The 125,737-nt window shown below is 42.0% G+C and overlaps 1 protein-coding gene across 6 annotated transcripts; it reads left to right on the top strand.

The window, feature by feature from the left end:
- The first annotated feature begins 8,820 nt into the window (after positions 1-8,820).
- LOC121276952 (choline transporter-like protein 1) lies at positions 8,821-109,516 on the top strand. 6 transcript variants are annotated; one of them, XM_041185674.1, is made up of 17 exons: positions 8,826-8,982; positions 34,775-34,855; positions 37,564-37,653; positions 40,808-40,950; positions 45,053-45,189; positions 47,397-47,484; positions 50,691-50,860; positions 56,561-56,650; positions 57,964-58,121; positions 60,865-61,051; positions 62,662-62,827; positions 84,856-85,012; positions 85,138-85,221; positions 89,617-89,754; positions 92,917-93,153; positions 93,784-93,852; positions 96,845-99,346. In XM_041185674.1, the coding sequence occupies exons 3-17, from the start codon at positions 37,651-37,653 to the stop codon at positions 96,866-96,868; spliced, it is 1,851 nt and encodes a 616-aa protein (XP_041041608.1). In that variant the 5' UTR covers positions 8,826-8,982; positions 34,775-34,855; positions 37,564-37,650; the 3' UTR covers positions 96,869-99,346. The 6 variants fall into 6 exon arrangements, with proteins under 6 accessions (XP_041041607.1, XP_041041611.1, XP_041041610.1 ...); XM_041185675.1 differs by lacking the exon at positions 34,775-34,855 and adding an exon at positions 11,288-11,422 and having other exon boundaries at positions 8,831-8,982; XM_041185673.1 differs by lacking the exons at positions 34,775-34,855; positions 96,845-99,346 and adding an exon at positions 108,427-109,510 and having other exon boundaries at positions 8,821-8,982.
- Positions 109,517-125,737: the final 16,221 nt, after the last annotated feature.

The raw sequence follows: 125,737 nt of genomic DNA, 5'->3' as shown, positions 1-125,737 counted from the left end.
GTCAACTCTTTTCTTCTCCGCCGATGCTGCCAGACCTGCTGAGTTTTTCCACGTAATTCTGTTTTTGTTTTGGATTTCCAGCATCCGCAGTTTTTTTGTTTTTAAGCTATGAGCTAAGCTCATCTCCAGACCCAGGCCCACAATCAACAATGCTAATGACCAGCCTCATGGGTGATTGCAAGCTTCAGTCAAATCATAAAGATGTTTGTACTGTGGTTTTGAAGTTTCAGTCAAATCGTAAAGGGATTTTTGTGCTGTGGTTTTGTGGGTTCAATAAACAAATGAATCTATGGTTGAGCCGAACCCTGTTTGCTGTGTGCATTTTGTTTTCATAATTCCGGGATGCAAGAGCCGCTGTAAGGAAGGGAATGGAACCCCCTTACAATACGTCAACTATCAAGTTACCTCATCAACATTCCAACAGGGAAGATTGATGTCAGAGTTCAGCAGCATACTTACACATGCTATGATATCGATGGGGTATACCTGCATGATGAAAAATTCTTCAAGAATCACTACTAAGCCTTTTATCAATGAATAGCACAATACCATGGAATTTTTGTACAGCTGATTCAGAAGAATTCCTGGTCGCTGGAGACGCCCAGGATGTTGATGGTGGGAAATTTGGTGATGGTATTACCAATAAATGTCAAGGGCAGGTGTTTAGGTTTTCTGTCAGAGATAGTCATTGCCTGGCACTTGTGCAGCACACACGTTACTTGCCACTTATTAGTACAATCATGGATCTTTTTAGGTCATTATTGCATACTGGTATGGAATGCTTCATTGTTTGAGAAATTGCAAATGGATCTAGTGGTGATGGTGAGCTACATTTCACTCAGGGAGTCAAAGTTGCTGTGGCAACAGGTACATTTATATGCATGTTGTAGCCTGGAGCAATGGATAGTGATGTTAGAGGCTCCAAAGTTCTTTCCATCACATGGCTGAACAGAAATCTCCCCCACTCTCGTTGCCTGCCATTGCCATGTGTTGAAAGGATTTGCAGGTGGATACTCAACTTGTTTGGCCACGTTATGAATGCACCTTCTTGAGCCATCAAGTCCTGGGTGGGGCTCAAAACAGAAGCTTCTGGCTTAGAGGCAGGGATGCTACCCACTGCAAGAGCCGCTGTAAGGAAGGGAATGGAACCCCCTTAAAATACGTCAACTATCAAATTACCTCATCAACATTCCAACAGGGAAGATTGATGTCAGAGTTCTAAATGGGGCTGAAAGCTGTACAATTATCAACTTCGGATGCAGGGAACGTCATTGATAAACAGCTAGGACACTGCCATAAAGAACTCCTACAGCAATGTCCTGGCACTGTGATAATGAGCCTCCAAGAATCATTAGCCATCTTCCTTTGTACGAGTTGTGACTCCAGCCACTGTAACATTTTGCTCCTGATCACCATTTAAGTGTTTTTTAGAATTCTTTGTTTCCATACTTGGTCCAAGGCTGCCTTGATGTCAAGGCAGTCACTCTCATCTCACCGCTGGATTGCAGTTCTTTTGTACATGTTTTGATCAAGTCTGCAATGAGGCCTGGAGCTGAGTGGGCCTGGCGGACAAAAGTTGAGTGTCAGTGAACAGGTGATTGGTGCGTAGGAGCTGCTTAATAGCCAAATGGGGGGAGGAATAAACCTGGCAACTACAGGCCAGTCAGCTTGATGTTGGAAATGAGGAAACTTTTAAAGACAATAGTTTGGGATAAAACTAACTGACATTTGGAAAGGTATGGGCTAATAAATTAATGTTAGTGCAGATTTGTTAAAGGCAAATTGTGATTGACTAACTTGATTTAATTACTTGGTGAAGTGATGGAGAGGGTTAATAAGTGCCATTGATGTTGTGTATATGGACTTCAAAATATTCAGATCAGAACTCTACACGGTACCAATCAGAACTGTATACAGTATGCAGACCAGAGCTGTGTACAGCAGTTAGGCCATAACCATGCACAGTACAAAGAACAAAACCATACAGAGTAGACAAACCAGAACATGGTACAATCGACTGACCATAACTATGCACAGAAAAACACCAAAGACCACAGGGAATATGCTTCATTCCAATTTTTATTGTGGGAATACTCCTTTGTGCAAACATAAAAGTCTTCGATTCCTAATGTAGAAGCTTCTGAGAATCTGGTTTCTTCCTTGATCTTTTCATTCATTGTCCACGTTATACTCTTTTTTGCATGACATCAGAGATCTTTGCTTAGTGCTTATTGTGGGCTCCTTTACTTGTGTACTTTTTATTGATTTCCAATCAGATCAAATCTTAAATCAACTTCACTGTGATGATTGGAGGCAGTCATAATCAAAGAGCAAATGTTGATAATTCTGACAAAATGTTTTTTTTGTTTTTTTGATACCATATTTTAAAAGAAATTGTGATTCCTTGTGCGACAGTCCTCTGCCCTTTTAATTACTGTAAAGAAATGCTATGCCTTTCTATCTCAAATTAGCATTGGCAAGCAAAATTAGGTGACCATTTACTGAGACTAATACGTTCACCAACTTCCATATTGCAAAAGCTGTGCTTCCGTTTTTGAGCAGCACATTAGTGTCAGCTCCTGCTCCTACCACCTTACAATCTGCCATTGGCATGGGTTGGAAGGGTTTACAAGTTGTTATTCAACCTGTTTGACCACATTATGAATGCAGCTTCCATGGCCTTCAAGTCCTGGAGTGGAACTTGAACAAGGAGCTTCTGGCTCAGAGTCAGGGACACCACCCACTGCACCAAGACCTCCTTGCTGTTGTGTTCCTGGAACATACTAGCCATTTGGATGCTCAGTTATTAATTTTGTCACTTAATCCTCTATACCAAAGTAACTAATAATACCAAATCCAACATGCTTGTGGAATGTTTTGTATTCCTGATATTGTGATGTAAGGTTACTGAACGGGAAATTATACAGCCCATGAGCTTCTATGTTTAAATTGCTGATACACATCACTGTTCTGGAAAGTTCTACACCAGAAGGGCTAAAATAACCGCTAAATCTCATGATAATCGACTGCAAGGTGGTTATGTACAAATGCTACAGCCAGAGGTGAGTGGCAAAGGAATAAATAGTCATTGGAAGTGGTACCTTCAATGCAAGATCCTTAGTTGTACATCACAGATAATTCATTGAATAAAAGGCTTTGTGTTTGCAGTGATACTGAATAGATCATAGATGCACTTCCTCCATGTGAGCTCCATCCAATTTGAGTTTCTTTGCTGTCCACAGTCATAGATAGAACAGTACAAGTTACAATGAGGACTTAAGTCAAAGCCTAGCATTTCCTTTTAAACATTGAGCCCATTTTCTTTTTTGCTCTTCCTGCCTCTAAGTAAGGCATTTATTCCATGTTGAGTGAATATGTCAAATAATCATCAGATTCGGATTCTGCTGTCAGTGCCATCTTCCTTTACTTTAGATATTCATTACAATAAATAAGCAGACAATTCAAGTGTTTCTATAGGCGAACAGCTGATTGTGATAACCTATATAGTTCTTACCTCGACAACAATAACTGGCATTCATATAGCACCATAATGTAGTAAAATGACTCAAGATGCTTCTCAGCAGCATTAGCAAACAAAACTTGATACCAAGCTTCATAAGGAGACGTTAGGCCGGAAGATAAAAAGCTTGGTCAAAGTGGTAGGTGTAGTATCTCAAAGGAGAAAAGTGAGGTGAAGAGGTTTAGGGAGGGAATCCCAGAGCTTAGGTCTTACGCAGCTGAAGGCCTGAACACCAATGATGGGGCAATTAAAAGTGGAAATGCTCAAGAAACTAGAGTTGGAGGAATGGAGAGACCCTGGCGGGTTGTAAAGTTGGAGGGAGTTGTAGAGATTGGGAGGGATGAGGCCATGGAAGGATTTGAAAAAAAAATGAGAATTCTAAAATAGAGGGAAAGGGTGGGGGAGTGGGTCTAGGGAGATTGGCATTGTGGAGAGATGGCACACACTCGGTGGGCCGAGTGTCCTCCTTCTAACTACACTATGATTTGATGAGACGTTGCTAAATGGGGAGCCAGTACAGGGGTGATGGGGGAACAGGACTTGGTGTGACTCAGGGCACAGGCAGAGAACTTTGGATGACCTCAAGTTTACAGAAGTTAGGTTAGCCAAGAATGCATTAGAATAGCCAAGTCTATAGTTAACAAAAGCATTGATATGGGTTTCAGCAGCAGATGAGGTGAAGCAGGGTGGAGTCAGGCAACGTTATGGAGGTGAGAATAAGTAGTGTAAGTGATGGCATGGATATCATCACCTCAGGGTCAGATACGACCCAAGGTTGAGACCAGCCTGGCTCAGCATTGGACAGTTGCCAGGGAGAGGGATGGAGCGGGAGGCAAGTGAACAGATTTTATGGCGAGGACCAAAGACAACAGCTTCAGTCTTCCTAATATTTAGTTTGGTGAAATTTCTGCTCATTTAATACTGGATATCAGATAAGCAGTCTGACAATTTAGAGACAGTGGTGGGGCGGGGGGAAGGGGATTGAAAGAAGAGACAGTGAGAGAGCTGGGTGCTGTCAGTGTGCATGTGCAAACTTGATACATTTTCGGATGATGTTGCTGAATGGCATCATGTAAATGAGAAATGACATCAATATAATTCTTTTTTGCTGGCCTATGTCTTGGTGAGCAAAATCCAAGTAGTTCATAGATGACAATTGCTTGAATTCAGCCTTGCTCCCAGCATTTGTTACATGTTTCAACAAAGGCAGCTCCCATAAGCAAGTCCATGTATTGTACAAACTAAGGCTTAACCTATCTGTGTAGAATAGGATGCAATGCACCCCAGCATAATATGCACTGTCCAGTATATAATTCTGAGTTTTCCAATGGATAGAAATATTTATAGTCCAAGCTAACTTCATAACATTTTAGGATGAAAAAGTAACACACACAGAACAAGTCAATCAGTAGAGTAAATCACTGGCACCTTCAAGCTGTTTTCTGAATCCAACACAACAAATCATTTCGTGATTTTCATGTTGACTTTTCCAAGCCCTTTATTTGAGTTATTTATATAGTCATAGGTCTTTATACTGATGGAGTTCAGTGGCCAGGCAATACAGTGGATTGGAGTTTCACTGAAGAGTGCACAATTCTTGAATATTTTTCATGCTCATGAGACTATCAGATACAGAATGTTGCCCAAGACGGACCTAAGACATAACAGAGTACCCGGTGCATGAGTGTGCTTAACCTTGTCCAGTTCTGGGATAGCCAATTAATGCTTTGAGGTAAAAATCCCTTGGGAAGATTGATGGAAAGTTTCCAACACACCAGAAACCAGAATTCACTTGGAATGTCCAAAATTAAAGATTGTTCTTCTGGACATTACTGCTGGAAAATGTATTTTACTTTTTGGCGGCATTAAAATAGACTTTGCATTTTTGTTTAATGGTTATAAAAATATTAAAGACGAGGGAAAAGCTGTTTGATTAGCTGAAGTGGCTGGAGGAGGGGGACAGGGTGGTGTTGGGGGTGAGGAACGCTCCAAGAATGTGACTGACTAATGTTGTCAACCCAGATGGTAGACAAAAGCATCAGGCCTGTGCTGCATAAACCACTGCTGGGAGAACAAGACAACTGCTCCTTAGGTTGTTTTAAAAATGATTGACATTTCATTGTATATGATTAAAACCCAGCCAGAAAAAACATAATTTCATGAAGTGACTTGCGTCAATATTTGGAATAATGATACTGTTTAAACTGATGACATAATAGGAAACCTAAGAAGCAAGAAAAGGCAATTTGCCCCACACGTCAATCTTCTTGGAATTAATCTTAATCCCACCTTTTCTTTTATGTTCATTCATGGGACGTGGGTGTCGCTGGTTAGGCCAGTATTTATTGCCCATCCCTAATTGTCTTTGGGAAGGCATTGGTGTGCTGCCTTCTTGAAGCGCTGCAGTCCATGTAGTGTTGTCAGGGAGGGAGTCCCTGCAGCGCTGTCAGGGAAAGAGTTCCAGGATTTTGACCCAGCCTCAGTGAAGGGACAGCGAAATATTTCCAAGGCAGGATGGTGAGTGGCTTGGAGGGGAGCCTTCCTACCAGGAACCTCAAAGCTCTCCTTTTCCAGAAATACATGTAGTTGTCTCTGTTCCAGCTGAAATACACATAAGACATGGTGTTGCATCACTACACAAAAATAACCCAACAAAAGTGCCTACTTTTTTTAGGCAGCCATGGAAAACTAAATTAAAAATTCCCAATGGAAGTATCAAATTGAATAAGAACTTTATTCTGTATTGATGATACACTCCAATGCCTGTGATCATGATAAAATGCTCTAGATTTTCACCACTCAATTCCATGGGCCCTTGTTATGACTGATACAGTTGGTAAAGTGGAGTTACTTAAAAATCCCAGAGGGAAACTTTAAACAACTGTCATAACCTATAATTTTAAGTGTTATGTTTGAGATGCGACTCTAAATTCAGGAATCAGATCATCAGTTCTTGAGATTTTATATTAAACTAATTTACACGGGTTAAAAATATATACACATGGCTACAAATCACTACTATCGTAACTTTGAACAAATTCCCAAACTAATCTCCATTAAGGCAACAGCAACCCAGAGACTTAACCAAACACCAAGCAAAGCATTTTTACCTTACAAATTCAAAGTTAGGTTCTTTTCACTGTGGAACCAGTTAGAGGCTTGCAGCTGCCTTTTGATCTCACATTACCTCTGCTCTGCACACCCGAAAACTGCTGAAGTTATACCTACCACAAATAATTGAGTTCAAATTCCCATTGTCTCACCAGCCTCTTTGAACTTTACCTTTTAACAATGAAACCCCATTCATAGTACCAATTTTATTAGTAATATAAACATATTGCTGCTTTCCACGAGGGATCACAGCCTGAAGGGAGCAGCGCAGCAAATTGTCAAGATGGATGACGGAAAGGAAATGAATGCTTCTGAAGCAATAGTGAAGCCCAACGCAAACTGGAGGAACAACACCTCATCTTCCGACTAGGGACTTTACAGCCTTCCGGACTGAATATTGAATTCAACAACTTTAGGTCGTGAGCTCCCTCCCCCATCCCCACCCCCATTCTGTTTCCCCCTTCCTTTTTTTTTCCAATAAATTATAAAGATTTTCCTTTTCCCACCTATTTCCATGATAAAAAAAATAAAAAAAAATATAAAAAAAATTAAAAAAAACCCCGCTAGAGCTATACCTTGAGTGCCCTACCATCCGTTCTTAATTAGCACATTCGTTTAGATAATATCACCAACTTTAACTTTAACACCTATGTGTTCTATTGTACTATTGTCGTTGACATCTTTTGATGATCTGCTTCTATCACTGCTTGTTTGTCCCTACAACCACAACCCCCCCCCACCTCTCTCTCTCTCTATCTCTCCACCCCCCACACACACACCTTAAACCAGCTTATATTTCAACTCTTTCTTGGACTCGAACTCAAGTTCTGTCGAAGGGTCATGAGGACTCGAAACGTCAACTCTTTTCTTCTCCGCCGATGCTGCCAGACCTGCTGAGTTTTTCCAGGTAATTCTGTTTTTGTTAAACATATTGCTTGGTAGCTGCTAGAAAGGTGTCAAGTTTTCACCCCACTTCTTTAGTGCTCTATTCAAAAGATGCAAATGCACTCTGCCTCTCTGTTTACATCTCAAACTAGTACATATCAAAGCAACCAGACTAGCTGGCTTTAATCCAATTAAGCCACACCTGCAGATTAAACCTCTATTTTAAAAGGAAAATATTTTCCAAAATATTATGTTATAAATTTTGAGAGGACTAGAATATAAAAGCAGGGATGTGCTGCTGAGGCTTTATAAGGCTCTGGTCAGACCACATTTAGAATATTGTGAGCAATTTTGGGCCCCGTATCTCAAGAAGGATGTGCTGGCCCTGGAGAGGGTCCAGAGGAGGTTCACGAGAACAATCCCAGGAATGAAAGGCTTAACATATGAGGAACATTTGAGGACTCTGGGTCTATACTTGATGGAGTATAGAAGGATGAAGGGGGATCTGATTGAAACTTACAGAATACTGAAAGGCCTGGATAGAGTGGACGTTGGGAAGATGTTTCCATTAGTAGGAGAGACAAGGACCCGAGGGCATAGCCTCAGAGTAAAGGGAAGACCTTTTAGAGCAGAGATGAGGAGAAACTTCTTTAGCTTGAGAGTGGTGAATCTATGGAATTCATTGCCACAGAAGGCTGTGGAGGCCAGCTCATTGAGTGTATTTAAGACCGAGAAAGATAGGTTCTTGATTGGTAAGGGGATCAAAGGTTACGGGGAGAAGGCGGGAGAATGGGGTTGAGAAACTTATCAGCCATGATTGAAAGGCGGAGCAGATTCGATGGGCTGAGTGGCCTAATTTCTGCTCCTATGTCTTATGGTCTTGTGGTCTAATAGCTTCATGACAATCCTGTCCAGTCAATTTTTGTGTGAAATAGTTCAGGCAGTAGATTTTCTCCCCCCCACCCCCAAAAAGTATATTCTAAACGTTAAGACTTGTGAAGGTACATTATAACTGAATGCAGCTGTCGCAATTGCATATAGTGCATCAGAGGACAATTTGGTTCATTGGAGTACATGGCACTCACTTAACAATGCAAATTGTAAATAATTACATGACACCGGAAACATATCGAAAAGGGGAATACTGCAGATGTTGGAAATCTGAAATACAAAAAAAAAAACAAAGTGCTGGGGAAAAATAAAAATGCTGGATAATACTCAGTAGGTCAGGCACCATCTGTATAGAGGATATCGAAGCAGTCAGTGCTGGTTAGAGTGTGACACTAGGGGAGTCAGTGTTGCTTTGGTTGTGACACTCGAGCTCTCTTCTGGGTTGTGTTAAGGGTGCGGCTGCAGCTTCCCGTCCTTACTAATAATATCTGGCAGTTATTATTTGTCAGTTTTGTAAGGGGGAGAGGTCTCTGGGTTGATGTTTGCTGGCGATGGGTTGCTGTGGAGGTGAAGAGGTGAGTGAAACAATGTGGCTGAAATCTTGCCCAAGGTCTAATACTTTGTTTCTGTGACTGAATAACTTAGTTTCTTTTTCTCTCCGTTTGTGTGAGATTGGCTGTTCTAACTCCACTTGAAATGTTTATTTCTGTAAACCGCCAGCGCAATGAACTGCATTTATCTCTCTTCTTTCTCCTCCCACCCCCACCCCAACAAAAAAATACTCATAATCTACACACAATCTCTTTTTTAAAAATGTTTTCCTTCACACTTGTCAGCCACCTGGAGCCGTTGAGGATTTTGTTTTTGCACTTGGATTTAATTGCAGAGGAAAATTTAATGGTTTCGCTTTACGCTATAATTAACCAAACCAGTCAGATCATTTCACTAGCAATTTGGTGGTTCTAGTTGTGTTTTGTGGTGAAAGTGCCGCCCTTGGTCAAATTCTGATCTAAATGTAGCAAAATTGTAACCTGTACAAACCTGTCCAAACTGAGGGAAATCCGTCAATTATCTTTCAGGCAATGCATAAAATAATCCCCTATATATTTCCTGATTTGGTCAAACAATTGATTTTAGATCTTCAGGAATGCAAAATGTTTCAGAACAATAGCAACAAAAGTAGCAGCAAGCAAGGGGATGAGTTGGTTTAGAAGCGTTTTGAATAGGGCTTTTCATGGAAACAAAGGAATGTTTAACTTTTTTTTCGCGAGCTATGGATGAATGATGGTCATTGTATTGGAGAGATGTTATTGGGAAGAACGAGGGGTGTTATTTTTATGTAAACCGAGTTGCTGTGTTTGGAGTTTGAAGAAACTTCGCACTAACATTTCAGACAGCAGTCGATGGTTATGCAGGCCCCTGTAACTATTGACCTGTGACTGAGGAGAGAGACAGTAACGTTCATTAATGTGAAACGGCCACAGTATTTTGTTACGTTTTACTTGAGTCTAACATTTTTTTACTCTGAGATAAAAGCAAAAAACTGCGGATGCTGGAAATACAAAACAAAAATAAAAATACCTGGAAAAATTCAGCAGGGCTGGCAGCATCTGCAGAGAGGAACACAGTTAACATTTCGAGTACGTATGACTCTTCAGCTGAGCTAAGTAAAAATAGGATAGGCTAGTTTCTCAACCCCCATTCTCCCGCCTTTTCCCGATAGCCTTTGATCCCCTTACCAATCAAGAACCTATCTATCTCCGTCTTAAATACATTCAATGACCTGGCCTCCACAGCCTTCTGTAGCAATGAATTCATAGATTCACCACTCTCTGGCTAAAGAAGTTTCTCCTCATCTCAGTTCTAAAAGGTCTTCCCTTTACTCTGAGGCTGTGCCCTTGGGTCCTAGTCTCTCCTACTAATGGAAACATCTTCCCCTCGTCCACTCTATCCAGGCCTTTCAGTATTCTGTAAGTTTCAATCAGATCCCCCCTCATCCTTCTAATCTCCATTGAGTGTAGACCCAGAGTCCTCAAATGTTCCTCATATGTTAAGCCTTTCATTCCTGGGAAAAACAGAATAGTGGTATGGCTTTCGATCTCTGAAACATCAGTTTAAAATCTTAGAACCTCGTTAATTTATTAAGACCCCCGTGACCTTTCACAGGGGTGTTGTCAAAGAAAATTTGATACTGAATCCTGTAAGATATTCGGGGATGAACAAAAGCTTGGTCAGAGAGAAGTTTTTTTAAGGCATGTTTTAAAGGAGGAAAGAGAGGTGGAGAGGTTTAGGGAGGGAATTCCAAAACTTGAGGCCCTGACAGCTGAAGGCATGGCCGCCAGTGCGGAGTAATTAAAATTGGGGATTCACAAGAGGCCAAAAATTGGTGGAGCGCAGAGATCTCGGAGGATTGTGAGGCTGGAGGGGATTACAAAGATAGGTAGGGGTGTGGCCATAGAGGGCTTTGATAACAGGGATGCGAATTTTAAAGTTGAGGCGTTGCCCAACCAGGGCTGAGTTGGGGCTGATGGGTGAAGGGAATTAGTGTGAGCTAGGGCATAGTAGAGTTTTGGATGAGTTCAACTTTTGAGCCCAAAAGAGCTATGTGCCCACTTGCTCATTGTAAGCAGTGCCATAGGAGATGCATTTGATGAATTTAACATTTTGCAAACTTTTGCCTTTCCCCACTTGAAACACAGCCTTTCAATTAAGACTATAAAACTGAGGCTTCTTGAATCTTCATAGCATTTTCACTTTACAATTTGTCTGTCTTCTCTTCCTTTTTGTGTCTCTGTTTTTGTTTCCACTGCTGAGGATTTCTTACCTGCTCTCTCTCCTTTTCAAGTCTTTTCATTGTCCACAACTTTATGCTTTTTTTAGGCCTTCATTTATATCGCACATTTCACAACCTCAAGACATTCCAAAGCACGTTTTGGCCCTTGAAGGACTTTGAAGCAGAGTTACTCTTATAGGAAAAAAACATACGTTGTGCAATTTTCAGGACATCTCAAGGAGGTGAAGTTTGAGCGGAGCTGTCTGCATAACACGGGATAAATGTAGTTTTCTGCTTGGAGGGTTCTGATGCTTTAAAATGTGTATCTATTTAAATGTTCCTTTACTGTGTTTTGTGGCTGGTGGAGTGTATCAACAAATATCACACTAGCATTTCTTACTCTGAGTAAGAACCATACCCAATTCATTACAGATGTCATTGCAAAGATTTGCAGTGCAAACTGAGTCCACTAAGGAGTAGGAATAGCATTTCAATTCTGCTGGTCACTGTAATCAGTCTTCAATGAAGTGTAGTATGAAGTGAATGAACTGGTGAGCTACAGCTGCCGCAATGTCATCAGTTGATTCCAGTAATGTATAAATTGTAAACAAAAATACCTGGAAAAACTCAGCAGGTCTGACAGCATCTATGAATAGGAACACAGTTAACATTTTGAGTCCGTATGACTCTTCAACAGAACTAAGGAAAAATAGAAGAGGTGAAATATAAGCTGGTTTAAGGGTTATGGGGGGTTGGATGTGGGACAAGTACAGCTGTCCCACTCCCCCTTGAACTTGCTTATATTTCACCTCTTCTATTTTTCCTTACTTCTGTTGAAGAGTCATACGGATTCGAAATGTTAACTGTGTTTCTCTCCGCAGATGCTGCTGGACCTGCTGAGTTTTTCCAGGTGTTTTTGTTTTGCATTTCCAGCATCCGCGTTTTTTTGCTTTTATCTTAATGTATTCTTCTCGCCTCTACATGGAGTCTATACTTGAGCTCAGTCTCATCAATTTAGATAAGTAACCAAGTTCCTTGGTGTTTAGGAACTATAGAATGGATTTCATGACTCATTTTATGGCTCATGTACTGAATTAAAAGTGCTTTGGTGGCTTGAGTAACAGAAATTTATTTGGGTATTGCTGAAAAGAAGGTGGTGCAGTGGTTTGCGCTGCTGCCTCACACCTCCAGGGACCCAGGTTCTATCCTGACATTGGGTGTCAGTGTGGGGTTTGCCCGTTCTCCCCATGTCTGTGTGGGTTTCCTCCCACTGTCCATAGATATGCTGGTTAGGTGGATTGGCTATGGTAAATTGCCCCTCAGTGTGAGTGTGTGCCCTGTGATGGTTTCCCGCCTTGGGTACATCCTGCGTAGCACCCATTGCCTGTTGGGATAGGGTCCAACTCCCTGTGATCCTGAATTGGATAAAGCAGTTTTGGGAAACAGAGTGGGGGGAAAAAGAGAATTTTGTTATTGAAGCTTTTCATCTTGCATTCATCAAGACAATTTGACTTGCCAACCAATCGACACTCTTCTCATACAGTAGAAGTATGTTGTTTCCTCTGACATTGGCATTTACTTGCGAGCTGTCCTAATAAGTGCAAGACAGAAAGCTTCAACAAAAAAGTCTCTCTTTTCAGCAATACTCAAGTTCTGTACTAGCAAACAACTATTTGTATACCTGAGAAATTGATTTTTATTTTCAATAGTTAAATGTATTTAAAACTGAAAGTAACAGTAGAATACTGTTGGAGCCCACAGCTACAGTCCAAACTTGATATGTTTGGAGATCAAGTCTGCCTTTGGGCTCCACTCCAGGTTTTCTATCAGGGATTACTCCCTTAGCCTTTAGCTCAGCCAAGGTTTCCACAAGGCAGTGGAGTTCTTTGCCTAAAGCTGGAAATTTGGTTCATGAGCACTGGGGCATGTCCACATACCAGGTAGGCTTGCATACTACATGTCTGGGGTCAACCCTCTTCTAAGTTCCTCAGAAGCTTTAACCTGGGGCAGTGAGGGACCCAGTTTCCATGTGTTGTCACAAGCAGGCACAGTAGAATACTTGCTGATGGAAAGACTCTGTTCTTAGGAGGAATGATTTGGGCTGAAAATGAGAAGCAAACTTAGCACACAAAAAGCAGGAAGCATGCTAACTCACTTCACCCACGCACTAATTGCATCGCATCAACCTTTTGGACACACTTGGTACAACATGTTAAATAAAAAAAACATGTTTAAGAAAGCAGAGTTAATTTGAAGAAACTTCACATTAACATTTAAGGTAGCAGTCGATGGTTATGCAGGCCCCTGTAACTATTGAACTGTGACTGAGGAGAGAGACAGTAACGTTCATTAATGTGTAATGGCCCCAGCATTTTGTTACTTTTTACTTCTGAGTGTAACATTTTGTTTTACTCTGAGATAAAAGCAAAAAACTGCGTATGCTGGAAATGCAAAACAAAAATAGAAATACCTGGAAAACCTTAGCATGTCTGGCAGTATCTGCGGAGAGGAACATGGTTAACGTTTCGAGTCCGTATGACTCTTCAGCAGAACTAAGTAAAAATAGGATAGGCTATTTTTTCTTAGTTCTGCTGAAGAGTCATACAGACTCGAAACATTAACTGTGTTCCTCTCCACAGATGCTGCCACACCTGAGTTTTTCCAGGTTTTTTTTACTCATTCAGTAGATATGGGGATTTCTGGTATTTATTGCCCATCCCTAATTTCCCCATAGAACGTGGTATTAAGCTGTCTTTTCTGAATGCAACTGAGTGGCTTCACAGGGCAATTTGAGTCATCTATATTATGGTCTGTCTGGAGTTATATTTAGACCAGGCAAGGATGCCAGATTTCCTTTCCTAAAGTATTAGTGCACCACATAGTTTTTAATGGCAATCCAACAGTTTTGTGATGGCTTCTTATTTCTAATTTAGTCAATTAATGACATTTGAATTCCACGGCTGCCATGGTGGGATTTGAACTTGTCTTGAGATCGTTGGTGGCCTTCCATCATGTAAGATTATGGTTTACGCTGTGATGGCCAACTCTGTGTTATACGTCGCCTGGTGTGGCTCAGGAGCCCCACTCTGTCTTGATGGTTTCTGCTGCTTTTGCTGCAGAGGAAGATAGTGCACTGAGGAAGTGCATGATTCATTTCCTCTTTTCTCAGCCAGCTGACCTTTTTTCTGCTTGGCTTTTGCAGTGCCCCTCCAAATGGTCAGGCATCAGAGGCTGTGCTGCATAATAAATCAAGGCAACTGATTTAGTTTTCACAGAAAAAATGAATAGACCATAAGACATAGGAGCAGAAATTAGGCCATTCGGCCCATCTTGTCTGCTCCGCTATTCAATCATGGCTGATAAGTTTCTCAACCCCATTCTCCCGCCTTCTCCCCATAACCTTTGATCCCCTTAAAAATCAAGCACCTATCTATCTCGGTCTTAAATACACTCAATGACCTGACCTCCACAGCCTTCTGTGGCAATGAATTCCATAGATTCACCACTCTCTGGCTAAAGAAGTTTCTCCTCATCTCGGTTCTAAAAGGTCTTCTCTTTACTCTGAGTCTGTACCCTTGGGTCCTAGTCTTTCCTACTAATGGAAACATCTTCCCCTCGTCCACTCTGTCCAGGCCTTTCAATATTCTGTAAGTTTCAGTCAGATCCCCCCTCATCCTTCTAATCTCCATCGAGTGTAGACCCAGAGTCCTCAAATGTTCCTCATATGTTAAGCCTTTCATTCCTGGGAAAAACAGAATAGTGGTATGGCTTTCGATCTCTGAAACATCAGTTTAAAATCTTAGAACCTCGTTAATTTATTAAGACTCCCAAGACCTTTCACAGGGGTGTTTTCAAAGAAAATTTGACACTGAATCCTGTAAGATATTCGGGGGACGACCAAAAGCTTGGTCAAAGAGAGAAGTTTTTTAAGGCATGTTTTAAAGGAGGAAAGAGAGGTGGAGAGGTTTAGGGAGGGAATTCCAAAACTTGAGGCCCTGACAGCTGAAGGCATGGCCGCCAGTGCGGAGTAATTAAAATTGGGGATTCACAAGAAGCCAAAAATTGGTGGAGCGCAGAGATCTCGGAGGATTGAGAGGCTGGAGGAGATTACAAAGATAGATAGGGGTGTGGCCATAGAGGGCTTTGACAACAAGGATGCGAATTTTAAAGTTGAGGCGTTGTTCAACCAGGGCTGAGTTTGGCTGTGTGAGCATGGGGCTGATGGGTGAAGGGAATTAGTGTGAGCTAGGACATAGTAGAGTTTTGGATGAGTTCAAGTTTGAGTCCAAAAGAGCTATGTGCCCACTTGCTCATTGTAAGCAGTGCCATAGGAGATGCATTTGATGAATTTAACATTTTGCAAACTTTTGCCTTTCCCCACTTGAAGCACAGCCTTTCAATTAAGACTATAAAACTGAGGCTTCTTGAATCTTCATAGCATTTTCACTTTACAATTAGTCTGTCTTCTCTCCCTTTTTGTGTCTCTGTTTTTGTTTCCACTGCTGAGGTTTCTCACCCACTCTCTCCTTTTCAAGTCTTTTCATTGTCCACAACTTTTTGCTTTTGTTAGACTTCATTTATATCACACATTTCACAACTTCAAAACATTCCAAAGCACATTTTGGCCCTCGAAGGACTTTGAAGCAGAGTTACTCTTGTAGGAAAAACCATACGTTGTGCAATTTTCGGGATATCTCAAGGAGGTGAAGTTTGAGCGGAGCTGACTGCATAACACGGGATAAATGTAGTTTTCTGCTTGAGTGTTCTGATGCTTTAAAATGTGGATCTATTTAAATGTTCCTTTACCGTGTTTTGTGGTTGGTGGAGTGTATCAACAAATATCACACTATGTAGCGTTTCTTACTCTGAATAAGAACCACACCCAATTCATTACAGATGTCATTGCAAAGATTTGCAGTGCAAACTGAGTCCACTCAGGATTAGGAGTAGCATTTCAATTCTGCTGGTCATTCTAATCAATCTTCAATGAAATGTAGTATGAAGTGAATGAACTGGTGAGCTACAGCTGCCGCAATGTCATCAGTTGATTCCAGTAATGTATAAATTGTAAACAAAAACAAAAATACCTGGAAAAACTCAGCAGGTCTGACAGCATCTACGAAGAGGAACACAGTTAACGTTTTGAGTCCGTATGACTTCAAAAAATTAAGGAAGAATAGATAAGAGGTGAAGTATAAGCTGGTTTATGGAGGGGGGGCGGGGTGGTGGCGGTGGGACAGGTGGAGCTGGGACAGTTGCAGCTTTACTTGTCCCACACCCTCTTATACCAGCTTATTTTTCACCTCTTTTCTATTTTTGCTTAATTCTGTTGAAGAGTCATACAGACTCGAAACGTTAACTGTTTTCCTCTCCGCAGATGCTGCTGGACCTGCTGAGTTTTTCCAGGTGTTTTTGTTTTGGATTTCCAGCATCTGCAGTTTTTTGCTTTTATCTTAATGTATAAATTGTATCCTTCTCGCCTCTACGTGGAGTCTACACTTGAGCTCAATCTCATCAATTTAGATAAGTAACCAAGTTCCCTTGGTGTTTAGGAACTATAGAATGGATTTCATGACTCATTTTATGGCTCATGTACTGAATTAAAAGTGCTTTGGTGGCTTGAGTAACAGAAATTTATTTGGGTATTGCTGAAAAGAAGGTGGTGCAGTGGTTTGTGCTGTTGCCTCACACCTCCAGGGACCCAGGTTCTATCCTGACGTTGGGTGTCAGTGTGGAGTTTGCCCGTTCTCCCCATGTCTGTGTGGGTTTCCTCCCACTGTCCATAGATGTGCTGGTTAGGTGGATTGGCTATGGTATATTGCCCCTCAGTGTGAGTGTGTGCCCTGTGATGGTATCCCGTCTTGAGTACACCCTGCCTAGCACCCATTGCCTGTTGGGATAGGGTCCAACTCCCCGTGATCCTGAATTGGATAAAGCAGTTTTGGGAAACAGAGTGGGGGGAAAAAGAGAATTTTGTTATTGAAGCTCTTCATCTTGCATTCATCAAGACAATTTGCACTTGCCAACCAATCGGCACTCTTCTCATAAAGTAGAAGTATGTTGTTTCCTCTGACATTGGTATTTACTTGCGAACTGTCCTAATAAGTGCAAGACAGAAAGCTTCAACAAAAAAGTCTCTCTTTTCAGCAATACTCAAGTTCTGTACTAGCAAACAACTATTTGTATACCTGAGAAATTGATTTTTATCTTCAATAGTTAAATGTATTTATTCTACTATTACTTTCAGTTTTACTGTTGGAGCCCACAGCTGCAGTCCAAACTTGATATGTTTGGAGATCAAGTCTGCCTTTGGGCTCCACTCCAGGTTTCCTATCAGGGATTACTCCCTTAGCCTTTAGCTCAGCCAAGGTTTCGACGAGGCAGTGGAGTTCTTTGCCTAAAGCTGGAAATTTGGTTCATAAGCACCTGGTGCATGTCCACACACGGGTAGGCTTGCATACTACATGTCTGGGGTCAACCCTCTTCCAAATTCCTCAGAAGCTTTAACTGGGGCAATGAGGGACCCAGTTTCCATGTGTTGTCACAAGCAGGCACAGTAGAATACTTGCTGATGGAAAGACTCTGTTCTTAGGGGGAAAGATTTGGGCTGACTTAGCACACAAAAAGCAAGAAGCATGCTAACTCACTTCACACACATGCTAATTGCATCACATCAACCTTTTGGACACACTTGGTACAACATGTTTAATAAAAAAAGCATGCTTAAGAAAGCAGAGTTAATTTTTTCTTTAAAAACATAGCTTTGTCATAGAGCTGCTTAATCTACTGCATAATTTAGAGAAGTTTGAGAATTTAGCACTTGAGTGTTTTATCTAAATTACAATGGCTATAAAAATGAATTAGAGAAGCTAGTTTAAGCTGAAGGAATGAGGATGAGTCTCTGGAACCGGATGAGATACAGCCGTGGATCCAGAAGGAAATTAGGAAGTTGTAGCCTTAGATGCTGGAAATTATTTTTCAAGGTTCTACTGAGTCTGGCTGTATGGCGGAGGATGGGAGAATGTCCGAGGTAGCGCTCATTTTCCAAGCTAACTTGGGTTAGGTTAGTAAGCTTAACATTTGCAGTAGGGAAGAATTGGACATGAAATATGATATGACATTATCAAATATCAATAGAAAGGAAAAATGAGAAGGCACCTAAATAGGTAACCTGGGGAAATGTGGTGGATGTGGTGTGTATGGACTTTGAGAAAGCAATCAACAAAGTATCACAAGAGTGTTAAAGACTGGGAACCAGGGAAGATGGTACATTTGGGTTAAAAGTGGTTAAGAGTGAGGGAACGAGACTAGGAGTTAAAGGCTGTTTTGAGTGGATAGAGGTGGATAGTGGTGCTGTTCTGGCATTGCTTCTGTTCATTGTGTATGCCAATGATTTTGATCATAGAGCTGGAGGGAGTGGTTTTCAGATGATTCTGAAATAGGATGCATAACAAGTAATTCTAATCATCAAAGCAGATCAATTGCTAGTGGAAACCATAGAATGGGCAGGAATGTGGAAGATGGAACTTGATGTCAGTAAATGTGAGATGGTACATAGTGGTTTAAAACAAAAGGTAATAATTATTAAATGCAAGTACTTTATGATCTGTGGAAATTTCAGTGATGTGGGAGAACAGAGGGATGGGTGGGGGGGTGGGGGGCAGGGTAGTTAAGGTTCACAAGAAATGAAAAACAGTGCCTCTCATTGATAAGGCCAATGAAAAAGGTGATGGGGTCTTGCGTTCTGGAATAGTAGAGATGTCACGAAGTTATATAAAACCTTAGTAAGACCCCTGTTGGTTAGAGTGCAGTATGTCATTTTGTGCTCTGCACTACAGAAAGGGATGTTGAGGCATTGGCAAGATTAGATCACAGATTCACTAGGATACAGTCTGGTTTTTGGTAATACAAAGACAGACCTGAAAAAAAAACACTTCCCTGTTTTTATACTCTATTTCTTTAGCAATAAATGCCAAAATTCCATTTGCCTTCCCTATTACCTGCTGTACCTGCATACTAGCTTTCAGCGATTCATGCATGAGGATGCCCAGATCCCTCTGCACTGAAGCTTTCTGAAGTTTCTCTCCATTTAAATAATAAGTCGCCTTTTTATTCTTCCAACCAAAATGGATAACGTCACGCTTATCCACGTTAAACTCCATCTGCCAAATTTTGGTCCATTCACCTAACCTGTCCATATCCATTTGTAAATTTCTTATTTCTTCATTGCAACTTACTTTCCCACCTATTTTGGTGTCATCTGCAAATTTAACTACAGTATCTTCTATCCCTGAATCCAAGTCAATAATATAGATTGTAGATATTTGGGGCCCAAGGACCGAACCCTATGGCATCCCACTAGTTACAGCTTGCCATCCAGAAAAACACCCATTTATCCTGACACTCTGCTTTCTGTTGGTTAGCCAATCCCCTATCCAAGCTAATATATTACCGCTAACTCTGTGTGATCTTATCTTGTATATTAATCTTTTGTGCGGCACCTTATCAAATGCATTCTGGAAGTCCAGATATACTACAGCTATAGGATCCCCATTATCCACTTTGCTTGTCACATCTTCAAAGAAGGCTACCAAATTAGTCAAACACAATTTGCTCTTCATAAAACCATGCTGACTCTGATGGATTGTATTTTGACTTTTCAAATGCTCCATTACTACTTCCTTAATAATGGATTCCAACAATTTCCCAATGACTGATGTTAGACTAACAGGTCTATAGTTTCCTACTTTCTGCCCCCCATTTTTGAATAAGGGCGTTAATATTAGCATTTTTCCAATCCACTCGAACCTTTCCAGAATTGAGGGAATTTTGGAATATTATAGCCAATGCATCCGCTTTCTCCGCTGCCACTTCCTTTAAGATCCTGGGATGTAGGCCATCAGATCCTGGGGACTTGTCAGCCTTTAATCCCAATAGTTTGCTCAGTACTTTTTCTCTAGTGATGGTGATCGTTCTAAGTTCCTCCTTCTCTATACCCTCTGCACTACCTGTTTACTATTGGGGTGATACTAGTGTCCTCCACTGTGAAAACTGAAGCAAAATTTTGATTAAGCGTCTCTGCCATTTCTGCATTCCCCACTATTAACTCCCCAGTCTCATCCTCCAAGGAACCAACATTCACTTTAGCTACTCTTTCCTTTTATATACTTGTAGAAGCTTTTGCTATCAGTTTTTGCATTTTGTGCTAGTTTTCTTTCATAATTTACCTTTGCTCTTTGTATTTTTTTAAGTAACTCTTTGGGAAACTTTTAAAGATCAACAATCTTTCAGCCTGCCACTGACCTTTGCAATTTGGTATGCCTTAGTTTTTGCCTATGTTATCTTTAACTTCCTTGCTTAGCCATGGATGCATTGTCCCCCTATTACCATCTTTCTTCCTCTTTGGGATATATTTTACTTGGGAAGAATTGAATATCTCCTTAAATATCTGCCACTGTTCAACAACTGCCCTACCTTGTAATCTTCTTGCCCAGTCCACTAGGGCCAAATCTGCCCTCATGCCTATGTAGTTAGCTTTGTTTAACTCCAGAACATTAGCATGGGACTCAAGTTTCTCGCTCTCAAACTGAACTTGAAATTCTAGCATGCTATGATCACTCTTCCCTAGAGGATCCTTTACTATGAGATCATTAATTAATCCCAACTCATTACACAAAACCAAATCCAGAAAAGCCTGCTCCCTGGTTGGCTCCGCAAAATATTACTCCAAGAAACAATCTCTAATACACTCCATGAACTCTCCCTTGAGGCTACCCTTGCCAATTTGATTAGTCCAGTCTATATGGATATTAAAATCACCCATGATTATTGCCAAGCCTTTCTTACATGTTCCCAGTATTTCCAGGTTTATACTGTGCCCTACTGCTGAACTACTGTTTGGGGACATATAGATTACTCCCACTACAGACTTCTTTCCCTTGCTATTTCTTATTTCTACCCAGATTGACTCAGTGTCTTGCTCTCCAGTGCCTATATCATTCCTCACTGTAGCACTGATCTCTTCCTTTACTAACAAAGCTACACCATCTCCTTTTCCTTCTTGCCTATCCTTCCGAAATAGAGTTCCCTTGGATATTCAACTCCCAAGCCTGTTCTCCCTGTAACCATGTCTCCGTAATCGCCACCAAATCATACCTATTTATCTCTATTTGCGCTGTTAACTCATATTAGTTTGGTTCTGAATGCTATGCTATGATTCTTTGGTGCAATTTGGCGTTCACACACACTGTCCCTTCCTTTCACTTTTTGGTAACAATCAACCTGGTCACTAACCTGCACTCTTACCCTCTCCTTAAACTTTGATTTTTTTATATTTCCATGCCACTGAACCCCCCCCCCCCCACCCCTTGCTGGTGTGGAGGGGGAAAAGTCAGAACCACCTCATGGGTTTGTCCCTGCACCTGGCCTGCGTGCAGGCAAAGCTGCAGGAGAGAGGCAGGCAGTTAGAGTGGGCACTCCCACTGACTACTTGCAACCAGGACCTGTCAATGGCCATCCTGGCCAGGTGCAGGAACAAACCCACGAGGTGGTTCTGACTTTTCATCCTCCACACCAGTTGGCCAAAGATCAGGAGCTCAGTTGCAGTGATGGTAATTCTCTCCGCTTGTCTGATGAGATCACCGTGTAACATCCAAATCACGGCCTAGTACCCAAACAGTATTACACAAGAGGTAGGAGCTGATGCACTGGTGGCAAAACTGATAGGTAATTAATAAAGACACTTTGGAACTGTTTGGGTTCCCAAGGACAGAGGACTGCCCCACTTACAGAAGTACTGAGACTGTCAGACTTCAGATAAAGAAATATCTAATGAGAGTGTGAGATAAAGTGAGGGAAGTAGGAAAAGGTGTTTCATTCTATAATTGAACACTAAAATGGATGGCAAACAAAAAGTGAAAAGATCAAATTAAGTTAACAAAGCACATTTACAATTAAAAAAAACATTTTGGGGAAATGCAAAGAACTGAGGGAAACAGATGAACTCGGATACTGAGAAATCAAGGGTTCCGCGATGTTGGGTAATGCTGTTAAGAACTGGGTCCCTTAGTTCCCATGGCATCAAAACCAGTGACATGACACCCACTGAGTCAGGATGAGTGGTGATTTGGACAGTGACTGTACAAGTAGGGGTGTTTTTAAAAAGATATACATATGTGATGAAGGAACTCCGTATTAGGTAGTACCTGGATGGGAGATCCTAGCTCCCAGTGAATCTTCTGCAAGGCAAGTGCATAGATGTATCAGAGATAAAAACAAAAAACTGCGGATGCTGGAAATCCAAAACAAAAACAGAATTACCTGGAAAAACTCAGCAGGTCTGGCAGCATTGGCGGAGAAGAAAAGAGTTGATGTTTCGAGTCCTCATGACCCTTCAACAGAACTGAGTGAATATTAGGAGGGGTGAAATATAAGCTGGTCTAAGGGGGTTGGGGGGGGGTGTGGTGTGGTTGCAGGGACAAACAAGCAGTGATAGGAACAGATAATCAAAAGATGTCACAGACAAAGGAACAAATAAGTGTTGAAGGTGGTGATATCTAAACGAATGTGCTAATTAAGAATGGATGGCAGGGCACTCAAGATACAGCTCTAGTGGGGGTGGGGTGGAAAGACTAGCAGGGCATACAAGATTTAAAAATAATGGAAATAGGTGAGAAAAGAAATTCTATATAAATTATTGGAAAAAAAGGTTTCCCAGTTTCCCTAGTTCGTTTTCCCCAGTTTCATTTTATTCTTCGTCTCATCCGATGCCTCAACAAGAAACTTTTTCTCTTTCCCTCAAGTGCTAAGGGACACAAGCTCCAACAACTCATCGACGCCAACACCCATCTAGGAACCTCCACCCCTGCCCGTCCCTCCGTCCCCACCCCATCTTCCAATCCCAGCCCCGGCCGTGTATTCACTATACCCCCTGACCTTCCCCTCTCCGACGCTGAACATTCAGTGCTCAGCAAAGGACTTTAGTTTCATACCCTTACGCCCTCTTCTCAATGAATTTCGGGCTCGGCACGATGCTGAACTCTTCTGCCGTCTTCATTTCCATGCTCACTTCTTTGGGCAGGAGTCCTCACCCCGTTCAAGGGATCCTTTTACCCACCTCCAATATTCTCCCTCCACCTGGACCCCTCCCTTTGGATTCTTACCTTCTCTTGATCTTTTCATTGAGAACTGTCGGCATGGCATTAGTCATCTCAATTTTTCTGCTCATCTCACCCATTCTAATCTGTCTCTCTCTGAACTTACTGCACTCCGTTCTCTCAGGTCCAACCCCAACATTGTCATCAAACCCGCTGACAAGGGTGGTGCTGTTGTTGTCTGGCACACTGACCTCTACCTCGCGGAGGCTGAGCGTCAACTCGCAGACAATTCCACCTACCTCTCCCTGGACCATGACCCCACCACTGGACATCAAACCATCGTTTCCAAGACTGTCACTGACCTCATCTCCTCTGGAGATCTTCTTCCCACAGCTTCCAACCTGATAGTCGCCCAACCTCGGACGGCCCGCTTCTACCTCCTACCCAAAATCCACAAACAGAACTGTCCCGGCAGACCGATCATGTCAGCCTGTTCCTGCCCCACGAAACTCATTTCTCGTTATCTTGACTCCCTTCTATCTCCCCTTGTCCAGTCCCTTCCCGTCTACATCCGTGATTTCTCTGACACCTTACGTCACATCAACAATTTCCAGTTCCCTGGCCCCAACCGCTTCCTCTTCACCATGAACGTCCAATCCCTCTACACCTCCATCCCCCACCAGGATGGTCTGAGTCAGGCCCTTAGCTTCTTCCTCGAACAGAGGCCCGAACAATCCCCATCCACCACTACTCTCCTCCGTCTGGCTGAACTTGTTCTCACACTGAACAATTTCTCCTTTAACTCCTCTCACTTCCTCCAAATAAAAGGTGTGGCTATGGGTACCCGCATGGGCCCCAGTTATGCCTGTCTCTTTATGGGGTGTGTGAAACATTCCTTGTTCCAGTCCTACTCTGGCCCCCTCCCACAACTCTTTCTCTGGTACATCGATGATTACTTCGGTGCTGCTTCATGCTCTCGTCGGGATTTGGAAAAATTTATTAATTTTGCTTCCAATCACCACCCCTCTGTCATTTTCACATGGTCCATCTCTGACACTTCCCTTCCCTTCCTTGACCTCTCTGTCTCAATTTCTGGTGATAGACTGTCCACCAATATCCATTACAAGCCTACCGACTTCCACAGCTACCTCGACTACAGCTCCTCATACCCCGCTTCCTGTAAGGACTCCATCCCATTCTCTCAGTTCCTTCGCCTCCGTTGCATCTGTTCTGATGATGCTACCTTCAAAATCACTTTCTCTGACATGTCCTCCTTCTTCCTTAACTGCGGTTCTCCACCCATGGTCGTTGACAGGGCCCTCAACCGTGTCCGGCCCATCTCCCGCGCATCCGCCCTCACGCCTTCTCCTCCCTCCCAGAAACATGATAGGGTCCCCCTTGTCCTCACTTATCACCTCACCAGCCTCCGCATTCAAGGGATCATCCTCTGCCATTTTTGCCAACTCCAGCATGATGCCACCACCAAACACATCTTCCCTTCCCCCCCCCCCCCCCCCCCCCCGCCCCCGCCACGGCGGCATTCCGTAGGGATCGTTCCCTCTGGGACATCCTGGTCCACTCCTCCATCACCCCCTACTTCTCAATCCCTACCTATGGCACCTCCCCATGCCCACGCATAAGATGCAACACCTGCCCCTTCACTTCCTCTCTCCTCATCGTCCAAGGGCCCAAACACTCCTTTCAAGTGAAGCAGCGTTTCACTTTCATTTCCCCCAACTTAGTCTACTGCATTCGTTGCTTCCAATGCGGTTTCCTCTACATTGGAGAAACTGGGCGACCGCTTTGCAGAACACCTGCGGTCTGTCTGCATGAAAGATCCAAACCTCCCTGTTGCTTGCCATTTTAACACTCCACCCTGCTCTCTTGCCCACATGTCTGTCCTTGGCTTGCTGTATTGTTCCGGTGAAGCCCAACGCAAACTGGAGGAACAGCACCTCATCTTCCGACTAGACACTTTACAGCCTTCCGGACTGAATATTGAATTCATCAACTTTAGATCTTGAACTCCCTCCTCCATCTCCACCCCCTTTCCGTTTCTTCCCCTTTCCTTTTGTTTTTTCCAATAATTTATATAGATTTTTTTTCCCACCTATGTTATTTTTAAATCTTGTATGCCCTGCTAGTCTTTCCGCCCCACCCCCACTAGAGCTGTACCTTGAGTGCCCTGCCATCCATTCTTAAGTAGCGCATTCGTTCAAATAATATCACCACCTTCAACACTTCTTTGTTCCTTTGTCTGTGACATCTTTTGATTATCTGCTCCTATCACTGCTTGCTTGTCCTTACAACCACACCACCCCCCCCACCTTAAACCACCTTATATTTTATCCCTTTCCTAATATTCACTCAGTTCTGTTGAAGGGTCATGAGGACTCGAAACGTCAGCTCTTTTCTTCTCCGCCGATGCTGTCAGACCTGCTGAGTTTTTCCAGGTAATTCTGTTTTTGTTTTGCATATATGTATCGCTTGCTTGTATTCGTCATTTATAAAATCTTTGTCAAATTCTGGGTTTTGATCCTCCGTTCATGTATATGGATCATCCCAGATATCATATAGATATAGGATCCAATGTTCCTCTTTTATTAATAGAGGCAGAAAATACTAAGGAGGCATCGCAAAACCTATGTGAATTGTTAGTTAGGCTGTTGTTAGAATTTTGTCCAGCTTTACTCTGGGAGAGATGTCAAAGGCACAACAAGTTTGCAGGAGTGGTTCATTGATATAGCAAGGATAAGGATTGCACTTACTGGTGCATATTTACCAAAGTGAGGTCCATTAGCCAAGCTGCTTAACCCTACTGCTTTGGATTTACTAAACTACACTGCACAGACAATACTTTGTTTCAGGTGGCATTGTAAGACCTGACAAGTTTGAAACATTACTGTAGGGGATGACAACAGTAAGGTGTTAAAGCCTTATGTATTTAATAGTCAAAGCTAGTGTGAAAATACTGACTACTGGTTATTCAGGATTGAATTTCAGGATTAGGGATATTAATTGAAGGTGGAATTCTGTGCAATAGCCATGCATACCAGTAACCTCCCATTTTAGCTGACTGGCTGCTCATAATTCTTATCATCTGGGCTGCTGTCAATTGTTGTTGTAATTAAGCCAAGTTCTCTTCACAGATAATCCAATAACATTTAATCACACTATAGTAACCTTGGAGGAATCTTGCTTAGTAAAGGGAGCTAAAAATGTGGCAACATGCTTAAAGCACCATTAAATGATTAGAGTACATTGGTAGTTTAGACTTGTCAATGCTGAATGTTGAAACTATTTCTGGTGATATGCACTAGTTGCTGCAATGTGCATGTCATTTGAAATTTTGTATTTCTGTATGAAGGAGAGTTATTACACTCTCCGATTCAACAAAGACCACACGAGACTCAGGCTTCTTTTTAACCGGTTTATTCGAGCATATGCAAGGGAGCTGCTCATTCCATAAAATGGTGACCCTGCTCCATGATCAATTTACATTCCATTATTTTTGTACTATTTTCTTATCATAATATATTTGAATACATCCAATCGGTAACTGACACACTGGTTCCATACTATCTCTATCCTATTGAGTACTTAAACATGATTTTGCTACCCAATTATTCTAAATAGTTATATACTATTCAATCAGAGTTAAGGCACGTGTACGAAGACCTTGATTCTTGCAACTCAAGACTACTTATGCTTCATCAAAGCCCCCTCTTTGTCTGTTGTTCATCTTCCCATATTTAAATTAAAACCATCTGCCCCTTCCTTACCTGTTGAAGAGCATGCTTAATCTATTCTTGATGTCATGCTTTGTCTCCAGTCTCACTCAAGGCTGTGTTCGTCTGGTAATCTTCAACTATCAATGTGCTTAGTAGCACTAGCTACCTGGAGGTAATAAGTATTTTCAGCAAATTTTTACTGTATTCTCTTTTAATACATTTAATTCCCCCTTACAGTCCCCCCTTTTGGCCCTTGGCAAAGCCCAAGCTGGCCACATCTTCAGTTGAGAGTTCCTCTTCTGGGCCTTCGGGTGGCTATTCGTTCAAACCGTCAGAGGAACCCTGAACCGCTCGGCTATATAACTTAATTCCCCCTAACAGTCCCCCCTTTGACTATTCCTAGGGCAAACCTATGCCTGTCTAAATAGGCCCTGTTTGGATGATGCTCTTGGGGAATGGCCATGATGAATTTTATGAGTCTGCCTTCTCCTCCACCTTGGGGTTGGTAATCACCAATTCCTGCCATTCCTTACACAAATTTGAGGTTCAATTGGTATACTGACTCGAACATGTGTTCGGGGAATGTTCCAAACCTGATATCTTTGATATCTGATTTCGCCCTGTCAATCAGGTCCCGTGCTAGCATATTGCATGCCCCCCCAGTGGCTTGTGACTCGGCAGTATCTATAATCCCATCTGCGGTCTGCCTAAGGACCTGTAGCAGACCTTCTCCTTGTATCTCCACAGCTGCCAGGGCATGCTGTGTTCCACTCACACCTCGGGCAACCTCAATGGCCACCCAGGAGGCATAATTATTTAAGTCGTGGATCTGACCTGAATTAAGCATGGAATTGAAACTCCTAAATAGCCCTCCTTTATCTCCTAGTATATTTCTTTTTACCCTAGCCTGTACCTTTGCTCTAACTCTTGGGATAATTCAAAATTTATAATCCTTGATTATCCGCTTTAGCTGACTCCTGGCCCACTTGACAGAATTCTGGTGGCTCTGACAAGTCATACGCAACACTAACAGTAGTCCCGAGATATTATATGTCACTTCCAGGGAGACCATAGTTACATCATGCAGGGGTGGGTTGGGAGAGGGGGGGCAAAGTAAAACATCGTGTATCATAACAATAATGGCTATCTATTACATATTTACATCTTTCTTCACAATATTGTCCCTCAAGACCAAGTTCTCAAAATGAAGGGACATGGGTCTGCCCATCTGGCGGTCACATTAATCTCTTGATACACCCAAATGTCTGTTGGCAAAAATGTGGTAGGGGTCGCATGCATTTCACACTCCCCATACCGCCAGGTCAGTCCAGTCATATTGCTATAAATCCCAGTTATTGTTACTCCGCCACCCATGTCTGTACTTATGCTTAGCGAGATATTATTGGGTGAGAGTACCAACCCACTGGGGCATATCCTCAAGAGTGCATTTGTCATTTTATCGTTGTCCTTACCCTCTGGTACGTACCACCACCTTGTGAGGTTCCCTTGTTGATGTTTGAGGGGTGTTAGCCGGACTGGCTGCCCTGGTGCTGTTAAGCATAAATTACCCTTACCAGCTTTTGTGCTGCCACACTTGGGGTCTGGTTCCCAATTGTTCGTCTGATGTGTTCGTGTCGTTGCTTGATCCGTGTTCCAGGTGTTGGGCTTCTTTATCCATTCCCCAATTCTTCCTTGAGGGAGTAATACTTATTGTCCTGGGTGGAGGCAGATGTCGTTGTTGACTTAACGGTCAGTGCTTCCCATGCCAGTACTGACACACCTAGGATCAGGATCGTAGACCTGTGGAGACATTAGCATCGGCTCCCGTTGGTGATTCGTCATACACCTTTAACTGTGTGTAATGCCTCCATTTATTTCCCATTTTCATTTCTACAAGTGTGCACGTATCACCTGTCATAATTACCTCGTATGGTCCATGCCCCCTGGGGCAAACCCTTTTCGATCAGGGCTCACCTTGACCATCACCTTATTCCCCACCATGGGGATCCGTTGTTGCTCTTTGGATTTGCCTGTTTCTGTATCCTTAATCATCTTTCGGTCACTGATTTCCTACCTTAACTCATGCAATTGCTTACTCATTTCTCTCACATAGTCTTGCACCCTTTCCTTTAGTGGTCCTACATCTCCCCCTCCTACTATGATTCCCTCGAGTAACTGCATTGCTCTCCTTGTCATTAATTCAAATGGGGTGAACCCGGTGGTCCTGCTTAGGGTAGCCCCTAAGGCGCATTAGAATATTGGGCAACACTGTTGCTCAGCTGTTCCCTGTTTCTTGAATTGCTTTTGCTATTGATGTTTTTAAAGTTCGGTTCATCCTTTCCCCAATCCCTGATCTCTGGGGGTGGTAAGGAATGTGGAATTTCTGTTTAATCTCCATAGGTTTACACATTTCTTTAATGACCCTTCCTGTGATATGAGCTCCCTGATCTGAATCCATCTGGGTAGGCACCCCCTCCACTCCATCTAGTCCACTATCTCCTGCTGCTGTCCCACGTCAGACCTCAATTCCTTAGGCTGTCTACACAACTCTACAATGCATCTTCTTATCCTACCTTTCAATGGAATACACCTATTTAGCTTTTTCCCAGCTTTCCCTTTACCTGTATCCATCTTGTGGTAAATTGCTGTTAAAGTATTATTTCTCCTTACCCTTCAATTGCCTTAACTACAGACTCCGAATAGTTTTACCTCAAAGGCTTTTTTTCCCTGGCCACGCTCATCCTAAGATTCTCTTGAAGTCAATTTCTCTATTGTCTTGATCATTTTAGATGTTTCCTTACTCTTTAGGCCATATTAACTATTCCATGTCAATGGCGATCTCTGTCTCTTGATATTTGCTTATCTCCCCCTGTGCGGTTCCAATATCTCAGTTGATGACCAGATTATCAAATTCATTTCCCTTAAAACAGTTTGTATATGGTGTTCTCTTTCCCTAACTCATTCTCCTACCGTTAATGATTTCTTCAACCATTTTACATGCAATAGCTACCATCTTATCTTGTTCAGGTTGTCTGGAGAGACTTTACAGTCCAGTAAAGTATTCTCATAACAGTTTTAAAACGGAAATCAGGCATTGACATGTTTTGCTTCTTTACCACCTTCTCAAACAACATCTTATAGTCTCAGAAGTAACCCACTAAATTGTGCCTGACCCCTTCTTTAAAAAAAATATTTCAGATTCATTAACTTGGCCAAAAATTGGATTTCTGACAAACTTTTTTAATTTCTTGAGCTTAACTTTATATTTTGGAACAGACTTACAAATACAAAAAGGTTGCAGCATTTGAATTAGTGTCAATTGTTGTCAATTCTTTTAAAATAAAAATTCCCTTTTGAGAACTTTATCGGGACCCAAGCCAAAATTTTTAAAAACTTTCTAAGAACTGTAATTTACACTATCAAAATTAAAACTACGTCTTTTTCTCCTGTATTGATTTGTATCCAGATTAAAAGTCCCATATGTTTATCAACACATTCTTTATCTTGGATAGCATCCTAGTTATTCAAAAGTAACCTTCTAAATTACACTGCACTTTACATCTCGAGATTGTCCCAAATTCAAATTACAGTGCCGTTGAAATGCAGATTTCCTTTCATATTTAATTCATCTCTTCAAAAGAAACCCTTTTTTATCCATTGGATCCACTTACACCATGTGTTTGTCTTTTGGTTTACTTAGAATCCTTCTGAACTTCAGGTAATTTTTATTTTGCCTCAGAATTTTAGGATACCAACTCGTATGTATCAATCCAAATCAGCTTGCACATTGGTAATAAGGGTTATTCCCTACTTGTCTGCAAGTAGGTTGGCTCATCTCAAATAAAGGCAAAACTCTGTTTTATCTTTACGATACCTTCAAATTGCGATTTTTGTCAGAAATCTCAACTCAAACCTTATACTCAAAACTTTAGAATGTTTGAGTATACTTTTCCTTCAACCTAATATGGGGCTTTCGACTCTAAAGTGCTGAACTACGCACACAAATGACAATTTAGGGAAGAAAACACATTAAAGCTCACATACAAATGCTTCCTTGCACTCAAACAAACACACACTTAAAGTATTTATTTATGCTCCTATAATGTGGAACTTAAATTAAAATTCTCTCATATCCTAACTAAAACTTCAAGTAGCTGTGAGGGGAATAAAGGGATCTTGGAGGCTCCGCCTATAGGGACAATCAAACTGACTAAAGCTCTCATTTTCTCTGCTACTGCCTGTCACTGCTCATTAACCCCCGCCATGTCTCTCGCTCTCTCTATATCTCATCTTTTTATCTCATCTCTCTCTATATATACATCTCATCTCTCTGGCTCTCTCTCTCTCTCTCTCTCTCTGGTTCTCTCGCTCCCCCCCTCCATCTGTTTTGCTCTCTGGCTCTCTCTCTCCCCCACCCCCTGTCTGTTTCGCTCTCTGGCTCTCCCTCTCTCTCTAACATAGATCAATTCATTTTTTTTTAACTTACAAAAAATCAGTAGGGCACCTTTTGGGTCCCAATCATTCTTTCACCTATTCCCATTCTCTGGTGGCCCTTGGGAGAAATCAATCTGGCTTAACTCGACCAAAATATTCTTGTATTGGTTTAGTTTGTTGATACACACTCAAAATGAGCACTGTAGCTTTGTCGGTTTTATCATTAGTATGAGCTTTCCACCACTCCTTGGAATGTAATGGTGTGCAGCTTGGCCGCCAGCCTTGTTGTTTCATTTTGCTGATTAGCTTTTTATGCTTCCTGGCGAGGTGAAGGGATATTGTTCCTTCACCTCCCCATTCTTCAACCAACCTGAGTTCGGTATTCTCGGCCATACTGGGACTCAATTGCCTCACACTAAAGAGGGACCCACAGTTCCCTCAAAATACACCGTCTCCCTCCACCCTGAGTTTCCAGTTGAACCCTCGGATTCGCCTTATTAGATCTCCATTCTTGCCTGACATGAACAACCAGACAGTATCTTTCAAATGAAGTATACTCACCAGATCATTGTTCCGCCTTTAGAGGTCTGGGTGAATCCTGCCGACTATGCCACTGAAGGGGAGCTGCTACACTCCGATTCTGCATCAACCACACAAGATTCTGGCTTCTTTTTAACCGGTTTATTCTAGCATTTGCAAGGGAGCAGCTACCATACCATAAAATTGTGACCCAGCTCCCCGATCAATTATATTCCATTATTTTTGTACTATTTTCTTATAATACATTTGAGTACAGGTGAATACATCCAAATGGTAACTGACACACCGGTTCCATACTATCTTTATCCTATTGAGTACATAAACATGTGATTTTGCTACCCAATTATTCTAAAGCATGTATACATAGTTATACTATCCAATCAGAATTAAGGCACGTGTACATTGACATTGACATTGACCTTGATTCTTGCAACTCAAGACTACTTGTGCTTCTTCAAAGCCCCTTCTTTGTCCATTGTTCATCTTCCCATATCTAAGCTAAAACCATCTGCCCCTTCCTTACCTGTTGAAGAGCACACTTAATCTATTCTTAATGTCATGCTTTGTCTCCAGTCTGACTCTCAAGGCTGTGCAAGGTTCATCTGGTAATCTTCAACTATCAATGTGCTTAGTAGCACCAGCTGCCTGGAGATAATTATTTTCAGCAAATTCTTACTGTATTCTCTTTTAAAACATTTAATTCCCCCTTACACCCCGTTTACATTATGCTCGCTGATCAACAAGTACTTATACTGCCTGAGAAATACATTTAAAAAAAATTCAAACACACGTCGTTAACAGAAGGGAGTCCTTATCTGAAGATGCTGAAAAACCTGACTTTTTTTTAATTCACTTACAGGATATGGGTGTCTCTGGCTAGGCCAGAATTTATTGCCCATCCCTAATTGCCCTTGAGAAGGCTGTAGTGAGCTGCCGCCTTGAACCATTGCAATCCACAATGCACTGAGTAACATGCCCACTTAATCGGTGATAGTAACAGCTGTGAGGGTGGGGGAAGAAAGACTTGCTTCTGTATAGTGCTTTTCACAACCACCAGACATCTTGAAGTACTTCTGAAGTGTAGACACTGTTGTGTTATAATGTAAGAATTGTGGCAGCCAGTTTGCACACAGCAAACTGTTACATTACTCTTTGTGGGAATGACCACATAATTTGTATTTGTGACATTGATTGAGGGATTAATATTGGCCACGACACTGGGGAGAACTCCCCTGCTCCTCTTTGAAATAGTGCCCTGGGATCTTTTACCTGAGAGGAGAGACAGGGCCTTTTGGGTTTAATGTCTTATCTGAAAGACGGCAGTACTTCCTCAGCATTGCATTTGAGTGTCAACCTTGATTGTTGTGCTCATTACTTGGAGTGGGACTCAAACCCAGAACCTTGTGACTGAGGCGAGAGTGCAACCAACTGAGCAATGGCTGATACTTGTATAGTGAAATAGAACATTAATCCATTTCCTCTTCCGGGTGCTGAATCATTTTCTTCCTAGGAACACCATATTGTAACTAAAACTCAAAGTGACTTACTCACAGAAGCTTCAATTTGTTGTCAGTTGTTGGCTTGATTCAAAATGGTAACTGGGGCTTTGGCCCTTCAATGACCTGAGTGAAGTTTCAAAGAGGGGGAAGAGAGGCAAAATGGTTTTTAAAAAAAAAAATACTCTTACTTCCGATGGTTCCTAAAATTCATTGGTGACCTTAGTGGGCTGCAGCAAGGATGATAACTTGTTGTAACAGCCACATTACCAATAGTTTTCTGGGTGCTTCGCCTTGTTAATTTTCTCCTTTCTTTCTTTCACCCACCAGTTGCTTCATCTTGCCCTCTTCCGTTCTCTTTATTCAAATGTTGTTCACCAAAGCAGAATTTTCACAACTGCATTCTCATAGATATGGTTGCCAAAGTGTAGACCAAAAGTAATAATTAATCAACATTTCACAAGAATAAAGCATGAATCCACATCCTTTAGGGAGATGCTCTTGTATTTGCTACAGCACAAGTTTGAACTGGAACATTCAAGAAGTTGACACCCTACACCCACCAGAGTCTTTATCAATTCATTCCCACTGACTCTACAATGGTATAGTCTTTGGAAATAGTGGGGGAGTGAAGCCATTAATGGTTCAGCTCAGTGACAACCGGTGCAAAATTGCACCTCTTGGAGCTTATATGAGCAAGCTCAGGAAGTCGCACCCATGCTTCCTGAGTCAGTAGTTGTGGGTTCAAGTTCCATTTCATAATTGCCCAGGTTGACGCTCCATTCTTGTACTGAGAGCTGCTTTGTAAATGATGCTGTCCTTCAGATAAGCTGTTAAGGGAGGCCCCATGCCACCTGTTCTACTGGTTCTGGAGGCAATTGAAGATTCCCATGGTACAATCTGAAGAGCAGTGAGTTCTTGAGTTTTGGTCTATATGCCTCAAAATAGACTAGCTGTCCATTCATCCTACTGCAATTTTGTGGTCTTGCCGTGTACATAGCAACTGCTTAAATATCACTATATTGGAAAGTAATTGTTTTATTGGGTTTACGTAGAATTAATGGAACTGCAACTGTCCATTTCTATTTTGCATGAGCGTCCTTCCACCTTAATTCATCTCGCCCTATCAGCATAATATTCTACTCCTTTCTCTCTCATGTAGTTATCTAGCTTCCCCTTAAATATATCTATGCTATTCACCGTAGCAAGTCCCACACTCTCACTGCTCTCTGGGTAAGGGTGTTTATCTTGAACTTTTTTTATTGGATTAATTCGTGACAATCTTGTATTTACCACAGCTAATTTTGGATTCTTCTGACCCTTTCGGGTGGCTTTGCAATTTGGCGCTCTATAGGAATTGAGGCTTGCTGGGAAAGCAGGTCAGTGAATCGGGAGTTAATGAACAGAAAATAAGAGGCTGAGGATCTGCAAGTTTTGCAAATGTTAGAACCCTGATCTGTCTCGTAAGTGCTAAGCACTTTGAGACATTTTCTGTAAGATGTGATGAGGGGCTAAATAAATGCAGATCTGCCTTTATAATATGGAGTAGGAGACTTTTGTGAAAATCACCTATTTATAATGTTGTGATTGCTTTTTCGCATGTGCTCAGCGTGTAGTTTCTGAAAAAATTTCAAGCTAATGTGTAGAGGAAGCATATTGTTTAAAAGTAATACACTGCCATTTTGGTGATCTGTCACCTGAGTATTGTAGGAAAGACTTTTTATTTGTCTTTGTAGTCTTAGTTAGTGCCTTTAGCGGAATGAAGCTACAAGCATGAGCTTGTGCCCAAAATACCACACAAATACAGTGCTCCTTCTTATTGAGGTGGTACCAATGCATTACATATGGCCTACAGTAGCCTAATAACTAGTAACCCAGAGGAAAAACAGAATTACCTGGAAAAACTCAGCAGGTCTGGCAGCTTCGGCAGAGAAGAAAAGAGTTGACGTTTCGAGTCCTCATGACCCTTCAACAGAACAGTTCTGTTGAAGGGTCATGAGGACTCGAAACACCAACTCTTTTCTTCGCCGTCGATGCTGCCAGACCTGCTGAGTTTTTCCAGGTAATTCTGTTTTTGTTTTGGATTTCCAGCATCCGCAGTTTTTTGTTTTTATCTCTAGTAACCCAGAGGCCTTGATGTGAGTTTGAATTTCACCATAGCAGCTGGAGAATTTAAATTTTGTTAAATCTGGAATTTTTTAAAAAACTGGTATTTGTGTTGGTGACTGAAACTATTAGATTGTTGTTTTTAAAAATAAAATTGGTTCACTAATATCTTTTTAGGGAAAGAAATCTTTCTGTACTTACCAGTGTTTCCCATAAGATATGCAGCAATCTGAAAGTCCCTACATAGGCTGCGTGCATGTTGGCCTCTTTAAGTTGCTGTGCATGTGCGGCTGTGCAAAAAAACATTAAGAAGTGCCAAACTCTTAAATAAATCACCCTGCACTCCCTCAAAAATTTATAGAGAATGTTGGCCCTTGCTCTTTAAGGCCTATGTGTGACTTGGATGAACAGCAATGTGGTTGACCATTAACTACTCTGAAGGGGCCAAGCAAGTCGGTCAGTTGTATTCAAGAAGGTGAATCAACACCACTTTCTCAAGGGCGTTTAGGAATGGCCCACAAAGCCCATATCCAGTGAACGGATTTTTTTTTAAAATTAGCAAGCCACAGAGTTGACCGACTGATTCTAACCTTCAGAAAGATTGAAAGTTGAGTGTTGTACACTATCCACAGTCCCAATTTCTGGGCTGTGATCCCAATTTCTATTTTTTTTTAAATGTAAAGAATATGATGACCAAAAATTACTGTAACCTTAATTTCTGGAATAGTATGGAAAATAAATATTTAAAGTTGATGTGGGGTTAGACTTGTATCTGATGACTATCAAGATTGTAATAAAACTCCCCTATTTCTATTCATTACTATCTATTGCACAGATACAGACAGTACCCATTTGCAATATTTTATTATTTGGTAGGCCTTTTAAGCTGCATGTGGGAGAGCAGAATCGTGGTTAAATATAGTTATACATCTAGGTGGTTTTACCTAGATGTGTCTAGTTTGACTTGGATTTATTTTGCACAATTGTATCTGTCCTTGAGTACAAGCAGCAGGGGGAGGTTGTGGTGGGGGGGTGGGGGGGATAGGATATCATGCAGTAAATTGTGATGCTGACTCCGAGCAGATACATCATAGATCATGGTTCTCAAAACTTTTTTTAGTTGAAAGACCCCTTTACAAAAGGATTGGTGATTGCGAAAATCCTGTCTAAATTATAAAATACTCGATATGAAAATACTGCATGTAAAGAGAGCTTTAATAATATTTTAAGGAAAACTGGTATTATACCATATCACAATATCTCTGCCTGCTTCTCACTGCAGTCTTGTCTGTGTTTCAGAATGGTGCCCATATATTATTCTACACAAAAAAAAAGGCCACCAGTTTTGTTTCTCGTGTAGTGGATCAAATTGTAGCATATGGTTCTGAAATATGTCCATAAAAATCCCACACAATGAAAAGTAGAATTTGATTTATTCAGCCTGGTGAAACAAAAGCCCTGCCGAGCATTGGCAAACTGGCTGAAGGATGGCCTGAGGCTGCTTTGATAGGCTCATGTGTCCCCCTGATTGGCAGCACACTGGCACATGAGGCTGCAGATTTGCTTAACATTTGCCATGTCACTCCGTGCAGTGCTTTTGACCGAGAAGCTCAACGTCTTAAGCCATAGCAGGTGGCCCTGAGGGCAACATTGTGGCAAGAATTAATCCAAGACCTGTCTGCAGCATCCTGAGTGGTTATCCACATCGCCCGCTGTAAGACAGTGCTGCTCAATAAGCTCCTTCATATTATTTCCAAGCCACATCCTTCCCCCGGCCCCCCAGAAAGTATCGACGGCTGCCCCGTGCTCTGTGGGCCTCATTGAGAACTGCTATCCTAGAGAAGAAAAGTTTGTTTATTGAAGTGGCTTCTGCAATTTGAATAATTACGACTATGTTGAACTTGATCAACTGGTTTTATTGCGTCATTATTTCCAAGAGAACAGCCCCATTTAGTCCATCTGGTTATTTGTTTCTCTTTAGGGCTCCGCTAGACAATGGAAGCCACTCGAGCAACGCAGCTGCACAGATGTCCTGTGGTTGCTGATACTTATTTTGTTCTGCATTGGCATGGTAAGTTCAGCTTCATTTTTTTTTTTTGTTTAAAAGGGACTCATTAATCAAAATTACTGTTTTTATTGGCTGGGATTTTATGTTAGCGATAAGAGAGGCTCCTGGTGTTCGTAGGATTGCGAAGGATATACGGCACAGTAATGGGGCCTTTTGGCCCAACCAGTCCAGGCTCATGTTTATGTTCCACTCGAGCCTCCTCTGATCTTTCCTCATCTAAGCCTCTCATTGTAATGCTCAATTCCCTTCTCCCTCATGCTCGTTCAGCCTTTCTTTAAATGCAACTATAATATTCGCTTCAACAACTCCCTGTGGCAAAGGGCTTCACATTCTCACAATTTTCTCTGAATAAGGACGTTTCTTCATTTCTTCCGATTTCCCTCTTGGTGACTATCTTTAGATTGATGGCTTCTGGTTTTGCTCTTTCCCACAAGAGGAAACATTCTGTATGTATCCACTCTAGTAAAACATTTTGTAATTTTAAAGACTTCTGTTCGAACACCCCTCTAGTCATCTTTTTTCAAGAGAAGAGCGAGCCAGCTTGTCAGCCCTTTTCTGATATGTACAACCATACGTTTCTGTTATCATCCTTGTCAATCTTCTCTGCACCTTCATAAGTGCATTTATATCTCTTTTTAATGTGGTATGGTTGCTAAATTCGTTGATGGCACAAAAATAGATAGGAAAGTAAGTTGTGAAGAGGGCATAGGTTAAATGAGCGGGCAAAGACCTGGCAAATGGCGTATAATGTGGGCAAATGTGAAATTGTCCATCTTGGCAGGAAGAATAAAAAGAAGCGTATTATCTAAATGGTGAGAGATTACAGAGCTCTGAGATTCAGAGGGATCTGGTTGTCCTAGTGCATGAATCTCACAATGCTAATATGCAGGCATAGCAAGTAATTAGGAAAGCTATTATTGTTTATTGCAAGGGGAATTGATTCCAAAAGTAGGGAGGTTAGTACTCCGGATGTGGTCTCACTAGTGCACTGTACAACTGAAGTATATGTACAGTATTGGTAGTCTTATTTAAAGAAAGATGTAGAAGCAGTTCAGAGAAAGTATACTAGGCTAATACCAGGAATGGGCAGGTTGTCTTAGGAGGAAAGGTTGGACAGGTATCCACTGGAGATTAGAAGGGTAAGACGTGACTTGATCAAAAACTTTAAGATCCTGAGGGATCTTGACAGAGGATGTGGAGAGGATGTTTCTTCTTGTGGGAGAATCTAGAACTAGGGGTTATGGTTTAAAAATAAGGGGTCGTTAATTTAAGGCAGAGATGAGGAGAAATATTTTCTCTGAGCGTCGTGAGTCTTTGGAATTCTCTTCCTCAAAAGGCAGTTGAAGCACTTTTATTTTTAATTTTTTTTAAGTTAGTGCTAGATAGATGCTCGATTAACAAGGGGGTCAAAGGTTATTGGCAGTAGGTGGGAGGCTACAATCAGATCAGCCACGATCCTTTTGAATGGCAGAGCAGGCTTGAAGGGTCGACTGGCCTACTCCTCCTGGTTCATATGTTCTTCATCATATGGTGGCCAGAACTGTGCATAGGATTCTAAGTATTGCCTAACTAAAGTTTGATATAGGTTTGCATAACCACCCTACTTTGCAATTCTATCCCTCCTGGAAATGAAACTTTTTAATCCAAATGTACTACCCTTTCCTATTTCTATACCCTTCAACAGTCTTGCGTGGTAGTTTGAATCCATTGGCCAATCTGGGCTATTCTAAATTGGCACAGATTTCACTTCATAACTCTTAATGGCAGTACTGATGGTAGAGCATTGAAAGGAAAGCCTATGATGCTGCTGTGAATAAGGCTTACTTGGCTAATTTACAAAAGCACCAATAACCCACGAAACTTTTATAAATTTTGAAAAACTTCAGTATGGAAAAGCATAGTTCACCAACAGTCGGTTAAAACGAAGCCCCAAGCTGAGCCAGTGGAAGCAAAAACTCCTATGTGTGTGAAGATCACATGCTTCAGTTGATAGTTTTGCTGACAGTCAGTGTGCTTTAGAGAAATTAAATGTCCTACTTTCCACTACCCTCTTCCTAGCACGCGGTCTCGTGAGGCTTCTTGTAGTAACCTTGATTTTAATCCCTTTAATATAGGCAAACCCCTGGACACTTTTTTTACAAGCTCCTGTAACATCCCTCTCCCAAGTCTAAACTTAGTTGGAGGAATATGCTGTTGAAGACTTCTGTTTGAACAGAAGAGAGAGTTATATTTATTGTATCAGGCCATTCTTTCTTTGTAATGTATTTCTGACCTATTGCCAACAACAGGTAACCATGTGCCTTCAGAAGTAGAAACCAGTAGGAAGGCAAATGTTGCTCCACCTATATAAAGTCTTGACTTGAGTCAACCAGACCAACCATGTATTTGTTCTTTTCCCCTCACCTGAGGGGAAGTTATGCAAGTCTGTTTGGCTGAGTTTCTGCAGCCTGTCGCCCTACTGAATTGACTGAAAACTATGCGAGCAATACAACTAGTTTATGGGCTAGTGAATGTCTGCTCATGATTTAACTGCATCACCCTCTGCCCTCATTCCCATGTTTTCACCAGAGGGTAAGAGTTTCCAAATTCCATAACCTGTTACGTAGCTGAGGGTGTTGTCAACTTCTCAGGGCCCCTATGATTTTGTTTATCTCTTGTTGTTTGACCCTTCTCCACACTCTTTCCCCACCCCATAGTTTTCTCCTGTCTCGTTCTCAAGGCAGATTCACCAGCTGCGTGTTATACATAGGTGCCTACAATTCTCTAGTGTGTCTTAAATAGGATTTTCACCTTTTTAAACCTAGACAGCAGGTGTCTGCAGACTAATTGGCCATGGGTGAGTAGAGAGAGATCATAAACTGAGCCTGATCCTGGCCCCCTCTACTATCCACAAGCCCACATTTTCCAATTGTGGACTCTAGGTCATGATTGGGACTGGGGACAATTTATTTTTTCCCAGTCCCAAGTGAATTGCAAGTGAACTAATTGATGAACTTGTGCCAGAACCTGCTCAAATTGAGTTTTGCCGATGTTAAAATCTACATTTCCGCCCGCTTCCTGTGACTGCACAAACTGAAATTCTCTTCATGTAAAGCAGTCTACATTACAATGCTATGATTAGGATTTGACATGAAGTTTGTTTAATGTTTTGTTTTAGGCTGTCATTTGTGGCTTTGCAATAGCTTCTGGAGCAGCACAGAGGCTGGTATATGGCTATGATAGCTATGGAAACATCTGCGGTCAAAAGAACACCAAAGTAGGTGGAAAGGAACAGAGTGGCCTTGATCACACGAACAATAAGTATGTATATCATCAGCCATCTGGAATAATGTGAACTCTTAACATATAGATCATGCTAGATCCCATACCTACTAAACTTGAAACTTTATTAGGAATCTGTGGTGTAACATTTTACGTTGAATGTGAATTTGCATATGCAAAAAACAAAACTTCATCTCTAGATTTAACATCAGGAATGCCTCAACATAATGTTGAAGCTTGATGCATGCTTAATTTAGGTGGTTTTGTAGAAAGTAAGTCAGGGGTCTTTCAACTGTGGCCTGGCGGCAGGTTCCCCACTCTCTCTCAAAGACATCCTGTCTCCTTAACTCCAAATATTATTACTGGTTCTGCCTTCACAGGTGGAGAATGCGGAATGAAGAAAGATCTTCTGCAAGCTGTGGGTGAAATGAGCAGAACATTTTGGAGCTTAACATTTGCAAGCCCAAAGCCATCATGTTTGGCTTCTGACAGACATTTAAAAAAGATATATTTATTCCTTCACGGCTTGTGGGCATCACTGGCAAGGCCTAACTGCCCTTGAAATGAGTGGCTTGCTAGGTCATTTAAGAGTCAACCAAATTGCTTTGGATAAGGAGTCACATGTAGGCCAGACCAGATAAGGATGGCAGATTTTTCTTCCCTAAAGTGAACCAGATGGGTTTTTATGACAATTGATAGTTTCATGGTCACGATTACTGAGACAAGCTTTATATTCCAGATTTATTAATTGAATTTAAATTCCTCGAGTTACCTTGGTGGGATTTAGCCTGGGCCTCTGGATTACTAGTCCAGTGACAGTACCACCACGCCACCGTCTCCCCTATTGCTCAATTTCATTGCCCATTCTGGTTGCTGTCTTGGACAGAACCAGGAATGTGACTTTGGCATTTTGAATTGAGCTTCAAAACTTATTTATAATCCATAATTTCTACCTCCATAATATTGCCAGACTCTGACTCTATCTTGCTCCCCACCATCTCTGTTTTGCCCATGGCTTTATCTTCAGTCTTGACTTTTCCCGTGTTCTCACCATTGGCCTCTTGAGCCCCACTTGGCAGAAACTTCCAACCTATCCAGCTCTCCATTGCTTGTATCCTATCCTGTAATAAGTTGCTGTTGCCTGTCACTCCTATCTGCTACATGCATTTTTCCATTGGTGCCAGTTTTTCAACTGTTTTGCCCCAGTATTTTACAGTTCTTTGCCCAAATCTTTCCCTCTTATGCATCTTTCTCCACTTTCGCTTGTTCCAACCTCTCTCTCTCTTTTATGGAATGGGCACCTCCAGCATTCATTGATAATCACTAATCACCCTTGAGAAGGTGGCGGTGATTAGCCTGCTTCTTAAACCACTGCAGTCCATTGTGTGGTGTAGTTACGCCCACAGTGCTTGTAGGGAGTTCTGGGGTTTTGACCCATCAAAAATGAAGAAATGATGACATAATTCCAAGTCTAGATGCTGTGTAACTTGGAAGGGAACATGGAAGTGGTGGTGTTGCCTTTGTGCTTCTGGCTGGTAGAGATTGCTGATTTGACTCATAGATTCATGGACGTTTACAGCACAGAAGGAGGCCATTTGGCCCATGGTGTCTGCACAGGTCAACTAAGATCTGACTACAGTATTTCCATTTTCCAGCGCTTGTCTCATAGCCCTGGAGGCTATAGCAATACAAGTGAATATCTAACTATTTGGGAGGCGATGTCGAAGAAGCCATGGTAGGTTGCTGCAGTGCATCTTGTGCATGCTGCAGACGATGCTCCATGTGCTGGTAGTGGGTGGGCACCTAACGGCATGCTGGTTTGTTTTGGAAGGTGTTCAGCTTCTTGAGTGTTGGAGCTGCAGTCATCCAGGCGAGAATTCCACCATACTCTTGACTTAAACTTGTAGATGCTGGACAGGCTTCAAGGATTCAGGAGGTGAATCACTTGATGTAGAATACCTAGCCTCTAACCTGTCCTTGTAGCCACAATATTCATGCGGCTGATCCAGCTAAGTTTCTAGTCAGTGGTGACCCTGGAATGTTAATGGTGGTGGTTGCAATGTTGGTAATGTCTTTGCTTATGAAAAGAAGATGGTTAGACTTTCTTTGGTTTGCAGTAGTCATTGGCATTCGTTATACCATTCAGTCCAAGGCTGAATGTTGTCCAGGTCTTGCATTTGGGCATGGACTGCTTAATTTTCAGAGGAGATGTGCATGGAACATAACACAATACAAACATCACTAAACATCCCCACTTTTGAATCTATGATAGAGGGAGGATTATTGATGAAGCAGCTAAAGATGGTTGGGCCTGGGACACTGCCCTGAGGAATTCCTGCAGCAATGTGCTGGGACTGGGTTATTGGCCTCCAACAACAACAATCATCCTCCTTTGTGCTAAGTATGACTCCAGCCAGTAAAAGCTTTCTTCTTGGTTCCCATTGTCTTCAATTTTTGCCATGGCTCCTTGATGCTACACTCGTTCAAATGCTGCCTTAGTGTCGAGGGTAATCACTTTCACTTCACCCCTGGAATTCAGCATTCTTGTCCATGTTTGGAGTAGGGCTGCAATGAGGCCTGGAGAGTGATCCTGGCAGAACCCAAAGACAATGCTAAAGATATTATAAAGCACGTTTTATTACTGATTGGTATAATTGTCAACATTTTCCTCATTTGAGATTTTGTTCTGATGTTCCTCTTACCTTTCATTTCTCCCTCCCTCCCCCCTCCCCCCACCCAACAGTCTCTCTTATTAGGCAACCTGACAACTTGGTTACTGTGTTGGAAAATAGCCAGAAAAAATGGCTTTAAATGCTGTTCACTAAACTCTCAAATAATCTTGCCCGTAAAGGTTTGGCATTCTGTTGAAAGCATTTATCTGAAGAGGGTTCTTGCTTGAAATCAAATTAATCAAAATAAAGCTTGTGGGATTTTAAAAATAAGAATTTAATATTTGAAAAATTTAAATCTGGTTGTTATGGTACCTGTTGCACTAAGATTTTTCCAGAACAGCTTAGCTGACCACTTGGACTCCCTGGTATGAACCTGGGGTTGAAGTAATTATTCATAGACCTGTCAGTGTTCATGACTCTCTCAATATTGCTTCCTAGACATCACTCCTGTGCAGATATTTTTCAAATTTATTTGGTACCAAGTTTTCTCTCAAAGGTTGTGATGGAGTTGCAAGGTTTGAAAGAAAACAAATGGCTTACAGCAATAGAACGTTTTTCATGTCCTCAGGATATTGCAGTTGTTATGCAGGAAAATTTCATTGTAATCATCAATTGATCACTTAAAATACCATTGAATTGAATATAGGTTTACATACTGGCTGCAGTCTGTTGCAAGGCATTAATGTGCCAGAATGTTTAATTGATATTAAAAGAATGTAAGAAACAGAATGTCAACATCCCTTCTAGTCCATATTGGTGAGAATAAAGACGTGTTTGAGGTGGATCAAGTAGAGTGAGGAGAAACTGCGCCGATTGAACCATTAACTGTCTGCAAACAATGCTAAATCTTGTACAAAACAAAAACAGAATTACCTGGAAAATCTCAGCAGGTCTGGCAGCATCGGCGGAGAAGAAAAGAGTTGACGTTTCGAGTCCTCATGACCCTTCAACAGAACTATCTCATCAAAAGATAGTAGTTATCCATTTACAGCTGTCCAAAACAACATGTATAATGCCTTTCATATGGTAAGATACCCCAATGCACTTCATAGGAGTAGCTGCCTAACAAAATTTGACATTGAGCCATGTAAGATATTAAGACAGGTAGCCAAAAAGCGACATGTTTTGAGAATGTTTTAAAGGAGGAGGGAGACAGATGGACGAAGAGGCTTAAGGAAATTCCAGAGCCTAGGGCTTGAGATAGCTGAAGGCACGGCTGCCAATGAGGGAACCATTAAAATGGGGGATGTGCAAGAGGCCAGAATATGAGGAGTGCAGAGATTTTGAAGGCTTTTAGGGCTGGAGGAGATGACAGATGGGGAAGGCCGTGGAGGGATTTTAAAATAAGGATGGAGAATTTTAATAGCTTCCTCCCAGCATTCAATTTTAGTTGCTGGAAAAACAACTGAAAGAAAGCTGAAAGTATGGCTTTTTGGTGCTTTAATATTTGTGTTTTTTTTCTTCCTCAGGTATGTCTTTTTCTTGGACCCCTGTAACTTGGACACTGTCACTTTCAAAATCAAATCCAAGGCACTGTGTGTGGCTAAATGCCCAGAAACGGCCCTGAACACACTCAAGGAGCTTCAGAATTTTGCCTTCAACGATGGTAAGACCAAAAATTTGGTGGTCGAAGTAGAATGGAAGAAAAGAACCAGGGTTTAGGATTTATTTTATTTATGCTGTGACCTTTGCTCGTTATTGAAACTATCCAGAACAAGGTGGCATAACCTTGAGATTAAATGTGAGGGCTCATAACTGGCCCTTTAACTACCACCTCATTCAAGTCTGAAAAGTTCCCATTCATAGCTTTTGTCTATCTCTTTCTATTCTAGGTATTTTATGATTCTTTATCTGAGCTATTATCATCTCATGCAGGATAGTTTCTCCAAGTTTTCTGAAAATCCAAATATATTATAAATATGTGTGTTTGCTTACGTTTTCTTCACTTGAAACAAATGGCCCCTCCCAATCTGTCACTGAATGGCATCTCTGTCCAATATTAGAGCACCATCGAAAGATTGGGTATATTTGTCCAGGCAGATCTGAAATGAGATGTGAGTAACAGTTCTTATAAACGAGCTAACAGTCATCTGTACATGCTTCAGAATTTGAAATGCCATGCTGTCTCAAGCGATGACCTTGCAACCATTTTCACTTTTTTTTTCTTTGTTTGTCTGTCCCATATTGGAATACAGGGCACCTGCGTGGTCAAGTGGAATCACAAAGCAGCAATGTAAAGCCGTTGAAAGTGTTCAGAAAAGGGCTTGCAAAGTCATCCTAGGCCCTAATTGCAATAGTTACTCGATGCCAACACATTGGCGGTCTGGAGGCACTCAAAAATTGATACAATCAATAGTGCCATTCTCATGAGATCGCCACTGAACTCTAAACTTCAGCAGTTACTTATAGTGGCTACCAACTACGAACTCAAAATATCTCACTGAATTAAGTTGTAAAACAAGATTTAAGAATAGCCCAATGCATTATCTCATCGCTGCAATGAACAAACTCTAATAACTGTCAAACTTTGAACCCTGATAGCCTAAAGACCCTAGTGATCAGTATGTTATGCTACTCTGTCCTTTCTATCATTCTCTGTATTTTTAAATTTTTCTTGGAATAATTGATTGTAAAATTTTACCTCAATTTGGCCCTTGGGAATGATGGAAGTTGCTTTTTAGATAATAAACCTTTTAATAGTAATAATTGAGAGATCCCCCATCATTCTGACTGTAAATAGCATCATGTGATTTTCCAGGTTTCATTTCCTAATTCATGCTGACTGTTCTTTAATAAATAATGCTTTTTCAGTTGCTTGTTCTACATCCCTGAAAATTGTTTGGGGACCTTCCCCACAACAGATCTTTAATGTGCTGCTCTATAATTACCATTTATGCCTTAAATGCTGGAATCATATTGACCACTTTCTAGTCCTTAACCTCTCCTGAATTTAACAAACATACAGAGTTTCAGTAAATTTCTTCCTCAATCTAATTCTCCCTCCATTTCTGTCCACACTTTTTGCAACAAACTGTCTTTATATCTCTCACTTCTGTCTTGCTCTTTATCTTCAATCTCTCCTCTTGTTTTGGGCCTCTGCCTGGCTTTCATACATAGTCCCTTATTTATTTTTAAAACCTAGAGTATGCAGGGAGGTGGGAGACAACCAGGTTGCTTGTGCAATGTGGGGCTGCAACAATCAGTACTGAAGGAAAAGTTAAGCCTGAGCGCCACTGGAGCTAATTGTGGCCAGGAAGAAGCAAGGTGGTATGATTGATGGTCACCAGCTATGGGGAGAGAGACTGGATCTCAAAACAAGTCATGGGTGTTGGCCTGAGGGCATAAAGGAACTGGGCTTGGAAGGAATTTGGGCTGTGATAGCAATACAACTGAGGTGCTATTGATGCTTGGCAGAACTCAGTTGGGTTGCAGAACTCTACGGGAAATCTGAAAATGGGTGAATTTGGGAGGCTAGAAATTCAGGGAAAATAATGATGCTCTAGGCGGTGTGTGTATGTCTCTGTCTCTGGATCTCTTCAGTAAATTGGGTGGATGCCTATTTTTGTTTACATGGTATTTTAAACAAGCTAACCATATTTTTCATGGAATGTAAAATGTCTCTGTACAGAATTGTTTGTAGCCATTTCAACTTGGCTGCGTTCTTCAGGTGATTTCAGTATGTTCAGATGCTGCTAATTTCCTTGAAACCTGTACCCTAATGAAATAAGGTTTCGACATTGACTTGACTAATCTGCAGCATAGATGCAGGTGCACAAACTACTTAAAAAAATTCAGTTCTTGTCTTTGTTGCAGGATCTAAATTGTGCGATTATAAGCTCAAGCCAGAAGATTATACATCACGCAGTGTGGGTTTGTGTCCAAAACTTCCTGTTAAACCAAGGTAGGAAATTTGAGATAATCTGTCTAAGAAATTGCCAGTCACAATGCACATACCCCAGTAATTAAACTTTAAAATCACCTTTTCTCAAATGTATTCTGAGCCATGGGTAAATGTGAAGCTTCTCCACAAGTTGAGTTGTAATTTGATATTAACATGATATGAGTAATATGAGTTCATCTTTTGAAGTTTTGTCTGCAAATCCAACTGAGATAAAAATTAAGCAATCCCTAATTCAAACTTAGTACGCCTTAAGATGTAAAGTGTTTCTATATTTTCTAAGTGAACGGTTGAAATATCTGTATCCTTCCTTGACATATCTTCAGTTTTACATCCTTCAGTGAGTTAATGCTTGTTAACAGCAATTTAAAATTTTCCTCAGTTCTGAAAGGCTATTAGATGTTGCTAAATGTAGACACATTAGGCTAAAAATTTGATAACACCACCCCTGTTTTTCAGGTGAAAAACCAGTGCTTAAGCATCCCATATGTGTTGGCTTGAGTAGGAGAGTAACACGTGCTCATTTAATGCGAAGTATGTTTCCTGTCATATTGGTGAAGGAAGAAAAAAAATATGTCCAAGGTCTGTGCCTGAAACAGGTGGTAGACCCTTTGCACATGTAATATTTTGCCACTTTACCATCATTTGTCCTTCTGGTCCCTTGCCAAAGCTAATGTGAAATTTCTGAAAGTTCCTTTCCCACTTCTCTCCATCTCTGTCCATTCTGATGTTTAATTGCTATTTTTTTTTTCTGAAAAGGAAAACTGATCTTTATAAGTTGATCATTATTCCTCAAATATATAATATAAATCTTGACCTCACTCCTTTGCTTCATTCTCTGCTATGACCAATGTTAGTCAGTGTTGTTCACATATGTTGGATTTTCCATTCTCTGGATTTGAATAATGTTTGTGGCCTTGATGATACCCTTTGTTGTGAGGTGTGTGCCTTCTGAACTTTGCTCTGGTTTAATCTCTGTCTGGCCATCTTCCTGTATTTTGGAAATTAGCTTACATTTATTCCATCGCCAAGTAAACCTTATGCTCTTGAAACCACTCCACTATTGCCTTTCACATGTAGTTAACAGAGCTATTAACTCCCAAATGGTTATTTTCTTGAACGTTTTTATTGTTCATAAAGCCAAGCATTATTTTTGTCATGGTTATTCCATTTTAAAAGTCTTATCCTTGTTATTTATCTCTGGAACCCTGTGCTAAATGCTTTGGTGATTTGCTTTCTATCATCTTTGACAACACCAGGACCATTACCATTATAAGGTCTTCCCACTGAAGTTTTGTTCACAATTGTGTTGTTTCCTTTGAATTGTATCTCTGTGCTGTTGATGAGAAACTCAAGAATTCCCTAAAGGCTCTTCTGTCTTTCTTGTTATGTCCATTCTCTGCATCAGTGACTTCCCATCCCTGTAACAACTTAGACTTTCTGCTAACTCTAATTTGCTGTATTCAGAAACCAATTAGGTTAAATTGTGCTTGCTGGCAAAAGGCTGTTGCCATAGGCAGACTGACTCTCCAGTGAACTGAACCACGCACCCTTCTGTATGTTGTAACTGCAATAATAAGCCAAGGGACCAACAATTATTGCTTAATCGTGGTATGCATCTGAGACCATGTGAGAAGCCCACTAGATGTGCCAGCCTACTCTGAAAGGTGGCAAATTCAGTACAATCAGAGCTAAGCATTGAGGCTCAAACTTGTAGTGGGATTTATTTGCAAATGAGATAATTACACAGGAGAATACACAGGGCAGACTGCCTGAATTATCCAAATTATGAAGTGCTTTAAAACAAAAACAAGCAATCAGAAATCTTGTTATTAGCATCATACTGAGTTCAGTGAGTGCCTCGAGGTAACTATTTCACATTGTGTAGGCAGTGTGGAGCATGGAACTTGGGGATTATGAGCTGTTTCTCTTTAGTGTCTCTTGAGTAATTCAGGTTGATATTGAAGCAAATTTCCAATAAAACAGAAATTGAACTTCAATCTTGCCTGGGTTTTGAAAACCCATGGTGCTTCAGAGCAGCGAACAACCAGACTCCTTTAGAACAAAACACGTTTGGCAGTTTTACCCTTCAATATAATCTTCATCGTGACCATTCAAAGAAAGCTTACCCTGACCCAAGCACAACTGTTCCAAAGGAATTTTGACCCTGATACTGTACTAGGCACCACAGAAACCTGTAGGCCTAAGACTCTTTCCCAGAATTGTAATGTTTTCCCATCTGAAGAGAAGTGAGATGGCACGGAAGAATGAGTTGTTCATTAGCCATCAACATGGTGCTGATTCATGATGATTATGGCTCCATCCAAGGAGGAGCACCATTGTTGTCTTAATAAATTTTTGCTTGTGTTTCTATTTCAAAGTGCTCTATTGTTCATTGAGCATTGTTAGGAAAGATCATTTAACGCCACTGGAATCTATAAAATCAGCAGCAAATTTTGCATCACAAACAGCTCAGCCTCTGGTTGCGTACATAGATACTGTCTGTTCATGCTGCACTGTTTCTTTCTGAGCAGCAGTAATTCAGTCATTCTAAAGGCAAACCCAGATAGGCAAGCTTGAATCAAAGAACTGAACATAGTGGAGTGCTTTCAATTGCAGGTAGTGGAGAACAGCACAGAAAAATTAAGGATTAGTGAGGTGGGTGTGAGGTACATGGACAAAATTTCACGGCCAGTCTCTTTGGTTAATCTGTTCTGGAACTGCATTGATTGGAATTCGTCTTCACCATATCTGCAATATTTATCTCAAGTCACTTGTGGAGCAATTGGGAACTGAATAGAGCTATAAAAAAAAATTGAGGGATTAATTAAAAATGCATAAAATTTATTAATAAGCTGATGATTTGAAGTTATTTGAAACTTTCATTTGGCGAAAATGTGACTGACTATTTTAACATTCTTTATAATGGGTTCATAAGATGTTATGTTACGTGCAATTTTGTTTTATTCCCTCAGTACAATGAAAGCTGAGTTTTTAAAATAGAACGCAAGCTCATTTTGAATTTGCTGATTTACTTTCCAATTTGCATTATTAATGAGAAATGTGTAGGACAAATTGCAGCTCGAGTAGGTTTGACATTTGCAAATACATTGTTTTAAAAGTATACTTGTGCCTATCAGTCGTCAATCATCTCCATTATTGATATTAATTTGACATTCCATTTTTTCTGTCTCTTTGTTTTACACTAGTAAACCTATACCATTCTTCCATCGTTGTGTCCCAGATGGAATTGGCTGCTTTGTCAACTTTATTAAGGCCCTGACCACCTTCGTCAGTGACAATAGTGTCTTGCAGAGAGTGATTACTGGAGTAATGACCAGCAAAGAAATTATAGTGGGACTTTGCTTTTTATCTCTAGGTAATGATTCTTGAATACATCCTTTCTTTAAAAAAAATAAACAATATTGAACCAGGATTTGCATTATTGAATAATTCAATTTAACTTAAATGCTTCAGCTATATTTAGCAAGTAATTTCATCCCAAGTCATGTACACCCCTTTTTGTTTTACATTTCATTTTTTTTTAACAAATGTTAGCTTGATATTAGGAATGACTTTGTCTCAACTAATAGGGAATTTTATGAACAGCCACAAGCATTTATATAAATGTATTTTCTTGGATTTCTAACTCTGAAATCAGAAGACATTTGTCCTTTTTTACTGTTTGTGTTTCCTACCGTTTGTCATAAATATGATTTCTGTATTTCTTGGGGAACTTTAAATGGAAATGTGGAATTGGCAAACGATTGATATGCTGTAGAAATGTCAATTGTTAGTCGAGCTCTTGTCCGAGAAGTAAGGGTAGAGTAGGATGGATCAGCATGCTGATAGAACTGGACAAAATGCTTTTCTGTTAAAGTGCCAGTTAAGTGGTGGTATTATTGATACGGATTTATGTTATTGGCGATAGTGGCAGAGATGGAACAGAGAAATTTTAAAAGCAAAATAATGTGGATGCTGGAGATCTGAAATAAGTGTGTAAAGTGCTGGAAAATGCTTAGGGCTGGCAGCATCTGTGGAGAGAGAAACAGTTAACATTTCATATATAATATGACTCTTTAGAACAGAAGAAGTCATATTGGACTCGAAGTGTTAATTCTATTTCTCTCTCCTAGATGATGCCAGACCTGCTGAGCTTTTTCCAGCACTTAAGATTCTTCTGAAATAAAAATGTAAAGATTTTTTAAAAAGAATCACTGCTCCTTTTACACCCTCAATGTCTGACTCTGTTTCACAGCCAATGAAATACTTCTGAAGCGTAGTCATTTTTGTAATGTAGGAAATGCAGCAGCCAATTTGTACACAGCAAGTTTGCACAAACAGAATACGATAATGACCAGATAATCTGTTTTGTGCAATTGGCTGAGGGATAAATGTTGGCAGGACACCAGGGAGAACTTCCTGCTCCTTAGGTTCTATTCAGGTGTTCAGTGATTGCCCATTTTGTTTATAGTTCCTCTAAACCTTCCTGTTTTGAAATAGAATGTTATGGTACATTTTACGACTAGCTAAAATCAAAGCAAGTTGATGTGTACGTCCACAGCTTGTCAGGAAGGACTTTTGTACTACTACTTCTGTTGTCCCTTTGGTGTAATCTTCTCTTGCTGTAGTAATTATGTCAATGTCCTAAGAATGTGAGAACTCTTTCCCCTTCAGCTAGCCCTGTAGCCTAATTTTCCCACTCTAGCTTCTTCAGAATGTGACACAAGAAGCAATCTGGAGATAATCACCTTTGGCATCTTGTTTTTCAGTCTAGTACTTAACCCTTTTTTAACTTCAAAATGCACTTCTACCTATGGTATTGGACCATAATTTGCCTTTCCAGCTGAGGCGAGTAACTCACCTCTTGGCTCCCTAAAGCCTGTACACTATCTACAAGGCACAAGTCAGGAATGTGATGGAATACTCCCCACTAGCCTGGATGAGTGCAGCTCCAATAACATACACAAGAAGCTTGACATCATCCAGGACAAAGCCCACTTGATTGGCACCCCATCCCTTACCTCTGCCACTGACGCACAGTAGTAGCAGTGTGTATCTTCTAAAAGAAACACTGCAGCAACTCATCAAGGCTCCTTCATCAGCACCTTCCAAACCTGCAACCTTCACCACCTGGAAGGACAAGGACCAAAGACACATGAGAACATCACCAGTTGACAGTCCCACTCCAAGCCACGCACCATCCTGACTGGGAAATATATAATCAATCCTTCACTGTCACTGGATAAAAATCCTGGAACTTCCCCCTTAACAGCACTATGGGTGTATCTGCACCATGTGGACTGCAGCGATTCAGGAGGGCAGCTCACCACATTCTTGAGGGCAATTGGGGATGGGCAATAAAGGGTGGTGTAGTCAGCGATGTCTGCATCCCATGAATGAATTTAAAACAAAAAAAGACTCTACCAATTTAACCAGTGCTTCTGAAGGCTGTAAAGTGGTATGAATGTTACTCGCCAGTTATCAGCCCAGTCCTCGATATTGTCCAGGTCTTGCTGCATTTGGGCATGGACTGCTTTAGTATCTGAGGAGTCGTAAATGGCACTGAACATTGTGCGATCATCAGTGAACATCCCCACTTCTGACCTTAAGATGGGTGGAAGGTCATTGATGGAGTAGCTCAAGATGCTTGGCCCGAGGACTCGACCCTGAGGAACTCCTGCAGTGATGTCCTGGAACTGAGGTGATTGACCTCCAACAACCATAACCAACTTCTTTTGTGCTAGGTATGGCTCCAACCAGTGGAGAGCTTTCCCCCTGATTCCCATTGACTCCAATTTTGCTAGGGCTCCTTGATGTCATGCTTGGTCAAATGCTGCCTTGATGTCAAGGGCAGTCACTCTTTCCTCACCTCTGGAGTTCAACTCTTTTGTCCATGTTTGAACCAAAGCTGTAATGAGGCCAGTGGCCCTGGTGGAAGCCAAGCTGACTGTCAGTGAGCAGGTTGTTGCTAAGCAAGTGTGGCTCGATAGCATTGTTGGTGACCCCTTCCATCACTTTTCCTGATGATTGCGAGTTTACTGAGGGGGTGGTCATTGGCTGGGTTGGATTTGTTCTGCTTTTTGTGTACAGGACATACCTGGGCAATTTTCCACATAGCTGCGTAGATGCTCATGTTGTAGCTGTGCTGGGACAGCTTGGTTAGGGGCACAGCAAGTTTTGGAGCACAAGTCCTCAGTACTATTGCTGGGATATTGTCAAGGCCCTCAGCCTGTGCAGATTCAAGTGCCTTCAGCCATTTCTTGATATCACGTGGAGTGAATTGAATTGAATGAAGACAGGCACCTGTGATGTTGGGGACCTCTGTAGGAGGTTGAGATGGATCATTCACTCAATACTTCTGGATGAAGATTGTTGCAAATGCTTCAGCATTTTGCACTGATGTGCTGAGCTCCTCCATCATTGAGGATGGGGATATTTGTGGAGCCTCCTCCTCCATTTTTGTTGTTTAATTGTCCACCATCATTCACAACTGAATGTGGCAGGACAGCAGAGCTTAGATCTGACCCATTGGTTGTGGAATTTTAGCTCGATCTATCACTTGCTGCTAATGTTTGGCATGCAAGGAGTCCTGTGTTGACACCTCAATTGACACCTGGTGCTGCTCCTCTGCATGCCCTCCTGCATTCTTAATTTAGTCAGGGTTGATCCCCTGGCTTGATGGTAATGATAGGAGATATGCCAGCCCATGAGGTTACAGATTATGGTTGAGTACAATTCTGCTGATGGCTCACAGCGTCTCATGGAAGCCCAGTCTTGAGTTGCTAGATCTGTTCAAAATCTGTCCCATTTAGCTTGGTGGTAGTGCTACACAACACAATGGAGAGTAGCATCAATGTGAAGACAGGACTTGGTCTCAACAATGACAATGCAGTGGTCACTTCTACCGATATTGTCATGGACAGATGCATCTACGGCAGGCAGGTTGGTGAGGATGAGGTCGAATTAGTTTTTTCCTCTTGGTTCCCTCACTGCCTGCTGCAGACCCAGTCTAGCAGCTATATCCTTCAGGACTTGGCCAGCTTGGTCCATATTGGTGCTGTGTTCTGCACCCTTGCTATCCGCAGTGTTTCCTCCAAGTGGTTTTCAATATGGAGGAGCATTGATTCATCAGCTGAGGTGGTGCAGTATGTGGTAATCAGCAGGAGGTTTCCTTGCCCAAGTTTAACCTGATGCCATGAGACTTTGGAATCGATGTTGAGGACTCCCAGGGCAACTCCTTCCCGACTGTATACAAGTGTGCTACCACCTCTGCTGGGTCTGAACTCCTTGTGGGGCAGGACGTACCCATGGATTGTGATGGTGTTGGCTGGGACATTATCTGTAAGGTATGATTCCAAGACTATGACTATGTCAGGCTGTTGCTTGACTAGTCTGTGAGACAGCTCACCCAATTTTGGAATAAGCTCTCTGGGAGCATTTAGTGAAGAGCGTTTGTTGGTGTGGAAGCATTTGGATCGGGGTGTTGACATCTGAGTCTGAGACGATTGTCAGGGGTCTTGGCATCTGGGATCAAGGAATAATATGCAGAGGGTCAGATTTTTTTTTTTCTGTTTGGAGTTGCTGATCTGAAGGTCTGGAGTCGCATATTTTTGGGAACAGGTAATATTGAGGAGAAAGGGGTGTATGCGAATGGAGGCTGTGAATCTATTTTGTGCAAACCAATTCATCTTGATTTATGCTTAAACTTGCCTGTTGATTATCTGAGCCTTTAAGCTAGGTGGCACTGTTCTGCACAAGGTTACATGACTAAGGATTCTAAAGATCATTCCTCTCAGCTGAGGATCCCCACTTGTCTCTAACGGATCCCTCTCCCCAGGTGTTTTCTCCCATTTGCAGTGGGTCTTTGCCGTCTCTGTCTTGCTGCTGTGGTGATCTTGGACACCCATGTGTTCACCTGCAAACAGCACCACCTCTGCTGTAGTTCAAGCAGGGCATGGAGCAGGATTACATTAAGCTTTGTGTAAGTTCAGCAAAGTGCATAAACTAGTTTCCAAGATCAGTGTCAATATTATATTGTTGCCCTAAAGATTCTGGGATTGGGACCAACCTGTGCCTATGTGCTCCATTGTGACCTTTGAGCCGGCTTTAAGTCCCCGTTATTTTAATGCACTTTCCACTTGCCTATCTAGAATATCTTCTGTGGCTCACAACGGAGACTTTATGAATGAAACAAATATCAGTAGCACTCTCATCATACTTCAGAAAACACAGGTCCAGTTTCTGTAAATCACTTATGTTGATGTGTTCCACATTGCGCAGCATAATCATGCATCCTGTGCCTCAGCTAGACGTGTGCCAAATCTTGGATGTGGCTTGCTTTTCCTGTCAATCTACACTTAATTCCTGTTGTGTCCATTTGGTTCACAAACTTGCAAATCAAAGCTGAAGTGCTGCAAATGTGCAGATCTGGGCAAATAGAAAGTGATTCAGAAACCCAAGAACTTAGAAAGAAATGACTACTTTGGTGAACCAATTAAACTGCTGCAAGACGTCTTATATCATTTTGCCCATCATTTGTCCCTTGTGATTTTATTTTAGATAAACAAAATAGAGCTTCAAACAAAAATTTCAAACAACTTTTAAAAGCATGACTATTTCATAGTAGCCTGATTGCACTTACCAATATAACTTTGAGTGTCTTTTCATTCTAGTTTTTTTTTTTTACTCCACTTTTTCAACCTTATTTGTTGTGTCCATTTGGATGTGTATGAGACACTTAGCTGTCAAAAACTTCTGGGAACTTGCGTGGGAGCATTGATCTCGGTGAAAGCTGTCATGAGGCAGCAGGACATAGATTTTTCTTCCATCTCTCTGGCCTGAATTGAGGCCCAGGTTTCTGGAAGAGAAAAGCCAGTGTACTACTAACCTGCTATTCCAACCATTGCTAAAATCACAAACATTTTGGTTGTAGAATTGTTCAGAATTGTAGCTCTACTTTTGAGCTGGTAGCAAATACAATGTTTACATTCACACCCTGCCTATCAATATTGCAGTTCCTTGAAAGTTCAATGCTGTACAGTACTTGGTGGTGTTAATCCTTTCTGTATTTTGGCAGTTTTGTCGATGTTGTTAATGGTTGTAATCAGATACATCTCCCGAGTGCTTGTTTGGATCCTTGCAATTCTCACCATCCTTGGTTCAATTGGTAAGTTGATTATAAGTAAGTGGTCAGAACATTTTAAAATTGTACTGAGTATTTGGGTTTTTTCTATATTTGTTTCCTTTCAAATTCACCACATTAAGGCAGAATATTTCTGTGGTCCAGATATAGTGCTTTGCACCTTCTGAAAGTTACTGGAATGAACTTGGATGCTAGAAAAAGGAAAAACATGTCCAAGATTTATTGGTGTAAAAAACATTTATTTTCAAATGTATGGTATTAGACCCCTCTATATTACTAAAACCATTTTAATGGAAGTCACAAATTACACCATCCGTATTGGGTCCTTGGTGTACCATTCCTTCTCATAATTCTTGCCCTCACTGGAGGCAATCACATCATTTTCCTTCAACCCCTCTCCTCCAGCCCACTCCATTGGGACTATGCTCACTTGGTTCCACTCTTCTCTATCCAGTTGAAGCTGAACCATCTCCTCCGGCAGTGACTTCTCTTGCTTCTACACCAGCATCATTGGAGACCCCCAAGAATATAACCCTGGAACCTCCCTCTTTTTTTTCTCACATCAAGATGTTACCCCTTGGTGGTGTCATCCAAAGACATGGTTTAGTTTCCATGTAGACACCGATGTCATCCAGATCTACGTCAGCTGTCTTGACTCCTCCTCAAAATATCAGAATAAACATTACAAACAGGATGGAAAACCCCTCCTGCTGCCTCACCAAATGGCAGGTTGTCTCAGACAGTTTGTCCAGGTTGCGCTGCAATTTCCTTCAGTTAAACAATGGAAACAGCAAAGCCATTGTCTTCAGTCCCTGCTACAAGCTGTGCACTGTCTCTGCCTACTGAACGAGACAGAATTGGTAATGTCCCTGGTTACATCAGACTCGCAATCTCCTGTGTACAACTTGACCTTGTGCTAAGCTTCTAGCTATCTCTTCATCATAAAGACTCTGTTTTCACCTCTAACATCACCTGTCCCTGCTCCTGCCTCAACCTTTTCTGCTGTTATCACTTCTGGACTCAACCATTCCAATGCTCCCTTGGTTATGCTCCCATGATTTGCTTTATTTAAACTTGAACAAGTCCAAAACACTGTTCATACCCCAGCTCGCATCAAATCTCATTGACCCATCAACCACATGCTCACTGACCTACTTTAGCTCCTGATCCATCAGTGCCTGAAATTTAAAATTCTCATCCTGGTTTTCAAATCCTTCAAAGCCTTGCCTTCCCCTGTGGGATCTCTGTGCTCCTCCAATTTCTTTTGCTTTTTGTTTTCAAACACTGTTTGTTTTCCTAACTGTTTGTCCCCCCCAACCTCCCCTCTTCCTGTGCAGGTGGTACAGCTGTCCTTTGGTGGCTATACGCTGATGGAAAGAAATCAGCCGCTGATGGAAAGAAATCAGCCAAAGAGAAGTTAATTGAAGACCCGGAAATTGCAGAAGATAATGTTAAGGCTCTTTTGGTGTATGCCATTGTTGCAACAGTAGTCACGGTGAGCGCTCCACTTAAAATTTATTGTTACTGTTTTAAGTGCAGATATTAGAATGGTAGCAAAACAATGGATTATAACTGACTAGAGCTCCTTACTCTAGAAAAAGAGAAGACTGAGGGCTGATCTTATAGAAGTCTTTAAGATTAAGAGAAAGCTTAATGTGATAGGCATAGGGAATATCTTTCCACTTGCAGGCAAGGCCGTAATTAGGGGCACAAATATGAGTTAGTAACTAATTGGTCCAATCAGGAATTCTGGAGATTTTTCCTTTTTACCTGGTCAGTGGTTAGAATGTGGAACTCACTACTACATGGACTAATTGAGGTCTGAAGCATTGATGCACTCAAGGGGAATGTAGATAAACTTAAGGGAGAAACAAATGGAGGGATACACTTGGGCTATTTTCAGAGGGGCGGGAGGAGGCTTGTGTGAAACATAAAGACCAGTATGGACATCTTGGGTTGAATGGCTTGATCCTGTGCTGTCAATACTTAGTAGACGTCAGTCAGGGTGGGTGGTAACAACAATCTGCATTTATCATTCTCCTAACTATATATGGATATAGTTGAGGTGTAGGTGGCATACTAAGACAAGAGAAGGTTGGATTGTCTTGCCTTACAAACAGCCACACATGTTTTTCTTTCCATTTGGCATTACCATTTTAAACTCTGGTGCAGAAAGAGATCACTACTGGCAGCAACAAATGGAGCATTTACCCAATGGCTCAATCCGTGAAGATCATAGTTATGTTCATAAATGTTTCCAAACTGGTGCAGGGAAATAATTTTCATATTTTCTATACTACTTGTTGCGATGGTTTTGTGATCACCAACACCCCTGCAGAACTGTCTCCCAACTTGTTGCTCTTACAAATACCCTGGTCAATAGCGAGATGTCTGAGAAATTGCAGTGTAAAATCTATTGCATGATATAAATGGTAACCATGGATGAATATCGTCTCTCTTGCTATTCATAAGACCGCCCAATCAAATGTATTGATTGCAATATGCATTAATTCTCATATCCATGTTAATTTTACAGTTTTCTATATTTACATTCATGGTGTGAGTACCATGTGATGAAAAGAAAGGTATATTATAATACCTGCAGCAATTTGCAGTCTGCAGCATTTCAGAATAATAACACACCCCCAAGCACATAAAAAAGATGAGGTGTGTGTAGTTCAGGGGGTGGGTGGCAGTGGGGGAAGGGAAGTCAGTGAAGGTTGACGAGGGCAGGTTTATGTGCAAGCAGAACATAAAGCAGGATAGGGTGTGGACGGTGGTGATCTGGATCAAATTACAATTAGTGAAGGGTGACATTTGGAAGGCTGGCAAGGGTAATGTTGGAATATTTGAGTCTGGAGATGATACAGACATCATTAAGCATTTTATCAGCTATGGTAATGAAGTGTGCAAAGGTGAGGGCAGATGATCTTGGAAATGGTTGAAATGAAGTTTAGCTTAATTTGGAACAGGGAATGAAGTTGTGCACTGTTTGGAGACTATCATATAGAGAAAGGGAATTGAGAAGAAGTACTAAATATACATCACACAACAAAAACAAAAATACCTGGAAAAACTCAGCAGGTCTGACAGCATCTGTGGAGAGGGATACAGTTGGTGTTTAGAGTCCGTATGACCCTTCATCAGAACTAAGACGTATAGAAATGAGATGAAATATAAGCTGGTAGAAGTGGGTGGGACAGTAGAGCTCGATAGGGGGCCAGTGATAGGTGGAGGCCAAGAAGAAACTGCCAAAGATGTCATAGACAGACAAAAGGGGTGATATTATCTAAAGGATGTACTAATAGGGACATTAAGGGACACAAGCTAGTGGCAGATGGCCCTAGTGTGGGTGGGGTGAGTGGAAGGGATCGAAATGGTCTAAAAGGTGGAGATGAAACAATAGATCAAAATAAATTTTAAAAATAGGAAAAAGAAAAAATTATATAGTGAAAAAAAAATGATAAATTATTGGAAAAAGGGGGTGGGGATGGATGAGAGAGTTCATGATCTGAAATTGTTGAACTCAATATTCAGTCCGGAAGGCTGTTAAGTGACTAGTCGGAAGATGAGGTGCTGTTCCTCCAGTTTGCGTTGAACTGGAACATTGCAGCAGGCCAAGGATGAACATGTGGGCATGAGAGCAGGGTGGTGCGTTGAAATGGCAAGCAACAAGGAGGTCTAGGTCATGCTTGCGGACAGACTGAAGGTGTTCCGCAAAGCGGTCACCCAGTCTGCTTTTACTGAATATACGTCTTGTTTTCTGTCACAGTAGATATTGACTAGCCAGGAAAGTTCTAATCTGCAATCACCTTAGAGAGGCAGCTGTGTGAAAACAGTTTCCACATGGTTCAAACTACTAACTTTCATCTGTAATTGTTTGGATCTAGGTTCCCAATTTCTGATTCCTTTGTCATCTCTTGGAAGCCCCGTTTGTTGGGCAAATATTCTGTTTTAATTTCATTTCCAACATCTTTCCTGCCTTTCCTCAGCCAGGGAGTTGAGCTTTCAAGTCTCCACATTCAAACAGTTGAAAGCATCCCTTTAGAAGTGTTTAGCCAACATCGAATATCTTTCGCAAAGAATCTGAACAATATTGCAGACTAACTTTTAGCGCTTTGGAGCAGCAATGCATTGCATGCCAAGGCATTGCTGTTGCTACAGCTTCTTCTAGTATCCATTTTAACAAAAACCTGCACAATGGAAGGAAAATAATGTATGAATATTTTATTTTGCAGGTAATTTTACTGTTACTGATGCTAATAATGAGGAAGCGAGTGGCTCTTACGATAGCCTTATTCCACGTGGCAGGGAAAGTGTTTGTTCACATTCCACTCCTAGTCTTTCAACCCCTCTGGACATTTGTGGCCTTGGTGTTATTTTGGACCTATTGGGTTGCAGTCCTACTTTTATTGGGCACAGCAGGTACAACTCTGTTTGCAGAATTTACCTTTCCTTGGCATGCATTGACAAGTCTTGATCACAAAAACATTTTTTGCAAATGACTTTTTTTTTCCCCATGTTTATCGGTAATGTTTTGAAAACCCTTGTGCAGATTATTAAACATGAGGAATATTTTTCTGTTCTTCAGCAAATTTACAGCCTCTTAAGAAATGATGGACAAAATGATAAAAGTGTAGACTATAGTGAAGATGAAACTGTGTAATAATGACTGAACACCCCTCCACAAAGGGATTATGAAAGTTCAACGATATTGAAATTTGTGTGACTATGAAATTGATCTATGAATGCATAGTTTACAGTGTCCAAAAATAATGTGAATGCTGTCATTTGCATTATTGTGATGCAGGGTTCTCCCTGACACGTGCCCACATACACAGCAGCGTGACAGTCATACCATATCCTCTTGCTCGATGACTAAATGGCTGACTTGAAATTGTATTTTCAAGCCCAGGAAGCCATTGTTCAGATGCTTCATCTGTCTCCTAACCTCCAAAATACACTTCTTTCAAACCAGGCATTAGCAGTTCAAGTGGAAGTGCAGTATGAGATAAAAGCAACTGAAGAAAATGGTGGAAAACCCAGAAGAATCTTTCCCTTGAAATCCAAAAATGTTGCTGTGTTAGGGCAAGATGCGCAATTTTACGTTTAATTAACTTCCATATTTTGGAGTTGAGTTGATAAAAGGATGAAAATTCTCTTTGTTTACTGCAACATAAATTTGATCAATCTACTGCGTAGAAATCATTCATTTTCTCTACTCTTAACTTTATAAAAAAAGTTCCATCTTGCTTTACTGCCTTCCCTCAGCCACCTAGTAGACAAGTCATGCATTATTTATTCATGTTTGGATGGATCGTGAACTCTTTGCATCAAATATTCTTTGTATAGTGAAAATTGACAGTTCTGGATAGTGTTACGGATATTAGGTTTCTCAGACATAATGCTATGCTACAGCACAAAAGAAAGCACAAAGAACAATTTGCTTATTCAAACCCTGCTGTTGCTGTATCCCAAACTTTAACCATATTCTTTCCCTTCATAACTCTGCTGTTTCTGGCCCTTTTACCATTCTTTCCTTTCACTAGTCCCAATTTGCCAGTCTCTGGGAGTACTGCATCGTCTAAGGTGACGACTTTCATTGAGACGTTAAACCGAGGCTGCATCTGGCTGCTCGACAAAGATGTAAAAGATCCCGTGACACTATATTTCAAAGACAAGCAGGGGAGTTATCCCCAGTGCCCTGTCCAATATATACCCCTCAGTCAACACCACACAAAAAAGGACAGATTTATCTGGTCATTATCACATTGCTGTTTGTGGAAGCTTGCTGTGTGCAAATTGTTTGCTGCATTTTCTGCGTTACAACAGTAATTACACTTCAAGAGTGGTTCATTGCCTTTAAAGTACCATGAGATGTTCAATGATCATGAAAAAGGCTAAAAGGCAAGTCTTTCTTTCACATAAACAATTATCAAGTTGAGTAAGTCAGTGGTCAAACAGTTTGATTCTTATATTTTTCAGAAATGCAAATCTTGAAACCAGAGCTTCTGCTTTTTTGTCCCTTCCTGTAGGATATCCTGAAAAAACAACTGACGACAACATTGAATTTAGAATGTCTGGCCCATTACAGTATACATGGATTTATCATCTAGTTGGCCTCATCTGGATCAGTGAATTCATATTGGCCTGTCAGCAGATGACTGTGGCTGGAGCTGTCGTAACCTACTATTTTACACGGTAAGATATTATGGGGAATTAGCTAATTTATAGTTGCGTTTATTTTAGTCTCACACAGGAGAGGTGATGGTGCAGTGGCATTGTCGCTGGACTAGTAATCCAGAGACCCCAGGGTTGGAATCCCGCCATGGCAGAATGTGGAATTTGAATTCAATTAAAACCTGGAATTAAAAGTCTAATAATGACCATGAAACCATTGTTAATTGTTGTAAAAACCCATCTGGTTCACTAATGCCCTTTAGGGAAGGAAATCTGCTGTGCTTACCCAGAAATAGCCTAGCAAGCCACTCAGTTGTATCAAACCGCTAGGCACCAGAAACGACAATGGCAAGCTCAGCCCTATCAACCCTGTAAAAGTTTTCCTTACATCTGAAGGCTTGTGCCAAAATTGGGAGAGCAGTCTCACAGACTAATCAAGACTTAGTCACCCTCATGGAATCATACCTTTATAGGTAATGTCCCAGATCACCACAACCATCACTGGATACGTCCTGCCCCACTTGTCCAGAGGTGGCAGCATAGTGGCATACAGTCGGGAGAGAGTTGCACTGGGAGTCCTCAACATTTACTCTGGGCTCCATGAAGTCTCATGGCATCAGGTCAAACATGGGCAAGGAAACCTTCTGCTGATTACTACTCAATCAATGCTCCTCCATGTTGAACACCACTTGAAAGAAACACTGAGGGTGGCAAGGGTGTAGAATGTACTCTTGGTGGGGGACTTCAATGTCCATCACCAAGAGTGGCTTGGTAGCACCATTGCTGGCTGAGTCCTAAAGGAGATAACTGCTAGACTGGGTCTGCAGCAGGGGTGGTGAGGGAACCAACAAGAGGGAAAAACATACTTCATCCTCACCAACCTGCCTGCTGCAGATGCATCTGTCCACGATGCCATTGGTAAGACTGGTCACCACGCAGTCGTCGTGGAGATGAATTCCTCCCTTCACATTGAGGATTCGCTCCATTTTGTTGTGTGGCACTACCGCCATGCTAAATGTGATAGATTTCGAACAGATTTAGCAACTCAAGACTGGGCATCCATGAGGTGCTGTGAGCCATCAGCAACAGCAGAATTGTACTTGAGCACAATCTGTAACCTGATGGCCCAGCATATCCCCCACTCTACCATTACCATCAACCCTGGTTCAGTGAAGACTGCAGAGGGGGATGCCAGGAGCAGCAGTTATACCTAAAAATGAGGTGTCAACCTGGTGAAGCAATAACACAGAACTATTTGTGTGCCAAACAGCATAACCAGCAAGTGATAGAGCTAAGCGATCCCACAACCAACAGATCAGGTCTAAGCTCTGCAATCCTGCCACATCTAGTTGTGAATGGTGGTGGACAATTAAACAACTCACTGGAGGAGGGGGCTCCCCAAATATTGCCATCCTCAATGATGGTGGAGCCCAGCACATCAGTGCAAAAGATAAGGCTAAAGCATTTGCTACAATCTTCAGCCAGTAGTGCCAAGTGGATGATTCATCTCAGCCTCCCCCAGAGGTGCCCGGTGTCAGAGGCCAGTCTTCAGCCAATTCCATTCACTCCACGTGATATCAAGAAACAGCTGAAGCCACTGGATAGTACAAATAGATTCTGCCCTTGACCCCTCTGGGATATCGTCTTTCTCCAGCACTACAATGTTCTCCTTTTAATCAATACCATCACTCCCTCCCCATTTTCTTCCTTTCCTATCTTTCCTGAACACAGGAATATTTAACACCCAGTCATGCCCTTCTTTAAGCAATGTCTCTGTTACAGCCATTACATATTCTCAAATGGCAATTTGCGCCTGTAACTCACCAGTTTTATTTACCACACTCCGTGCTTTTGCATACATGCACAGTGACCCTGTTTTAGGCTTTTTATTACTTTTGCCCTTATTCCGACCCCACCTATTAACTTCTTATTCCTTATTTAACACCATTTCTACAGATTTACCTTTTTAAAAAGAGAGACTTGCATTTATCAAGCACCTTTCACGGCTTCAGGACTACCCAAGTGCTTTACAGCTAGTGAAGTACTTTTGAAATGTATTCTTTGTTACAATGTAGTAAACATGCCAGCCACTTTGCTGTTTATGGGAGCTCGTGTACAATATGGTAATGAATGGATAATCTGTTGTTATCCATGCCAATATATCATGTCAACTTAATTAACGCTTATCTTGTGTATTATCCTTTTGTGTGGCACCATATTGAATGCCTTTGGAAACCCAAGTATCTACCAAGCATCTACCCTGCAAGTTATTTCCTCAAAAAAAACTCTTAAGTTTTTTAAACAGGATTTCTTTTTCATAAAAACATGGTGATTTATTCTAATCATACTATGCTTTTCTAAGTGCATTTTAAGTCTTCCTTAGTAATAGATTCCAGTACTACTTGTTGACTGATGTCAAACTAACTGCCCTGTACTCTCTTTCCCTCTTTTCATGAATAACGGTGCTCCATTGCTAACTTAGTCTGCTGGGATCATTCCAGAATCTAGAGAAGTTTAGAAAATTGTACCCAGCACATCATTTTTAGAACCCACTTGAAGTTGACCACTAGGTTCTGGAGATTAGACAGATTTTAGTTTTTTGAGTTTCTCTAGGGCTTTTTCTCTGCTAATATTAATTGCCTTAATTTCCTCACTTTTATTACCCCCTAGGTTACCTTCATGTGTCTTTTACTGGGAAGACAGACATAAGATATTTGTTTAATGTCTCTGCCATTTCCTGATTACTCATTTTTCCTGTCTCTGCTTCTTGACTAGTTCACCCTCATTCTATTTTTTCCTTTTTATCCATTTTTGGCGACCATTTGCTGATTTCTAAAACACTTCCAATCCTCAGACTTACTACTATTGTTTGCAACATTTATAAGCCTCTACTTTTTAATCTAATACTATCCCTAGCCACCTCAGAAACCACATCTTTATTGCTGAGTTTTTGTTTTTCAATGGAATGTATTTTTTTTTTTGTTGAACATTTCAACCTGTTTCTTTAAACATTTCCCACTTAACGCCATACCTTTCAGCCTGTCTACCCAATTGGCCTAAGCTAGCTCTTCCCTCATACATTTGTAATTGGTTTTAAGTTTAAGATTCTTGTTGTGATTGGAATATGTCATTTCCAACTTAATTCAATTGTATTGTGATCATTATTTCCCAGTGGATCTTTTACTGCGACATTACTAGTTAATCCTGCTTTATTGCATAATGCTAGATCTAAGTTGCTTTATCCAATTGGTTACATCATAACTTACTGCAGGAAACTGAAGAAAACATTTACAAACTAATCTTCCAGACCACCTTTCTAAATTGATTTGTCCAGCCTATATGAAGATTTAAAGACCCCAAAACTAATATAATGCCTTTCTTACAAGCACCAATAATTTCTTGTTTAACTTTGTCCAGCGGTATAATTACTGTAGGGGGCCTATGAATTACTCCCACCAGTGTCTTCTGACCCTTGTTATCCCTAATCTTCACCCATACTGATTCTGATTCCTGATGGGTTTTTTTTCTGAGCCAAGATTATTTTCTCACTAATACCCTTGTGTTATAATGTGTCACCCAGCAATATTACCACACTGGATGATGGAACTCCAAAGGCTTTTAACACCACACTTTAGTACTGGAACAGCAAATTTCTGCAAGGTGGCTAGAGGCTTTTTTCCCCCCTAAGTCTGTTTCACAAACTCACCTTTCAGGATTTCACATGGCTGCACCTCACACAGCCTTCCATTCTTCTTACAATACATATTTCTCCCTTTTTGATCTATAAATCCCATTGTTTCAACTTGTCTTTAAAAGTTACTTTTCACAATATAATCCTTCATGTTATCATTATGGCCAGCACTTTTGGGGAAAAATCAGTGTAATATCCTTGCCTTATTTATCTCACCAGTTGTAAACATTTTCCTTGTCCCTTTGAAAATCAAACACTTCTCCACTTATCTAAGAATGCAAATTTCATTCACGCTGTCTCTGCTGACCTCACCCTAGCTTTACTTATCTCCATTTCAAATGCTTGTTTTACACTTCACTTTGATAATTTAAACCTTGCAGAATGACTGTCTTTAGTTTAATTAAATTAGCCGCGTGCGCACATGCATGCATGCACGCACGCGCGCACACACATATAGGCCAGCTTTAAAATATCCCACAATAATATTAGGAAAAATATGATAGTTTCTTGACACTGATCTCCTTTTCCTTTTTGCTTGTCTTTCAAAATGTTATGCTTGTGTCCCCTGGAATATTTATTTCCCAACCTTAGTCACCTTGTAACCACGTCTCTATAATGGTGATTAAACCTAAGCCATTCTTCTCCCTTTGTGCCACTTTTTCATCTTTCTTTTTGCAGATGCTCCATGCATTCAGATAAAGAGAATTAGATTTTTTTTAAAACTATTCCCTGAATGGATCTTATATTCTGATGCACTATTACCATCACAGTACCAGCACTGGTGCCAGTGTTCAATGAATCAAAACCCACTTAGAACATAAGAAATAGGAGCAGGAGTAGGTCATACGGCCCCTCAGGCCTGCCCTGCCATTTAATAAGATCATGACTGATATGCCGCAGGCCTCAACTCCTCTTTTGTGCCAGTTCCTCAGCCCTCAACTCCACTATATTTATATCTACCTCCTCTTTAAATGCTTTCAGTGATCTAGTCTCCACCACCCTCTCTCGGGTAGAGAATTCCAGACATTCACAACCCTCTGAGAAGGAATTCCTTTGTATCTCACCTTTAAATAGGTATTCCCTTTTCAGTAACTAGGTCCCCTAGTTTGAGATTCCACCACTAGTGGATACATCTCAGTATCTACCCTTCAAGCCCCTTCAGAATCTTGTAGTTTCAATAAGATCAGCCCTCATTCTTCTAAACTCTAATAAATAAAGGCCTATCCTGCTTAGCCGTTCTTAAAAAGTCAACTCCTTCATCCCAGGAATCAGCCTTTTGAATCTCTTTTGAACTGCCTCCAATGCCAGTATATCCTTTTCTTAAATACGGGGACCAAAACTGTACACGGTACTCCAGGTGTGGCCTCACCAACACCCTGTACAGTTGTAACAAAACGTCCCTATTTTTAGTCTGTCCGCAAGCATGACCCAGACCTCCCTGTCGCTTGCCATTTCAACACTCCACCCTGCTCTCCTGCCCAAATGTCTATCCTTGGCCTGCTGCATTGCTCCAGGGAAGCTCAACGCAAACTGGAGGAACAGTACCACATCTTCCAACTACAGCACTTTACAGCCTTCCAGACTGAATATTGCGTTCAACAATTTTAGATCATGAACTCTCTCCTCCATCCCCACCCTCTTTCCAATACCCCCTTTTTTTTCCAATAATTTATATAGATTTTTCTTTTCCCCACCTATTTCCATTATGTTTAAATGTATTTCCATCCATTGTTTTATCTCTACCTTTTAGCCTATTTCGATTCCTTCACCCCACCCCCACTAGGGCTATTTGTACCTTGCTTGTCCTGCTTTCTACCCTTAATTAGCACATTCCTTAGATAATATCACCACCTACAAGACCTCTTTGCCCTTTTGTCTGTGACATCTTTTGGCTATCTCCACCTATCACTGACCCTCTATCCAGCTCTACTTGTCCCACCCCTCCCCCTTAAACCAGCTTATATTTCACCTCTCTTCTATTTTTTACTTAGTTCTGTTGAAGAGTCATACAGAGTCTAAACGTTAACTGTGTTCCTCTTTGCAGATGCTGCCAGACCTGAATTTTTCCAGGTATTTTTATTTTTGTTCCCTATTTTTAAACTCCAACCCCCTGGTCTATGCCAGTGTTTATACGCCACATGAGCCGCCTCCCACCCTTGTTCATCTCATCTCATCTGCATATTTTTCTGTTTCTTTCTCCCATACGTACTTACCCAGCTTCCCCATAAATCCATCTATGCTATTCACATCAGTTACTCCATATGGTAGCAAGCTACACATTCTAGCCTTTCCTAGGGTAAAGAAGCTTTTTATTTCTCTATTAGTTGGAGACACACTTCTATATTCACCCTACTGGGCCCCTTCTTTATTTTAAAGACCATTGTTGGTTATTCCTCAGCCTTTCTTTCATAAAGAGAGCCCCAATCTGTTAAACTCTCCTCATAGATACAACTTCTAATTCTGATATAATCCTTGTAAATCTTTATAACCCCTCAGTTCTGATGTCATCCTAGTAAATCCTTTGTTCCTCACTTGTGAATTAACAGCTTTCTAGAGGTCCTAACTGACTTCTGCAGCCACAGAGCTCACTTAATTGCTCCAGATGAATTAATTGGATATCGTGGAATTTTTGTACCCCCGATGGGCATTGTTTTATTATATAACTTGCTGTTATCTATAATATTAAACAGAATAATGTTGACACAGGGAAATCTATTTTGTTGTGTACCTTTTTGTAATTATCTTTTAACGTTGTATTCATCTTTTCAATGTTGGCCATCCTAATCTCTCTCAAACATTTCGATAATAAACAGCTGTACTTCAGGGATGCAACCCGAAAACCATTATTGGGCATCTATCTGTCAAGGGCACCTACTTGGCTACTTTGCTGCTATATAAAACGAGGAAGCTTTTGTTTGTAAAACAAAAACAGAATTACCTGGAAAAACTGAGCAGCTCTGGCAGCATCGGCAGAGAAAAGAGTTGACGCTTCGAGTCCTCATGACCCTTCCACAGAACTGAGTGAATATAAGGAGAGAGGTGAAATATAAGCTGGTTTGGGGGGGGGGGGGGGGGCGGGGATGGTGGGGTAGTGGGGTTGGGGGAAAGAAGTGGGGGGGTGGGTGGTGGTGTGGTTGTAGGGACAAGCAAGCTGCTTGTTTGTCCCTACAACCACACCACCACCCCCCCACTTCTCTCCCCCAACCCCCCCCCCCCCCCCACCTTAAACCAGTTTATGTTTCACCTCTCTCCTTATATTCACTCAGTTCTGTGGAAGGGTCATGAGGACTCGAAACGTCAACTCTTTTCTTCTCCGCCGATGCTGCCAGACTTGCTGAGTTTTTCCAGGTAATTCTGTTTTTGTTTTGGATTTCCAGCATCCGCAGTTTTTTGTTTTTATTTAAGCTTTTGTTTGTAGACGAGTTGACTAGACAATTAAGCACATAACCTGAATCCAGCTCTGAAATAAATGATCTGTTAACGATAATTTCAGCAAGATTAATTTAATTGCTTAAATCGATTATTAGTACAATAGCGGTGATTAGATGGGGCTCCGTGGTCACGTAGAGCAGCTGCCAGTCAGTGAGGCCATACTCTGTGAATGGTTGGCGCCACTGTCACTCAAGGCGGCGTGCCCGGTAATGGGGTAGAACAGCTATCAGTCAGGCAGGCGCTCCCTGCGATTGGGCGAAAATGATTGGCTGGTGTAGATGCCGGTCATGTGGCCAGCCCCATTCTAGGAGACGGAATCTGTCAGTCGGTAAAGGGAGCATCGTGATTGGCTAGAGGAGCTGTCAGTCCAGGGCTGATCCCAGCGATGGGGGCAGAACCGTCAGCCGACCCCTTATTGGATACAGCTGCTGCCACTCATTCTGGCCTATGCGCTGATTGGTCCGCGCCGTTGTCAGTCAGCGAGTGGCACAGTTTGATTGGATGCAGCGGCTGTTGGAGCCAGAGGGATAAGCAGACCTGGGAGGGGAGAGAGTTAGTTCCTGAGGCACCACTGTGACTGGGTGTTTAGACACAGAGTGAAGCTCCCTCTACACTGTCTCCGTCAAATAAAGGACGAAGATGGACCGGAAATACAGGTCCTGAACTGGGGAAGGCCGATTTCAATGTGATCAGACAGGATCTGGCCAAAGTGGATTGGGAGCAGCTACTTGTAGGAAAATCTACATCAGACCAGTGGGAGTCATTCAAAAAAGAAATAGTGAGAGCTCAGGGCCAGCATGTCCCTGTAAAGGTGCAAGGTAGGACCAACAAGTCAGGAAAATCCTGGATGTCGAGGAATGTATAGGATTGGATAAGGAATAAAAAGAGAGGCTTATGGCAGATACAGAGGGCTGGGAACAATGGACGCTCTAGAGGAATATAGAAAGTGTAAGGGGATACTTTTTTAAAAAAAAAGTAATTAGGAGAGTGAAAAGGGGGCATGGAAAAACACTGGTGGGTAAGAAAGGAAAATACCCAAGGCATTTTATAAATAGTAAGGGCAAGAAGATAACCAGGGAAAGAGTAGGGACCAAAGTGGTCTTTGTGTGGAGTCGGAGGACGTAGGTGAGGTTTTAAATGATTACTTTTCACTTGCCTTTACTATGGAGAAGGACGATGTAGGCGTAGAAATCAGGGAGAGGGACATGTGATATACTTGAAGAAATTAGCATCGAAAAGGAGGAGATATTAACGGTTTTAGTGGGCTTAAAAATGGATATATAGCCCAAATGAGATGTATCCCAGGCTGCTATGTGAGGCAAGGGAGGAGATTGCAGGGTCTCTGACACTAATTTTCAAATCCTCTCTGGCCATAGGAGAGGTGCCAGAGGATTGGAGGACAGCGAATGTAGTACCATATTCAAGAAGGGTAGTAGGGATAAACCAGGTAATTACAGGCCTGGGTCTAACATCAATGATAGGGAAACTATCGGAAAATATCCTGTGGAACAGGATTAATCTCCACTTGGAGAGGCAGGGATTAATCAGGGATAGTCACAGAATCATACAGTGCATAAGATGCCCTTCAGCCCATCGAGTCTGCAGCGACACGTGAGAAACACCTGACCTACCTACCTAATCCAATTTACCAGCACTTGGCTCATAGCCTTGAATGTTATGAAGTGCCAAGTGCGCATCCAGGTACTTTCTAAAGGATGCAAGGCAACCTGCCTCTACCACCCTCCCAGGCAGTGCATTCCAGACCGTCACCACCCTCTGGGTAAAAAAGTTTTTCCTCACATCCACCCCCTCCCCTCAAACCTCCTGCCCCTCACCTTGAACTTATGTCCCCTCGTGACTGACCCTTCAACTAAGAGGAACAGCTGCTCTCTATCCACTCTGTCCATGCCCCTCATAATCTTGTACACCTCGATCAGGCGCCCCTCCGTCTTCTCTGCTCCAACCTCTCTTCATAACTTAAGCATTTCATCCCAGGCAACATCCTGGTGAATCTCCTCTGCACCCCCTCCAGTGCAATCACATCCTTCCTATAACCAGAATTGCACACAGTACTCCAGCTGTGGCCTCACCAAGGTTCTATACAACTCCAACATGACCTCCCTACTTACGTAATTTGTGCCTCGATTGATCAAGGCAAATATCCCACATGCCTTTTTCACCATCCCACTAACATGCCCCTCCGCCTTCAGAGATCAATGGACACACGCCAAGGTCCCTTTGTTCCTCAGAACTTCCTAGTGTCATGATGTTCATTGAATACTTCCTTGTCAAATTACTCCTTCCAAAGTGTATCACCTCTCACTTTTCAGGGTTAAATTCCATCTGCCACTTATCTACCTATTTGACCATCCTGTCTATATCTTCCTGTAGCCCAAGACACTCAGCCTTACTGTTAACCACCTGGCCAACCTTTGTGTCATCCACAAACTTACTAATCCTACCCCCCACATAGTCATCTATGTCGTTTATATAAACGACGAATAATAGGGGCCAGAGCACAGATCCCTGTGGTATGCCACTGGACACTGGCTTCCAGCCACTAAAGCATCCTTCTGTCTCCTACAACTAAGCCAATTTTGAATCCACCTTATCAAATTACCCTGAATGCCATGTGCATTTGCCCTCTTTATAAGTCTCCTATGTGGGACCTTGTCAAAGGCTTTGCTGAAATCCATATAAACTATATCAACTGCAGGGACTAGTTGGGGATAGTCAGCATGGCTTTGTCGGGGGAGATCATGTCTAACGTTTTGATTGAATTTTTCAAGGACTAGTTGTGTGAATGAGGGTAGTGCAGTTGATGTAGTCTACGTGGATTTTAATAAAGCTTTTGACAAGATCCTGCATGGGAGAATGGTCAAGAAGGTAAGAGCCCATGGGATCCAGGGCAATTTGGCAAATTGGATCTAAAATTGGCTTAGTGACAGGAGGCAGAGGGTGATGATCGAAAGTTGTTCTTATAATTGGAAGCCTGTGACGAGTGGTGTACTGCAGGGGTTGGTGCTGGGACCCTTGCTGTTTGTAGTGTACATTAATGATTTAGACCTGAATATAGGAGGTATAATCAGTGGTGGTGTAAATAGTGAGGAGGAAAGCCTTGGATTACAGGACGATATAGATGGGCTGGTAAGATGGGCAGAACTGTGTCAAATGGAATTTAATCCTGAGAAGTGTGAGGTGATGCATTTTGGGAGGACCTGAAGGGAGCATAACAGGTAGATAAGGTGGTTAAGAAGGCACATGGGATACTTGCCTTTTATTAGCCGAGGCATAGAACATAACCCCCCTGCTCTTATGTTGGAGCTGTGTAAAATACTAGTTAGGCCACAGCTGGAGTATTGTGTGCAGTTCTGGTTGCCACACTGTAGGAAGGCTGTGATTGCACTAGAGAGGGTGCAGAGGAGTTCCACCAGGATGTTGCCTGAGCTGGGGTGTTTCAGCTATGAAGAGAGACTGGATTGGCTAGGGTTGTTTTCCTTGGAGCAGATAGAGCTATACAAAATTATGAGGGGCCTAGAAAGGAAGACATTTTTCCCCTTAGTGGAGGTGTCAGTAACCAGGGGGCATAGATTTAAGGTAAGGGGTAGGTGGTTTAGAGGGGATTTGAGGGAAAAATTTTCACCCTAGAGGGTGGTTGGAATCTGGAACCTGAAGGGGTGGTAGAGGCAGGAACGCTCACAACATTTAAGAAGCATTTTGATGAACACTTGAAACGCCATAGCATTATGAGGAGAGTGCAGTGGAGGACCCTGGGACAGGCAGTCAGCAGCACCTAGAGGATCAACTCTTTGGACCTAGCATGTAGTCCTTATTCAAGTAGGAGTAACAGTAAAATAAAAGCAAGGATCCATATTCTATTTAGTTAAGATATGTTTGGGGAGCTCAGTCCCGTGATTTGCATATCCTGCGCAATGTGGGAAATCTTAGACGCTCCTGGTGGTCTCGTTGACCATGTGTGCAAGAGGTGCCTCCGACTGGAGCAACTCAAGCTCTGGGTTTTGCAGCTTGAGCAGCAGCTGGGGAAACTCTGGTGTATTGATGAGGCTGAAAGGTTTGCGGATAGCACGCTTCAGGATGTGGTTACCCCTCAGCACGTTTCAGGATGTGGTCACCCTGCAGCTCAAGGAAATGCAAGCAGGGAGGGAATGGGAGACCACCAGGCAGAAGAAGGGGACCAGGCAGGTAGTGAGGTAATACTTGGAAAACGGTGAGAGTGGTGGTTCCTCTGGAGGCCAACCAGAGTCAAGGCAGTGGCACTGTGTGGATGGTCCAGCTGCTCAAGGAGGGGAGGAGGAAGTGTGTAAGGGCAATAGTGGTAAGGGCTTCGTTAGTGAGGGAAGTAGACAGGGGTTTTTGCGGCTGTAGACGTGACTCCAGGATGGTATGTTACATCCTAGGTGCCAGGGTCCAGGATGTCATGGAATGACTGCTGGGCGTTCTGAAGGGGGAGGGTGAACAGCCAAAGGTCGTGGTCCAGGTTGGGACCAGTGACATAGGAAGAAAGAAAAATGATTGATCGATATTGATCAAGGAATCAATTCTAGCAGTGAGGAGGGATGATATCTTGGAAGGATCATCAAATGAGGCCATATGGATAGAAGTAAAAAACACAAAAGGGGCAAGCATGCTGTTGGGTGTGTACTATAGGCCAACAAACAGCCAGGGAGAGGTAGAGGATCAAATATACAATCAAATTTTAGAAAAGCATAAGAATAATGCAGTAATAGAAGGGGTTTTTAAACTATCCAAATATACAGTGGGATAGTTTTAATGTGCAAGATAGGGAGGGCGCAAGTTGCATCCAGGTGAACTTTTTTAGCCAGTACATAGCCCAACACAAAGGGGGCAGTTCTGCACCTAATATTTGGAAATGAGCCCAGGCAGCTGGTGGAAGGCAAATCAGTAGGGGAGCATTTTGGAGTTAGTGACCATAACTCGGCTAGATTTAGGATAGTTATGGAAAAGGATAAGGTTGGGCCAGGGATATAAGTTCTAAGCTGGGATAAGGCTAATTTTACTAAGATGAGATACGATTTGGCCCAGGTGAATTAGGAGCAGCTACTTGCAGATAAAACTGTATCAGAGCAGTGGGAGGCATTCAAAGAGGAAAGAGCAAGAGTACAGGGCAAATATGTTCCTGTAAAGACAAAGGCACGACAAGTCCGGGGAACCCTGGATGTTTGGGGACATTAAGTTTAGGATTATGAATATAAGAAGCTTACAGCATGTACCGTGGGCTCAATACATCAGAGTCCCTAGAGGAGTGTATAAAAAGGGCAGGAGGGATCTTAAAAAGGAAATTAGGAAAGCTAAGGGAGTGCATGAGGAAGCATTGGTGGGTAGAATAGAGGAAAACCCAAAGGGGTTTTTTTAAATATATAAAGAGCAAGAGAATAACTAGGGAAAAGAGTAGGGCCAATTAGGTACCATAGAGGTAATCTGTGTGTGGACCCGGAAGACATGGGTACAGTTCTCAATGAATACTTTGCACCGATCTTCACAATGGAAAAGGACGATACAGGCACAGGCATCAGGGTGGACGACTGTGAAATATTAGGGGAAATTAACATAGAGAGAGAGAGGAAGTACTAGCTGGTTTAGCAGCCTTAAAAGTGGATAAATCTGTAGGCCCGGATGAGATGTATCCCAGGCTGTTGTAGGAAGTAAAGGAAGAGCTATCAGGGGCCCTGGCACTAATTTTCAAATTCTTTCTGGCCACAGGTGAGGTGCCAGTGGACTGGACGACTGCTAACATTGTCGCATTATTGAAAAAGGGGGAAGGGATAGACCAGGAAATTACAAGCCAGTCAGCCTAACCTCAGTGGTGGGGAAGTTACTAGAAAGAATTCTGAGGGACAGAATATATCTACACTTGGAGAGACGTGGATTAATCAGGAATAGGATTAATCAGGGATAGTCAGCATGGATTTATTAAGAGAATGTCATGTTTGACAAATTTGTTTGAATTTTTTGGGGAGGTAACCAGGACTGTTAATGAGGGTAATACGTTTGATGTGGTCTACATGAACTTTAGCAAGGCTTTTGATGAGGGCCCTCATGGCAGACTTATCAAGAAAGTTAAGAGCCAATGGGACCCAAGGCAAAATGGCACATTGGATCCAAGATTGGCTGAGAAGCAGGAAGAAGAGGGTGATGGTAGAGGATGTTTCTGTGACTAGAAGTCTGTTTCCAGTGGGGTTCCACAGGGCTCAGTGCTGGGGCCCTTGCTGTTTGTAGTTACATAAATGATTTGGACTTAAATGTAGGGGTATGATCAAGAAATTCACAGATGACACGAAAATTGGTAGGGTGATAAATAGTGAGGAGGATATCAATGGACTGGTCAGGTGGGCAGAGCAGTGGCAAATGGAATTCAACCTCAAAGAGTGAGGTAATGCACTTGGGGAGGGCTAACAAGGCAAGGGATTACACTATGAATGGTAGGACCCTAGAAAGTACTGAAGATCAGAACAACCTTGGTGTGCATATCCATAGATCCCTGAAGGTAGCAGGGCAGGTTGATAAGATGATTAAGAAGGCATATGGGATACTTGCCTTTATTAACCGAGGCGTAGAATACAAGAGTAGGGAGGTTAATCTGGAACTATATAAAACGCTGGTTAGCCACAACTGAGTACTGTGTGCAATTCTGGTCACCACATTATAGGAAGGATGTGATTGAACTGGAGAGGGTGGAGAGGAGATTTATGAGGATGCTGCCTGGGCTGGAGGGTCTGAGCTATGAGGAAAGATTGGATAGGTTGGGGTTGTTTACTTGGCGCAGCGAAGGTTAAGAGGGGACCTGATAAGGATGTATAAGACAATGAGGGGCATAGATAGGGTGGATAGGCAGGCACTTTTACCATTAGTAGAGAAGTCAATAACCAGGGGGCATAGATTTATGGTAAGAGTTAGAAATCTAAGCGGGGAGTTGAGGAGAAAATCTTTTACCAAGAGGTTGGCAGGAGTCTGGAACGCTCTGCCTGAAAGGATCGTTGAGTTAAAAACTCTCTCAACATTTAAGAAGTATTTAGATATTCACTTCACTTGTGTTCCATAGCCTCCAGGGCTATGGGCCAAGCGCTAGAAAATGGGATCAGTTTAGTCAGATCTTTGACCAGTGTGGGTTGGTGGGCCGAATGGCCTCCTTCTATGCTGTAAATGTCTATAATAAGCCTGAGTCTATAGGATGACGGGCCAAGTGCTGGAAAATGGGATTAGAATAGATGGGTGCTTGATGGCTGGCGTGGACATGACGGGCTGAAGAACCTGTTTCTGTGCTGTGTAACTCTGACTCTAGATCGTGCATTCATAGCACCAGCTTGTGGTATTGCGATGAAAGCAAAATACTGCAGATGTTGGAAATCTGAAATAAAGACAAAAAATGGTGGGAAAGCTCAGCAGGTCTGGCAGCATCTGTGGAGAGAGAAACAGAGTTAACATTTTGATTTCATATGGCTCTGCTTTGGAGCCTATTGTGATATTGGTTCAGAAAAAGCTGAGCACACTGCAAATTTCATGGCAATTTTTCCTCCCTAATACTAGATGAGAAGTGTTTTTATTTATAGTGAAAGAGCTTTGCTCTTGCATTTTAGGAAGAGCATTGAATCTTTTCCTAGATTCCCCGCAATATGCTCTGTCCTTTTTATAATTTAAGAGTAAGTAAAGAGTGTATTTGCTATTTCATGTCCTGCTGTGCGACCTCAAATGCCTGCTCTGTCATTTGGTACTGGTTTACATGGTCAGTGACACAGCATGCAAGTTGCTGGTGTTTGGTTTATATAAAGTTGGCTTCTGTGTGCTTATATAACATGTTAAGCTCCAGAGTGGCATTTCAGAGTCCTCCACGTTTTATTAATAAGTTAAAACATTTTTGGGAAAAGAACCTTCAAGCCCAATAAGTGTGTTTTTCATAAGTTTTATCTTTTAATTTTGAATCTCTGTTTTGTTTTATCATTAAATATACTTTCTGTTAGCGATCCCTTGGGCAGTCTCAAGATCTAGTCCTGGATATTTTATGTATTTTTCTTTAGTGTGATTTGAGGCTAGGGAAACGAGCAAGAACCACTGCTGATTGCTTAGTTGGCTAATTACCGTAATTTCCTTTTATTCCCGAACTGCTGGAATTCAGAGGAACAAAAAATTAAATCCAAGCACTGAGAGTTGGTGTCTTATCCTATCTGCAGCATGTTCACATCATTGTTGTCATGTGACTTCAATTGAAGTTGCTCTTGGCTCATTTGGCAGCCCCTTGTATTAACTTAATACCACACATTGTGCTAACCTCTGGGAAACAAAATACACCTAAACCTAGTACCACACCAACTGCAAGATTAAGTGAACACTCTTTAGAAAGTGTGGTACCAATTTTGAAGAGCACCTTTACAAAATTTTCTGTGCTAGTTCTGATTAAGGCCTTTGTGATAAATAGCAAGTACAAGGCTTGTAGTTGTTCAAGAATTTTTGTATTTATTGAGCTTGAAGGCCGTATCACCTATTCCATGTTTACAATGAAACTGCCAATGACGGTGGGCTTTGTTATAATTTAGTACAATTCAGCTTAACAGTTTTTCTCTGAAGAGGAAGGAAAAATTAAAGACCCCCAGTCAGATTTTCTTTTTGTCTTGGATTATGAACCATTGACCATAAAACATTGGAACAGAAGTAGGCCATTCGGCCCATCAGTGCTCTGCCATTCAATGAGATCATGGTTGATCTGATAATCCACGATTCCATTTTCCTGCCTTTTTCTCCTAACCCTTGATTCCCTTACTGATTTAAAAATCTATCTCAGCCTTGAATATACTTAACGACCCACCCTCCACAGCCCTCTGCGGTAAAGAGTTCCACAGATTGATTATCCTTTTGAGAGAAGAAATTCTTCCACATCTGTCTTAAGTGGGCGACCCCTTACTCTGAGATTATGCCCTCTGGTCCTAAACAATCCCACAAGGGGAAACAACCTCTGAGCATCTATCTGTCAAGTCCCCTAAGAACCTTATGTTTCAATAAAGTTACCTCTCATTCTTCTAAATGCTAATGAGTACTCAACCTCTCATAAGCAAATCCCTCCAGGATCAACCTAGTGAACCTTCTCTGGACTGCCTCCAATGCCGGTATATCTTTCCTTAGATAAGGGGATCAAAATGTTCACAGTATCCTAGGTGTGGTCTAACCAGTGCCTTGTATAGTTTTAGCAAGACTTCCCTCCATTCCCTTTGAAATGAAGGCCAACATTCCATTTGCCTTCCCTATTAGCTGTTGAACTTGTATGTTAGCTTTTCGGGATTCATGCACAAGTACTCCCAAATCCCTCTGTGCTGCAGCCTTCAGCAGTTTTTCTCCATTTAAATAATAACAGAAACCGAAATACCTGGAAAAGTTCAGGTCCGGCAGCATCGGTGGAGAAGAGTACAGTTGACGTTTCCAGTCCTCATGACCCTTCAACAGAGCTAAGTAAAATTAGGAAAGGGGTGAAATATAAGCTGGTTTAAGAGTTGGGGGAGGGGGGGTTTGTTGGGACAAGTAGCCAGAGATAGGAGGAGATAACCAAAAGCTGTCACAGACAAAGGAACAAAGAGGTGTTGAAGGTGGTGATATTATCTAAAGGAATGTGCTAATTAAGAGTATAAGACAGGATAGATAAGGTACAGATAGCTCTAGTGGGGGTGGGGGAATACTAAAAGGTGGAAATAATGGTGGAAATACATTTAAAATTAGTGGAAATAGGTGGGAAAAGAAAAAATCGATATAAATTGTTGGAAAAAACTAAAAGGACCGGGGAAGAAACGGGAAGGGGGTGGGGATGGAGGAGAGAGTTCAAGATCTAAAACTGTTGAACTCAATATTCAGTCCAGAAGGCTGTAAAGTACCTAGTCAGAAGATGAGGTGCTGTTCCTCCAGTTTGCGTTGAGCTTCACTGGAACAATGCAGCAAGCCAAGGACAGACGTGGGCAAGAGAGCAAGGTGAAGTGTTTAAATGGCAAGCGACAGGGAGGTCTGGGTCATTCTTACGGACAGACCGAAGGTGTTCTGCAAAGCGGTCACCCAGTCTGTGTTTGGTCTCTCCAATGTAGAGGAAACCGCATTGGGAGCAACGAATGCAGTAGACTAAGTTGGAGGAAATGCAAGTGAAATGCTGCTTCACTTGAAAGGAGTGTTTGGGCCCTTGGATGGTGAGGAGAGGGGAAGTGAAGGGGCAGGTGTTGCATCTTCTGCATTTGCATGGGGAGGTGCCGTGGCAGGAGGAGTAGAGGATGATGGAGGAGTGGACCAGGGTGTCATGGAAGGAATGATCCCTACGGAATGCTGAGTTTTTCCAGGTATTTCTGTTTCTGTTTTTGTTTTGGATTTCCAGCATTCTTAGTTTTTTGTTTTTATCCATTTAAATAATATTCAGCTCCTCTATTTCCCTGCTAAAGTGAATAACCTCACATTTTCCCAATTTATATTCCATCTGCCTAGTTTTTGCCCACTCACTTAACTTGCCTGTATCCTCTGTAGACTCCTTGTGTCTTCCTCACCACTTGTCTTCCCACCTATTTTTGTATCATCTGCAAACTTGATAGCACATTCACTTCTCTCATCTAAGTCATTAATCTATATTGTGAGTAATTGAGGCCCCAGCACTGATCCCTGTGGCACTCCACTAGTTACAGGTTACCATCCCGAAAATGCCCCCATTATCCCAACTCTCTTCTATTAGTTACCCAATCCTCTTTCCATGCTAATATGCTAACCCCTACACTTTGGGCTCTTATCCAAGTAGCGTTATGTGCGTATCTTATTGAACACCTTTTGGAAATCCAAATATATTACATCTACTGGTCCCCCTTTATCTATCCTGCTTGTCAGCTCCTCAAAGAATTCCAACAAATTTGTTAGGCATGATTTCCCCTTCATGAAGCCTTCAGAGCATGCTGGCCCTGCTTGATTACATTATGTATTTCTAAATGCTCTGCTATTAAATCCTTTATAGTAGACTCCAACATTTTCCCAATGACAAATGTTAAGCTAACTGGCCTATAGTTACCTGTTCTTTGTCTGTCTCCCTCCCATTTTGAATAAGGGAGTTACATTAGCTGTTCTCCAATCCTTTGGGACTTTTCTAGAATCTAAGGATTCATGGAAGAGTGCCTCCACTATCTCTGTAGCTACTTCCTTTAATATCCTAGAATACAACCCATCAGGTTCAGGTCCAGCTCCATGCCTCCGGGAGATTGAAGCGCTCTTTCGTGGCCCTATTTGCTGCTGTTTTTTGTTTCTACACTCTGTCCCTTCCTGTCACACTCTGGGTATCATTACCTAAATAGCTGCCCCGCAAGGCTTCCAAATCATTTGGCTTTGTAAGCTTACATATCCCCTTTCCAGAACCTTTCCCCTTCTATTTAGTTTAAAGCCCACTCTACAGCCCTAGTTATACGGTTCACCAGGACACTGGTGCCAGCACGATTCAAGTGAAGCCCATTCCACTGGAACAGCTCCTCTCTACCCCAGCACTGGTGCCAGTGCCCCATGAACTGAAACCCATTTCTCCCACACCAATCTCTGAGCCACACATTTAACTCCTTGACTTTATTTACCCTATGCCAGTTTGCCTGTGGCTCAGGTAGCAATCCTGAGATTATTACCTTGGAGGTTCTGCTTTTTAATTTAGCTCCTAACTGTTCAAATTCTTTCAGCAGAACCTCCTTTTCTAGTTCTATCAACGTTGTTGATGCCAACTGGATCCCTCCCACCCCACTCCAAGTTCCTCTCCAGCCCTGAGGAGATGTCCTTAACCCTGGCACCAGGCAGGCAGCACAGCCTTCGGGACTCATGCTCATGGGTGCAGAGAACAGTACCTATCCCCTTAATTATGCTGTCCCCTACATTTACAATTTCCTTCCCCCACTTGAATGGATCGTTGTACCATGGTTAGCTCATCCTCCCTGCTGTCCCCACTCATCCACACAGCTTACAAGAACCTTGCAACTGTTGGATAGTTGCAGGGGCTGAGGCTCCTCAAACACTACCACTGTTTGTGATTGATGTGTCTTAGAATTCATTGGAGGTAATTGCCTTCTCTCAAATTTGTTCTAAAAGAAAATTAAAAAGTTGCAGTAGACTTGGTCATTCCCCATGTTTGTACACGTCTGCATGCATCTTGTGTTAACCTTGCATTCTGACTTTTGGCCCATTGACAGCAGTGGCTGGTTTATCAAGGTTTTGCACAATTAGCAGTTTCAGAAGATGAGTTGAAGAGAGAATGGAAGCGTTCATGGGTGCACAGTCTGATTCATAAATTGGCACTTGGCATTCTTCAGATGCAATTGAGTTTGCACGCTGAATGCAGTTTCCAGGCAGCAAAGCAAACCTTGCAACCTAGTAGATTAGCACCATTTTAAATGTTGGATGCCTTGGTCTTCCACCACTTCTCCTCCAGCCTGTGAAAGCAAGATTATGCCTTGCCTTTGTGTTTTCTCTTTTTTGGCTTGGGAAGGAATATTGTGGACAATTGAGCAATGCAAGATTCCTTTCCAATAGATAAGTTGTTAAACTAGTCTCGATGTCGAGCAGGCCTTGATGTCAGCCATTTCTGCAGGTTCAAAGCAGCTTGCTGGAAATTTTTGTGGGCTGTATTTATGGGCAACATTTTCCCCCGTCCGGGGATTGGGGGGGATAGTGTGGGCGGGTTCCTGATCAGCGCCACCAGTAGGGTACACCGCCATTTTACGTGGGTGGGCCAATTAAGGCCCGCCCAGCATGACGCCCGCCAGGAAGTGCTTTGCACTCCCTGTGCCGGGGGTGGGGGGGGGTGGAGGGTGTGGAGTGCGGAATCCCTCAGCCGGGAGTGTGCTCTTTCGTGCGTGCGGAAGAGCGCATCGATCTCCCTGAGGCAAATTGCTGCCTCAGGGAGATTAGCTCCGATGTAAAACTTTCAATAAAGGCGATTAGAAAATTTGCCTGCCGTGTCCCCTCATGAGACATGCCCATAGCTTTTTTTATAAACATTTCATAATTTAAATATCCTCACAAAACCTCATCCCGCCAGTAGATGAGATTTCATGCTTTTTTCGAGACATGCCTGGGCTCCCAGCCCGCCCGCCAGGTTGGACGGGCAGGCCCATCAATCATGTTAATGAGTTTTAATGGCCTTAATAGACCGTTGACAGTTCAGCAGGCGCGCGACCGATTTGGCTGCATGCTCACCAAATTGAAAATCTAAATTAGGCGGGGTGACATCGGGACACAAGCCCGACATATCCCTGCGTCATTTTACACGTCAGCAAACTGGCCTTGCTCCCACTTGCCGACCGGAAGATTTTTCTACGTAAACTAAGATTTAAAGCTTTTTGTTCAACATTTGTTTTGGAGCATATCCGACAGTTTTTTCTCCTATGCATGATTCTAGTTATTTTAACTCCTGAATTGTTTTCTTGCTAAATTTGGATGAAATTCTTTTGATATCAATACTGAGGGCATAGTTACATCTTGTGTAGTTTCAAATTTGGTTGAAAGATAAGTGTTTATGGCATTAGGAATATACTTCTGACTAATAGCTGGCTGTTTGCATTTATGAGCTATGATTCCATATTTGGCAATCTGACCCTATGTTTGGTTTCAAGCTATTTGGACAGCAACTTGTTATTAATAGGAGTACCTGAAGCCTTTATCATAAATCACTCTCATCCATTTGAGGCACACTTGATTGTGTAAATTGAGTTTGAAAAGTGGAGACTGTACATTGTGTCTCAGATTTTCTTGAGCTCAACAGTGTATGATGGCTAGCAGGAGAGATGGCTGTTACAGATTGCCATTGGCTGGTTGGGTTTCCAGATATATTTCCACTTCTATAGTTTAGAAAGAAAGACTTGCATTTATATGGTACCTTTCATGACCTCAGAACATTCAAAGTGCTCTATGGCCAATGCAATTCTTTTGAAATGTACACACTGTTCTCTTGTACGAAATACAGCAGCCATTTTGCACTCAGCAAAATCCCACAAATATGATAATCCAATAGTTTATTTTTAATACTTAAAATATTAACTGTATTCCTCTCCACAGATGCTGTCAGACCTGCTGAGTTTTTCCAGCTATTTTTGTTTTTGTTTCAGATTTCCAGCATCTGCAGTATTTTGCTTTTATTTTAGTTTATTTTTAGTGGTGATTGAGGGATAAATGTTGGTTAGGAGAGTTTTGAGTTTAACTGCTTGGCGAATTTTTAGTAGAGTTTTCTAAAATGTTACCATCAAGTGCCTACATCTGCCTGCCTGCAGCACTGATGTCTCATTGCGACATCCATGACTAAGCTCGAGACTGATTACACTGAGTGCAGATTTCATGTATCGTATGGTTTTAGTTACTTGCCAGAATGTAGTCATTGCTCTCCTGGTATCCAATGAGTGATTGGAATTTGCTTTGCAGATGGTAACACTGTACGAGTAGTTACTACAAATCATCCCAGTTAACCTTGTATCATAATGTTATACCAGTGATGTGAGGGTTCTTCATCAGGAAGTTGCTCCAAGCTCTGTGTCTGCATGGTTGAGGTATTGGTACAAATCTACTACAACATCTGGATTGCTCCTACATAGACTTGATATCAGTCTTTCAGAAGAAAGAGATGCACTCTTTGATCTTTAAGCTATATGTAAGGAGAAACTGAGAGCAATGTAAAATTATTCCCTTCTACCACAGGCCAACAGCAAAGTTATTCTGAGTTCTCCTAAACTTTAAATCTTTAGATCATCGGATCACTTTACATAAAATACTATAGTCTTGAATGCTGCTTTGGGAATTGTCCATGAAAATTCTGTCCCAGCTGGATATATGCTGTAATATGAGTGTTTAAGATACAATGCCTGTTATCCTAACATGATCAGACAAATTCCAATTACTGCCTTTATTCCCATTTATGTAGGGACAAGAATAAGTTGCCAACAACTCCAATTCTTTCTTCCATATGTCGACTGATTAAATACCATCTAGGAACAGTGGCCAAAGGCTCCTTCATCATCACCTTAGTAAAGATCCCACGACTGATCCTCATGTATATTCACAATCAACTCAAAGGCAAGGTAAAAGTTGTTTTGTGGCACATGTAAAATGTTAACTTCAATGTTATATTGGCATAAGTGTTCATATTTGAAACCAGTAGTTATATTAACACAAGGTCCTTTAATTGCTTTATTTTTTTGTCCAGGAAAATGCTGTTGCAAAATGCATGCTAAAAGCTTGCATGTGCTGCCTCTGGTGTTTAGAAAAGTGCCTGCTCTACCTAAATAGGGTAAGTTTTTATTTATTTTCCACTTGAATTCAGGTTTTGAAGTCACAAAGATCTGCAAATGTAAACATTTTTTAAAAGCCTGTTACTCTGAGAAGTGTATAACTCTCTTGTCTGAAATTTATTTGGCAGTATACTGCGAGTTTATTAAGTAGATTTATATTTATTTTATTCTCCTGCCATGTGTCATTATTTGGTTGTGCTTGTCAAAGTTCTATGTTAGAATTTTAGATACTTTTAAAGGTCTTTATAGCTTATTGGATATGATCTGATTGCTCTACATTAATCACATGATTTGTCGTTTCTCCCCCACAGCCCCCCCCCCCCGCCCCAACCATTCATCCTACAGTCAATTCACCATGAGCTGAACACAAAGACTTCTTCTAATTTACTTTTATCAAATTGACTGTTAAATTAATTTACAGCTAATTTATTTTTATTTACAGCTGAAATATTTTCTTACCTACCTGATACCCAAGACTGCTAAATTGGCTTCATTCTGTCGAATTCATTTATTTTTTTGTGGATTGACTTAATTTGGTTTACTTGAATCTTTCTTTTTGCTCCTCATCAGCCATCAACAATGCTAGAGAAGCTGCCACTTAGTTTATGTTAAGAGAATTATTTTATCGCAGCCTCCAACTGGGCCCAAGAAGTTGATGTCGCTAGCCTATTTGCTGATTGCTGCCACGTTGCCTGGCTGAACATTCGCCTTCATCATTCGCTGTCCAACCAGCAGCCCTGACTCTTGCCTGAGAAGACCCTGCCCCCTTTCTAGGTCATGAGCCTCTCGTTGCCACCCACACATCTGCAATCATTGCTGTTTATTGTTTCTATTTCTAGGCCCGGAAGCTGCTGCCCCTTGCTATCCTGCTTGATGTCTGAGAAACATATACTGTTGCAGCCATTCCTTGCAAGAAGAAATAATAAGTTGGCCATTCCATTTTTTAATGCATACATAGAATAGTACAGTAGAAAAACAGGCCATTCGACCCAACTGGTCCATGCTGATGTTTATGCTCCAGATGAGCCTCTTCTGCTTCTGTTATTGCCTTGTCAATTGCCTTGATAAAGTTTATTCATATCATGTCAATTATATTCTCAAGGTTAAGAGAAACAGGTGATGAGTGTTAATTGTCTTTGAGCACATATAAAAAGGGATAACTGGGCGACTGGGTGTGTGGGAGGAGAGCTTTGAGACTGAACAAGTCAATAAACTCTCTCAATAAAGAAAAGCTTTGTGTCTTGGTTTCAGCTTCACTAACCAGCTTGGATCCTATTAACAACCTTCTCTAACTCAATCAATATAGTTTTACATTCCTTTCTCCATCCTGTTTATCCAGCTTCCCTTAAATTGCATCTATGCTAATCACCTGGATTTCTCCTTTATGGTAACAAGTTCCGCATTCTAATCATTAGGTAAAGAAGTTTCTCCTGACTTTCTTATTAGATTTATTAGTGACTGTCTTAATGACCCCTAGTTCTCCTTACAATTCATGCAGCAGTGTCCTGGGCCATGTGTGTTAAGGAAACATCCTGACTCTGCTGCCCCAGACAGGGTAATGCTGCAGTACATTTGGGGAATTTTACTGAAACATTGAGTCTTCCAGTGGCACAATCTGCTTCCAAATTTCCAATATTAGCTAGAATTACAGCCAGCATAACCTTGAAATCCCCAACAAGGGGCAGTTAATGTATGGGTACTGCTCTTTGAAAGTACCTCCTGGAAATAGCTGGAATTTTGCACTGTTTGCATGGCCACCAGTTTTATGAAGTTGCAGCACTTTAAGTACGTTTTAAAAGTTCCCCTGCTTGAGCTCTACCTTTGTCTTTTCCATCCAGCAGGAACACCAGAGCACTGTTGGTAGGAAATGTCTGTTCTTCCTTGTTGTAAAGAAACTGCACTAGGGATCTGGAACCACCTCTGTCATGACTATTTCGTTTTCGATAATCCAAATGCCGGCCGCCAGACAGTGCAGTTGCACTGCTCCCTCTGATGTTCCATTGTGGAACTGCATTCCCCCATTCTGTTCTGTATACACTTCCCAACAGTTTGTTTCTTTGGCCGATTAATTTAACAGATGATCTCCAGCTTATTTGTTTATTTCATTCCTTTGTTTGGTTTACCCCGTTGCCTAGTTTGGTTTCAAGCTAATTTACCCAGTTATTGTTGTGTGTATTCTGTTTCTTTACTAGCTCCCTTCTGTACCCGAAACCTATAACTGAATTCCTTTGCCAAGTATGTTTAGATTGCTGTCTAGTTATTCAGCTATGTTTCTTTATTTTCTTCATGTCTTTTCTAGTTTACTCACTCTGCTTTGCTGCTTTTTGACTCCCACCTTGCTCCTGCCATTTAACTGCCCATGGGAAAAGGTCTTTCCCAACTCCCTTAATAATCCATTCTCTGCCTCCGTATTCTGTCTCCTGTGGCCTGTCAGCTGACACCATCACCTACCACTGAACTGCATAACTGATCCCTTACCTCTGCTTTGACTGACCAATCTACATCAAATACCTCGCAGCTTGCACTGCTGCCAGCCCTTTGGTCATCTTTCTGCCCGCAAGTATGAAGGTCACTAACCCAAGCGCATATGATGCACAGCAGGTCTGGTGGCATCTGCGGGGAGAGAAACAGAGATAATGTTTCAAGTCCATATGACTTTTCTTCGGCTCTGAAGAAGAGTCATATGGACTCAAAACATTAACTCTGTTTCTCTCTACACAGATGCTGCCGGACCTGCTGGAATTTTCCAGCATTTCCTGTTTTGATTTCAGATTTCTAGCATCCACAGTATTTTTGCTTTTATCGCACATGATACACAGCAGGTCTTGTTCACCGCTTTATGAAAAATAACTCCAATAAGAAAATGTGAAAAATAAGGCTTTTTGTTTTTTGCGACGTTTCTTTGTCAATATCTTATGATTTTAACCAGAAAGGCAACATCCCTTGATATTCTAGTTAACGAATTAGCACAAATAGGGATTAAAAGGTCAGGAAACACTTGGAGAATGATGACTGCAATGCAGGTTCACTAAAGGATTCAGCTGAAGGCTAAGGTACTCCAAGCACTTGTTAGAAGCTATGTCTAACTTGGGTGAATTCTATGCTGGGACCATTGCTGTAATTTCCAGCAATGATCTGGCTTCAGGCAGTCAATCCAAAATCATCAAATTTGCCAATGGTTTCAAGCTAGAGTGGGGGGTGGGTTGGGGGTTGGGGGTGGGGTGGGGGGGGGCGGTGGGTGGTGAGGAGAAGAGAAAGGGCGAGGGGCTTATATGGAGTACATATTTCAAATGATAGAATGACTTGGGTAAAATGTGCAAGTGGACAGAACAATGAGAAATTAAATTTAATGCAGACCAGTGTAAAATGCTATACATAGAAGGAAAATAGATGAGGCAAGTACTCCAGAGTTGTGGTAAGAGCGAAGGATGAAACTAAAGGTATCTTAATAGACTAGCTCTAAATGTGTCCATCCAGTACAGAATAGCATTAGCAAAGCTGATAGGATATTGAGCTACAGAGAAAAAGCATAACCCAGAATTTCATTTTAAATCAAAGTGTTGGAGTAGAACAAGTAGAACCAGTTCAAACTAGTAAAAGGCCAACTCTGAATAGATTAATTAATGTGGGCTGAATGGCCTTGCTTCTCTTTAGTATTTTATGATAGCAAAATGAAAAGAGGCTTTTAAAAGAGTTAAAAGGTAGAAAAAATGGGCAAATACAAAGATTGCTCACCATAGATGACTAGAGAAGCTTGAGTTTTCTTCCTTCGGACAGAGATTTAATAGAGACGTTAAAAATCATGAATAGTAGTAAGAAATTTTAAACAGTAACAAAAAAGGTACTAAGTTCCTTATTCCTAGTAAGTGATTTGGGAGTATATTGAAGGACAATGTCCAAGAATGAAAATCATGATTAGATCAAATTTAAAATTTGTAGTTAAATAACTTATTGCTCATGATGTAGGTCATTACAATGGTCCCTGGCTGTCATTTTTAAGAAAACAGGAAAGGTATAAAAGGGAGTATTAGAAAGTCAAAGAAGGAATAGGAGAGAAAATTAATAAAATACAACAAGAGCAACAAAAAAAAATGTTTCAGTGAGCAATTTAGCAGTAAGGGAATAGTCAAAGGAGCAGTAGGGCTGCTAAGAGAGGGAAACGTTAAGCAGTTACTAGAGGCTGAGGTATAAAGCAAGTATTTTGCAGTCACTTTACAAAGTTAAGCATTCTGTGAATACTTGATGGCCATTCCAATGTCATTGCTAATGCTACAATGGAAGTTTTTCAAGTTTATAGACAAAGGATTCTCCTGTCGGAGGATTCTGTTGTGAAGGAATTAAAAGGTTTCTCTTTGAAGTGTTAATGGCCTGTTAAATGTATTCTATTTTGACAGAATGCATATGTAGCGACAGCCATAAACAGCACTAGCTTCTGCACGTCCGCCAGGGATGCCATGCTGATCCTGATAGAGAATGCTTTGAATGTGGCTGCTATAAACACAGTCGGTGATTTTGTGCTGTTTCTAGGAAAGGTTTGTATTGTCACATCTGATCATTATCATTTCGTGACAACCATTATGTTTTTTTAAAAAGCGGCTCTGATCTCTGCAAACTCTTATGCAGCATTATTCCTGACCCTGCTTTAGGAAGGCTTACAAGCCTCAAACAATTTATTTCCATAATCAGTTTCTTAAAGAGTTTGAAGAAAAAGTGATTGGCGAGACCTAGGATGTAGGGCCCCACTGAGTGTTGAGTGTAGGAGTCAAATCAGGTAGGTGACAGCAAGTTTGGATTTAAAAAAAAAACTGTAATTTGTGGGGAGGAAGAGGAAACTAGGCAATAAGGAGTTTTGAGACCCTGGAAAAGAATGAATTAGCATGTGGGGAGTGGTGATTTTAACACGCAGTGTAAAGTGTGCAGGAAGGCATTTTTTGAAGTTTCCTCATCAGCTCGTTTGAAACATTGCCCGGTGAAGGGAATTTTTTTTAATTTGCATCTCCTGTGCAACATGTACTTCCTATGGCGGAGGTTTTGGGCAAGCAGCTTACTGCCTAACCTTCTAGCCTCCACTAACCGCTTAATGTTTTCCTGTCTTAGCAGCCTTCCTGCTCCTTACTGCCCACCTAAGTATTTATTTGATATGGCTGCCTGGCAGGAGGTACCTCGCAGGCAGTGAAAATTCAGTAAAGTATGAATTAAACCTGCAAAAATACATGTTAGTTAGGTCAAAGGTATCAACTGCAGAGATGGAGATGCCGTCCCCACTTAAGTATGTGTGTCACTGCAAATCTTAGCATCATGTGAGCTGATATTTTTTCTGTATGGTTTTGTATTTATGGCCCAATTTAAAATAAAAGTTACCATGGAACACTGAATGCATTCCTCTCCAACTAAGAAACTGAGGCAAAGTGGCCTATGCCAGGATTCTGTGTTCATCTGTGGAGTGAATTTGTCTCTCCTTTCATCTTTTCCTTCCCTGGGATGGAATGATAACTTCTGTATGGTGCAACATTTAGTGCTCTAATCAAGACCTTGCAAGTCACCCAAAGTGAGGGAAGTGAGTTATGTTCAGGCAACCTTAATTGGGGACTGAATTTTACACACTGATTGGGAGTGGAGCATTCTGCCTCTCAAGTTGATGGTTTATTTTGGTATGTTTTACTGAAAAATCAGATGAAGAAGACTAACAGAAGTGCCTTTTTGCGTTGTAGTGCATAAAAATGTCATTTAGGGAGTTAATGAAAAAACAGCTAAATGTGCTTTTAAAAAAACCATAAAATTTTAACTCTGAAGGGAAGATCTCTCATAAATGCTAATGTGGAATGCTTATTTAAAGGATATTACATATATTTTTATAGCCTCAATGGTATGAGCATAGAATATGGAAATGTCTCCTTTTTTCCATTTCACTCCCTGTGGTCTCAAAAGTGGCTTGTCCTTTTTGCTGGAATGGGTTAACTTTCTTAAATGCCATAAGTGTTATATTGTTGCTGGTGTAGCTTCAAATCTTTTAAGAGGCAGATTAATCTGAACCTATTTGCACAGTGACTTTTGATGTGTCTGTAGAGTCACAGTGGAGATTGTGATCTTAACTAGAAAGCAGTGAAGTTGGATGGCAATTCCAAACTACTGAAAAGATTCCAATTTATTCATCTTAAGCCTCATCTGCTTTGATGGGCTTTGTGTGGCTGTTTTTGATGCCAAGCTCATTGGCCAACCTTGCAACAAAAAAAAACAATGGATTTGTAGAAATGTATTGGGAACAGGAAGAGACCATTCAGTCACATTCAATTATATGTAGCTGATCTGCAGCTCCAAATCCATCTCCGCCTTGAATGCTCTAATTGTCCTAGCATTCGAATAACAGTTGCACACGTGTGTGGAAAATGCACATCCAGATTTCATTCCTGAATGACTTGGCTCTAATTTTTAGATTATGTTCTTTGTGCCTGGTTCTCCCATCAGGAAGTAAAGTGTTTTTCCGATTCAATCCCATCAATTGCTGCTATTATTTTAAATGCCTCAAGCAGATCACCCTCAATCTCCTATGCTCAAGGGAATGCAAGTCAAGTTTATGTAGCCAGTCCTAGTAGAGGATGGGGTGAGAAGTACCATAACTTTCAGCTCTGTGCTTCATGTTTACCCTCTGCCATAATGAGTCTTGTCGTGAGACAGGCACTGGTTGCTCAGGCAGTTCTGAGGATCTACTACTCTGTTGTTCAGATTGGGAGGTTGATGATGTAACGTAAATACGAAACAGTTCACCAGCCCTGGTCTTCTAGAATCTGAATTAAGAGATCAAAATAAAAGCCACACCCCATCCTGGCTTGGAAATATATTGTCATTCTTTCACTGTCACTGGGTCAAAATCTTGGAACTCCCTCCCCAACAGCACTGTGGGTGTACATATAACACATGGATTGCAGCAGTTCAAGAAGGCAGCTCACTACCACCTTCTCAAGGGCAATTAGGGGTTGGCAATAAATGCTGGCCTAGCCAGCAATGCCCACACCCCATGAATGAATTTTTTTAAAAAAGCCATTACAGTTGACCCTTACAGTTGGCCCTATTTCTAGATAGACGTTTCCAGCAAGAGTGATTGGATGATCAAGATTGGGAGTCTTTGGCTGCTGTCTTGTTGCAGGTTTATTCTGCCTTCAGCCTCCAAGCATGGGGTCATTGAAGTTTATAGCACTGCTACCAGAGAAATCTCAAAAATCTTGCAACTTACTTGGACAGTCGTCAGAAATTATCGAGTGTTAACTTAAAGGTGGTGAGATAACAGTGGTGTCAATGAAGAGATTGACAATTTTAATTCACTGTGTCATCTGCCAACGCAAGATGGCCACGCAAGATGGCTGCCAAAACCAACTGCACATGCACACTGGTCCACGCAGGTGCAGAAATCCAATGACAGTATAACAGGGATCCAGAACCCATGACAATTTCAAGAGAATTGAATCCCCTGCACGGGCACAAAACCACTTCTGCCCCATCTATCGATTTGAGAGTTCTGCAAAAGAATCTGAAGATTTTATTTTCCTAAACAGTTTGTTAACCACTGTACATGTGCAAACTACCTACACACTAAAATGCATGCAGAAAAATCAACACAGTTATAAAATGTTTGCAATCTTTGCACATTTTGCTTGTAATGCCATTAAATAACCTGTTGTTCATCTTTTTATCCTCAGGTGCTCATTGTGTTAATCACGGGTATAATTGGGATTGTACTACTCAACCACCAGCGAGATTACACTGTGTGGGTCTTACCGCTTATTATTGTTTGCCTGTTTGCCTTCTTTGTGTCACACTGCTTCTTGTCCACATACGAGATGGTGGTAGATGTTCTTTTCCTCTGCTTTGCTGTTGACACCAAAAACAATGATGGGTCTCCTGGACATGAATATTACATGGATAAAAGTTTAATGGTAAGTTATGGAGAACTCTTGAGCATCCTGACTAAAGAAGTTGTCGGCAGTTTGTGTTGGAAGCAAGTTGACAAGTTTTATGCTGAATTAAGATTAGGATTTTGCCATTTGGGGACTTGTGCCTGTGTTGTGCCAACCTGTGATTTGCAACTTTGGTGGTCTGTGCCACTGATCTGTCCGTGTGTGTCGAGTTGAGTTACACCTTTTATTTCTCAATGCTGCTACTTTCACCTCTCTCACCAACACCACCAAACAATAGTAGTGTTCCTTTGAGTGTAAATTGACCTCTTGCTGTTAATGAGTTGAAATATGAAATTGATTTTGTAGAAGCATTCCGCCTTAAAAAAAAAATCGTGTTTTAATATCATTGCATCCAGTTTAGTAAAATTATGATTTAAATGTACAATTGAAAGACATAAGTTGCTGGGATAGAAGTTCCTACTTTCATAAATTTAATGAAATGGATAACTAACTGACTTATTATTTCTGTGAACAAATGATTAAGAGAAATTATAATCAATGGTTTTTCAGGCAGCATTATTTATGGCTTTTTATTTTTAAAAGCCCCTAGTCCTAGTGATTTTCAGTTGCATCTCCAACTTTCAATGGTTTGTCTTGTTTCTGTTCCAGGAATTCATGGACAACAGCAGGAAAGCAATGCGATCAGCCAGTGGTCGTGAAGCAGAGCTGAAATCAATGGTAGGTGCCAGTGAGGAGTTGGCCATCCTCCAGGAATTTCACTGTTACTACCTATCTCTTTCTGTCTTTGTAGACTGGTCTCACTCTGGTGAAATATTTGCTCTGTGCATCATTCAGGATGTCCTGCTCTTCCTCTTTCTCTATTTGCCGATCAGCTGGATGGGAGAAATATTTTCCTTATTTCGTACTCCGTCTGTAGTAGCAGTTATCTGAAACTGTGGACTGAGTAGCACTTGTTTTTTAGGAGCGTGCATACCCCACTGTTTATTGTACACCATCATCAGACCATACATAGAAATTTAAGCTTGCCACTTATATTGTCTACACTATTAATAACTTACCCTGCATATTTGGTTATATTCTGCATTGTTTGCTCTCCTAATCATAGTTTCCATGATCATCTCGCGAAAGAGAGACTTTTGCAAGGATATATTTGCTCAATCAACTTTACTTCCCTTCTGAGAAGCATCATGCTTTTGCCATGCAGTGTAGTATCTAGTAGCCCCCATCAAGATTTGGCAAAAGTTGTACACTGACAGCAGATGTACTTAGAAGCATCGGTGCTGGGATTTGGAACCATACCTCTTTGCTGCAGGTTAAATGCTGTTCCATATACAAATATTATACTTTCAGGGTTTCCCTGCTGGTAATATACCTCCATTGTTTTGCTTGGCACGAGTTAAGTTCCTTTAGCTATGTGTTTTTTTTTAAATCTGAGTAGATTTACTCGGTTTCCTGTATGACCCAGATCACACTACAACACACAATTTTTGGCTTTTTAAATCTGGAACTTGCAGGCTTTTCTTTTAAAAAGCAAATGTAAATTGTTTTGGAATGACTGAAGAAAAAGATATAAATTTTTGGCTGAATGGATTTCATATTTGTACATGGCCACATGTTAAATGTGTGAATGGTATAATTTTTGCTTAGTATTGAGGATATGTTGTCTGTTGTTCAAAAACTTGCAGTGCAATGGTGCGATCTGGTTTGGTTTCATTTTGTAAGTTTTTTTTCCCTTAAAAATTAACTTCGCTGTACAGACATTGCAAACTCAAAAGTCTAGAATGATAAACATGTCTTCCTTGAAACATTTTTCTTTGTTCATTTGAGTAAGTTGTTACCTTCAAACTATGTTTTTTAATCTCCCCGTGCACTTTTCTCATCACTAAACTGTTGCAGTGGGATGGTGGATTTATTACAGAGCTGTGCAATAACTGATCTACATTTTCTTTTACTTTTTTCAACTATTATTCATCTTTCATTTCATTTTTGTTTGTGTTGCAAGGGAAGGGGCAAATTTATTTCTAACTTGCTTTCACCCCCTTGACTTTTTTTGTCTTTTAACATGTTGGCTTTTATATTGCATGTTACTGTGTTGTGTTTTTTTTTGGTTTGTATTCGGTGCAAGTATCCCTGTTTTGTTGGCTTGAACAAAAGTGTGTATTTTAAAAAAAAAAAGGTAATTGGCTTGAACATTAGAAAAAAATCTTCCCTAAAGAAAGGGAAACTTGCACATAGCACGTTTCAAATTCTCAGGAAGACCCAAATGCTTTACAACCAATGAAGTACTTTTGGAGTATGATCACTGTTTATATAGGAAATGTAGAAGCCGATTTGCATAAAACAAGCTCCCAGAAGCAGGAATGTGATATGGCCAGATCATTAGTCTTAGTGATGTTGGTTGAGGAATCAAAGTTTGCCAGAACTCCCCTGCCATTCTGAAATAGTTCCACGTCTACCTGAGAAGGCAGGCAGGGCCATGATCAAATATCTCACCTGTTGGCCTGCATCTCTGACAGTGCAGCACTCCCTCAGTGCTAGGATGTCAGCTCTGATTTTGTGTTCAGGTCTCTGGTGAGGATTGAACCCACAACCTTTTGATCCTGAAACTAGAGTGGGTACCTCCCCCTGCTTCATATTGGCCTAAATCTCCACAGTAGAAAATGTATTATAAATATGCACTCATTCTGCCACTTAGTCCGTATCTCTCACACGTTGATGGTAAGCTCGTGTTATTGGAGTACTGCTTTTCTCAAAATTAGTGAAATGTTGAAAGAGATTTCTAACCAGCACGGAAGACTAATCTCAGATTTAAATGATGCAGGTGCATGTACTGTTTGGAGTGACATAGGTCAACGTGGGTTACATTTTTAACGTAAGCTAAAGTTCTTGTATGGTGAGTGGTGTCTGTTGATTTCCTTTAGGCAGATGGTTCCTTTAGATAATTCTCAACAAATGGTTGTGAAGCAATTTAGAAGATAAACAGCTTTAGAGGTAGCCAATCAGCAAAGTGACAAACTGCTCTATAGTTGGGTAACTGAATACATGACAAGAGATGGATATCTGTTGAACAAGCTAATTAAAATATTAGTCGAATTCTTGATGCAGAGCCCTTTAGTGACTCAGCCCTTTCAACGAATGCACAACTTCTATTTTGAGGATTGTATTTAAAAACTAAGAACCTTAGTAAAGTGTTTTGAGATGTCTGATGGAGGTAAAAAGCACTATATAAATGCAAGACTTCCTTCTTCAATATGTTCTGAGTGCTGCAGGAATTAGGGTTGCATCCTTTGTTTTGCATGGATTAAAAGGGTCAAAACTCTACAGGCTTCGTTATCTTAATTGTAAAGCTCACAGACCAAGCCATTGTACAAGCAATCGATGCGGCTGTTTGTGAAGTGTTTTGGTTACTAAAGTGCTGGCACATGGTGAAAGACGAGCCATAAGGCTGCCTATAATCTAACATAAGTATCCCACCATCTTTGAGGACTGAAAAAAAATACAATAGTGATATCAAAACTATCAGGGGAGGCTTGCAAGTAAGCTTTAAAACCTCTTGGGGAGTCTATATTTGAAGCAAAATGCACTAAAGATTTGAATTTATGATTAAACAAGCCAGAAATAAAAGGGATACTTGTTCTTCAAAAACAAATGTTAATCCTCTAGTTCATGTAGTCTAAGATTGTGCTGTACTGCTGTTTGTTTCCTCTAGGCCCCTAGACCTGAAAGCGCTTGATTACAGCAAATCTCTGGAACACAGCAGGCACTACAACACGGACAGGGCTTTATAAACTGTTGTATTTTTGTGTGAATCCCAAATAGCCTGTAACGGAAAAGGGAGTACAATGGATCAAAATGTGCTTTTTTTTAAAAAAAAAAGATGAAAACTTGATTGTAAGATTTTTTAAAAAATTTCTAACCAGAATATTGCCAACTTGCGAAAATATGAAACCTGGTGAAAGCAAAAACGCTTTGGTTTCAGTTGCCTAGACTAAAAATCATTTAACACACTGTCCTCTACTATCCAACCTCTGTATGGGTGAATCTTTTCTAACACTATAGATACTATATTATGCTTTGTAGGTAATGCTTATATTCTTTGTATGCGGTGCCTGCAGAATATTTTGTACAGTGGCAACACTTCAATACTGATTATTATGAATGGTATAATATTATAAATAATCTCTCTTGAGGCTGTGCAGCTTAGCCCTGTCCTGTTGCTAGATTCATAATGGAATTGCCATACTAAAAACTCAGGATGAAAATGTTACCTATTTAGTAATTTGTCTCATCAGTTGAACCAACAACTGTAGGATCCTTCTAAAGTGGGACAGGCGACCAGATGCAAGATGCGTGTCAAAATGGAACGCGGGTAAACTTAGCTTACATGGGATGAAAGGTGGTGGTTCATTTTCCAAATGTGCAACATAAAAAGCATCTTACGGCCCCCTGACCAGGGCTCGTCCAATGTCTAGCTGAACCATATAGACCACTAGCAGACGCGTTATCTGGCCTTAGCTAAGTTAGCCGGCCAGAGCCAAGATGGGGCACCACGTTTTCCCATGTTGCCTCTGGATTGGAGGGAGAAGGGGAAGTTGCCCAGCATTCTAACCCCTGGTTACTATCAAGCGGCCCCTGCTGGATGTGTGTATATATATATATATATGGATGTTGGCTGAGCCCAAGGTTGGGCATGATGCTTCTAGCCACCATACAGCCTGCGGATTCTCAGATTACTGTTGAATAATACCTTTTTTAGGTGGGTGAAGTGCAGGGGGTTGTGTAGCCCTATAGCTGGGGAATACTGGGGAAGGAGAAAATTAAATAACACAAATGAGGTTTTTGAAGATATATGGTCTAGGTCAAGTTCTGTTGGAGGAGTCCCTTTTTTGTCATTTTGAAGTAGATTATTCACGTTCAGTGCAACTGAAGGCAGGGGCGTCTCGGGGTATTGGGTTTGGTGCAACCTGGTTGGATATGTTATGTGGGGCTGTGGCCATGTTCACTTAAGCGTTGAAAGTTACTGCAAAGGGATACTGAGCCAGCCAACAAGTAATTGTTATTGGCATTAGATGCCATTTATTTTTTTTGCATCATGTGAAGTGTTTTGCTATTTTATGTACTCTTTAATAAGTTATCTAAAATGAAGCAGAAAAAAAGAAAATCCTGCAGTAAAACATTCCTAAGACTTTGATAAACTACCATCACTAAGTTCAATTGTGCAGGGCTTTTAGCTCTTGAGTTTTTCTTGTATTGCCCAGCGTTGACTTTCTCCGAGTTTATGAAGAAGGCTCGTGTGATTGTTAGTGGAGATTTTCAGAAATTCCAAATGATCACTGCTGGAATCTGGACCATTAGTTTGGGCAGACTTGAGCCTCCATCACAGTGCTTTGAGTCTCTAGAATATAATTGGCAGGAGGCAGATGCCTCTGAATGCTTTCTTGGTGACTCTGTTATTGTGTTCTACGAGGCTTCCACTGACTGTGGGTAATGGGAAATTCCATTGGACCCTATGAGTCTTTAGCCTTTCTGTTCTCTATGTTGGTTTTATTTCTACCTACGGATAACTGTTGATCCAATCCTCCTCAGTTTCTTTCTCCGCCTTGCTCTGCAGAGAGTCAGTAGTTACTTCTGCCAGTGCTTTGCCAGTTTCGCTTAAGAAGCAACATAGAGCTGTTATGTGGTGAGCCTCATACTATGGTTGAATCATGAGCTTAGCGAATTTAAGGGCGTAATAGTTGGCTTTGCTAATTCCTAGTAATTTTAGTTAATGTTTCAAATCTGCAATTCGGCTCTTGGTAAACATAATCAAAGAGAATGTAAACTATAATGGCCCATATACAAAGATGGGCATTAGAAAACCAATAATTATTACTTCCAAATGTACTAAGGCTGCAAAAATGCCTTGGTTAGTTGCAGTGAATTTGCAGTAACAGTTGTGATGCTACTTTCCATTCTCCATTACATTGCTGAATATTGGTGCCACTGTGTGGTAGGAAACCAGTGATAGTTGAAATCCTTCTGAAGTGAAATCTAAAAGGTTGAGACAAGTATGTAAATTTAAACTATATGTTAGCGAAATCAGCTGTGTGTAGTCTATTCCTGGATAGTGTTCCTAAGATGAAATCAGAATTATATTACTTTTAGGATTTAAAAAAGCTACACGATTGTTTTTAAGGGACTCAAATTGACTTGCATTATAATTGGAAGCTACTTTTTTAAAAAAAAATTGCACGTTTAGAGACTTTTCCTGTTGACGGTTATTTGCTAATTCAAATAACTACACCAGTGAAAAGGAAAGGTTTGGAGGGAGAGTAACCTGCAGCTGCATCCAGTGAAGCATTTTATACTCTTGTTAGCTGTTTTGTCTACTTTCACTATCTTTTGCTATTGTAATTACAGTAGCTTGCCATGTAACAGTTCAAATCTTGTGTGTGAGAAACCATCCAGAATATGCTATTGAACCAAATAGTTGGAAATTGCTCAGGGTGGAAGTTCTGTTCTATGTCCCAGTGGTAAATTCTGCAAACAGAATCATGTGTGTTGTGTACAAATTATTTCTCTCATTGGCTGTAAAGATGTCTTGTATCATGAACTATTGACTTGTCCTTCACTTACTCCTGATTGGGGTTCTTAACACCATGCTGTTTAATTCCTGATGTATCACTTTATAATATTTGTATATTAAAATTTTGTTAATAAAAAATCTTTATCATTGATTAGTTCATTCACTCATGCAAAACATTATATTCAATTTTGACATTGGTTTAATTTTTTTTTGCACGTAAAAGCCTTTTATTTTTTCAAGACTTTAATGGGACAAGGGTTCTGGAGATTTGAAAGAAAGCAAATCAATACCTAGTATTTAAAAAGGGTGACAAATTGAATCCAGACAAGTACAAAATGCCTAACCCAGGCAGAGCAATTCTAGATACTGAGTATTGGTGTGGGATTGCACAGAGACTTAGATTTTTTTAAGTGAGCTCCATGGATCTGGGATCAAATAGATTACATCTCTCTCTTATGGTCCTGGCACCTTCCTGTATTTCAGTGTAATTTAGCATTTGATATGGTGACACAAACAGCTAAATGTCACTTAAGGATAGACACTTAAAAGGAATTTGAATTGTTGAGCAGAGTAGTCTACGTTCTTTTGGTATTATTTATTCTGCATTTATCTTTAGTAGATTTGTTGTTAATCCCTACAAGGCCTTTAACTCATTGGTCGGTAGTTTGTAAATATTTTTTTCCCCCAAACGTATCTCCTTTTAAACATTACCCTGACTAATTTTTTTATCTTAGTTTTATTTCATTGTTCACCTGGTCTGATGCCTTTTGCAGGTTAACTTCCAGAGCAATGTGATCCCAGCTTCAAGGATTCTGAAGCTGATTGGTTTGCTGAAATCAGGCTAGAGTCTGTATTTACTTTAATAGTCAGTGCAACTTTGACCTGGTCATGGTTATATTGCCACCTTGGTTTAACCGCTACTTTTAATTCCAGCCTATCTTTTGAAGTAAAAACAAGTCAAAGGCTAATGTTCACTAAAGCTAAGGAGCTGTCCCTTACTCAGCAGTAACACCACCTCTGGACCAGTGCCTTGTTTCTTGACTAACTGCCCTTGCCACTTGCTCCCATTCCCTTCTGAGGGTGTGTCTCAAAGGCTTCCTGCCCTTGACAGAAACATGACATTTCTCCTGGCTCCACTATCATCACCAATGCCTTCGGGGTGATGTCACTGAATCGGCGAGCCCTCCGTGTCACTTTGAAACATCTTCCTTCAACCAGAATCTTCCACAGTGATTATTCAGCAGCCTTCACGCCATTATTGCAGATTACCTTTTATAGGGACTGTGCCTTTTTTTTAAAGAAGAAAGGAAGGCAGCCTGGAGCACATGGTTTGCTCGCAATGTTGTTCAGCCTGTGTGGTGCTGAACTGAGAGGAGTGCAACGCAGGGATCTGCTGCGGGCCATGCTGCAATTCTGAAAATGAGGTGGGAGCACCAAAATTATGTACCCCCGTAGGACAAGCTGTGCACACCAGTCTCCACATCTGAAAATTGAAGGAGACCATGTATGATCCAGTTTGCACTTGGATTTGAAAATGTCCACAAGTGGCATGGGGGTGAGCCTACAATAATACTTTAAATTTATGTCAAGAAATAGAGCTATTTTTTGTGTTTGCTGCGGACTGTGAAGTATTGCTGTCTCCCAGGGCTCTGACATAACCGATGCATCTGTAAATGTCATCCATTATACAGAATTGCTGTTTTTTATTGTATTCATTATTTTTGAAACTGAAATGCTACTACCCAATTCAAGAAAGACATATTCTTTTATTTTAAATTAGTTTTACTGTCATTCATTGAAGGATGAAGCAGCTATGATTCCGGTGCACTCTTGCTTCCTATTGATATCTTTGTGAAGCATAGTTAATGCAATGAATAAGCACTGCTCTTGTCAGCATTTGTCCCTAGCCCGGTAGGATTTCTAGATTATTCCATGCTGATTTTTCTTGGTTGTTGACAACATTGTGCACAGTTTCACACTGCTGCATTTTCTTTTGCCCACGAATCACTGAAACCTCATATTTTAGAGACTACAAATGCCTATTACCTACTGTGTGCATACAAAAAGATCTCGCATTTTTATAATGGCTTGCGCAATGTCAGGACATCCCAAAGTACTTTTACAAATGTTGTTGTTGTAATGTAGGAAATGAGGCAGCCCATTTGTGCATAACCAAACCCGTAGACAGCAATCAGATAATGACCAGATAATCTCTTTTTGAGGTTAGCTGAATAAGCATCATGCAGGTCTCCATGCTCCATCAAGTATGCATTATTGAAACTTTAAGATACATAGCATCACTGAAATTGTCTCCACTTTTAACTCCCCTCTATTCCTTTTTTTTGACACGTTCCACTTGGTGAAACCATCCATTAGCTGTGCATTGGATTCACAGTAAGGATTGTCTCCCAGTTTCTTCTGGTGGGAAGGAGGAACTCTGTAGTTTCTAAATCTCTTAAGCACTGCTACCATACCCACTGCACTGCTGTCTAAATGTGCTTCCCCATTGCCAAGTTTCACTGACTGACGAACATGTTAATCCCTAACATCAGCATTTTGTACTATAAAGTAGGGGATCTCGACTGCCTGCTGGCATCAGAACTACATTGCTAGGCCCTGCTATCCACGACTGTGTCTCCACTTAAATGTAAAAGCAAGGAGCTAGACCCTCTCCCTTTTTCTAATGAGAATCTGGCAGCGCTTCAGAGAAATCACAGCAGCAGATGAGATGAATAGGGGATGGAAGAGCAAGTTTGGGGATGCTAGGTACCTAACAACGTTTGAAAAAGAGGTGCACTCTGGATCAACAGTGTCTTGTTTGTTTTTTCGCTTCTCTAACCCCGACTCCAAAAAGTGACTTTACTCAATGAAGCTGAGTAAAGTTAAAATTGCGGGCTTGTTATATACCACTGTATTCATTCATTTCATAAAGGTATGGTTGTCTGTATTTAGTATTGATACAAAGAAATGCAAATTATTCCACACTTGAGCAAGCTTCATCTTGTGATGATCCCACCTGATAATATTGGACAAGTCAGATCCTCAGGTGAAACCTGGCTGGATAGATCCTAACTTTTTTTTTTTTAGAAACTGTGGAGGAAAGTTACTGAACAAATACACAGGAGTCTGCTGATGAACTTTTAACACAATAAAACATTTAGTAGACAAGGAAAAATTAACTATATTACACAAGACAAAAAAGTTGGAAAGATTTCAATACAAACAAACACCATGTCAGAGAGCTTAGACCTCCTGTCTCTGTTCTCTGACATCCACACACACAAAATAAGTTCTGTTTTTCCCTGTGTCTCTGTGTTAAAATCTTAATAATTAGATTCTGAGCATCTTTGAGATGAGTGCCCAGTTGAGAAAGATGAATGTGGGATATGGAACAGGTTGAAGGTATCTCTGCCAGCTATGCTATAGAGCTGGATTGTAAGGTTTGATCAAGGGTCAAAAATTACCCAATAGGGTCAAGGGGTGACTGGTTAATCAAGGAGCAAAAGTTCAAATATAACAATCAGGATAGACATAGTAGACATATGACTCATAGGTGCGAATGTTGTTTCGGCCAGGGATCAGATAGATGACGAAGCAGAACAGTTCGATCTTTGCAGCCTGTGGTAATGATCTTTTCAGTCATTGTCTGGTTGAGGTGTTAAGTGGAAGCTAGCATGAATCCACCATGGAGGTCTCCTTCATCTGTTGTCCCTTCTCAATTGCTTGTATATGTATAATACCTTATTTTATGGACCGAGCAAAGTTTTCTTCAATCACTTATTTCATTACATTTACCCATTCAATCATCCAATTCCAAGGGAATAGATACTCAAGCTGGACCCTCCCTTGCCTAGGCTCCAGTAACGTGACATTATTCTTTCAATTGTCTCTGATGTTCATCTTGTTACCTTCTCGCAGGCAGTCTGTTTAGATATAATAATCATGAGTTTTCTTCCTTCATCTCGTTATCTGTCCCAGCCATACCTATAGAAAGGCTTGTAGAAACATTGTGTCCTTCAACATATAAAAAGCCCTTGTGAAAAACCTTATCTAAAATGACCAACAGCTCAGGCAGACTGCTGAGGAACTTTGGATAACTACAGAAACCTTTTTCTTACATTTCTCTAATCCTACTTACAGAGTAGACAGCTGAGGATGCCCATGCACTATATCAATTGAGGTTTTTAAGATTATATTTTGGGACTGTACCTTTTAAATTTAGGGTGAATGAGGGGAGTCACGTAGCCTGTTCTGCACTCTGGCTAAAGTGTGCCTGGGTGGTTTGATTGTTGGAGATCAAAGGAAGGCTTAGATTGCTTTATTGAGCAAAGACACATCGTAAAATACTGCAGATGCTGGAAATCTGAAACAAAAACAGAAAATGCTGGAAAACTCAGCAGGCCTAACAGCATCTGTGGAGAGAAAAACAGAATTAATGTTTCGAGTCCGTATGACTTCTTCAGAGCTAAAGGGAAGTAAAAATGTGGTGAAATTTATACTGTTTAAGGGAGGGGGGGGGGGGGTGAAGCAGGTGAAGATGGATAGAAGACCAGTGATAAGCGGGGTCAAAGGAGAGATTGACAAAGATGTCATGAACAAAAGGTCAAAGGGGGTGTTAATGGTAGTGGTATGGGATAAAGGAGGTGCTGATGGTGGCATTAAGGTGAGAAAGCAGAATGTGACAATAGCAGGACAAGGGTAAGCACTCTGGACAGAACAACATGAATAAGTGACAGATGGCCTTTGTAGGGATTGAGGGAGGGGATGGTGGTGGGGAAAAAAGATTGCAAATAGGATAAAAGGTGGGGATAAAACAATGAATAAAAATAATTGGATTTTAAAAGATGAGTATTGAAAAAAGGGATAAAAAAGGCGGGGAGGATGGAGGAGAGAAGTCTGAAGTTGTTGAACTCAATGTTAAGTCTGGAAGGCTGTAAAGTGCCTAGTCGGGAGATGAGGTGCTATTCTTCCAGTTTACGTTGGGCTTCACTGGAACGTTGCAGCAGGCCAAGGACGGACCTGTGGGCATGAGAGCAGGATGGTATGTTGAAATGGCAAACGACAGGAAGATCTGGGTCATGCTTGCAGACAGACTGAAGGTGTTCCGCAAAGCGGCCACCCAGTCTGTGTTTGGCCTCTCCACGGTATTTATTTTTGGAGACAATGGCAGCAGTCTTTGAGTTTACCAGGGGTAGCCCCTGAGTGTTCCAAAGTCCCAGAGAGGTGTTATAGGTAAATGGTTGTGCAATGAAATATGCAGTTACTTTTAAGGGGGTAGATATAAGAATGTATTTTACACTGCCATGTGGAATAGGACAGAAGAACCATTTTTGGGATCAGATTACTGGCTTCCCTATAAATCAATGAACAGACTGAGGTCAGCAGAGTGAGCCATTTGTGTGAAAGAGAGACATCTCTAGTCAAAGAGATGCATCCTGCAGCCATCTAAAGATGAGAACCATAGAAATCTGGCACAGAAAGAGTTCATTTGGCCTATTGTGTCTGAACCGGCCATAAGAAGAGAAAAAAGAAGCTAGCCACTCATTTTAATCCCATTTTCAAAAACCTGCTCTGGAGTCTTGTAGGTTACAGCACTTCAGGTGCATATCCAGATAACTTTTAATTAAGTTGAGCATTTCAGCCTCAACCATCAATTTAGTCAGTGAATGCCAGAAGCCCACCACCCTCCTGGATGAAAAAGTTTTTCCTCATGTCCCCTCTAATCCTTCTACCAATCAGCTTAAATATATGCCCACTGGCAATTGACCCCTCAGCTAGGGGAAACGGGTCTTTCTTGTCTAACCTATCTAGGCCCCTCATAATTTTGTACACCTCAATTAGGTCACCACTCCAGCTCTGTTCTAAGGAAAACAACCTAGCCTAGCAATCTTTCTTCATTGCTGAAATTTTCAAGCCCTGGCAACATTCTTGTAAATCTCCTCTGCACTCATTCGAGAACAATTATGTCCTTCCTGTAATGTGGTGACCAGAACTCTACACAAAATTCCAACAGTGGCCTAACCAGTATTTTTTACAGTTCCATCATTACATTCTTGCTTTTGTATTAATACCTCACCCAATAAAGGAAAACATTTCTATGCTTTCTTTACCACCTTATCCACTTGTCCTGCCACATTTAGGGACCTGTGGACGTGCACACCAAGGCCTCTCACTTCCTCAACCCCTCCCAATATCCTCCCATTTATTGTGTATTCCCTTGCTTTGTTTGTTCTCCCCAAATGCATTACCTCACACTTCTCTGGATTGAATTCCATTTGCCACTTTTCCGCAAACTCAATCAAATGCATTGATATCATTATGGAGACAACAGCTATCCTCTTCACTATCAACTATGTGGCCATTTTTGTGTCATTTGCAAATTTTCTAAACTTGTCTCCCACATTTAAGTCCAAATCATTATATATGTCAAACAGCAAGGGCCCCAACACTGAGCCCTGTGGAATGTCACTGGAAACTGCATTCCACTCTCAAAAAATCCACCTACCATTACCCTTTGTTTCCTGTCACTCAGCCAATTCTATATCCAACTCACCACCTTCCCCTGTATCCCCTGGGATCTCACTTTTCTGACCAGCCTGCCATGTGGGACCTTGTCAAATGCCTTACTAAAATCCATGTAGACCATCCATTACACTACCCTCACCAATCCTCCTTGTTACTTCCTCAAAGACTTCAATTAAGTTAGTAAGGCGCGATCTTCCCCCTTCAAAACCATACTGAATATCCCTGATCAATCCATGCCTTTCTTATTGACAGTTTAGCCTGTCTCTCAGAATTGATTCCAATAATTTGCCCATCACCAAAGTCAGACTGCCAACATAATTTTCTGGCCTGACCCTCGCACCCTTTTTAAATATTGGTACAACGTTTGCTGACTTCCAATCCTCTGGTTGTATCTAGTGGGGACTGGAAAATGATCCCCAGAGCACCCACTATTTACTCTCTAGCTTCCTTTAACAGCTTGGAATACAACACATCTGGCTCTGGTGATTTATCCATCTTCAAGAATGCCAGTTCCTTCAGTACTTTCTCTCTCACTGTGCTTATTGTATCTAATATTTCTTACTCTCCCTCCTTAAGTAGAATGTCTGAATCATCCCTCTCCTTAGTGAAGACAGAGACAAGGTACTCATTTAGAACCCTGCCCACATCTTCAGCATTAACCCACAAGTTACCAGGTACATCACTGGTAGGCCCTATCCTTTCCTTAGTTATCCACTTGCTCTTAATGCACTGGTAAGACATCTTTGAGTTTTCTTTGATTTTACCTGCCAATATTTTTTGTATCCTCACTTTACTTTCCTAATTTACTTTTTTATTTCACCCTTGTACATTCTATGCTCTTCTAGGCTTTCTACAGTTTTTAACTTTTTGTGACTGTTGTAATCTCTCTTTTTCTGCTTTATCTTACCCTGTATGCTTCTGGATAATTTTCAAGCCATGGGGGGGCTTGTAGATTTGGCAGAATAACCCTTTTTCTTGGTGGGGTCATGTCTACCACTGTGCCTGTAGAATCTTGCTTTTGAATGCCTCCCACTGATTTCACACTGTAACTAATAGCTGTACCCAGTCCACTTTTGTCAGTTCTCTTCTCAGCTTTGTAAAATTTATAGTCCCCCAATTTAGAACTTTTACTCCTGTTCTATCTTTGTCCTTTTCCATAATGATGCTAAATCTAACTACATTATGGTCACTATCTCCAAAATGGTCTCCCACTGCTACTGCATTCACTTGCCCAGCTTCATTTCCTAAGATTAAATCTACAATTGTGCCCCCTCTCGTTGGGCTTGTTACATGCTGGCTGAAAAGGTTCTCTTGAATGCAGTTCAAGAATTTTGTGTCCTCTGTGCCCTTCACACTGTTCGTATCCCAATTGATATTAGGGTAGTTGAAATCTCCAACTATTACTGCTCTATTGTTTCTGCACTCAGAAATTTTCCTACATATTTGCTCTTCTAATCCTATTCCACTATTTGGGGGTCTATAGTACCTAGCAATGTGGCTGCCCCTTTTTTATTTCTGAGCTTAACCCATATGGCTTCTTTTGGTGCTTCATTTAGTATATCATCTCTTCTCACAGCTTTAGATGTTTCTTTAACCAATGTTCTGCGAACATTGTACCAATATTTGAAAAGGTTGTGAGGGTAAGGCCAAAAAATTATAGGTTGGTCAGTCTGAATTTTTTACCCCACCTTTTTTATCCCTCTTTCTACCCTGCCTGAGAACTCAAATTCCAGTGATGTTGAGCTACCATTTTTGCCATTCTTTAAGCAAAGTTTCTGTTACAGCGATGATATCATGCTGCCATGTATCTATCTGTGCCTTCAGCTCGTTGGCTTTATTTGCTATACTCCTTGCATTTACATGTACACTGTTTAAAACTGCCAAATTCAAACACTATACACTTTTTAACCTGTGCTTCTTCTGTCTTTCAGAGTCACTCACTAATTCTCCTGCTCCCGTACCATGTTCTGAATTTGCTCTCAGGTTTCCAGCCCCCAGCAGGACATGCGTTCCAGACGACTGAGCTATCCTGCTATATCTTCAATTTACTTCCCTTATGTGAACTTTATTTTAATTTAGTTTACTGAAACCACTTTATTTTACCTGGCCTTGACTTAACCTTACTTCCCTTTTCCTTGTGTTTCTTACTGAAATCTAAGTAGCTACTTATTTTAAGAAGAATGTGTTTTTCTCATTTTCAGCTACTTGAAGACCCTCCCTAACGGCAGTTTCTCACCACCCGATGAACTTGTGTTCCTCCTGTAATGTTATTGTTGGATGTTTTCAAAACTCAGCCCTCTCGTGAAGTTTTTCAACTCCTGGTCTCCTGCAGACTGAGAAAGATAGAGAAACAAAAAGAAAAGAGCACCTCCCTCTCCTCCTCACCAAACTCCCTTCTCATCAAACTCCCTTCTCACCAAACTTGCAGCAATTCCACTCAGTAACAGTGCACCCTGTGATTCTGGGAGATTTGTCTAGGCATGGACAGGAGAAGAAAAATCATTGGAACAGGCTTTACTGCCGGCTGTGGATTAAAGAAACTCTCCAAAAGCTTAGGAAAGCATTTGGAGACAGTCACTTGAAGTTGCTTCTCGGCGAAGGACGATATGGGAATCCATTGGAAGCTGGGAGAAATTCTGGATTGTTTGCTATAAGGACTCTAATTCTGTAGGGTGCAGTGAGTGATACATAAAAAAGGGGAATGTTCATCTCTATAGTTTAAAGTATAAGTTGCCTACAAAAAGAAAGTGCTTAGTCAATGATGCTTTAAGTCATTTGTGACAGTAAAAGTTTTAAAACATTGAAATCTCATTATGTTGGCACGTCATAACATTCAAGGCTATGGGCCAAGTGCTGGTAAATGGGATTAGGTAGGTAGGTCAGGTGTTTCTCACGTGTCGGTGCAGACTTGATGGGCCAAAGGGCCTCTTCTGCACTGAGATTCTCTGATTCTGTGATGTCATTCTTTCAGCTATCAACTGGAAGTTGGAATGTCTTTTTAAAACTTATAGGTCTCTGCAGAGAGTAGGAATACTTTTTTTTCAGTGGCAGGCGGTGACGAGACCAGTACTGTAGGGATCAGTTCTTGGGTCCCAGATATTCACAACATATATATCAATGATTTGGATGAGGGAACCAAATGTAATATTTCCAAGTTTGCTGACAACACAGAATTAGGTGGGGATGTGAGTGGTGAGGAGAACATAAAGAGGCGTCAAGGCCATTTAGACAAATTGAGTGAGTGGGCAAATACATGGCAGGTGCAATATAACATGGATAAGTGTGAAGTTATCCACTTCAGTAAAAAAAACAATTTTATTTAAATGGTGATAGATTGGGAAATGTTGATGTGCAAAGGGACCTGGATGTCCTTCTACACCAATCACTGAAAGCAAGTGTACAGGTGCAGCAAGCAGTTAAGAAGGCAAATGGTATGTTGGTCTTCATTGTAAGAGGATTTGAGTACAGGAGCTAGGATGTCTTACTGCAGCTGTACAGGGCCTTGGTGAGACCACACCTGGAGTATTGTGTGCCGTTTTGGTCTCCTTACCTAAGAAAGGATATATCTACCATAGAGGGAGTGCAGCAAAGGTCCACCAGACTGATTCCTGGGATGGCAGGATTGTCATATAAGGTGAGCTTGGGTCAATTAGGCCTGTGTTCCCTGGAGTTTAGAATAATGAGAGGGGATTTCATTGAAATGTATGAAATTCTGACAGTGCTGGACAGAATGGATGCAGGGATGATGTTTCCTCTGGCTGGGGGGTCCAGAACAAGGGGTCACAATCTCAGGATACTGGTTAGGCCATTTAGGACTGAAATGAGGAGAAATTTCTTCATTCAGAGGGTGGTGAACCTGTGGATTTCTCTACCACAGAGGGCTGTGGAGGCCAAGTCACTGAATATATTTAAGAAGGATATGGATAGATTTCTAGACTCTAAGGGCATCAAGGAGTATGGGGAGAGAACAGGAGTATGGCGTTGAGATAGAGGATCAGCTATGATCATTTTGAATGGTGGAGCAGGCTCAAAGGGCCAAGTGACCTACTCCTGTTCCTATTTTCTATGTTTCTATGTTACAATGGTTTGGGGCAAACTGGACCATTTTTAACCAACTGGAAACTCCCCTGATAGCTCCCTATGCTAAACAAATTGCCAAGCATCATCCCAGTAGTTCATTTAGGTTTGAAACCCTGTCAGTTTTTCTGCAGCAAATGGGAGAGATCTCACTGTCTCCCAAGCTTTTGAATTTCAATGCAAACTATCTGAAGAACAGCTGTTAACATTTCATTCTCCACAGCTGCCTTTGGCAGAGGTAGTTCAGTTAGTCAACTCAGGCCATTAGTAAACCCTCGCTTCCATACTTCACCACTCTTTCTGGAACTTTGGGGAAAATGCCTGTTAAGGCTGCACCTGCTTCATAACTGTTTTTCTTCCAGGTGCTGAGGACAGCTGTTGAATCCTTCATAAAATGTCACTGCGGCGTTCAATGAAATTTGAAAAGAGTATTCTTATACCATCTGCTGTTGGGACTGCTATCAGGCACTCGGTGAAAGAAGTTCTTATGAGGCATGTGTGGGGCTGTGTATATATTTTTTAATATATATATATATATATATATATACATATAGCAAGCCATGCAAAAGATAGATTTGTATTTACATAATGGCTTTCTTGACCTCCTAAAATGTTTCACAATAAACAACTTTTTCCTTTGAAGTGTAGTCATTGTTGCAATGTAGGAGTCTTGGGAGCCCATTCGCTCACAGCCAAGTCTCACCAAGCAAGTACTGGCGTGTTGGGCTGAATGGTTTCCTTCTGTGTTGCACCATTCTATGACCCTATGGCTTCAGAGGAATGATCCTCGTTGAGTCTAAACAAGTGGAACCCTTAATAACTCGATCCTCTTTTTCACTTATTCACCAATTTTGTTTTGAGTAACATAAATTCTCACCTTGTTGATGGTAATTGTCACTGAAAAGAAATTCAAAAGATTGTCAATTTGATTGAAAGCATTTTTTAATCAAGAGGATTAGATGTAGTACCCCTGCTTTCGAGGCAAAAGATTGTGATTTCAAGCTTCACCTGGAGGAATCGAGTACGTAATTAGCACTTCAAGTACTAAGGGCATGCTGTATTATCAGGAATGTTGTCTTTTAATTGAGATATTAAATAGAGGGTGCAAGGGCATAAAAGATCCCACATCAACATTCAGAGAAGTGCAAGGAGTTGTCTTGGAATCCTGGCTAAAATTCTTCACTTAACTATCATTTAAAATGATGAAGGCTCACAGGTTGTAGTAGGTTCTTGCTGTTCAAAGACTGGACGCAATTTGTCCCCAAATAAGAAACTGGACTTCAGAAGTAGTAGATTGGTTGTGAAGTGCTTTTGGGGAATCCTGAGAGTGCGCTGCAGCATTCGTTCAAGGCAAGTTTGTTCTTTCTCCATAGCAGCACTTCATTCAGTCCAGATTAAAAGATAAACTATTCCTCTTGTTCAGCGTTCAGTATGACAGCTGATTTGTCAATTGTGTGGTGTATGTGCTCTGTACACGTTCCCTTCAAATTCCAGGTAAAAATAATCCTGGTAATTATAAATAAAAATTGAAAAATAATTTCTTAAACCTAGGTTAGATCACACTTAGTGCTGCTATGGACAACAGAGTAACAAGAAACAACAAAATTGTCTCGAGCGAATGCCTCAGCATGCCTTCAGAATGTCCCAAAAGCATTTCATAACCAATCTACTACTTCTGAAGTAGTTTTCTGGTCTTCATATTACAAAATAGGAAAAAGAGATATATAGATATGGGGAGGCGATGGCGTAGTGGTATTGTCGCTGGACTAGTAATCCAGAGTCCCAGCGTGATACTCTGGAGAACCAGGTTTGAATCCTGCCATGGCAGATGGTGGAATTTGAATTCAATAAAAATCTGGAATTAAAAGTCTAATGATGACCATGAAACCATTGTTGATTGTTGTAAAAACCCATGTGGTTCACTAATGTCCTTTAGGGAAGGAAATTTGTCGTCCTTGCCTGGCATGGCCTACATGTGACTCCAGATCCACAGCAATGTGGTTGACTCTCAGTTGCCCTCTGAAATGGCCTAACAAGCTACTCAGTTGTATCAAACCACTACAAAGTCACAAAAAAGGAATGAAACAGGACAGACCACCCAGCGTCGACTTAAGCTGGAAATGACAACGGCAATCTCAGGCCTCTTGACCCTGCAAAGTCCTCCTTTCTAACGTCTGGGGGTTTGTGCCAAAATTGGGATAGCTGTCTCACAGACTAGCCTAGCAAGAGCCTGACATAGTCATCCTCATGGAATCATACCTTACATATAATGTCCCAGACACCACCATCACCATTTCTGGGTATGTCCTGTCCCACCGGCAAGACAGACCCAGCAGAGGTGGTAGCACAGTGGTATACAGTTGCAAAGGAGTTGCCCTGGGAGTCCTCTACATCGACTCCGGACCCCATGAAGTTTCATGACATCAGGTTAAACTTGGGCAAGGAAACCTCCTGCTGATTACCATGTACCACCGTCTCTCAGCTGATGAATCAGTGCTCCTCCATGTTGAACATCACTTGGAGGAAGCACTGAAGGTGGCAAGGGCACACAATGTATTCTGGGTGGGGGACTTCAATGTCCATCACCACGAGTGGCTCGGTAGCACCACTACTGACTGAACTGGGCGAGTCTAAAATGACATAGTTGCTAGACTGGGTCTGCAGCAGGTGGTGAGGGAATCAACAAGAGGGAAAAATCATACTTGACCTCGTCCTCACCATCCTGCCTGCTACAGATGTATCTGTCCATGACAGTATCAGTAGGAGTGACCACTACACAGTCATTGTGGAGATGAAGTCCCGCCTTTACATTGAGAATATCCTCCATCATGTTATGTGGCACAACCACCATGCTAAATGGGATAGATTTCAAACAGATCTAGCAACTCAAGATCCATGAGGTGCTGTGGGCCATTAGCAGAATTGTATTCAAACACAATCTGTAACCTTATGGCCCGGCATATCCCCCACTCTATCATTACCATCAAGCCAGGGGATCAACACTGGTTCAGTGGAGAGTGCAGGAGGGCATGCCAGGAGCAGCACCGGGCAAAAATGACATGACAACCGGTTGAAGCTATAACACAGGACTACTTGGTGCCAAACAGCATAAGCAGTAAGTGGTAGACAGAGATAAGCGATCCCACAACCAGTGGATCAGATCTAAATTCTGCAGTCCTGCCACATCCAGTCATGAATGGGGGTGGACAATTAAACAACTCACTGGAGGAGGAGGCTCCACAAATATCCCCATCCTCAATGATGGAGGAGACCAGCACATCAGTGCAAAAGATAAGACTGAAGCATTTGCTACCATCTTCAGCCAGAAGTGCCCAGTGGACGATCCATCTTGACCTCCTCTGGAGGACCCAGCATCACAGGTGCCAGTCTTCAGCGAATTTGATTCACTCCATGTGATATCAAGAAACGGCTGAAGGCACTGGATACTGCAAAGTCTATGGGCCCTGACAATATCCCAGCAATGGTACTGAAGACTTGTGCTCCAGAACTTTCCATGCCCCTAGCCAAGCTGTTCCAGTACAGCTACAACACTGGCATCTACTCAGCTATGTGGAAAATTCCCCAGGTATGTCCTATACAGAAAAAGCAGGACAAATCAAACCAGGCTAATTACTGCCCCATTAGTCTACACTCGATCATCAGTAAAGTAATGGAAGGGGCCTTCAGCAGTGAAATCAAGCAGCATTTGCTTAGCAATAACCTGCTTACTGGTGCCCAGTTTGGGTTCCGCCAGGGCCACTCAGCTCCTGACCTCATTACAGCCTTAGTTCAAACAAGGACAAAAGAGCTGAACTCCCGAGGTGAGGTGACAGTGACTGCCCTTCACACCAAGGCTGCATTTGACTGAGTGTGGCATCATGGAGTCCTAGCAAAACTGGAGCCAATGGGAATCAAAGGGGAAACTCTCCACTGGTTAGAGTCATACCTAGCACAAAGGAAGATGGTTGTGGTTGTTGGAGGTCAGTCATCTCAGCTCCAGGACATCATTGCAGGAGTTCCTCAGGGTACTGTCCTCAGCCCAACCATCTTCCATTGCTTTATCAATGACCTTCCTTCCATCATAAGGTCAGACAGAAGTGGGGATGTTCGCTGATGATTGCGCAATGTTCAGCATCATACATGACTCCTCAGGTACTGAAGCCGAGCCATGTCCAAATGCAGCAGGATCTGGACAATATCCAGGCTTGGGCTGACAAGTGGCAAGTAACATTTGTGCCACACATGTGTCAAGCAATGATCATTTCCAACAAAAGTGAATCCAACCATCACCCCTTGACATTCAATGGCATTACCATCACTGAATCCCACACTATCAACATCCTGGGGGTTACCATTGACCAGCAACTGAACTGGACTAGCCATATAAATGCTGTGGCTACAAAAGCAGGTCAGAGCCTAGGAACCGTGTTTCGAGTAACTCACCTCCTGACTCCCCAAAGCCTGTCCACCATTTGCAAGGCACAAGTCAGGAGTGTGATAGAAAATGCCCCTCTTGCCTGGATGAGGTCAGTTCCAACAACACTCAAGGAGCTTGATACCATCCAGGACAAAGCAGCCCACTTGATTGGCACCATGTCCACAAACGTTCACTCCCTCCACCACCGACGCATAGCGGCAGCCGTGTGTACTATGTACAAGATGCACTGCAGGAATTCACCAAGGCTTCTTCAACAGCAACTTCCAAACCCACAACTACTACCATCTAGAAGGACAAGGGCAGCAGATAAATGGGAAAACCGCCACCTGGAAATTCCCCTCCAAGCCACTCACCATGCTGACTTGGAAATATATCGCCGTTCCTTCACAGCCGCTGGGTCAAAACTTGGAACTTACTTCCTAACAGCACTGTGGGTGTGCCTGCACCACACGGACTCATGTTGAGCATAAACACCGGCTTTGACCAGTCAGGCCTAATGGCCTGTTTCTGTGCCATAAATTCTAAGTCATTTTGTAGGGATGAATTTTAAGTAATATAAAATCATGGCAATCGTCATTTGTTACCAGCTGTAGATTCAATTGAACATAGTACACTGGCAGTCTTGTTTCTTGCATTATGTATTAGGGCCAGCTTGCTACATGAAAATCAAATTACGTTGGGTCACTGTAGCTGGTTCCCAAGAATGTGAAAAATATCTTCTGAACCTCTTTTGGGGATATTTTTTTCAATGCAGTTATTTCCACTGTAACTATATGATTTTTAAGTTTGTCTGAGTGGAATCTATCTGGATGCGCAGTGGAAATTTGTTACAGTAACCAAAGGGTTAACTGAAAATCATAAAAATTGAGGGATTCATTCTCTTAAAAAGACAAAATGAAGATAACTGAAAAACGACGGATGGATCTGGGAACCAAAGTGACATGTACCCAAAGAATAGGAGAGCTTCTCCATTAGCGCAGCTGAATGATGCAAATACATCTGCTCCTTGCTTCACAGCGAGATAAGAACGGATTATCAAGCAATAGGGTTATTCTAATTTGCATATGCAAATAAAACTTTGCACAACATAGTCACAGATGCACTGGTTCATGCTGATCTTTGGAACCTTTGTTATAAGGGTTATTTTAGATATTTAGTGTTCATTTGTCCACACAAATATTTATATTGGTGATATAATTACATTATGGCTCAGAATCAAAGTGAAAAGTGAATTTTCAGTGCTTTTTGACTGCAAGATGAAGAAGGCCACAATAGCATAGCAGAAAGGGCAGAAGTAAGTCATTATCGAATTCTGGAAGTTCAATTTCACAAAATTTCAAAATGATTCTACATGGGTATTTTGGGGACATTATACTGGACATTATACATGCCTGCTGAAGCCTATTTCACTGAAATATAATGTTCTTAGTTAGTTCCCTAACTCAACTTCTGGAAACTCAATGGAAGGAAGAAAGAACTTGCATTTATATAGCACCTTTCATGACCTCAGGACGTCTGAAAGTGACTTCTCATTTTGACATCTCACCTGAAAGCTGGCCCCACCAACAGTGCAGAACTCCTTCAGTACTGCACTGATTCCTATAGAGAAGGGACGCCACAGTGTAATTGCTGATATAAGAACAAAAATGCTGGAAAAACTCAGCAGATCTGGCAGCATCTGTGGAGAAAGAACCAGAGTTAACATTTCAAGTTCATATGACTCTTCAGAGCTAAAGAGAAATAGAAATGTGGTGAATTTTACACTGTTTAAGAGAGGGTGGAGCAGGTGGAGCAAGAAAGAAGGTCAGAGATATGTGACAGCTAAGGAGAGATTGACAAAGATGTCATGGACACAAGACAAAGGGAATGTGAATGGTAGTGGTAAAGACTAAAGAAGGTGCTGATAATGGCATAAAGCTAAGAACAGAACAAGGATCAGTGCTTTATGAAAGGTGGTTAGCGAGGCAGGGGGTTGGGGAAAAAGGATTTAAAAAATTAATAAAAATAAATTAAAAAATGAATATAAAAAGTAAAATTAAAGAAACAAAAAAGAAATGGATTGAAGAAAGGGTAAAGATGGAGGACAGAGTTCATGGTCTGAAGTTGTTGCACTCAATGTTAAGTCCGGAAGGCTGTAAAGTACCTAATTGGAAGATAAGGTCCTGTTCCTCCAGTTTGCGTTGGGCTGCACTGGAACATTGCAGCAAGCCAAGGACGGACATGGGGGCATGAGAGAATGATGGTGTGTTGAAATGGCAAGCGACAGGAAGGTCTGGGTCATGTTTGCAGACTGAGCGAAGGTGTTCCACAAGGTGGTCACCCTGTCTGTGTTTAGTCTCCCCAGTGTAGAGGAGACCGCATTGGGAGCAGTGAATGCAGTAGACCAAATTGAAGAGGGTGCAAGTAACGCGCTGCCTCACCTGAAAGGAGTGGTTTGGGACCTTGGATGGTGAGGAGGGAGGAGATAAAGGGGCAGGTGTTGCCCCTTCTGCGATTGCTGTTAATTGCTGTGTAATTGCTGCTGCTGTTTGCACGAGTCAAAAAAGAAACAATAGTTTATCCTACCACTTAGAACTAATTCACTTTATAGTGGAATAAAGTGTGTCTGATATAGCAAAATAATTTGTCTATGTAAATAGAACTTCACCATCAGTAATTGAGAGGCTTCAGATACATGAACTTTTGATCTCAATGGTAGGGTATCATTTGGTTCCACAACAGAAATCAGCACCCAAATCCCATTACATCAGTGAAAGAGCATAACTGGAATCTAATATTACTTTGTCCAGCAACTTAAAGGTACAGGAAGTATTGATTGGGAATGTGCAAACTAAGGCTTTGTACTAAAGGTTATTATAGCAATTAAATTATGTTGTTTGGAAAAATACCAACCAATATTCTTGCAATCTGAAGATTGTTTTATAGATTTACCTCAACTGTATCCATTGAAATAACTAAGAAAAAGTGCTATTTTAGAAAAAAAATGGTTTGGGGGCATTTATACAATGGATAAAAGAGACAGACTTCAGAATATCCCCTTGATACACCCAGACTCGACTATTACAGTGCTCTCTTGGCTAGCCTCCCACTTTCCATCTTTCATAAACTTCAGCTCATCTAAAACTTGGTAGCCTCAACCACACTAAGTTCTGTTAACCCATACCCTTGTGTTTACTGACTTAATGGGTCCTAGTCCAGCAATGCCTCAAATTTTAAATCCTTATCCTCTTTTTCAAATCCCTCCATTGTCATAGCCCTCCCTATCTGTGTAACCTCCTCCAGTCCTACAACCCTCTGAGATATTGGCGTTCTTCCAAATCCAGCCCCTCTGTCTATTCCTTCCCAAAACCCATTTGCTTCCTTACCTCTCCTCCTTCAAGACGTTCCTTAAAACCTACCTCTTTGACCAAGCCTTTTTGTGCAATGAGTGAGTTTGGATTTGAAATGCACTGCCTGAATGGTGAAACCAAATTCAGTAGTAGCTGTGATAAGTAAATCAGCTAAATACTTAAAGGAAAAACAAAATGGAGGAATATGTGAAAAGAGCAGGGGCATGGAACTAACTGGATTGAAAGAGCCAGCACAGATTGGATGGGCTGAATGGCTTCCTTTTGTGCAGTACTATTCAATGATTCTGTCCTGTCTTGTGTTTGGGGTCTGTATAGGGTTCTTTGGGGCTTGACTATTCACCCAGAGTAAGATGTTCGAGACTATAATTTGTTCAAACCATTATTATTTATTTATAGCTCTATGCACATCTTGAGAAGCCTGCACCAGGTTCGAATCTGTCTTTCCTACGGATCTCCGTTACTCAGTCATGTGTTATTACAACATCATTACATCAGCATCAGGTGCTTCTGATGTTATCCTTTTACTCTACAGCTTGGTGCCATATTTGTTTGATAATGCTTCTGTGAAGCGACTTAGGACATTTCATTACGTTAGGTGCTACTTAAATGCAGCTAGCAGCTGTTATAAGTGCTACAGTAATAACTAGCACTGCCTACACGAACCTCCTTAGAAGAAGAAGACCTGTTAAAAACTGTTGGGTGGACTCCTTTACGGGAGGTGTTTAAGTAGTTGATTTACTTTGTTTTTGCAGCAGGGACAGTGGTTTTGCTGTTTTCTCTCCATAATGTTACTGTACATGTAGAAGTAAATCCACCAGAGGGCAGCAATAGTTCAATTCATCTTCCCAATTTTACAAAATGTTATGCAGAAATGCCACTGGCAGAAAGCTCTGTAATAATAAAAAAAACAAAATCTGCTGGAGATTATGGCAGCTCATCAGAATCTGGAGGAGGGCTACTGGGAAATTCTAGGGGCAGCAGGACTAATTGGGTAGCTCTTGCAAAGAGCCAGCATAGGCACGATGGGCTGAATGGCCTCCTTCTAATCCTTATCATTCTTTGGTTCTTTGTGAGATTGTCTAATGTTTGGGTGCATTCCATCACTCAGTGGGACAGCCTCCATTATTTCACCACAGGCCTGCCTCCTGTTTGGCTGCCTGCGGCCTACTGTCCAATTAGGTTTCCTGTCTATTCTATAGGTTACCTTAATGCTTGTGGGTAATGTGCCGGAGGTGAGGTACAGCATTGCAGCGGGGAAAATGGAGAAGAGGCTTGGTGCAATGACACAGCCTGGCTTGACCCAGGTCTTCACTGAGGCTCCGTCTCTCAAGATAAACAGTCAACTATATCTGTCAGATGATTGGCCCTGAGATATCTCCTAACTGTGTGGGTGGACACCCCATGCCAGCGACTTTGAAGCTCACAGTTGCCCTCCACTTCTATGCATCCGGCTCCTTCCAGGGCTCGGTGGGTGATCTTTGTGGTGTCTCCCAATCAGTTGTCTACACTTGTGTCAAGCAGGTTACAGATGCTCTGTTCAGACGTGCATTGACCTTCATCCACTTCTCCTGCGACCAGGCAAGTCAGAAACAGCGAGCCAGTGGCTTCGCAGCCATTGCTGTCTTCCCCCGTGTCCAAGGTGCAATAGACTGCACAGGTGGCCATCAAGGCACCAGTAGGTGAGCCCGATGCCTTCGTCAACAGGAAGGACTTCCACTCCATGAACGTGCAGATAGTGTGTGATCACAGGATGCTGATTCTGCAAGTCTGTGCAAGGCACCCAGGCAGCTCCCACGACGCCTACATCCTCAGACACTCCCAGGTGCCAGCGCTCTTCAGTGCTCCGGCTCTGGATGGATGGATGGCTGGTGGGTGACAAGGGCTATCCCCTGCGAAGGTGGCTCATGATGTCTCTCCGCCATCCAAGAACAGAAGCTGAGGAGCGCTACAATAGGAGCCACGACACCACAAGGGTTGTGGTGGAGAGAGCCATCGGCCTTCTCAAGATGCGTTTCTGTTGCCTGGACCGCTCAGGGGGCGCATTCCAGTGTCCCCCAGATCGCATCTCTGTGATAGTGGTAGCATGCTGCGCTCTGCACAATCTTGTGCTGGAAAGGGGGATGCAGTTGACGATGAAGACCTTGTCACAGTAGATGAGGCTGCACATGATGAGTCCAGCAGTGACTCAAAGGATGAGGAAGCACAGGGCAATGATGAGGGGCAGCACATCGACCCGCTACTATACCAAGGAGGCAGGGACACCCGGGACAATTTAATCCAACGAACCTTCAGCTAGCTCCACACACATGGATCAGCAGGATCAGCATTGCCTGGCACCTCCATACGTGGCACTTAGATGCTACATCTTCTACCTCATCAACTGCAACTAAGGGCTTAGTACATAAATATCAATATCCACTCAAACACTCATGATATGTCTGTGAAACATACAAATGCAGCACAAAGGAAACACTCTCAGCCATGGTCAGAAAAGTGGACTTTATTCTGTCCAACATAAAGCAGTTTGTCTCTATGACAAACATAACTATTTTTTCCCTAATCCAGGGCCAATACAAAATCACCAGTGACAAACCCGTGGAGTGCCTAACGTGCCTTATGCTTACGTTTGTGGGTGCTATGTCTAGATGCCACCCCATCACTGAGTAGTTTGTGAGACAGCCTGCTGACTCTGCTGTCCTGTAGGCCTCGATGACCTTGGCGGACGCCCTCTGACACGTGGAGCCTGTGCTGGCCCCACCTGGGAGGGATTGGCCAGTTCCAGAACTGGCACCTCCCTAGTTGAAGCAGCCTCAACGGATGTAACATCATCAACTGGCAGAGGGGCAGAGGAGCTGCTGCCCTCATCCGGAGCACCCTGAGAGGAGCTGATGACAGGCAGCTGCTGTGCTGACGTGAGGTCACATTGGACCTCCCTGCTTGCCGCAGATGGATGGGCACCAAGCTGGGACACTTGGTGCCCAGAACATCTCCCACATTGCGAATGACTACCTGTGGCCATTCATGCTGTGAGGGCTTGCAGGTCAGAGCATAACGCAATCAGAAGTTTTTCCATCTGATCGAAGCTCCTCTCCATGAGAGTCGCCAATTTCTCAGTGGAGAAAGCCTGAAGCTCTGTCCTGAGGTTCAGGCCTTCACTGACACTCTGCCTGGATTCCTCCACCACAGAGACCAACTGAAGCACACCCTCATGCAACCCTGTCAGATGCTCCCGCGATTCCTGCCGCTTGTACTGTAGCTGCTGCATTGGTGAAACTCCAGAGGCATGTCATCAGTGCCGGACACAGCATGTGCCTGGTCCCCTGCAGTCCTCCGGCTGCTGGCGCTATCGGCACTCTCTGTCCCTACCATCTCCTCCAGCGATTGTGAAGTGCCCTCTCCACTGTGCCCCAGGACACTAGCCGACGTTATATTCCCCACCAAAGTGTTTGTCACTGCGCTGGTGCCTGACTGGCTGAACAATGTGCTGCAAGTTGCATGTCTTGGCCCTCAGGTGTGGAGGGGGGGCTCTGGATTTTTTGCTGGCAGCCATGCAGTGGTGATGCTGAAATTTACAACACGGACAGTGCATCAGTCAGCGTTCAATCAGTAACACCTTTCATCCATGTCCCCCCCAGCCTCATAAGTCGCTCATCCTTCAAGAGCCTAAGGAGACGAACATTGGTGGGGTGGTAAGTATTCAAAAGAAGGACCAAACATTACACGCGCGTACAGACAGGCTGGTCAGATGGCCTCAGGAATGCCACATGGAATGTTATGTACCATTGGAGTGGGGAGAGTGCAGAGGTACCTGACCTGGATGCATTCTGGCCTGAGGTTGCGCTGCTGAGGAAACATTGCAAACTCTTGTGACATTTGCTGTGGAGCACAGGAGATTGAGAGGTCACATTATTGACCTTCATACCGTTAGGAGGGGCATAGAATGGGTGGGCAGAAGGCAACATTTCCCCTTAGCGCAGGGATGAGTAACGTGGTGGCATTTATTTAAGTTGAGTGCCATAAGGTTGACAGGTGAGGAGCTGAGGACCTTTTGGACAGAGAAATGTGGGATGCACTGGCTGAAAGGGTGCTGGAGGTACAAACCCTCCTAAGATGCAATAAGTATTTGGATGTGCAGCAGCGATGCCATGGCATGTTAGACCATGGGGATAGTGGTCACAAATGGGATAAGGTAACTTTGGAAGGTGGTGGAGACGCGCATCCTCAAGGGGCTGAGGGACCTTTGTGTATGATCCACACTTCAGGGTGTCTCAGGCTGTGAATTAGCAGTGTTGCAGCATTAACGATTGCAGCAACCATCAATGGTTTGGATGGTGGGCAGACAGAGTGGATGGCACTGTGGACCTCAAATACCTGCCCGCTGGACTCCAGTCTCGCCACCATCTGCTACCCTGGCTGCCTGCCTCCTCCCCAGATCCATGGCCTGCTCCTCAAAGGTGGTGAGGTGCTGAAGCACAGCGTGCCCACCTCCAGTTCTCTGCCACTCCCTGAGATTGTGCTCGGTTTTTCCCTGCAGAACAGAGAAGAGGATTTATTGGGGCTGGTCACTCATGTACTCTGCACGCGCATGCCACACCCCAACCACAGTGGCCCATCTGAGGCCTCCAGTGGCTCTTGTCCACACTACTGGTGATCAGTCCCCAGAGGATAGCATGGCTGGTCCAAACCCCCTCCCCCAACGGCCACCTTGGACACATTCGGCGTCCATCACTTTGAATAACACACGGGTCTTAGAGCCCATGGCAAGGAGGCGCAACTAGGTGTGGCACCAAGGCCAGCAAATGGGTCTTGGCCATGACACCTTGAGGCTCCCCTTCCACCATCTCATCACCATCAATAAGACATGCGTTGGAGTTCTGAGTATGTGTCTAGCTGCCTCCCCTGCAGGTTGCCCCCAGACTACTCAAATACGACAAACACCAACATATGCTGCGGGGAGAACCCATCTTCTCCTCAACCTCTAAGGTGGATGTGAGCATGGTCACTACCTGTTTGCCCACCCAGCGTGTGCCAAATGCCCAATGCAGTAATGACACTAAGACGTGGGGGCGGGGGGGTGGGGGTGGGGTGGTGTGCGGCGCCTCAGTGGCTAAGGCTACCTGCTGTTAAATGGCCAAGGCTGACATGGAGATAAAAACAAAAAAACTGTGGATGCTGGAAATCCAAAACAAAAACAGAATTACCTGGAAAAACTCAGCAGGTCTGGCAGCATCTGCGGAGAAGAAAAGAGTTGACGTTTCGAGTCCTCATGACCCTTCGACAGAACTTGAGTTCGAGTCCAAGAAAGAGTTGAAATATAAGCTGGTTTAAGGTGTGTGGTGTGGGGGGGGGGAGAGAGAGAGAGAGAGAGAGAGAGAAGTGGAGGGGGTTGGTGTGGTTGTAGGGTCAAACAAGCAGTGATAGAAGCAGATCATCAAAAGATGTCACAAACAACACAACAAAAGAACACGTGGGTGTTAAAGTTGGTGATATTATCTAAACGAATGTGCTAATTAAGAATGGATGGTAGGGCACTCAAGGTATAGTTCTAGTGGGGGTGGGGAGAGCATAAAAGATTTAAAAATATTTAAAAATAATGGAAATAGGTGGGAAAAGAAAAATCTATATAATTTATTGGAAAAAAACAAAAGGAAGGGGGAAACAGAAAGGGGTTGGGGATGGAGGAGGGAGCTCAAGACCTAAAGTTGTTGAATTCAATATTCAGTCCGGAAAGCTGTAAAGTGCCTAGTCAGAAGATGAGGTGTTGTTCCTCCAGTTTGCGTTGGGCTTCACTGGAACAATGCAGCAAGCCAAGGACAGACATGTGGGCAAGAGAGCAGGGTGGAGTGTTAAAATGGCAAGCGACAGGTAGGTTTGGGTCATTCTTGCGGACAGACCGCAGGTGTTCGGCGAAGTGGTCGCCCAGTTTACGTTTGTTCTCTCCAATGTAGAGGAGACCACATTGGGAGCAACAAATGCAGTAGACTAAGTTGGGGGAAATGCAAGTGAAATGCTGCTTCACTTGAAAGGAGTGTTTGGGCCCTTGGACGGTGAGGAGAGAGGAAGTGAAGGGGCAAGTGTTGCATCTTTTGCATGGGCATGGGGTGGTGCCATTGGAGGGGGTTGAGGAGTAGGGGGTGATGGAGGAGTGGACCAGGGTGTCCCGGAGGGAGCGATCCCTATGGAATGCCGATAGGGGGGGTGAAGGGAAGATGTGTTTGGCGGTGGCATCATGCTAGAGTTGGCGGAAATGGCGGAGGATGATCCTTTGAATGCGGAGGCTAGTGGGGTGATAAGTGAGGACAAGGGGGACCCTATCATGTTTCTGGGAGGGAGGAGAAGGCGTGAGGGCGGATGCGCGGGAGATGGGCCGGACACGGTTGAGGGCCCTGTCAACGACCGTGGGTGGAAAACCTCGGTTAAGGAAGAAGGAGGACATGTCAGAGGAACTGTTTTTGAAGGTAGCATCATCGGAACAGATGCGACGGAGGCGAAGGAACTGAGAGAATGGTCCTCACCCTTCCAGAGCGCAACAAATCATTGAAGCACTTGCGGCACTTGGTTCCTGTGCGCCGCACATCGTCATGGGCGCTTACTGCCTCCGCCACCTCCTGCCACGCCTGCCTGATCATTGGGGGGCCCTCCTCCTCCCATCATCCGGATACAATACATCCCGACAGCTGGAAACCTCTTGGAGGAGGACGGCAAGGCAGGCATCTGAGAATCGAGGGGCACAGTGGCCCCCCCTGCTGGCCTATCCTGCAGCCTGCCCCCTCCCTCCTCCTGCTCCTGTGCCTTGAAACTAACCTGTCTCTCTCTGTGAGTGGCCATGGTGCACTGCCTCAAGTAGGCTGCCTGGCCACTCTTTATACAGACTGCCAGTTCCCCATTGGAACCGGCGGTCTGAACACCCCCGCCTTCACAACGATTTTCCATTGTACACGGGAGCTGCTAACCCGCTGGACGGGCCTTAATTGGCCTGCCCACGCCAAATGGCCCACCCATCAAGGGCAAAATCCAGCCCTTTGTAGGGAAGGTTCAGAGGCAAATTCGAGGCATCAGAGAGAGCACACAGACCTCCTATCTACCCAATTGCATGTGGAAAACTCTGCAGGTCGCTCGCTCATCAGGCGTCTCGGAACCCATCGACCCGGAGTGGAAGCAAGTCACCCTTGAAACCAAGGGATAACCTAGGAAGGATGAAGAAGTCCAATTCAGGATGGCAGGGGAACTCTTAATGTTGCTGGCCCAATCAGAGGGCCGACAGCACTGGCGAGGTCAGCTTTAAAAAAAAAATCAAAAGTTCAGGGGGCCAAGGATTGGAGGTGAAACTCCTCTGGGGAGATCATTAAGGCCACGGGGGTTGCCTTCTCTGCCCATGTCCACCTCTTTGGGCTATCGAACCTCTGATCTTTAATTATGCCAATTGTCTGCCCCCCTCTGCTTGGAGTCAGCAGCTTCTCTGCATCCAGTGCCGCCACTGGTAAAATAATCAGCAGTAGTACCATGTCGGGGAGTTGACACAACTAGGGTTGCCAACTGCAATTAAATGTATTCCTGGATGTTTCATCACGTGACTTGCCCCCATGGCCCAGCCCCTTGTCAGCGTACACATCTATCCTTGTGACGTACTGCCTTCCTACGCCAATT

Source organism: Carcharodon carcharias, chromosome 4 (genome assembly GCF_017639515.1).
Source record: "Carcharodon carcharias isolate sCarCar2 chromosome 4, sCarCar2.pri, whole genome shotgun sequence".
NCBI classification, from domain to species: domain Eukaryota; kingdom Metazoa; phylum Chordata; class Chondrichthyes; order Lamniformes; family Lamnidae; genus Carcharodon; species Carcharodon carcharias.
Note: the sequence above shows the minus strand (reverse complement) of the source record. Positions and strands in the feature narration are given on the sequence as shown.

Bases quoted from the DNA above. Each gene is read 5' to 3' on its own strand.
- LOC121276952 (XM_041185672.1), top strand. From the start codon at position 8,959: ATGGGTTGCTGTGGAGGTGAAGAG. The intron at 56,651-57,963 runs GTAAGTTGATTA...CTTCCTGTGCAG, and splicing joins CACCATCCTTGGTTCAATTG to GTGGTACAGCTGTCCTTTGG. The intron at 93,154-93,783 runs GTAAGTTATGGA...TTTCTGTTCCAG, and splicing joins ACATGGATAAAAGTTTAATG to GAATTCATGGACAACAGCAG.